Here is a 144,179-nt window from a genome sequence, read left to right as displayed (position 1 = left end):
ACATAATTTGCATTGTGAGCACACACATTCACATTAAGGGAACAAATATCTCCCGTGGTGTTGCAGTCTGACTAAAAGTAGGGCAGTGAACACACCACAGGCTGAAAACAGTAGAGAAAGAGCCAGTAAGAAAGAGAGGAAGAAACAACGAGTCAGAGAGAGAGAGAGAGAGAGAGAGAGAGAGAGAGAGAGAGCAGCAGCATGATGTTAGCACTCATCTCTTATAGTTCTGACGTTTGATAACGGTTCAGATGTGGGTCATTTTGACGCCAACTGCTGATAATGTTCACTGACAGAAAACCATTTGTATTCGTATCAAGTCTAACACAGCTACGCAGGCTATTAAACGTCTGTATTTACCAGTGGTTTTTATACAATTTAGCCCCAGGATAACAGAAGACAACATGAAAAAGTAAATGCTTTGAGATTGTTGCTGTAATTAAATGGTGTATGTATAGCGTAATTCATTTGCATGATTTCTTCTTCTGATTCCTATATTTGATGTCAGCATTACAATAGTTCCCTGTTTTGTCTCTGTCACTGGCAGGAAATGAGCACGTCATAAGCTTAATTCAGCCACAGTCGGCGAAGGAGCCGTTGCCATGGCAACATCTTTTTTTCTACAACCTTGTCACTAGGAACAAGGGAAAGAGAAAGTGGAATTAAAGCCTGTGGCAAAGGCAAAAAGAAGAATTTTGGTTATATGAAGGGTAAAAAAAAGCATCTTCCCATACAGTTGACTGATTTGTGCATTTTGTCTGGTAAGTAAGCTCACAGGTAACTCTCTGGGATTGTCTCTGCCAGCGACACACTTGGCTCTATTAATTAAGATACCCATCACAGACAGAGTTCAGACTGCAGTAGTCCATCAAAGTGTCAGACAGGCCTTAAAAGAATAATAGGTGTGTCTGGCTCCAACCTCTCTTAACAGGAGAGCATTGTTTTTCTTGCGTAGAATGACTGGAAATCTATTTAAATACAAAACAGGTTGACAATGTGAAGCATTTTAACACAATTCATGCTAATAATAAATAAATCCCAGTTGGACCTTTTTTTAAACATTTCATCCCCAATTAAAGAACACCAGGCTTTAAATATGTGCTCACTTTAAATGCAGCTAATGCAGATGTTTTAACCATGAAAGATGCTCCTAAAGCAGCTGCCAAGTGCTGCTACTGTAGCTAAGTGATGTGGGCTAAGTAGACACTGGCCTTAATAGTGATTGTCAGTTCTAAATGGATGCAATCCATGTGGCATTCAGCTCAAGTGTTAACTGCAAAAATATCACCATCTTATATCAAGTCTGTGTGAGTCATATCATGATTTCCTGCAGCTGAAACAGTAACATCATGAGAATATGATGATTTAGAAATATTTCCTCTCAAAATAAGCTCATTCTGTGCTCCCATAATCTCTTTGCACTGGCAGACAGAGATAACTGTAGGACAGCAGGGTGTAAATAAAATGGAAAATAACAGCTCTCACCACAACACCTGTGGAGAGTGAGGGTATAAGGAGAAACATCAGCAAACTGTAAATCAAAGCGCACATTTATCTCTAATTGTTTCACCAAAGCTTCTCGCTGTAGTGCCACACTGTTTGTTCCGATGAGAACGTGCTTGCTTCTAGAGCTAGAATCATAACCCAGAAACCTGGTTTCTGCAGCCAATTGAACATTGCCTACCAAGTTCTGTTTTAGACATAAATGAATCATCATAAATCACAGACATTTGGACTTGGCTCAGAGTTGCTCTTCAGCCTGCAGACGCTTGTGTGACTCATAAATGGACGAGAGTCATGACCTTGACAAGCTTCCCCTAGATCTCCAAGCCTCGGTGCACACTACATAACAACACTGTCAAATATCAGAGAGAAAGAGAGACATGTACCGTAGCTGTTAGGAGATAGGGATGCTAAGATTTGTCTTGGAAAAAGGACAAACAATGTACAATATTGAGTGTGCAGGACATCAACTGATTGCATCACAGCAACAAACAGGAAGCCCTTTTGATGTGTTGATCTGATGCTCATAACAATACAATATAACCCGCAGAAAGAAATAGGATGGGAGATGACATCTACATACAAACCCTGTCAAAAACAGACCAACATTGATTCCAAAGAGCTCAAAACGACTCACCAGTCCTGCACAGCGCCGAAGGACTCCTCATTGGTGATGTCGTACATTAGGATGAAGCCCATGGCCCCGCGGTAGTAGGCAGTGGTGATGGTCCTGTAGCGCTCCTGGCCTGCTGTGTCCTACACACAGACAACTTGATTTAGCCCTGCTGTTAGCCAGCTGACTGTTATTTATACTGTCAGGCTCAGCAACATTGACATGACCCTGCACAGTACATACTGTATATGCAAGTCCATAACTGTAAATGAGAAGCCACGTACATTATTAATCTGCAGCTATTTATACATGCTAATAGATTCTTCGGTTAAAATCTGAGCACAATTCAGGATCTACATTTTTACATCTACATTTACATATGGCTATGTTGGTTGTGTTTGTGATGTGGAAATAATCATTATTCTCACAGCCTCACTGGCTTTGCATTGATAAGATGCCAAAAACAGCAATTCAGTTTCGGCTGATGTGATTGATTCTCTCCTCTCCTCGATAAAATAATCGCTCAGCTGTGTTAAACACTCTGGAGTGCAGTATTGAGAGCTCAGCTCATGGCATGCATTTCTTAGAAAAAGGGCTAGAAATAGAGATAAAATGATTTCATTGGGAAACTGCTTGCTGTTCATGATAAGGCTGAAAAATTGCTCAAAGGCAAAGCAAGCGGGTGATTACACAGAATTCGAGGAGTATTGTACACAGATTACCCTGCAAACAAGCGCCAACTGCAGCCTTTGCTATGGAATGTCAATAAAAATGCTAATGGTTCCTGATGCAGACAGATGAAGCTCTTCTGTAGAGAGTGTGTCCATGAGGAGGGCAGAGAAAAGTGTGCTCAGGAATATTTTTGTTTGTTCAAAGATGTGTATACTTGTTATTTTATGATACGTTATATAATAATAAATCCCAATGATGTCCCTGCTGTTTATACTGTGTGTTTATTGCGCTGTTGTTCCACCCACAATACATGTTTTTGCAGGCTTCTGTGAATCATGATGGAGCACTTTTGGCTGCTCCACTTAGCTCGTGTTAAACAGAAGCTGGACAGGCAGCACTGGATTGAATTTGCCACTGTGGTTTTGCTTTCTGTCAGTCTGCACATAGCTGCAACAGTGTGCCTGTTATAGCCCGAGGACAGCTCTGACCTTCACTTCATAGAGACAGAGCTCGCAGCCTGCTGAGCTTCCACACACACCACAGCTAAGATCTTTTGTCGGTTTACAATAACACCAAAAATGCATATGAATGTGTGCATTTAAACAGCTAGTGTGTGTTGTATGAAAAGCAGCGTTTGTGGAGTGACATTCTCAACAGCAGAAAAGAACAAAGAATATGTTTCAACGATTTCTTTTTACTGTTACTGTGCATGCACCAAGTCATGATACAGTATGTACAAGTCCTCCTGTTTTAACCTCAGTCTTTTCTCTTGTCTGAATTCTGAGGCTCAGACATTTCAGTAGCCCAATGATTCTTGTTCAAGTACTTGACAATGACCTTTGCATTTCCAGGTTATTTCAGTGAGCTTGTTTTCGGTTAAAAAGATAGAGCAGGACAGGAAAAAAAAATGCTGAGTGCCGTAAATTGGAGCTCCGTAAAAAGCTTCGCTTTTGGTCTGCAGCTCACCAAAAATCAATCCAAAGAGCTGACTGCTTCAAGTAGAGAGGTAGTGAGCAGAGCCTGAACTCTTCTTCATTCAGTAAAGTGAGTTCCACTTTTTCACAAGGTTCATCTTGGCAACTCTCGGAGATGTGCTTCATTCACTTCAAGCCTAATACGACAACAGGGAAAACTTGGTGATGAATTTTGACGCTTTTATCTCTTAGCAGATCAGTGGTGCGACTACCACAATGAAATAAGCCAATAGCCTTCACCTAAAAGGACCACTTACTGTACGTCTCAGCTCTCTTTGAGCCCAATTAAAAAAGACATCCCAATCAACTGAATGCAAGGGCAATCCTTTTTCTCTCTGAATATGCTTGTCTTTGCTAATGATGAAAACACATTATCTAGATTAGCCACTGTCCAAATCTAGTTTTCATATCCTGCTAGAGGGCTTCTTCTTTGTCTCTTTATGTGGCTAGCAAATGACAAATTTATGGGGGGTGAGTAATTGCTGTAAAACATATCTGGTATGACAAGAGAGAGCAAAAACTCTGAAGGAAAGTTGCTATTTGGTGAAGCACACAAAAGAAAAATAGAAAAAAAAGAAGTAGAGAGAAAGAACTTTTACATATCTATCCATCACTATCTTAGAGGTATGACAAGACAATCTGCTTTAACAGCTCAGATGAACTCCTAATTAAACAGCCTCAGACACTCTTCAGTTTCCCACACATTCTGAGGAAAGTGTTGCTTCTGTGTTCTTCTCCGCTGTGTGCCAAACTAACACTTACTAGTCTCCTGTCAGTAATGTTGAGACTTCCATCTGTGTCCATACTTGAATGGAGTGTGGAGTGTTAAACAAATAAAACACAATACAGCAAGCTTTCTTCAATTAAAGCTTCAGGATGTGCCATATGCTCAAATTTAAATACTATATTATAAAATGCCTGAGTTAGGACAGTGAAAACATAACTTTATAAGTGAAATGGTATTTTTGTGTTTTAAATTGATCTTTTAAAAGATTGCTCGCGATGACATCAGTTCTTTATGATTTTTTATCTATCTAAACCTACAAAGCTGAATAGTGAAAGAAATAGGATCAGCTTCAAACATACAATCTATTCTTTGACTAAAGTATAAATAACATAATGAAAACAACAAAGGATCAAAAGGGAAATGTGTCCAAGCATACCAACTTGGTAGGATCATGCTTTCTTGGTATTACCAAGCAAGCATATGTCCTAAGAGACCTGCCCTGACTTAAATATAATTAATACATAGCTAATCCCGTGTGTAGAGGACTTTTTTTGTATGGCCAAGCATACAGCTATCAAGCCACAACCTATCACAGTCCTTGAAACATATCGATCTACAGAGAAAGATATGGGCAGGGGTCAGAAGAAAGTGGTCTCTGTGTATAGATGGACAGCCTTTTACAGACAGGAGTCACTCTGCAGGAACACAAAGACGGAGAGAAACAAGGGGGGCAGGGCATCTCTGAAGAGCCCCTACCCCCTTAGAGCTTTGGTAGCCCTCCAGGAGACCTTGAAGGACAACAGAAAACAGATTTCTTCCATACATTAACTATGTTTCAACATGAATATGCTCTCAATATAACTGTATGAAATGGACATGGTTGGCATGGCAGAAGAAACTTTGATATGAAAGGAAAGCCACAGTTACAGCTTGTTGTACATTGCGGCTTTGTAGTCTAGAAATGTGTTTTCTTCCTACTATAAATTACAAATTACAATCATTACAGCATATGCAAATTCTATATAGAGTTTGGCTTCTAAATTAATGGGGAAAAAGCAGGTCCTTCAAGAGCAACAGCAAATACGTAAGTAATCGTCTTGTGTTGTGTCAGCCAAGAAGTACAGGATAAGCAGAAATAACATTTTTGATAGCTATATTCCATTTGTTTCATCTGGTTTGGTCAGGAATCCAACATTTTGTGGCTCCCTTCTAAATGTTTAATGCTTGGATGTTAATATTTCATACCCAGATCTGCAGTTTGATCCTCTTGTCATTCTTGTACACAGTCTTTACTTTGAAGTCTATGCCCACTGTGCTGACGAAGGCCGAAGTGAAGGCGTCGTCGGCGTAACGGAACAGGAAAGACGTTTTGCCCACGCTGCTGTTGCCGATGATTAGTAGTTTGAACATGTAGTCAAAGTTTTGGTCTCCTCCCTCTCCCTTCCCTTTTACATCCTGAGTGGCAGCCATCTGCAAAACAAAAAGAGAGACGCTGAAAAGAATGCATTAAGAGCTTCACCTTGAGTTACTATGAAGCTTATCCAAGCTGGGACACACAGAAGATTTGACCCATCTTATAAAAAACTGATTATTTGTTTTTCAGTTGACTCTCAATGTTGTATGCAGAGTCCAGTACAAGCTTGCTGTACAGGCCACAGATCAGAGGTGACATAAGGCTGTGTCAGGCAAAACCAGCATGACTAACGCAGCAAGCTGTTGTATTGATGAGTATTAGATAACCAGGATTTTAAAAAGCTGACTTTGTCTTCTCTTAAGCCAAAATGATTACTTTAATGAAACTAAAGGATAATTATAATTGATGTCAATACTGTAATTACCTAAAGAGATAATCAATACAATTCAGATACACTGCTTTTTATTTAGCCTACTTGGCAAAAATACACCCATATTGTATTTGAATAAAACATGTCAAACTACAATTTAACATCCCAGTTAAATTGTTAACAGTTCCGAGTGTGATGTTTTGATTTTATATTTAAAAAGCTTTCCTACTAGAAATACGATCAAATGTCACCAGCATTAGATCTTCTTCCATATTAAAACTGCCATAGCCTACTGTTGTACAATAGAAATCTATCTTTTAACTTAAAAACGCATCTACACAGAGCATTTACATGCAAGCTGTCAGCAGGCAACGACCTAGGAGGACAAGCTGCTACGAGCAAGATGTCAAGAGCACAGTCATTTTTGCTCCAAGGTGAATGTTTTGACAAAGCTGCGATTATATGTCAAACATGGGCAGCCGAGCTCTCCTTGTAGCCTACCCAGTTATAAAAGATGCCGGACCTCGATCCTGCACATCCTGCACGGGGTTTCTGTTCGCTTCCGTGTATGAATAAAAAAAAAAAAACCTCCGAGGCAGTATTTGGAAGGACATCGCTTTCAAAATATCTGTGTAATGCTGGGATTTACACACACCAAGATAAAACCAACGATCTGATATGAAATTACACGATGTAGTTGAGCATGGAGCTGCATGCCAGCTAATGCTAGACGAGCAATTCTGGGCAGGAGGTCATTTTATGTATTAATGAAATTCTTCCACATAACTGTTAATAAATTAAACTAACAAAACGCGTTGAGGACATTGTGTGAACAAACCTGTTTTGAAGACCTTGGCTCTATCTGTATCTGCCCCTGTATTGCAGAATACGGTTTTTGTATTTGTGTCTAATGCAGGCGTAGATTTTCTTCCCCTCTCTGTGTCTCTCTTTCTGTTTCGAGCGCCGACCAATTTCAGCACCTGGGAGCTGTCCCCTCCTCCGCTTCGCATTTGGCACGCGCCCCTGAGCTGACGAGGCTGGCTCGCGTGAGACGAGCACGAGCAAAGGGAAAGTGCGTGTCATGCGTGTCTCTGGCGTCACCGAAAGGGTCAAGAAGATGGGGGTTGTAGTTTTTGCACGGTATCGGCGCAGAAGCGGAGGATGGCATCAAAAGTCGAGATTCGACTACATTACTCAGCATGCAGCGCTCCACAGCTGTCAGCAGCTGTGTGGAAGCAGAGGAAAACGCGTTGTAGTTCGTTCTTTAATAGGCATCAGACATCGCCTACAGACGCTCCCCATCGTCCAAGAGAAAGACTGCACTTACACAGGAAACCTTTGTTCAGCCTCACTGCTCAGTAGGCTACACACATAGGCTATATATGTGCCGGTTTCAGCGTTGGATGATCTCTCCCTCTTCCTCTCTCTTCATAATGAGCTTAATTAGCTTAATAATAAAAATCAATCATGCATCTTACCTTCCCATACAAGTCCATTTTTGTCTGTTTTAAAATAAGCTCCCAGCTGGACAGTAGCCTATATGTTTTTCTTTCTATTTTTCAGGAAGCAAATATAATGGGCTCTCCTTTTGCGTCACTCGCGGTCTGTCTTGCTGCCGTCCCCCCGCCCATGCAGCCAGCTCCGCTTCAGAGAACAAGCGGCTGAGCAAATAAGAGAGGTCTGAGTGGTGATGAATATTGTTATTGTGGGCCTTTTCAATGGGAGCAAGTGCAGGATGAGGCCGCGGCGGAAGTGAAAGAAAATGGGCATCTTTGCAATTTTAATCACATCGGCCCTCGTTTAGACTTATATTAGTGTACCTGCATAATTAATTTGAGAGATGTAAATGTGAAACTGTACCATTGTCATAACGAGGTGAGGACCAATTGGCTCATACCAGCAATTATTCTCTTGTATTCTTACCGGTGTTAACTAGGCTATCTTATGTTACTCATCTCACACCGGGATGTTAGTAGGATTAGACCACCGTGCGCAAAGAAGCACCAGACAGACACAATTGTTAACAGACATTACATAAGCGTGGACTACTCGAATACAAATTCTGGCTCTAGCTGGCATGAGCCTTGTTTCGGCCAGTTAGCATACATTTGATAGGACGAGTATGAAGTTATAGGGCGGGATGTGGTGCTGACTCTCCTTTGACTGGAGGATCTGTGTGAGCAGGCTGCTGAGTGCGCAGCAGAGGGGCGGGTCAGGTAAACTGCACAAACATATTTGTTTTCACAGATTGTGTGTTAGAACTATACAGTCTATGTTAAGAAGTTATGAAATGTACCAAATCTGTTCGCTACATGTGTGTATCATGCTCGTAAGTAGGTCAATTAGTCATTCGTTCGTTTACTTTTGATTATTTTGCACCGTTGTTGTCCAAAATCAGAAATCCTAAAAAATGTGTTTGCGTGTTTGAAAGTTTAAAAGCAGTTTAAATGTATAGTGGTGTTGACATAACATTTAATGAACGGACCTGTTGTTTCAGACATGTTTCAAACCATGACCTTAGCTTGGTAAACAACTTTTCTAGAAGGTTTCTATATAAGAAAGGCCTCCATGGCACCACCTGCTGTTGGACAATTGCCCTGGTGATATTTTTGTCGAATGGAGACCGTTTGGTTATTTTTATCCTGAAAAACTTTACACAATTTTAAGGTCAAAGCTTTGCAAAAATTGTTAAATGAAATTCAAGAGTTTGAAATATCCTGATGACAAATGTTTTACATAATTGTAAATGACAAATGTCTAAATGTATACTCCAATAATAAAATTTTCATAAAAGCATAGACATTAGGAAAGATATTCTTTAAACCTAGATGGTGACTGGTTTCTTTACGTAAGTGTCTGACCAAAAACATTACAGAACATTTTAGAGGTTAACCGATAAATTGGTTTCAGCCAGTATCGGTTCCTGTGTATATTGTAACGGCCGACAGGATGCCATTGTGTTGACTGTTCTGCACGGCAGTGCAAAGCATCATGGGACTAGGTTATTAGTGTTGTTTAAGTGTTTAGTTTAAGTGGCAAAATTATGTTCTATTAGTGTTTTTGTTATGCATTTACGTTACCTAGGTTTTAGTCCTGATAATGTGCTCATGTTTATTCAGGGGAAACTGCTGGCATGAGTGGAACAAAGCTACTGCAAGTCCGAGCTGGGAACCAGGAGCTGTCACACAAGTTCTGGCTAGCCTACATCCAGGACCCATGCATTATTGGGCTGGACTTGTTGGCCAGCTGGGGTGCCTGTGTCAATGTTGCAAGGGCTGTCATTACTCTTGGCACAGAGACCATTGCACTTCGGTGCGGTCGGGGGTAGAAGAGGCCCAGAGCCCAACGGGCCGATCATCCGGCAGCCGCTGTCAAATGGGCACCAAGCCTCTGTGTGCCATCGCCCACCATCAACACGGCCACCACCAGCACGCCAACTACCAGCACGACCACTACCAGCGTGCCTATTATCAGCACTCCCACCATCAGCGGCCCTGCCCAGCCACAGCTTGCTCCTGTCCCAACCAAAGAGCCGGTCGTCCCTGACTGAGTTGGCGGAGGCCATGCACGACCTGTGGCAACGCAGCAGCGACGGTCTCGACCCGCTGCAGCGCCTGCAGTTGAAACACCTCCTTGATGACTATATGGATATCTTTGCTGCCAGGGATGAAGACTGCAGGCAGACAGGGCTGGTCCAGCATGCTATTGAGACCTGTGATGCCCAGCGGCTGGCCCTCACTACGCGTCAGGTGGCAGAGGATAAAATCCGGGAGATGGTTGCCGCTGGGATAATTGAGCCCTCCAACAGTCCATGGGCAGCGCCAGTTGTCCTAGTGAGGAAGAAGAACGGAAGTTGGCGGTTCTGTATGGACTACCAACGCCTTAATAGCGTCACCAAGAAGGACTCTTACCCACTTCTTCGCATCGATGATGCTCTGGACTACATCGCAGGGTCCAGCTGGTTCAGCTCCCTCGACCTGCGCAGTGGCTACTGGCAGGTAGAACTGGCCCCAGAAGCAAGACCAAAGACTGCCTTCACCATTGGGCAGGGACTGTGGCAGTTCTGCGTCATGCCGTTTGGGCTCTGCAATGCCCCGGCTACATTTGAACGACTGATGGAGAGGGTGCTGGCAAACGTGCCCCGGAGTCGTTGTGTTGTGTAGCTCGATGATCTGCTGGTGCACGCCAACAATTTCGACAAAGCACTGTCCAACCTGCATGAGGTCTTTACTGCTATCCGTCAGGCCGGGCTGCGGCTAAACTCTACAAAGTGTTGCCTGCTGACAAGGGAGACAAAGTTTCTGGGTCATGTGATCAACGCTTCTGGTGTAGCCACTGACCCGGAAAAGGTGGCTGCCGTCCAGGATTGGCCAAACCCTGCCAATGCCAGCGAACTAAAGAGCTTCCTGGGTCTGGAATCATACTACCACCGTTTTGTCCGAGACTTTGCCACCATTGCCAGCCCACTCAACCGCCTGACTGACCTGGGCCGCCCGTTCATCTGGGATGACGCATGTGCTACAGCCTTCACTCGACTCAGGGCGTCCCTCACCGAAACCCCCATCCTGGCCTACCCCAATGCCCAGCAACCCTTCATTGTGGACACCGATGCCAGCAATGTGGGGATTGGTGCTGTTCTCTCCCAACAGCCAGGAGATGGGGAGCGGGTTGTGGCCTACTACAGCTGCGCCCTGAGTAGGGCAGAGAGGAACTATTGCGTCACACGACGTGAGCTGCTGGCTGTGGTCCAGGCAGTACGGCACTTTCGGCCGTATTTGCATGGCAGCCACTTCGTCATTCGCACTGATCATGCTTCTCTTACCTGGCTCCTGAACTTTAAGCATCCCGAGGTCCAGGTGGCCCGCTGGCTGGAGGCCTTGCAGGAGTACGACTTTGACATCCAGCACCGGGCGGGGTGACAACATGGCAACACCGACGCGCTCTCCCGACGTCCCTGTGTGGCAGTGGAGTGTCGCTACTGCCTGCGGCAAGAGGCACAGGACCAAACAGTGCCAACAGTGGCAACTGCCAAGGCTGCCAGTGATGAGGAGGGATGGCTCCCACTGACGACACAACAGCTGAAACGGCAGCAGGAGGCGGACAGGACATTGGTACTGGTGGGGGGTTGGCTGGAGACAGGACGTCAACCCAAATGGTCAGAGTTGTTGGCGCTGGGGCCTGAGATAAAGGCCTACCACTCCCAGTGGGGCAACTTCGAACTCCATGATGGGCTGATGTACCGGAGGTGGCAGGCTCCCGGATGGGGAAATGACATCCTGCAGCTACTGGTGCCCCGTGAACTTCGTCCCCAAGTCCTTTAGGTTGTCCACGGCGCGGCGGGGGTGGGGCACTACGGAAATGCCAAGACGCTCCTTGGTGTTCGGGGCCCCTCCTGAGCTTGAGATTGCTGGAGGGAAGGAAATGGACTACTACCATAGGCTGAAAGAACGCCTACAGGTGGTACACTACTACAGCCGCCAGGCCCAAGCCGACTCAGGGGTGCGGCAGAAAAGGGCCTATGACACACGTTGTCTGGGAAAAGTCTTCAAGCCAAGGGACAAGGTATGGGTGTATTGCCCTGTCCGTAAGAAGGGGGTTTCTCCTAAGCTTTGCAGTCACTGGCAGGGGCCCGGCGAGATTGTGAGTCAGCTGTCAGAGGTGGTGTACCGGTTGCGCATGCCTTGCCAGGGACGAATGGTGGTGCTAGACCAAGACAGACTCGCACCATACCGTCCTCTTGCTCCATCTGTGGACAGTGGGTTTGAGGATGGCAGCACTACACACCTCAACCTGGGTGGGACCCCCCCCGAGTTGTGTGTCCCCCCCCCAGTCGGTCCCCTGTGAGTCCTGGGAGACCTACTCGTCAGCGACGGCGTCCTGGACATTTGAGGGACTATGTTTTGGGTGATGGGGTCGCCGAGGACGACTGACCCCTCAGATGGGGGCTATGTAACGGCCGACAGGATGCCATTGTATTGACTGTTCTGCACGGCAGTGCAAAGCATCATGGGACTAGGTTATTAGTGTTGTTTAAGTGTTTAGTTTAAGTGGGTAAATGATGTTCTGTTAGTGTTTTTGTTATGCATTTACGTTACCTAGGTTTTAGTCCTGATAATGTGCTCATGTTTATTTACATTACCTTTGTTACATTTGTTACCATGACTGAAACACTGGGTTAGTTTAATGACCTCTATGTATTGCGTAGCGGTTGAATAATCTTCCACAGTTCTATATCTCTGGCTCTTCAACTTCTTCCACGTAGCTCGCTACAATATGTTGGCCAATAAGTAGCTACAGTAGAGAAATACAGTACCAAAGGTTTGAGGTAGCCTATATATTACATGTGTGCACTGGAGAGCTCTGACAAGTTTGTTTGCACTGTAAAATGTCTTGCCTGATAATCATAAGCCCATTTCACACATGCACTGCAACCCTGAACTAATGTCCCAATCAGTTGGTCCAGACATTAAACCGATTTTGTACAAAGTACAATATACATAGTCTGACTTCCATGTGAGAGCACGTAATTGTCCGGCGAATTCACCGTGAGTGAGTGGGCATGTTGATAATGTTTCTATTATGTAGCTGGTGCGAAACCGGAAGGAAACAAACATCCAAGAAGAAGACGGCAATAAAAATGTCTCACTGAGGAGATGACAAGATTTGGGAACTTCTGCTGAAATCCTCAGACGAATACAAGGATCTGTAAGAGATTTGTTTTGGACCAAATAAAGAACGTGACCGCGATGTAATCCGTGTCATGTACTGCCTCCAGTACGCTCTACCCAGGCGCCACCCCTCGCTAAAACCAACAAGTATTTCCAGACGGTGAGAAAGCGTCTGACACGGACAATCTCCTGTGCTACATGTGTGAAAGGGCAGCTACTTATTCCCACTGATGTATTATAAGCTTATCCCTAACCAATCACTTACTAGTGAGTGTATATTTTCTGCAATGTACAGTATATGGGTGTTTATTGGTCTTGTTGATGAATTCAGGTACAAATCTTGACATTTTAGTGCAAAGCTATTGCAATTTAATTTCGCTATTGGCTGATCTACAGTTAGGAGACATATATGGCGCTAGCTTTCGTCACCAAACAACCAATGTGCTATATTGCCTAAAGATCATTTAGCTTATTTTATTTATTTATCTAATTCTATTATTGCGTCTCAAGTTGCTAATCAGACCTGGTGCACAGAAGAGGAAGTCTCGGCCCGGATATCACCAGCTGCACCGGAAATCCCTAAATATCGGCCATTGCACCCAGAGGCTAAATCGTCATCAGACCGATAGTTGATGGGTTCTGAGATTGCCATTATACTGTCGCATTTTTCATGAATATTGGTAGCCTGCTAACTAGTCCCTATTCTGAATCCAACTTACTAAGCTCTAATTAGTCAAATGTTTCCCCTAAGTGAGAGAAGGAGCCACCAATGACAACAACACAATTATCACAAAAATAAAACAAATACAAATGATCCCTATCAAAAATGTTTATGTTATGCATTTCTGGTGATCTATATTGTTATCTGATTTTTTTAAATGATCAAATATTAGCCTTGACCTTAATAATCCATTATAGGTGAGGCTAGAGTATATTATATAGTTATTCAGAGATATTTCCTTACAGGAAGCCATTTATTATTAGTCTTAGCCCTCATTTTATTTCTTTTTCTAACGATTTTGGTGACAGTTTGAAATGGAGGACTCTATTGAGGTGATTCTGCAAGAATGTGACAGGGTCCGTCCTACCAACAGACCCCATCCTGTCCTGTCGGCCTGCTTAGGTGCTCTGCGTGTGGAACCTGTTTACAGATAGATAGATAGATAGATAGATAGATAGATAGATAGATAGATAGATAGATAGATAGATTTTATTGATCCCAAAAAAAGGGAAATTCCAGTGTTGCAGCAGCAAAATATCAGACACACAGCACACATACAGAATATACATGAAATAATAATAGGATAGAATATAAAAACAAATAATTAAAAATATATATTAAATATATGTTGGGAATACAAATGTACAACTGTTTAACTAGTATTGATAAAGCTGTAGATAAACCTATTGTGCAAGGTGCACTTAGTGCAGTTGTGAGTCTTATCTAACACTCAGTGATGAAGTGTTAAAAAGTTTAATTGCCTGTGGTAGGAATGATTTCTTGTAGTGACATCGAAGCTGTTGGAGCCTCTTAGAGAAGGTGCTCCTCTGTTGGACCAGTGTGGGGTGGAGAGGGTGGTCAGGGTTATCCATGATAGATAACAGTTTGTTCAGTGACCTCTTCTCCACCACAGCTTCAAAAGTGTCCTGTTTGCAGCCAATAACGAGCCAGCCTTCCTGATCAGTTTGTTCAGTCTGTTTGTGTCGCTGGCTCCGATGCTGCTGCCCCAGCAGATGGCGAAGGAGAACAGAGCGCTGGCCACAACAGACTGATAGAACATCTCCAACATTCTGCTGCACACATTGAAGGATCTCAGCTTCCTCAGGAAATAGAGTCTGCTCATCCCCTTCTTGTAAACAGCAGTGCTGTTGATTTTCCAATTCAGCCTGTTGTCGATGTTGACACCCAGGTATCTGTACTCCTCAACCACGTCCACATCTCCTCCCAGGATGCAAAGGGACTGCAGAGCCGTTCCCTTCCTCCTGAAGTCAATCACTATCTCTCTGGTCTTATCCACGACGTTCAGCAGCAGGTGATTCGTACCAGACCACTCAACAAAGTGTTCCACCAGCGCTCTGTACTCTTCCTCCTGTCCATCCCTTATACACCTAACAACTGCAGAGTCATCAGAGAACTTCTGTAGGTGACATGACTCTGAGTTGTACTGGAAGTCTGTGGTGTATAAGGTGAACAGAAAAAGAGACAGTACAGTCCCCTGTGGGGCCCCCGTACAACTCACCACCACACCAGACAGAACACGGTCCAGACGGACAAACTGTGGTCTGTCTGTCAGGTAGTCAGTGATCCAGGAGACTGTGGACGCACTGACACCCATCATCTGCAGCTTCTCCCCTAGTAGCAGTGGCGAGCAATGAGCTCGCTGCAGAAGACAGATGACAGCGTTGTCCACTCCCAGACAAGGCTGGTAGGCAAACTGTAGAGGGTCCAGAGAAGATCTCACTTGTGGCCTCAGGTAGGCCAAGACCAGCCTCTCCAGCACCTTCATCACATGGGATGCATTTAAGGTGCTTCAGAGTTCCCTTTTCTGTTATTTTCTGCCTGCTTTCCACCCTTTCAAATATCATATGCTGCATGTTTGTTTGAAAACCAAGATGGAACAACTTGCACAGTAATGATAAATTGCATATTTTGAATTGCATATTTTGAAGCATAATGCTCCGTGCTAGCAAGAAGAAAATGATAAGCCTAAAACTGTTGTTAGGTTTTTTGGAGAACTGCACCATCTTCTAGAGTACGTCAGTCTGAAGTGCATTTTTTTTTATTGTTGTAACATAATGGATCGTGCACTATTTTTATACTTTTGTTCAGTGTCTGTACAAGATGAACAGGAAGCAGCAGGAGCAGATCAGAAGTTAAGTAGTGCTTAAGATTGTTGTTGTTGCATTGATAATTTGAATTTGCTCATAGAAAGAAGCAAAAAATAAAATAAGATTTTTTGCGCTTATGATTAATATATCTCTGACCTGTGTTTTTTGGAATAATGACATGATGTTTTGTTTATCTTGCCAGCTACATCTCACATAAAACATTTTATGTAAAAAGAAAAGTGGAATTTTACATGATCGCAGATTAAACCCAGTTCATCACAGCTAGACAAGAGATAACCCTGCAGAATCTGTCACTCAGACAGATATTGTAAAACAGTTCCACTGACAGTGAGTGGGAGATCAGATTCAAGGTTATAGTCCTAGCACTCAAAATACATGACTGCTGTGAGCAGAAGTAAATGTTACATGAAGCATATGCAGAGATGTTTTCACATGAAAAAGAAGAAATTAATGTTGCTGTAGTGTCACGATTATTATACTTATATTTCAAAAACTTTCAATTTTGTTTGTAATTCTCCCTTTCAGTAGAACTTGATAAAGACTTATCTGCGATAGGGGGACTCTGAAAGACAGCTTGTATTGACTTACTACTAACTACTACTTATGTACTGTGTTCCATGTCCCTTATTTGCCCTCCAGTAAAGATCAGACACTGAACATTATGCGGTTGCTTGAGGGATGAACAGGTCGCTTAGCAGATCTGGGATCAGGAGATGGAAAACTGGATAGTGAGCTGCAATTGTTTCAGAAAAAAATACATTCATGTATGGCCAAAAACTAGAGTGAAAATCTAGTTTTTCATGATTTCCTGGTGTTTAAATCTGAGTGTTTTTTATACATGTGTGTTCATGTGTATTTTACAGATTTCAGATTTGATTTGATTTGATTTCTCCTCTTTCTGCTGGTTTCCAGCGCACAGGGTTGGAAATTAACCCAATTTTAGTGTCCTATGCCAGGAGCAGGACCCGCTGGACAGTAGTGCCATCTAGCCAGGCCACCTTTGTTAAAAAAAGACTTCTCGAAGGTAAAACCTTTACAAAAAATATTGCTTTTCTCAAGCCTGATCAAAGTTTGTATATGACCCTATTTGTGACTTCTGTGACAGCTTTCCTTGCTCCAGGAGTGGTGAGTTTTCCTCCTATGAAGAATTATTTCTTTCCTTCCCTGAACATCTTCTCATGCTGTATGAGTCATATAGCATTACATAGCATTTGATTGCTAAGTGACTGATGTAACCTTTTCTGATTGGTTTACAGATGGAGGTCCTGGGTGAAAAGCTGTTGAAAGTGCTTCCTGAGGATGCGTGTGTCATCACTAGTTGTTTTCCTTTCCCCAACTGGCCACAACAAGCATCTGTCGGTTCCGGTCTTGACTAAACGTTTGCTTATGACTTTAGCAATGTGCGCTCACGCCTGAGAAAAGTACCAGAAACAGTACTAAATCACAGTCTCTCTGGGTTATTTTGTTGTTGGCATTGTCATTCTCAACATCATGAACCCCTCCAGACACATTTCTGTTTTCTTTATAATATATTTAAAGGAAAACCAGACAAAGAAAACACATTTGTAGCAGGTAATCATAAACACTTTGGGGAAATACATTGAGAATATCTGTCACTTATGAGCACTGACCAGGAGTGATCATTTTGAAAGATGTATTTGAACATTGCAAGGATGAGATGATTTTGACATCATTTATCCCCTGCAGTATTTGTTCAAATTTTGCACAGCAACAACCGACTGAGCATTTGTTGACAATCTTGTTATAAATACCATCGTGCACCACCAATATCTAGAATATGGCTGTAGATCTTATTCTAGAGCGCTTTAACTATAAATAATTTGACTTCCACATGAACACTAATAAACCTCCTTAATAGCATGTTGCATGAGGGGTTGTAAGGTCAACGTTTTTGTTATTTTGTCAATTTGCTTTTGTTGGGTTGTAGTTAGACTCGTGTTTATTCAAGAAATGAATGGCCATTTTGAGATTCAGTCAGTGTGTCTCCAAGGGGGTAAGCTTCCCTTCAGGACGCGAACCCCGATGGCGCCATTTTATGCTACGAAGCGATCACGTCTTGTTAGCATTACACTGACAGCCATTTTTTTTTTACGTCACTTGACTGCGAATAACTTTACATCTGAAGCGTTTAAAGACTCTATTTGTCCATTGTTTATTTCTAAAGAAACACGACAATGTATAAAAGGCTCCATTACCTTGTACCTCACGTTATAGCTCCGTAGCAGACGTTTTTGTAAAAATAAGCTAACGATTGTGTCATAACCAAGTGACTTACTGTCACACAGTAGAGGAATTACCGTATAGTACAGGAGAAGCTCGCAGGCAGTTTTGACTTAAATTAGCTGTTTAGGTTTAATTACTAATGTTAACTAGCATTTTAGTTAGCAATAATTAGCCTGTGCTTATGTTATCTCCTTACATATACCTACACTCTCCGTCTCTGTAAGATTGGGAATGATTGAGATTTCTCTTGTCACAGCTACCAGAAGACTTACAACTTTCAGACATGTTGCTCACGTCACATTTACGTTGTCTCTGTCAGTTGGAGGCTGCGCAGTAAAGCAAGAAATCACCGGAAAAGTGCTTCTAATAGCCTTCACTGGTCTCCGTCCAGAGCAACGGGGTCTGTTGGTCCATTATATACTGTCTATGTGTGTCTCCCAGACAGCCACTGAGCATTAGAGGCACAAAGACGTTTTTATGTTGTGAATGGTTTAGAATAATTATCTGTGTCACCTGACCCTTGTGGGTTATATGTGATACGTACTGGGTAGCCAAATAGACACATTAGTCTGAGAACCATGGCTATATGTGAAACACGTTTGTCTGTTTGTTTGTTTGTTTGTTTGTTTGTTTGTTAGCAGTACGATATTTCAATCAAATTTGCTGGAAAGTAAGGCCATTTGCCAATTCATTTTTATGAAAATTGTATTGGCAGGGAGATACAATTTCTATGGTTTTGATTTTATTTGGATTCAGATACACATGCACACAAAACATTTGGTTTTGTTAAGATAACACATTTGAGAAATTGTACAGCCTTGGTTGAGGAATCTACTCTCTAGCATATTACGGAAACTAGCCCCTGCAGTAACATTGTCATTTGTCTAATTGTTCACACAGTAGGTCATTAAAACATTCCTGCATCTGCAAGCTAAAACACAAATCTTTCATTGTACTGCTACATCTACAATGTTTCCACTCAAACTACTGCTCACACGGGCGCCCAGATAGCTCAGTTGGTAGAGCAGGCGCCCATGTATAGAGGAATGCGGGTTCGACTCTGACCTGTGGCCCTTTGCTGCATGTCATCCCCCCCTCTGTCTCCCCGTTTCACGTCTTCAGCTGTCCTGTCGATTAAAGGCCTAAAATATAATCTTAAAAAAAAAAGAAAACTACTGCTCACACTCCACACAGTCTCACATGTCCATGCACAGTTGTAATACAGTATTAGTCTTAGGCTTAGTCTACAATCTCCACCTGAGGGTGCTAGTGCTCCAAACTGAGTTTGGTGCAAAAACACAGGATGAGCTGAGCAGATGAGTAGAATACAGAACATGTTTATCCTCTGCATACTGAATATTTTATCGACCAAATGCATCCAACTTCCAACGCCTTGAATTCTAGTTTGGACCAAAATGTAAAATATCTTTTTCACCACCAATTCCATAGACAAAGTACAGTAGGTAAACTGCAGATGATATGTCTGTCTGTATTATTGTTGTGAATGGCGGCAAGTGATGCAAATAATTATATAAACCCTTAGAAATTATTAAATAACAGAATCCACAGGCTGTTTTATCCCCTTTGATTTCATGGACGTACCATCATTAACACCAATGTAATGTACGTGCAAGGTAATTGACATTTGGAAGACCTCATGCTGTCATTTCACACCGTGACGTCAGAGAGAGGGCGGCAGGCAGGGAGGTGGGGTGGGTGCCAGAGCATAAAAACTCAGGGACAAGCTTTCCAGGCTGCATTCTGAGTGTGAGACAACTAACCAGCGCTAATGGAAATACAGAGAAATATCGGGCCCCAACAGACAAACAGCAGCAGCATGTGTGAATCGACGCAGAGGTCGAGCGAACCTCGTCGAAAACGAATGGATGAGCGCAGTGCGCCCTCAGAGATGGCCAGGATAATCACTGACCCTGCCACTGGGAAGTGCTACTGCCGTGGAAAAGTTTTGGGAAAGGTAGCTCAAGCATAGAGACTGTAGTCGACTTTTTGGATTTACCACGTAACCTGAAGACGTAGCATGTTAACAGTGTGTGTTCTTCTTTCCAGGGAGGGTTTGCTAAATGCTACGAGATGACCGACCTCTCCACCAGCAAAGTTTACGCAGCCAAAATCATCCCGCATGCGCGCGTCTCCAAACCTCACCAACGAGAGAAGGTAAGCGCGCGGCTCCGGCGCCTGTGCGCTCTGGTGTGGCTAGACAGCAGATATCACAAAATTGCCAGTTACTATTGTGAACATTTTGTCTCTTCCCCCTGCTAGATTGACAGAGAAATTGAGCTGCACCGAGCACTGCACCACAAACACATTGTGCATTTTTATCATCATTTCGAGGACAAGGAGAACATCTACATCCTGTTGGAATACTGCAGTAGAAAAGTAAGTGCTACTTGTCACATACTAAGGTCTCCTTGTACCTTGTTCTTGCCACTGCTGTGTTATAAATTTGGATAACACCTGCATTGCACCTAAAGTCAATGAGGCAGCACTCATATGCCCCCACTATAAAAGACCTCTAATGACATAATTCATTAATTTATAATTGTATGGTACAGGAAATCTGCATACCTCCCTACAGTTTTATGAGATTAAAGAAAATATGGTTCTTCAATACAATATTTTCTATAGAGTGATTACAAGAAACAGCTCTATAATAATTCTCTTCTTTATGTTTTGTCTTTTTGCAGTCATTAGCCCACATTCTGAAGGCACGCAAAATTTTGACTGAGCCAGAGGTGCGTTATTATCTAAGACAGATTGTATCTGGACTGAAGTACCTGCATGAACAAGAGATTCTTCACAGAGACCTGAAACTTGGTAAGGAATCTTCATGCAGCAGTGACCCACTACAGTGCTGAGACACATTATTAACAATTGTAAAGATGCATTCTGTACAGTGAGGATATTTTTTTTCTCATACGAACCCACTTCTTCCTCTCTCTGTTATCATTTCATTAGAGGATCCATGCAGTATTTAGCCTTTGATCCTGGTTTAAATATCAAGTGCTCATCATTTAATTCTCTTTCTTCCCAAAAGGTAACTTCTTTGTGAGTGAGTCGATGGAGCTGAAGGTCGGGGACTTTGGTCTGGCTGCCAAGTTGGAGCCTGCAGGAAACAGGAGGAAGACGATCTGTGGAACTCCCAACTACCTGTCCCCTGAGGTGCTCAACAAGCAGGGCCACGGCTGTGAATCAGACGTCTGGGCCCTAGGCTGTGTAATGTGAGTAGGCAAACTGTAATTCAAAATTAGATACTTAAAAGGTTTAGTAACGATATAAACCAATATTGAATAACAGATAATCAGCTTGAAAAGACACATTGGCATCATATTTCATGGACTTGTGCATTTCTGTTTTGCCTACAATCAGTCACTGCAATATATTTTTTAGTGATGGGAATCACCTCACTTTTGCGTTTCATCCCGCTCCAGGTACACCATGCTGTTGGGCAGGCCCCCATTTGAAACCACCAACCTGAAGGAGACATACAGATGTATTAGAGAGGCGCGTTATTCCCTGCCCTCCTCCCTGTCGCCACAGGCTAAGCAGCTAATCACCAGTTTGCTAGCCAAGATCCCAGAGGACAGACCTAACCTGGACCACATTCTGAGGCATGATTTCTTCACACAGGTTAGACCCTATTTTCTCCTCCCTGTCTGTCTGTTCTGCTCACCGTCTGTCTCACTAAATGTCATTCTTTAGGAGTATAACCGTGAGCCCTTTCGCACCAGCCGCACACTGACCCACTTTCCTTCTCCATAGGGCTTCAGTCCAGAGCGTCTGTCAGCTAACTGTTGCCATTCAGCACCAGATTTCCACGTCTCTAGTCCAGCCAAGAGCTTTTTCAAGAAAGCTGCTGCTGCGCTCTTTGGTGGGAAGAGAGACAAGGTCAAATACTACGAGACTTTGAGTGAGTATTACATCAACCACTGAGCACTTATGTACCACTTTAAATGCCACTCGTCACACCAGTCAGTTATCTTTCACTTTGTACAATTGTGGTTGCTACAAGAAACACTGTTAAATCTAGTTTATCAGACGATTGGAAGCACAAGTCACATTTTATCCCATACTGCTTTGATGTCAGTGTATGTAGCTGCTTGTTTAAAGGTCATGCTCTGACATGTGTGCTTTTATTGCCTTTGGTAGATAAGTTAACTAAAGAAGAAGAGGAGATCTACAAACTGCAGCATGACCTGGAGAGAACTGTCATCAGCCACCAACAGAGCAAAAAGATTTCTGAGGTAAGAGATCATTCATTCAACACAAAACAGATATTTACTTCACTTACTTAGAGTGTAGGCAATGCCACAGGCACATTATTCATGCAGCCATTAAATAAACAGATAAGTTTGAGATATCATGTTGAGGAGAATCCAATGTGTCATGCTGATGCTGTACTAACATTTCATATCTACCAATTTCAGAGCAAAGCACTTATAAAAGCACTTATTTTTAACCTTTAAGCCAACCACTTAGAATCTGTGGGTGACTGCTTAGTCATAGTAGGAAGAGATTATCCAAACTTGCAGATTCTAAACCCTGTCGTCACTTATTCTCACCTTCAGAATGGAAGTCTACTTCCGCCATCTGCTGAGAGCCCTGTTGGCCCTGCAACGGAGAGTCAGTCCCCGACAACGCGAGATACCATCCGTCTGATTGTCAGGGGGAGTCTGGGGAGCTGCAGCAGCAGCAGTGAATGTGAGTTTACCAGCCTCGTTTCACACACAGAGCCCAGTGATCACAGACAGAAATTGATGTTATATAATACCCTATTCTGATGTGTAAACTGTAAGTTACACACAATAAATTTGATTAAGTGCATCAATGATGGAGAGATTTGATGCAACAGCTAGAGTGCAAAGTGATTTCTTGTACTCTACTGACATAACAACAAGCTAAATGACCCCATGATGTTGTTCCTAAAGGCCTGGAAGACAGCACGACGGGGAGTGTGGCTGAGACTGTTGCAAGCGTGTTGAGGGGATGTCTGGAGAACATGCCTAAAGGTGAGTTGACTTGTTGAAATGAGAGACTTGTACATGTAGTTGTTGATCAGATGATTACACATGGAACGGTTTTGTGATACAACTAAAGCTCATTATCTGTATTTGACCTTGAAATGTCTAAACAGAGAGACATATTGATCAAAGGACTCAGAATGTACATTTACATTCATGTTCCATGTTTTAGTATTCAAAGATACCCTCCCTGATTTTAGCACAAATTTCCTCCCAGCTCATTCTTTTTCGTGTTGCAAACAGTGAACCTTATTTGCTTTTAACAAAGTCAAGGATTGTTCATGGTTTCACAGTCAAGTTGTTTGCTTCTTTAAATCGTCCTTGTAATTGTATTCTAATCCTCCTCCTCTGTGTTCTCACCCTGCAGCCGACGACATTCCTCAGGGCTCAAACAGCTGCAGTCTTCAATGGGTGACTAAATGGGTGGACTACTCCAACAAGTACGGCTTTGGCTACCAGTTGTCTGATCACACCGTGGGAGTTCTCTTCAACAATGGCACTCACATGAGCCTCCTGCCAGACCGAAAGTATGCACTAGTCTATGCTTTCACAACACTCCACCTTCAGTTTGACAGTTATTAATCACTACATATAATTGAGATGGCTTGTGTAAACATGCAAGAGTACATTACTTTGAAGAACCTGTTAGTGGTTTGACATAAGTACCAAATTAAAGGGATGGCTTGACTTGTTAGGTTTCAGCAGTCATATAAATTTACATGCTCCATCTCAACTAAAATATCATAGCTAATGTTCTCACTGACACCTAGACTGTGTTCAAGCAAGATAACAACTGATTTTGAATGTCAAGGAAATCCATTAATGTTTGGACCATTTATGTAGTGTTTATCTGAATGGTTGTGTAACTCTGTGTTTATCTCCTCTCCATCTCTTCAGGAATATCCATTACTATGCAGAGTTGGGCCAGCGCTCTGTCTTCCCCACTTGCGAGGTTCCTGAACACTTTGTGAGCCAGGTGACTGTCCTCAAGTACTTTTCCCACTACATGGAGGAGAACCTGATGGATGTAAGTAAATCTCTCTATCTCTCCCCCCTCCCCGATGTAACCTGTATCTCTCTTGCTATAATGTGTCTTTTGTCCATCCCCTGAAGCATTAGAAACTGTATCTTTCATGTTGCTGCCTGTCTAATCCGGCTGTGTTACTTTTTTGCTTTCTCAGGGCGGGGACCTGGGTAGTATGACAGATGCACACATGCCCAGACTCTACCTGCTGCAGTGGCTCAAATCCGACCGCGCCCTCATGATGCTCTTTAACGACGGCACTTTCCAGGTAAAAACGCACTATCACAGGAAACGCAGCCATTGCTTGGGCATGCTCAGAGGAGCACATTTTTAATTGGAATGCATAACATAGATTAACAGAGGAATGTTAAGCCACAAATGAAATAAGATTTTCCCAAAATTGATAGAGAATATTGATAGAGAAAAACAAATAAATAAACTTGCTTTTTTTATCTTTGAAGATCAACTTTTATCACGACCACACCAAGATCATCCTGTGTTGCCAGAGGGATGAGTACATGCTGACTTACATCAATGAGGACCGTGTCTCCAAAACCTTCAAACTCAGCTCCCTGTTGACGTCTGGATGTCCCACTGACCTGCGTGAACGCATGGTGTACTCCCTCAACATGCTTCTGCAGCGATGCAGCTAATCCAATAATGTGTTTTGGATGGCGTTACACAGCCAGATATACACATTGTGCTGCTGCAGTGCTGCAGTGGAACCAGGATTCGAAAGGAATCTGTGTGATAAGGACAAGTTTGAGGATGGATCTGTGAAAAGTTAATGAACATTCCTTCACTGTTGCACCTTCATGACTCAGCAGAGGTGCAGGTGAAAAAAATACACGGACAGACTCTGTGGATGGGGGGGAATGAAATGTAGCACAATGATAGTTACAATGGTAAAGGGCTGATTTGTATGTTGATTGTTGGAGGAAAGGAAAGACTGAGCATGTTGGAATGAGTATGTTGGTACAAATGTGAACCTCAGATGTTTTGGGGGGGGTGAAAGAGGGATGTTTGGGAGGTAAAGACATACGCTGGGCTGGCACCAGCTTAAATGTGTATAGTGTAGTTGATGCTGTTTTATAGAATCCAAACACTGATGCTCTGAATGTAACCAGAGCTAGACTGTGGAAAATTGTAAATGATGTACAGTGTTTGTCACAGCCAACTTAGCAGTGGAGACAAATGATTTGGATGCTACAAAGTTTGTGTGTGTGTGTGTGTGTGTGTGTGTGTGTGTGTGTGTGAGTGTGAGTGGGAGGGGTGTAACATCACACTCCCTTCTAAAACTGTGATTTGTTCTCTTTGATGACGGATGGACTCAGCACATTGAGCTGAAACCAGAGGGGTGATGTGAGGCGGAAGAGTGAGGGGGAGAGAATTGCATTAAAAAAACAGTACCAGAGATTCTTAAAGGATCCCTTAAGCGCCATTATCACCATGGTAGAAAATGTTCTGAATAACTTATTGTGTAAAAAATAATGGCAATATTTATTTATTTAATAATAAAAAGCATTTTCTAAAACAAAAAAAATCTACTTCTGAGTACTTGTCCTTCTCATTGAGTGTTTGTACCCATTTTTATTTTTGAAAACACAACTTTGTTTCCGTCTGCTTTATTGTTTATTGCTATTACATTTTCCAAGTCTGCATTCAAAATAGATGCTGGTATTGTGATTTTTTTTGAATGCATTTAAACAAACCTGAAAATGAACGGTGTCCTTATTTCATGTGTAAGAAGCAGTTCCTAAGTTTATGTACTGTACAGTGTGGTAATAATTGGATTAAATTACACTCCTCTGTGCACTGGTCAAAGCAAGTATTTTATCCTAAACTTCAACAGGAAATGGGCACCCACAAAAAGAAATGGATACATAATGAAGGGCAGGTTTACAGTGTCAGTGAAGTTGTTTATTCTCTGGCTCAAGGCCATGTCTTTGCTGAGTTTTATTCCGCAGTGATAAATCGAGGATGGCAAAGATGAATTGACTGTGCAGTGCGGGGGACCTTGTCTCACAAACGGGCGCACGTTACTTTGCATACAAACAACACTGATCAACAGGCCAGCTGGGTGGGTCAGAAAAGGAAAGATCGCCAAATAATGACATGGCTAGAAGGAGAGACTAATAAAATGACAGACTCTGCTGTACTATGTCAGCGATTGCATCAGAGCATTTGAGGCTACAATCATTCTTAGATATCCTCTCACATTCACTGACTGTAACCATGGAAACAAGCATCCACTGACTAATTTGGTGAGAGTCGGAAATCAATGAAAGCTGCGTAAGACACTGGCACCGCTTGCCCTTGCTGAAAGTCAAGCTCATTTCCTGACATACTTGTGCTTTAATTGTAACTTGTGTTTTTTGTGGCTGATTGGCTCTTCTGCTGCACTTGCTCTGTTCTCCACATGAGTATTCAATCCGGCTGTCTGTTGGACACCTCTTCACCTTCCGAGCTTATGTAATGATGGAAGTTGAACATGGATGTTTGAGTCATCCCTTTGGATGTTCACTCAGAATATCTCTGCTCTTCAGAGTTCAATAATGAATGTCTCATGCATAACCATACCCACACAGACAGAAGCAGAACAGGAAGTAGCCTACAAGTAGAAAGAGCAGGAATTATTTATGACAGCACCTCCAGGTCTGAGTGTGCGTGATTTGACAGTAATGGCCCCTGAAATGGATCAGTCAGACACAAATAGATTTCGTTGTTGATGTGAAGTTTTCTGGCCTTTGACGGCATTTTTATCTCTGGTCCTAATATCTGAAAGGGAGTGCAGCATCTTCATAAGATGGATGCAATGGGATGGACCAAATTAATAACAGACTGCTGCCTCTTTCCATGAAAGTGAGAGGGAGAGTGGCAGTTACTCTGAGTTTATGTGAGGGAAAACATTTCCTAGTCCAATGTAGATTCAGCTCCTATAATAATTATTGTAAGCAAAAATTCAGGTCAAGTCAGGATCTCTTCTGTGACTCAGCAAATGTTAGCTGATCAGCTTTATTGGCTTCAACTTCCTACACGTCTGTGAGCATACCACATAGATAAACTAATTAGAAAACCGTGTGGCATTCAAACAGCGAGAAGCGCAAGTTCACTTGATGTTTTTAGTGTCACTGTCATGTTATAACACTGCTAGTTTTCAGTATCACCCACACAAAGTTGCTGCTCCTCAATAATGTCACGTTGACAGTGGGAAAAGTTTAGTTCATGCTGACATGCTTAGCTATGAAATGAGTCTAAGCTGTAGTGACAAAGGGGATCTTTATACCTCAGCTTCTATCATAAAGTTCTCTGCAGGCAGAGGAGTGAGTCAGTTTGGCATTAAAAATGATAGTAGGCACATTCTGCCAGAAAAAAAACATGCTTTTATATGTGCAAACACTGGGATGCACTTGGGGGATTAAAAGGCCTTTGCATATCAAATGTCAGCACTCCTCCTCCTACTATATGGAAAAAAACAGATGTACTGCAGAGGGAGCTGGGATGACTGTAGCTATGCCCATTCTCTGCTGTAGCCTACAGTATTGACTAGAGAGATGAGCAATGCACAGCAGTCAAATGTACAAAGTTGCCAGTGCAAACTTAGTCAAATACTTTAGTCTTACCAAGAAAAAGTGTCCAGAATGTGTTCAAGCATGTAACAATGTGTGTTTGCTTCTCAACATATTTGGTTTCCTTCCACATGTTCAAATATGTACAGTATAATGTTGGGAATGAGTCATCATGTATGATGCAGTGGCCACAGTACATGCTCAGTACAGCAGTACTGTACTGGTTGAAAATAAAAACTTTTTGGATTGTTTTTTTTCATTTATGGATCAACGTGTTTGGACAAAAGAAAAGGAGGAATTAATACAACGAGGCCCCGTCAAGGTGGGGCAAGGTGGCGAGTGGGGGTGTGGCCTTGACCAACTGCCATGATGTCTCTCTCTCATGGGTGGGCTAAATTCTCTGAGTGGGCAAAGCAGAGAAAGGGGAGGTAACCTTGCTCCTTATGACCTCATAAGGAGAAGATTCCAGATCGGCCCATCTGAGCTTTCATTTTCTCAAAGGCAGAGCAGGATACCCAGGGCTCGGTTTACACCTCTCGCCATTTCTAGCCACTGGGGGACCTTAGGCAGGCTGGGGGAATGCATATTAATGTTAAAAAAACTCATAAAGTGAAATTTTAACATTTGTTAATGACTCCTTGTATTTTCTTTTTGTCCGTTTAGGATATTTGCTTGTAGCATAGAGCCACACTGTAGTTCAGACAGGCATGTTTCATATAACATCCATTACATCTACTGTGAGCTTAGGGTCTGTGTCTAGCTTGCTCAGATTCATTTAGGAGCCTCACATGAGCCAAACTGAAATATGTATTATTGTTGCAATAACTGGTTAAAACCTAAACACGAGGATCCTGATTGAAATACCCAAATGCAATCGATATACAACATCTGCACAAAGCTCCAAGCATCACTTAAATCTTTGGCCTTTTGTGAAATGCATGTAATGGAGGTTTTCTTTAATCAGACCTTGATCACACGTGTCAGACTAACTCAGCTGCAGTGACCTGAGATGTACCGTTGTACACAGTCTTTGTCACATTGCTGCAGGATTCTTGCAAAAGCTGTCATGTGCAGTGGATGAGCATCACAGGCTGATCGTTATAATTTAGTCCCATACAGTTTCTGTGATAACCACTTTTGCTATGTCTCCTTGTACTGCATCAGCACCCTCCTCGATGATGTCAGTAGATAATGTGACTTCCAGTAAATGGGGTAACGACCTGCTGACTTCTTTAATAAAAACATCACAGGGTTGTGTATGGGCAAACAAAGGGTGAAGATAAGACTGAAGACTAACTCTGCATGAACTGCCACAGCAATGAAAAATTCAACACACTGAGTTTCCCTGAGCCATTACTAATGAGTTGAAAATATAAAATATAATGGCTATGCTATTACTATGGTGTGTATACAGTAGTATCCAGCATTAGGGAGGCTATACATACTATTCCAAATTTAGTGATTGTGTACCACATTTACTGATCTCCCTCAGTTCTTCTATACTCAAGATTAAATCCCTTGCACTATATTGGTAAAGGTCTCTTGGTTAGTCCAGTAGTTAGGCCAGATCTGTCTCTCAGTGATATAATGGTGGCAAATCTAATGCCAAACCTGTCTCTACCCCCAGAATGTTAGCATTTTGGGTTACATTTTGTGTGGGAACCAATGCATCCCATCCTGTCATAATAGCATACAGTAGTAGTTTTACAACTGACCACTGAAATAAAATGGGTGTGGATATGATTATTGTTTAAGCTCTTCTTTGAAATAGCTGCAACAAAGTAGATGAATTGCATACGATCCATACAGGCAAATGAAAGGGTGTGTTGTAGTTTTTTTTCTCAAGTTTCCTTTCTCATACTCAAATTCCTCCTTGCAAAGTTTCAACTTGTCTGAGGGTTAGCTGCTTATAAAGGATGGAGTTCAACATTTCCTTTCACTTCTCGCACAGTGCATTTACATCTCTTTAAATTTTAACGTATTACTTAAACTACATTTATTTTGCACCCCTTACTGAATTTTGTATCTATCTATCTATCTATCTATCTATCTATCTATCTATCTATCTATCTATCTATCTATCTATCTATCTATCTATCTATCTATCTATCGGTCTATGAATCAACTTGATGTACAAAGTTCATGCTTGAGTCATCAGCAGAGAAAAACATGTGGTCCTCCCCCCATCATTCCATTACACCAACTATTATAACCACGTGGTTCAGAGGCTATTTAAGCTGAGCAGTGTTGGTGTCACTGTGGAAAGCAAGGCATTTCACAAAGATCCGTGAAGTGTGGCAAGTGTTTAAATACAGCCCTGCCTTGTGGAGGGAGGGAACTCCAGAGGCTTCAAAGCAGCGTTTCAATCCTGTGACTCACAGTAGAGATAGAAGGACAAAGCAAATCATACACACACACACACACACACACACACACACACACACACACACACACACACACACACACCATCTCCCTTTGGGTTTAGGTGGGGCTGCAATGCTCAACAAGTTCACAGCTGAATGTTTTTGTTCATCTCAATGCGTTGATGCTGGAGCATTACATTCTTTCAAATCTGCTAGACAGAAGTATGTTTTATTGTTACAATAATACAATATCTAAATCATGTATGTTCATATAAATATGCGTCAAAGTCATTAATAGCAGCAATAGCAATAGATGCACATTCTTTGATACAAGGTTATGGCTTGATTCCTTGGTACAGCTTCCACAATGCCATTACTTGCCCTAACACACTTTAGTGCCAATAAAACCGCAAACTACATATTACCAATCCTACTCCAAGCCAGCTGTTACAAGCTGGTCTAGTAAATGCCAAAGGTATCTAAATTGCCGTTCTCCCAGCATGCACAGCAAAGATGCAAGGGTGGACCAATGGACTGTAGTGCCGGATGGAGGAGGATCGGATTCATAAAGTCAGCTGGTGGGAAATTAATCTCCACAGGGTTAACATTTAAACTTTGATGATGCTTCAGAGTGCTGGCATTTCATGACACACTGGACATTTTCAAAGCAGCTAATGTTAAAGAGAGAAAAAGGGACATCACATTGTGATTTTATATTATTTATTTATTTTTTTTAGATTCTTTTTTAATGAAGAGCAATTTATGTTCAACTGAACGTTTTGTGTGGCAGACAAGCACCACAACTGCCTTCTCTGTGTCGTAACAATATAACCATACGAAGGAAACATGAACTACTATTTATTCACATGTTGTTACATGCAGAGTGTCATCTGAATGTTTTCACTGAAAGGAAAATCAGCACCTCTCATTACGCAACTGAAACTGGCTGAATGAAATGTTCTTTCATTGACAGCAGTTTCACTGCAATCATGTCTGTCTGTTCGACATATTGCTGCCTTCTTTATGAGTCTAGGTGCTCTCATTCATAAAAACGTTCTGCCTGCTCCAGAAAAAAAGGTAAAATGCTAGGACAAAGAGGAAACGGGAGAGTGTGTTATGAGGTTAGCGTGGTAGGGCAGTGTTCCGGGGGATTCGTCTGACAGCCCCATCATAGAGCCAATCATTGCATCATCTCTGATAATAGATCCGCAGTCTCCACTTGCTCTGCCATTGAGCTGAGTGGGAGACACACTACTGTTTCCATGACAACTGGTATTCTCATCGTCGCCTGCACGTAAACACCCAGCTGCAATTGATTTGGCCGCTCTCTGTTAGTCATCCTGTATTGCGTGTACACTTCCTTGGTTAAGCTTTGAGATCATATTATTTTATAAAACTGGAGAACAAGTTTTTGCAGGGTACATTTGTACATACAAGAGTGGTTATTTTATTCAGAACAGAAGGGTCTTCCTTCTTACATGCACACCATTTGAATCACTCAACACCATGTTTGCTGGCAGGCCAGAAAACAACATTTTTATTTCTAGACTGATAGTACAGCAGATTAGTAAAAAAATCGTTCACTTTGGTATACAAGCATGAAATTTGGCACAGATACTCTCTAAGGGCCACTATTTTGGAAAAAGGCGTTGGCCACTCAAAAATTCAATATGGCGGCCATTTTTCAAGATGGCCGCCATTGCTATTCAATGCTTATTATATCAATGATTCAAGCAGTGATCCAAGCATAAAATTTGATACAAATACTCTCTAAAGGACATGTTAATGGAAATAGATGCTTGTCCCTCCAAAATTCAAGATGGCCGCCATTTTTAAAGATGGCCACCGTTCCTGTCGAATATTAATTATTTCAATTGTTCATATGGTGATGCAATTATAAAATTAGGCAGAAATACTCTTCAAGGAACACTCTTTTGGAAAAAGGTATGTGCCACTCAAAAATTCAGGATGGCGACCATTTTCAAGATGGCCACCATTTCTGTCAAAAATGTATGAAAGGATTCAAGAGAAATGGCGGCCATCTTGAAAAAAGGTTGCCATCTTGAATTTTTGAGGGACCAGCACCGTTTTCCAAAAAAACATTCTTAAGAGAGTATTTTCACAAAATGTTATGCCTACATCACTGTTTGAACGATTGACATAATGAGCATTTGACAGAAATAGCGGCCATCTTGAAAAAATGGCCACCATGTTGAATTTTTGGGTGGCCAATGCCTTTTTCCCAAAAAGTGACCCTTAGAGAGTATCTGTGCCAAATTTCATGCTTCTATACCAATTTGAACGATTCTCTTGAAATATGCCATTAATCTGCTGTACTATGAGGCATTAGCCCTAATCCATTTGTCTACAGAATAGCTAGTACCATCAGAATTTTTGGGACTTTGTACTGAACATACAGGTTGCTGCACACCTTTGAACGAATTCTAGTTAGTTAGTTCCAGTTAGTTTGGGGTCGCATTTATCACTTTCAGATAAGGCAATTTGCTATTGCTCCTCACTTGCTTTGTCTTTTTGGTTTTGTTTACCAAATTGTATCTGCTGTATGCCTTTCGTTTCATTTTGCACCAGCATTATACTCCCCTTAACTGTTACTCTCCAGATACCCACAGGAAGTGTCCACCCAGATAAAACCTTTGCAAAAACGCTGCTATACAAACATTATTATCACACAAAAAAATGTAAAAGTCAATTTGGGTTATCTGTGGTAAACTGTGACTCTGATAACATCTGTTTAGGGAACCTACAAAAATACAGCTAAATACATGAATAAATGGTGTTTCATTGGTAAATTCAATGAAAACTGCTTGTTTTGATGTGACTTGTAATGTATTTTCTGACTGGGTAATCTAAGCCAATCAGAGATCACTGTTGGGAATTAGGAAAAACAAGGAAGTCTGAGACGATATGTATAGCACGGTAGAGCACAAGAGAGAAATGTGGTGACCATCTCTGCGTCCATCTCTATATCAGAGGGGGCACCGAGACAAGCGTGGAGGAATTGAACACCGACTGCCACTTCTCTGCTGGGCATCCTGCTAGCCAGTGTGCAGGCGTAGGCTGGTGAGCTGGGTGGCCTCCATGCCTGCGCCGGTTTCCAGCGGCATGTCGGTAGCTGTGGGGTCCTTTCGCTGAGACTTGGCTGGATCCTGGAGCAATGCTGCTATTCAACCAAGTGACTCTTTTTCTGTGTACCAATCTGACGGCCACATTCTGCTTTATAATGAATCATGCACAAGTTATAGGAGCTGATGGAATTACATTTCCCTGGAATTGCATCTCGTACGATTTCATGTCACAAATAAAATGTATTGACTGATCGATTGATAATGGGCTGCAGCAGGTGCCATAGCACTAATGAATGATTCAGAATGACTGACGCAGGACTGATGTGCACATGCGTTTATGAATATAAACGTTCAACTAGCCAAATGTGACACAATAACTGTTGACGAACTGTCATGCCATTTACCACCATACCATTCAGCAGGACAATAGCTGTTGTCACTGTTTGTATTCTTTTCAGGATAAGTGAACAGGGACACATCCTACTGGATATCCTCTGTTTGGCCTGGCAGACAAGATGGGAACAATTAGCCAGAAGAGTATAGGGATGGAAGGAGGAGGAGGAGGTGGACTACACACTCTGAGTCTAAAAGATCCCATGTAATAATATATCAGACCCTCAAGGATTTTGTGGGCTTTTTTTTAGATTATTGTGGCCCAAAATGCCTGATTCTGCGGGAGCTTTTTAAAAAAAATTGCGATAAAAGTTGTGATGTCTTTTGTGTTTTTGTTGCAATGAAGTTGCAAGAGACAGTGAAAATTGCAAAAAAAAAATGACAATGTTTTTTTTTTTTTTTTTAAATAAAAAGAAAACTTATTTCAGGGAGAATAAAACTACTCTGGGCTGAGTTTTCCTACTCACCTTACCAAAAAGGCTCAGGATGCTGCAAATGTTGGTATAATATAATTGGTGGATTTAAGACAAAAAAATAATAATATATTGAATTAATCAATATGAACATATCTGACAGCGGCTTGTTGATCTTTACATTGTTAGTTAACTGGCCTGGGACACACATTCATGCGGTTTGATAAAGTAACGTTACTTATTGGAATTTAACTTATCATTGCACTTACAATAACGAGTGTAGTTGTCCTCAATTTAGGTCATCCTGTACGTCTCATATCCGATTTTTCCTGCATCCACTGTGTTTGTGTGTGTGCGCCCGCTGCAGATAGCTGACAGGATTGAAACAGCAGCAGCTTTCAGCAAATTTAGAGTAAACATTTTTTACAGTTTTTGATTGATTCATCAAGTCCGTTTTAACATCCATGTAAGGACTTGCTGTCTGCCTTCAAGATGAGTTTACCTTCCGTGCCGAGGAGCAGGTATCATGTCCTGCGTCGAGGCTCTGCTGAGTTCACCTGTGTGACTACCCAGTCTAAGTGCAGCAACACAGACAAACCGCTTACTCACCCTCACTTCAGAGTGATGTGATGACTGTCGGTAATTGTAAGTTTTGTCTGTGTCAAATAAAAGCCCATCTGCAGACCCATATTGAGGCTTGACTAACACCTTGTGTAGCTGAAATGCCACATGCATTGACAATGATTTGCACAAACAGGTTCACTGCAGCACAGCGAGTCAGTGGATTTAAACATCAGACTTGTCAGTGTTGAGTCCAGGTTCAAAGACATGCAGCTCATGTGAACAACGATTTTAAACTCTAGATGTGAGTGTTAATGTCCTGCAATGGTCTGCTGACCTCTCTTAAGGACAATTAGTTATCTATAAGAAGTTGTGAAAAGTAACAAAGTACATTTACTCAAGTGCTGTGATGATAAAAGTTTTACAGTACTTGTACTTTACTTAAATATTTCAATTTCTTGAAATATTTATTCTTCTTAATACTTAAGTATATTTTACTGATAATCTGTCTGTACTTGTACTTGTTTACTAAACTTAAAATTGAATTGAACTGCAGTAAAACTGTTAACTGTAAAGGGTTACATTTAGTGTGTTATTTTTACTTTTCACCTAAATAACAGATCAGAATACGTCATCCACCACTAAGTATATAGATATAATAACTACTGTGAATCCACACAGGAATGACTGTGCTGAGATAGGGGGATTTCTGGAGAACTGGGTGTGTTGAGAGATAGTTTCGGAGGGATAACTCACCTCTCTGTCATCTTTCACTATACACACATGCTGTGTTGGACCCTCTATGCCCCTGAATAGGAATAAACAACTGTACAAAACGACTGTAGAAAATAGAATGGATTTATGTTGGTTATCAGCCTGTGAATTTTGTTGGATGTGGTCTAAAGCACTTTGCATGAACAATCCTAGCTCTCTTTGTTATCGATAATTGGATAAGAGTGGTAGGAAACATTTTAGTTGACTACCCTTCAAATACCCACAAATACCTTCTGCATAAATCATGTCCACAAGCACGCCTTAAGTCCAGACAAGCCTCTGAGTCCAACCCTTAAACCTCCCATATCAAGAATGAGGAAGATACTTTATGTAGTTGGGCAATCTCTGTGCCTTGCAATGTTTTTATCTGGAATCTCTAAACATAATGTTTTTCATTGCTCCTTGTTTCCTAATGTGAGGATCCATTGTCCAAAATCACAGGAAGATAATGATACCATGTGGAGATGCATGCGTGTCTGAAGTTATGAGGTAGGCATCAGCTATCTTCCTTGAGACATGGGGTGTTAGATATCTATCAGCCTAATGCATTCATTTCAACATCCAGAGATCTCCAATGGGAATACACACAGTGAGAGAAAGAAATGCACACATAAACACACACACACACACACACACACACACGTCAAGGCCTATAGTATTTTTGGCATCCAGGAGGAGCTAGGAAAAGCACCATAATAATTGTAATTTATTTTAGTCGCTGTCATTGAAATTCAAGAAAAATACCAAGAATAAAGGGGTAATTCAAGTAGCGGATTCTCAGTGATGTTTTCTGTGAGGAGGGTAACTTTAGTAAGTAAGCTAACGTTACCCCGTGTCTGTAGTTGGATGCTACCAGCCCGTAAGTTAGATGTGGGGGGCATTGGTGGAGACAGAAACAAATACTGTGGAATCGACGATCCTGCATTTGAATCCGAAAACGAAAGCTGATGTTTAATTTGCATCATTGTAGTAATTTTCCTACAGATGTGAGTATTTCGCAGAATGATAAAAAAAAAAAAAAAAAAAAAAAATAGAATTTCAGCACAAGGAAGGGGTTGAGTTTAGAGTAGTCTTGCTTTGCCAGACGATCCACACGCTGAAGAGCAGAGGGGGGTCTGGCTACTCCACATAGCATTCTGGGATGGGAGAAAAACATGCTCTGGTTTAATGGCATTTCTTTAAACCAATCACAATCGTCAGATTGGACAGATAGTCTAGCTGTCTCAATTTACATGCAGAGATCTGAGGAGCAGTTAACCTTAGTCCTCATAAATCCACTGGAGTTTAAAATTCCAACACAAAGAAAGCGGAAGGAAATAGACATACGTGCATCCAGCAGTATTTCCTGCGGCACTGGAGCAAACGCAGAACTGGAACGTCAAGGATATAGACTAAGTTCAGAGTAGTGTTTTGTTCGATGTAAGCAGCAAAAGAAAAGTTTGACTGATTGGTGGAGGAGGGGGGTAAATGCAACTGGGTAGGGCACTGGAATGACGATGAGGTGATGCAGGAGCCTCACAGCAGGACCTGTGGTTTCAGTTTATTAGCAATCAACTGTCAGAGCCAATTAGGGCAATGCATGTGAATATAGTGGTGTGTATGTGTGCATACATGTGTGTCACTCTGTTCATGATTATGTTTCTCTAAGGACAGAAGAAAGATAACGTAAAGCTCTTGCCAGAATAGCCAGTATTTAGTTAATGAAATGATTTCATGTAGTACAAAATTTATGAGAAAAAGTAGTCATAGTTTTGTGATTCCTTATATACACTGTAGTTGCCCTCACAAATGGCAGATTGAAATGTCCAGTGCTGCTACGTAAATACAACCAAATGGCACGAGAGCCATTTGCCTGCCAAATTTCCGCTGTAGTGGGACACTGTAGTGGGACTACTGTGAATATTAACTGAGGTTGTTAAGAAGGTTCCTTTTGTTTCCTGGAATATACTACAGAGACAGAAGTTCACTAAAAGTGCAACTCTGATTAGCTTTTGCAAGGCTCTAAAAGACACCAGCAGAAATGACAGCTCATTATTCGGCTGTGGGACCAATATTAAACTCTTCTTCACTGCAATGGCTTTTTCTCATGTTTATGCTGAATCATTTTGGCTGTGCAGGAATTGGATGAGAGCTGACTAGACGGCTAACTGATAAGCACATTTTCTGTATCACTATCCCAAGCATGAGTACATAATACCACTTAACATTAGGGCAACAGTAATTGCTTTATTGTGGTTGCTTTACAAATAAATAATGAACAAAAAAAACATATGGGTGATTGAAGTGAAGCATCTCTTTGGCACTATCCAAGCCAAAACATATTAATTGGTGACTTACAAAGGCCACCCATGAGATGTTATAGTCATGCCCTCCAGTGCTCTTAGGTGTCTGACACGTGCAAACATGCCTGATATTTGCTTATTGTCTTCTGCTGTGAATGGTCAAATAAGAGCTGTCAAACTGTAATTCCAGCCAACATCAGGATAGAAATAAAAGTAAAGTATTACCAAGATGTTTTCCAACAATAGACATCATGACTATGATGACTCTGCTGCAAGATACCCACATAGTGCTCTTCAGAAAATAGGGAAGGGATCCTCCCTGATTTTTCTAATCTTTAATGCATTGATTTAACATGTATTAACCATAAGAAAGTTTTAATTGAAATTTCCTTTACAATGTATGAATAATGTAAAGTGATCCCCTCTCACTCTATTTACACTAATATCTGTAAATGTAGATTGTTGATGGTACATAAAAGGGTCTGCACCTGCAGATCAGGCGATCACACCTTTCCTTCCAGCAGGAAAGAGTTGGCTGTCTAAGCACAAGGCTTCCTGCATCCTAAATGTACCCAATAGTGGTTTTCCTGCCAGACTGTTTCCTGAGTTAATGAGCTACTCTTACAATGGAAATGTGCAGCTGCTGGGACTTTGCTTTGTCTGTTACATTCAGCAAAACAGGTTTTTTTAATTTCACCTTCCTTTAATAAATTAACATTGACTTTATTTCATCTTTTCAATGAGCTGCACTTGTTTAAAATCAGTCCTGGTTAACAACCTGCTCACTCGCCCTTGCTCTCTATCTCTCCGTCACACACAGTGTTTACCCTTCGAACAGTGGGTGGAGCGGATTTAGCTACGCTTCCTGCACAACAGGAAGCAGGAGAGCAGTGCAAGAGAGACGGGAAGGGCTCTGAAGAGTTGATAGATGAGCTTGTTTTACCCCATTGTCTCTGCTTTCCTCGACAGGTGCACTTGAGCCTTTTTGCAGGATAACAAAAATGGTGCAGTGACTTTTCTGTTTGTTTTCAGAAAAGTGTAGTAGAGTTTTGTGGGTTGAACTGTACAGGAAAATACTGCAGCTATGTACATACAATCGTTTATCTGAATGTTTCTCTGCAACAAAATTGCAATGTTCCCATTAAATATGAAGGGAGGCAGTGGTGAAGGAACATGACACAGTACTAAAAGAAGTTACTGCTACTTTACTATTTTATACTTTTAAAAATTTGGAAGCAATCCTCCATTACTAACTACTGCATATGCTCAACCCCTACCATACCTTACCAGTAAGGTAAATCCTGCTAGTTTAAACTTTGATTACTTTGATCCCAGTAAAATTCTGTATCCTTCACATGCAAAACACTGAATGAATGTCTAGCAATGTTTACTTGAAAGAAAATGTGATTAGAGCCAGTTCTTTTCACAGCTGAAAGCAAACCTCACAGGTGCAAATCAAACAGTTCATTCTCAGAAACACTTTATAGGCCTTCCACATGCGGCTGCATGTTATCATACAAGAAAGTATCATGGAATCTCAGTACTGAAATACCTGTTGTATTTATTGTTTCTTTGTGTGAGGAATAATGTGTGCAGATTATTCAGAAATATTATATTACTGTTAATTATAAATTGACTGCAGTAAAATATCTATATGCACCATTACCAGTGTAGTAAGTATGTAAGTAAGAATGTAATATTGACTGAGACAAATGGTAATCAAGTTTTAAAATTAATGTTATGGCATTAAAATCAGATCATCAACCTAGGTTGTTTAAGTTGTTTGCTTTAATTAACGAGGTGTCTTACTCTAAGTTCTGCTCCAACACATTGAAGCTATGTGGTTGTTTGTGATATCATACATGTGTAAAGCTCAGTGTTTGTGTTGGCTCAGTTGGCTGCTCTGCTTGGACTTGATTTTGAACTTCAGCTACAGTAAATGCCTGGGCATGTCTGACATGCATGCAAGATTAAAGGCAAGAATAAATTCCTAAACTGTTGGTCAGGAAGCTCATACATTTTGCAAATTGCCCTGCTCTGCTTTTTACTGTCAGAGTGCAGGTTCAATATAAAATCTCATAAACACATGCACATAAATGCAATGCATTGTCAAACTGCAATTATTTCCAAATTTAGAAAACAATTACTTAAAAAAAAAACCTTTATATCTCTTTAATCAGACAACAGATTTTGAGACATAGCTTCAGATTTTGTATAAAAGTATAAAGAGAAGAGAACACACATCCACACACATTTCAACATTTCATTGTGTTTTCTGTAGCATCATTATTGCTCTGAACGCCTTTAACGTGTTCGTACCAGTCATCAGTTGCTTAATGGCATACCAACAATACCAAGGCTGACTCACTTGTTTATAGCAGGCAGAAAAATGATAACTAAGTTTGGCACCAACCTTAACTTGAAGTATGTTTAATGTTATGCTTTTAAAAAAAAACTATTTAAAAAAAGCAATAGGAAAATCAAACACTCCAACAACCTACAGTGCAGTACATTCTGCATTTTGTTTACTAATGACAAGTATTGCCCACAATCCCAGGCTTCATAAAGAGCAACATTTGGGTGTCTGATTTGTCCAAAAACTGCACTCTCACCGGACCACAGCTGGAAATTACTTTGTCATGGTCGCTCAGTTCATAGGAAGTTGGGTTGAGAACTAGAGGATTGCTGGTTCAAGTCCCTCTACGGACCAAAGTACGGAGTGTGGATCTCCTGCAGACCACTTGAACTCAATGACAAATGCTCAATGCTGAAAATGAACATTTCTGGGTAGCTAAGCAATACAATTTACCTGGTTAATTGTACTGATACTGATTAGCAGAGAGCAACAAAGAATAAATAAAATAAAAAATATGAAATAGGTAAAAAAAACTATAGTCTAAGATATTTGAGATCATGTTGCGTATTTCAGACAACCCTGAGTTGTTTTGCTGGAGGCTTCTTCACTGGCACCCCCACTGTGCTGACATACTGGCTCTGTTCAAATGAATGAGAGGACTATGTTTTTTCATGCAAGGGAGGCTTTTGGGGTGTGGCTACTTGCTGACTTGTTAATCGTGATAGAGGCAATTTTGGTGTTTGGGTGTTGTGTTTTCATCTTAAACTTTGACCCTATCACTGTGTGTTTTCACTTCATCAAAGTTAATTGGAACATTTTGGTAGCCTTAAAATGTCTTGTTCAGCGTTCTTTAGCACGTTGCCAACCAAGCTAGCTAGCGTTAGTGTTAGCTGGTAACTTAAAGGAAAGTCTGCTGATTTTCTGTACTGCCCTACATGCAGATGAATGGCGGCATTACTCTGAGGTAAGCGTTCACCTGCTGGTAAAACTGCCAGTTGACTCACAAAATCGGCAACATTCCCTATTTAGCTTTTAGGACACTGGCTCCGCCCTCTCGTCCAAACATTGTCACATCCAGTTTCAAAAAAACTAAATGGCAACAGCCAGATTGCCAAACTCGAAGCTTCGATATGGTCACAAACCAATAGGTGATGTAACTGATGCTAGGGCCATTATTTTTACAGTCTATGCCATAGACTCTATGGTTTGACTGCACACTCGGCATCCTGTAGTATCAAATCACACTTGTTGTTACTTCCAGTAAACACGAGTGTTGCCCAAATCAACCAGAACTGAAATCTTAGGATTAAAACTTTAATGCATTTCAAGAGACTATAATGTTCCAAAGTTAAAATGACTGAGCAGCAGGCAACTTGCAAGTTACGCATGAGGACTGTACTGAAAGTGATACGTAGCTGAGATCACACAGTTTGTGTGCTTACATCTCTGAAATCTGCAAAATCAAGCCCTGGGCTGTGAACTGGTGCCTCATAGGACAACAGGGACAGAGAACAGATTTGTGTGTGTGTGTGTGTGTGTGTGTGTGTGTGTGTGTGTGAGGGTCAGATACTGCTTTCATTTCTCAGAGCTGCCCCTGTTTGACGCCAGGCTCCTGCAGCAGCACTGAAATTATCACGTTTCCCAAGCAGGAGCTAAAGCATCCTGCTTTGCTTGAGTTGGCATTGATGTGATAATTAGCATCTTCTGCTCTACTGAACATTTGAATTGTCTTTTTGCAAATGCAATCTGGTTTACTAAGATACAGCAGTAAAAAAAAACATGTTAGAGTGCAGCCCAATGCTCCAAAAAGTAGTGCTTAAAGTATATGTGGATTTCACATGAAATTCACAGTGAAATTGTAAGTACTTGCATGACACAAATTCATTTATTTTTGGTAAATAAAGCTGTTGTGATTCCAAGGTGATTGTCAAGATGATGTGTCGTGCTGTGTTTTTCCTTGTTTTTTTGCTTTGTCATGATGTGCAGTGTCGTGCTGTTGAACCCTGTGTTGTGTGTTGTGCTGTGTCATGATGTCTTGGGTCCATGTTGTCCTGTAGGGCTTATCAAGGCACACTCAGACAGGCTGCATTACAGCTCTAATGAAATCTGTCAGCGCCGACTGCACTCAGGGGCAGCTCGCGGTGAGCAGCACTACTTACCACCACACAAGAGAGGTAGAGGGAGAGAGATAGTGGGGTGGGGGGCCCATGAGATATAGAGATAGGTAGAGATTTAGTAGAGTTTATGTGTGAGGTTGTCTGCGTATGTGTGTCTGTTTGAGTAATTACATACTGATGAATAAAGTGCTCTGCCGTGCTGGGGTGCCTTACTCCAGTGGTTCAAACTAGAGGAGCAGACAGCCACAGCTTCCCTGCTTAGACCGACTGGGACTGAACAGAATACTAATGTGCACAGGAGGCAGAAGGAGAGATAGAATGGACAGGATGATGAGGGGAGTAGAAGGGAGAAACAGGAAGCTAGTGTGAGAGGAAAAACACAGGGAGAGGCATTAGAGACTGGGTGCAAAAATAAATCCCTAAAAGCTGAAAAGACTACGAAGGATTGAAGAAAGCAAATGGTGAACAAAAGGGAAGGGTCATGGAGGTGCATGAGTTATAAAAATACCAAACATGAGTGAGTACAGGGATTATCGGCGCATAAAGTGTCATATGACAGCATTTACTGTAGTTCAGGTCATGTAACAATTAGAATTTGTGAGTAAGGAACTACATTAAACAGAACCGGATATGTATACATTATAAAGAGTGAGAGTTCATGGGATTTTTATGGCTTCCTGTGAAGTAGGCCTGGGCATCGTTACATCGTTAACCCAGTACCAAGTAGTATGGAAACTTCTCCAGTCAAACGATACCTTCATTTGATCCTTTTTGTACAGATCTAAAAAAACACTATTTGTATATTTTTCCTTACAGCCTATCACCACAAGCGTTCTTCAATTTAATGTGACATGTGATTGGCCCACTATCGCAGCAACTACAACCCATACAGTCTGTGGTGTGGTGAAGTCGAGCGAGATGTACTTGACAGAGTTGGCAGTTCAGCGTGCCGAGATGCTTCCATTCACATGATGGGTATCAAATTACTGTAAGTAGAAAATAAGTATCAAATAAAGTACTCTATTTGTATCATAATCACTTTAAGGATACTGGTATTGGTACTGGTATCCCATTTTTTTTAAAAGATACCCAGTTGTGAAGCCAACGTGGGTTGACACAGTTTCTGTTTTTGTTTTGATTTAGATTCTTTATTCGGTTTGTACCTGCAAGGAAATAATTACACCCAGGATACTTTAAAATGATTGCAAATGCCATTTTAAACATTTAGTTATATGTTATAAGAACAAATTTAAGTATTTAAATGCTTTCTCTATAAAAAAGCTGCCATTGCAAAGGACATTATGTTAGGATTTGTAGAATATCTGCGTATGAATCATTAAAATAGCTCAAATATTACGAAAACATGTGACAATGAAAGATAGTCTGAGAACAGAAGGGGAGAAAAAGTAGCCTGGAGTAATGCGCTGAATACAAATCCTGATAACATCTCACTTTCCACTGTGCTTCTGCTCCATGTATCACCTCTCTACGGACAACCACTGAAAGCAATTCAAGTTAACAATTCAATAACAAAACAAAGTGATGGATTGTGCAAGTCATATCCAATTGGGTAAGTAGCAAGGATGGTTGCATAGTCAAGGAGAGAAAATTACATCATGCTTACTGCTTAGCCTGCCATTCATTTTCAGGATGTCACTTACGTAATAATGATCACTGCAGTGTGAAGTTGTTGAGCTGCATTTCCCGAATACCAAAGCAGGTACTTTCTATTGTTCATGGATTCCAAACATTACCAGCATTCTCATGCAGGGAGTTTACATGGTGTGACATTTTCATGTCAGGGATGAGTATTTTACTTTAGTAGTGGTTCATTCTCCGACTGACCTGACATTTTATATTCTATTACCAAATGCAGCCCTTCATTTTTCATTAAAATGTCTGTGATTGTATTTGTACTGATGTATACACCTTTCGTCCCTGCTTCTGGCCTTTGTCTGAGTTGTATAGCAACTCCTGTGATGATCAGTGCAAGTTACATTGTCGTGGCACACATTATGCAACACCAAGGGAAAAATTCCTCTTGATCTGTTCGTTGAAAGTCAAATTCATATCAACCACTGAACCCCTTAAACTACACAGGTTTCACCTTTAGTTATTCATCATAATTGGAGGCCGGCATCCCCTGTGGTACCTCTGTTCTCTTTTATGTGATAAAAGATTTAATTTTTTTTAATTGTGATAAAAGTACCATATGAGATTATAACTTAATCAAAATGATTTAGTGTGGAGAAAATGTTCATCAGATGCTTCTTGTGTATGTCTGCTCAAACACAGCTAAAACAAATCCACAAGGTAGGCTAAAAGGCTTGGCCGCATTACGAGACAATGGCTCCCTGAAAGCCATTTTACAGTAGCTGCAGCCAAGCTGGCTACTGTCGTGACGTCAAAATGATGTAGATCTTGCCGGCACGACCAGATTTATGGCGCACGAGCAAAGGTTGCGCACCACTCTTTTTTTTTCAGCGGTGCGCAACAAAGCGGAAACAGGAAGCACGAACGAACTCCTGGGCAACCGGATGCCAGGACTCTCAGAGTGACTGCAAGTCTCTTTTGTAAACTTACTGGGTAAAGATGAGTTCGAAGCATTGACGTCAATGCTGCTGCCAGTTCTGCCGTTGTTTACCTTTTTCTTCTTCTTCTGGTCTGTAGAAATAGCAAAGTCGGTAGCCTTTCCTCATTAGCGCCACCTCTGTTCAGGAGAAGACTGCAACTAGTGCCAGCGCGGGTATAAATAGTCACGTCGATTTCATGATGTCACATATGCGCGCGCCAGCTGGGCTGCGGTTACTGTAAAACACGCTTGACCAAGGCACATACAGCACCCCCAGAGCTATTCTGCTGTCAAATATATTTAAATGACTTTACTCATTTTATATTACTGTAGCCCAACTGTGATCAGTGCAGCTGTATTTTGTAGGGGAAAATAAACACAAATGTGATAAAATTATTATATCAGACTGTATCAGCAAACACTCAATATCTAAGGATCCAAAGCAAAACATAAATATGAAGTGTAAATAACAGTCACTTTAGACAGAGGCTCTGGCTTTGTACACTAGAAAACACCAGTGAAATACAAGATTAGAATGTGTTCCTTTATAGGGTTGATTATTTAATGGACATTGAAATCAATCAGAAAGGAAAGATAAATCTATGAGAACTCAGAGGGCAACATTACCGAGAAATCCTCCCTCACTTGTCACAGCTGCCAAATCCACAGCATTATTAGACTCCCTGAGAGACTGATAAGTAAACCTTTATCAAACAGTTACCATGCCAAACTCCACCAGTGTAAGTCACAACACAGTACGCTTGCTTTAGATTATCATACCTCCGGTTCCTGTCGCTGTGTCCACGCACACAGATGATGTATCAAGGAGCCGTTTATTCTTAAGGTCACAGCCTCCACTGTTTACATGAGTCGCTGCTTGTGCTGGCACTGCAGCATTTCAACACTCAAAAAAATGAAATAAAATAAAGCTTGACACAAATGATAACAATAATGCTGTGGAAATGTAATATGATAAAGACAGCTAACGACGTACTATGCAGATGAAGAAGATTATGAAGACTATGCTGTGATGAAGATAATAATAGTGTAACTAGGTTATGTAATTTGAATAAAAATGTTGGGAATAATAACGATATCAAAAATGTCAAGAATGATGACATAATACTATGTACAATGATGATAATATCATTAAAACAAAATTGCAAAAAAGGTTATAGTGTGGATAAAGACAGCCAATGACAGACTCAGACTATGCTGAGATGACTGATGTTTATGAAGATATAATTAGTTGATGTAGTTTAATGATGATATAAAAATTATGTAAAGAATGATAAAAGTAATAATGCCAACGGTAATGACAAATAATAATGAATATAAAGATAATTATAATGATGGTGATCAGGGAGAATTTGTTGTTGGAATTTCTTATTGTAATTTTTTCTTTCCATTGTGGAAGCTGCTTGATGCCAAACAGGGGTTGTTTATTTGTTCATAAATTAAAAAAATATACTATCAAGGGTAATGCATTTGTGTCTTATTACTGGATGTGAAACAGTAATATCCTGCTATTCATGCTGCACAGAAAGTGGACCTTTTCACTTGTTTGTGCAAAGCCTCTATTAATGCTGGGGGACGTAAAGTTCAGACTTGCAGTTACTGTCTGTTGCACTGTAGCCTTGGTCCCTACAGCCACACAGACACTTTGTCAAGAGTTATCATATTCAACCACCAAGCAACACTAGCCACTCTTGCCCCATGTGGGCGGTGAAAAATGAAACACATGAAAAATGTGTGATCGCGTCATTAAATGTACAGATCACAGAAATGCAACAATGACAAGTAGCAATAATTTAACACTTTCTGAAGCATTGGTCATAGTTAGCGCTTTAAGTTATTACATTTGACTGCCAAATGTTTTTAGCAGACTTGAGTACTTTTTCTCTCCTTTACTGAATACACAGAAACACACAGTAGCCAATTGCTTCCACCTCTCTGCCCTTACTGACTGCTCTTTCCTCTCATCCAGATGGAGTAGCATGTAATTACAAACAGTTAAGCTGCCCAGAATCCTCTCTGACTCTTCAGAGAGCTAGAAAAGATTGTGCTGCTCTTTCCAATCTACAGTCTGTCTATGCAAAAAGTCACTACTCTGTATTTTGTCTTCTCTCTCTCCTCCCTCTTTGCTTTTTTGTCTGTCTTCTACAGTGCACTGCCTAGATAGTAACAACATATATAGACTGAGACCTTGCACCTTTTTTGTAGGTAGAATCAAATATATATATAATATAATAATAATAATATAATATAATATATATATATATATATATATATATATTGAATATATATATTCAATATATACATATTCAATACATCCAGCATCTTACAACTGCCAAATAGTTATTGTTTAAGACAGCCTACAACATGTGGTTGACCGTCAGTGGTGTTTAACTGAACCAGGGGCTTTCTGGTGTGGTGAACTTTCCTCCACTAACCACAGAGTTCAGGACAACAAGCCCCTGTGTGTGTTGTCTAGCCAGCTGCACTCTACGTTTTAATGAGGACACGTGTATCTCGGTAAACAGAGGTGGGAGCCAGATGATGGGTTGACGAGGGTCTAGTGTGTGGGTAAACACGATAGGGAGCAGGTCTGGATAATGCTGGCTACATTAGGCATAGGAAACAAATATTTACAAACCCAAGCTCAGTCAAATTCTTACAATAGCATGGTAAAATTACACTGCTTTATTCAATCCATAGTAGGAATATGTAGCAAAAATTGTTAAGCACTGTGTTTCTCCTATGAGCCATTATGCCAGCAGAAGTTCAGACGCTGATATGCTGCAATCAGTGAGTTGGATTTGGCATGCAAAAGATTTCTTTTTAGCAATTATTTTAAGAAACCTGTATGTAAGAATATCCTGATACATCAACGTTTATGTATCTCTTTTCCATGCCTAAAAAACCCCATTGCATATAGATGTTGGAGTGCAGCAACACATCCTCATGCAACTGTTCCTATTGTACTTTACGAAAAGTTATTCACATGTTTTTGTGTGTTATCTTACGAATGTTCAGCAATACAAATGATCAGTGCTCCTGTGCAAGCTCCTGTAGTGCAGAACCTGTTTAGGAAACAAAACTACTTGGTTAGGTTAAGGAAAACATTCTGGTTAGGGTTAAAATAAGTATGTTTATTACAAAATGTATGTGTTCCATAACAAAGGTAAGTTAACCATCTATCCAGCCCGACCTCCTCCCTACATGGACTTTGTTGCTCTTTATACTCTGTCACCTCACTACATCCTAAAAGGCAGCCCTGCATGTCCTGGCTCACAACTACGTGGGTTATACCCAAATTATAATCCATTACTTTTCCTAGGTTCAAGTACGAACAGTGAATGAAAACATTGCAGCAGTGTTTTTTTTATAATTTAATTTTGCATGCTGTGAACAAAATGAAATCCATCTGTGGTGACAAAAAAACCTAGGGGTTAATAACACGTGTGTACCGAGTCGACCGTTCTCTGGGAAATGTTTTCATTCTAATTGAATGTGTCTCTAGCTTGAAACAAGATCAGCAAACTTAGCTTATTATTAATTATTATTATTTTTATTATTATTATTATTAAATAGCTTATAAAGCTAGTCGTCAGGGCAGAGGGTAAAGTAAAAAGAAATCACTATTTCTATACCACTAACTTACTAAGGCTCAAAATAGCGCCACACTTCAACGGTAGCGTAATAAAGGTCCGTTCAAGTAAACCAAAGCATTGAGAACTTTGTATAGACAGTTTATTTAAAAGATTGATTATAACAGTAGCGTTCACGTATACAAGCAGGCACCATCTTGGGAAAACAGTCATGACCAGTCGAACGACAAACGCCGTGCAACCAGTAACCAGTAACATAGCTCAAACATGTCATGTAGAAATAGTGATTTCTTTTTACTTTACCATCTGCCCCGACGACTAGCTTTATAAGCTAATCAGTGGTTTGTGCTGTCTTGTTTCAAGCTAGAGACACATTCAATTAACATGAAAACATTTCCCAGAGAACGGTCGACTCTGTAATCTTGTGTTATTAACCCCTAGGTTTATTTTGCACTGGAATTGTCCTTTAAGGCATTTTTTTGTCACCACAGATGGATTTCATTTTGTTCACAGCATGCAAAATTAAATTAAAAAAAAAACACTGCTGGGGAAATGAGAACGGCTGTTCTCCTTTCTCATCTTTAACCAGTTACAGCCCATGACTAAACATAATAGACTGTAGAGAATAGAACAATAACTGGTTGTGATAAAGTGAAAATACCCACATGGTGGAAGCCAAGAACATTGCATCCCCCCCTCCCTTCTCTCTCTCTCTCTCTCTCTCTCTCTCTCTCTCTCTCTCTCTCTCTCTCTCTCTCTCTCTCTCTCTACCATAGTTGCCACTGATGACTCAGAGCACACCGGAAGCTCAGCTGGATACTGAGGGATAAGACCAAGAACAATGACTTTTAATAAGCTTTATTTAGGCACTTCACAGGCATGTATTGTTGACAATGTCAGTGAAAGGATCTCAAAGAAATATCTGAGAATATGTAGATTGTTGGATCAGTATTATTGCACACAGGCTAAGTACGCAAATTCATTATGATAAAACATAATTTATAAAATACACAGAAATTGCGCATATATATATATATAGAGAGAGAGAGAGAGAGAGAGAGAGAGAGAGAGAGAGAGAAAGAGAGAGAGGCAGATGCACACCATAATCATTGATACTGTCTGACATTTCATACAATAGAATGTACCCATGATGCCTAACAGGCTAAGAGTCTGCAGCCGTGCTAGCGTCTTGGTGAGGCTATTCATACACAGTGGTGCGTTGCTAACTTGTTAGCATGCTCCTACTGTAAAGACAACACTAACTTATTTAACTAACTTAACACAAAGTACAGCACAGGCTGATGGGAAAGACATTAGTTTTGCAGGTATATGGTAAAAAAGTATTCAACAATTAAAAAAATTCCCCTGATGATGGTGCTATATAGAAAGTTAAGGGATCACAAATGTTTTTATCATGTATCCTGAGGGAACATGAATGTATGTACCAAATTTCATGACCATCCTTTCAATAGTTGTTGAGACGTTTAACTTATTGCCACAATTATTAACCTCATGGTGGCGCTACAGGAAAAGTCAGAGATTGGCAAAGTCAGATTCGTCCTCTGGGGACCATAAATGTTTGTACAAAATTTCATGGTAATTCATCCAAAAGTTAAAATGACCTTTTCCCATCCAACATGTGCTCTTTGAAGTTCATGATTTCTGATGTCATGACAGTTTCAACTGATGGTTCTGCTTAAACACAGGCTGCCATACTATCCTACAGGTACCACAGGGACTTTCCCAAGGGAGTGATAGTGTTTATTCCTTTCACTGTTTGTTTCACATTATTGTTTTGCTCCTCCAGCTGCACACAGTCAGTGGGAACCAAGGCCTCCCCTTCCTTTCCTCCCTTTCCTCCATTTCCTCTTTTTACCAGCCTCAACCCCCTTCCTCTGTGTTCAAAACATCCCTTGAAGAAAGGCAATTTCTGCCTCTTAGAATAACCTCATCCATTGTATTCCGGGCTTAATGCTGCAACACCGTTTAACATTAAAACACTGGAAGACGTTAGACTGTATCTTGTAAACAGCCAGAAAGAAAACCTGCAGTCCGTTGACAGAAAACTGCACTGAATCACAGTATACTCTCAACCTATGCATTATTACCACTTGCTCTGGACACTACTGTATGTTGAGCCAAACTGTGCTTGAATACATTGACAATACAACAAATTATCCAGAGGCTGGAGCCATATTGTTTTAAAGGCTGTAGATCAACATCTGGATTAGTTGTGTGCAGTTGGAAAAAAACAATTTCCAAACAATAAGTCCATTCAACAAATCCTCATCATGTTTTGTTTTAGGACTTTTTAAATCTGTACCACCTAGTGTTGGTCATCTTACTTTGAAAAAGTAATTAGTTACAGTTACAAATTACTTCTCCCAAAAAGTAATTGAGTTAGTAATTCAGTTACCACATTGTAAAAGTAATTAGTTACTCAGCAAAGTAACTGTGACACTATTTTTTATGTTCTATAACGCTATTACGTTCTATAACATCTTTAACGTCAAAGATGTTTATATTAACTGATTGAAGAATAAAAACACTATATACAGTATCACCTGTTGCTGAAAAATCGAGCATTGTTTGTTTTAACAGAGTGGCTCTGTCTCCTTCGCTGGAGCTCACGCTAGCTGCATTTGGGCTCGGGGTTGTGTTAGCAGCAGCAACAAGTGTTGTGATAGAATGTGTTGATTTGAGGTGCTTCATAAGATTTGAGTTGCTTGAGGTAGACGTGGATAAAGTCTTTTTTCCTGGGCATAGCGTGCATGTTACATTCTTGCCTTTAATTTCAATGAGCAAGAAGTAGTGCCGGTACCTCCAGTTCGAGAACGCTACCTTTGAATTTCCCTGGCTCGTCGCCATTGTCGCTGTCTTGTGTTTAGTGGTAGCAAAAAATTTCTAATAAGGGAAGAAGTTTCACTCTCTCGTTACTCCTGGTTTCTGAACTGGTTGCAGTTACACCAGAGTTCCATATAGGGGGCGCTCACAGGCCAGTGCAGAATGAATGGGACTCTATGAGCTATACCCCTCAAAATCCACTTTTCTTAGGATATAATTTTTTGTCTAGTAATTTGAATGTTGCATTCGAAAGGGGAGACTAAGAAAATACACACTGCTGGGTGTTATCCATCCATCCATCTTCGTCCGCTTATCCGGGGTCGGGTCGCGGGGGAGCAGCTGCAGCAGGGGACCAGCTCCAGCAGGGGACCAGCTCCAGCAGGGGACCCCAAACTTCCCTTTCCCGAGCCACATTAACCAGCTCCGACTGGGGGATCCCGATGCGTTCCCAGGCCAGGTTGGAGATATAATCCCTCCACCTAGTCCTGGGTCTTCCCCGAGGCCTCCTCCCAGCTGGACGTGCCTGGAACACGCCCAGGGGGGCAACACCTCAACAGGCTCCTTTCGACGCAAAGGAGCAGCGGCTCTACTCCGAGCTCCTCACGGATGACTGAGCTTCTCACCCTATCTCTAAGGGAGACGCCAGCCACTCTCCTGAGGAAACCCATTTTGGCCGCTTGTACCCTGGATCTCGTTCTTTTGGTCATGACCCAGCCTTCATGCCCATAGGTGAGGGTAGGAACGAAAACTGCCCTGTAGATCGAGAGCTTTGCCTTCTGGCTCAGCTCTCTTTTCGTCACAATGGTGCTGGGTGTTAGATTCTTTTAAAGTGGCTTTTTTGTTCTAAAATGCCTGTTAAAATGTCGATGACGTCATACACATATACGGCCAGAGATAGTGCTTTACGGCAAGCTCTGAGTCGCTTCCTTTGTTCTCTCGAGGCATCGACAGCATAGCTAACACGTAAGGCTCTCCCTGTCAATACACGTGCTAGAAAGAGGTTTGCTAATGTTTTAAAGACCACGCTGAAACATTCACTCTGACATTCTGGTTCTGCTTCGGATGCCGTCAAGCTGGATCTCCGATCGTAATCAGTCCTTCACTGACCAATCAGCATTCATTAGCAGAATGCTAGCGTGTTATGGGCAACAACGACTCAACCTGTAAAAAATCGAAAGGACATAAGTACTCGTTCATTCAACTTTAGACCTATAATCCATGTTGAACTTGCAAAAACTACAATCAAATCTGAGATTGTTCAACGACAATCAGGCGAAAGAGACAAATTTAGCCATCTAGCTCCATAGAGTCCCATTCATTTTGGACAGGACCGCGATCACCCCCAGTGGAACTCTGGTGGAACTGCAACCAAATTCGGTACACTGGGGCTGAATAGGGAGTGGAACGGCTTTCCGTAGACCGGCTTTGGTGGTAGTCAGAGCATGCTGTGAGACAACGTGAGCAGGGCATCCGCCCACCCAGCCAATTACCCCCCCACCCCCACTCTCTCCAGGCAGCTGATGTGTAGCCAAAGACTGACACCTCGCTCTTCATTCAACCAAATTGTAGTAACGCGCCACTTTACATTCTCAGTCGATAATGGCGTTGCAACGATGGGAAAATATGTGCATTTACTTGTGCTGGTGTTTCCTGCTATATGTTCCCATTGAATAATCTAGTCGCACACTCTCTCTCCCACTCATATCCTTTGCCGTCACATTTGGCTAAAGATGGTAATGACAAGACAGGGTTTTACAAATTCTGGCTTGTTACAGAGACACACACAGACAGGTGTGTGAACTAATACGCATTCACACATATGGTGGTTGTGGATGCCAAGGCACATTCACGGAGACATTCCTACACAAATGTGAAAAATCAGCATTTGCCTGGCTCCAAAATGGAATGGTGTTTAATTTGGTCATGTAGCTATTGGAAATTTGGGTGTGCATTGGGTTTCTCTGCAGAAAGCAGCATATGCTTGACGACTTCAGACAAGTGTTTTTCTTTCACTAAAATTCTAATGCCATTTCACTTTTGGACAAAACTCCCTGCATCATTTTTTTTAATGATTCTGTACTGACAATGGGTTACAGCCTTCAGTTGATTTACAGTAATTAGGAAGCAAGTCCAGTGCTGCTTGAAATGAGCAACCCCAGCTTTGACCACACCGTTTCCAATCCTGATTTTCTACTGCAAAAGTGACTCTTCCCTTTCAAGAGGAAGTTCCCTGGCTCTCACCTATGTGGGTAAGACTTCCTCTGGACCTGTTGAGGGGGAGGCTTCACCACCCTGTGCGTTCATGGAATCCCAAGGATGAGTCACTGAGCTTGCTTGCTCTTGAGCAAGTTATCCTCTCCTCTCCCTGCCTGAGCAAAGCAACATTTCACACTCCTCCTCTTCTTCCTCCATAGTCAGAGAGCCGTCGTTTTTTTCTAAGTGAGTCACAAACGGATCCACAGATATAGATGTCCTGTGTGGGTGGATGGTGCCCCGCGTGCTCAACTGCCGTTATTGCAACTACAAAGCTCATCCAGCCTCCTTTAAAGAAAATGAAAAAAGACAACTCCCCCACATTGTTCTCATCCTAACTGAAACATGTGTAATATGAATTGTCTGCAATATGAACTTTTGATATTCTCCATGAGTGCCTTGTCCGTCAATAAACAAGGTATTGTTTTACAGGTGGAATCACCACACACCAATGCACAGATGCAATCTCTTTAACAACATGTCCTAGTCCCTGGACTATTACAGCTTAGAGATACAGCGTAGAATTCAGGCTGTTGCATAAATTTTGTTTACAAGAGAATTTGATATAGCTGTAGGGCTGTGCAATTAATTGAATTTCGATTTCAATTTCGATTTTGGCTCCCAACGATCATCAAAATAGTATAATCGAGAAAAAACGATTATTTTGCCATGTTCTGTTTTGCAAGAACACTTATTTTGTCTTGTGTTCTGAATAACACGCGCATGCGCACATCCGCCCCTCCCGAAGCCATAAACTCTCTCAGCCTATACAGTCAGGGAGGCAAGTTGTGTGCATATCCTCCGCTGGAATATAAAAACTCTGCGCGAATAAAGATGGCAGAAGGAGAGCAGCCACAGCAGTGTTTTGGTGAGCAAAAAAGGCAAAACCAACTCTGTTGTCTGGGAGCAGCTAACGGTAGCTAACCCTGCGGTCCCTCTGCCACTGCCTCCCCGCTGTAGTAAACTTTGTATTCTCCCGACACGCTGTATTCACCTACTGTTTAAAACTTGTTCCAGATTAGTGGCGGTGCATATAGGCATACTGCTCAAAAACATGAAAAAACATAGTAACGTTCCCTCAGCATTTAGTTTTGTTGTTAAACTGTATGTAAAATGAGCAAGGACGTTAAATCACCTGTTTCACGTAACGTTACTCTAAGGTAGCCTACACCCTATGTGCTGGATTTTTTCCTTAGTAAATAAGCCCACTGGGGGCGACATTATTTTTGGCACAATGTTTAGTAATGACAGTAGGCTAGTAGTGGTCATAGTAAGTGAAAATGTGATGTTAGATGCACATCGTGTTATGTATCTGGAATTGTTCATTAGCTGTGTAAATTATGAGCTAAACCGACTCACAAAACAGAATTTATTCTGATCCAAAGACCTTTCTGTGAGATACGATTATACCCTGGACACTATCCATTATATCCAAAGGTTAATGAGTAATCGTGTTAAATAATCGTGATTTCAATATTGACCAAAATAATCGTGATTATTATTTTTTCCATAATCGACTAGCCCTAATAGCTGGTAACAATATTGAGAGGACACTTTGTCTCAGAGGTAATTGGCTTTTCATAATTCTGAGGTTCCTTCACTCTTTCCACAGTCCCTTGCACACACAATACATACACAGTATCCATGCGCACAAAAAATTTGTAGGTGCACACCCATAATGTAGGCCTACATATATTCCCCTTTGTACTCCACACTGAGATGTGATTAGGACTTAATGTACGAAACAGGGCATAAATACTGCACACCCAATCTTCACAGTTGAACTTGACTGGTCGACGAGTTTAAAGTGAGGAAAGGGTGGAACCACTAGAGTGGAGGAGGTGTGATGACATCCTTCCTTAAAGGAAGCATATGGATGGTTGGAGAGAGGAAACCAGCTCCTCCAGAGGGTAAAGCAAAGGATATGGAAAGGAAGTCTAATTAATGACAGGAATGTAAGAGATTTATTTACATTCTTTGGGTTCATGAGTATCATTAAGACACTATATTTCTGTGTCTATTTTGGAAGGTGTATTTGAGGAATAATAAATACCTCGAGGCAAGTTTTCTCTCACATACGAAACAGAAAAGTGAAGTGCACTTTAGGAGTCATTTGATAAAATGAGTCACTGGTATTGCTCATCATCTAATTCTTCCAATGAGGGTTGTATAAATTGGAAAATGTACTACACCATTATGTTCTTGGTTTAGAGCGTTGTTTTGTTGCAGCTTAAATGTCTAATCTGAGCAAAAAGGGCTTCCAGTCGTGATAGTTTATGTTTTATAAGGGTGATTGCATTTTGTCAGATATTGGAAAAAGTGGGCAGAAGGCAACAGGAAATAAGTGATCGTTGTAATTGGTGATCAATCACACAAACCGATATTCAGTTTAGTGTTCTACATATAGGGCCCTATCTTGCACCCGGCGCAGCGCGAAGCCCGACGCAAGTGTCTTTGTTAGTTTAAGACCGACTCAGTTGTCAATTTCCAATCCAGCTCCCACGTCGTTTAAATAGCAAATGCACCTACGCCCATGTTTGCGCCCATGGACATGTTGGTCTTGAGGCAGCGGGAAGTGATCGTGCCATTGACCAACAAAAACCTGGTCTAACGTCAATAACGCAGCGTTTCAATGTTATTTTAACAGCAAATTAGTAAAATGCGCCCAGGCTCGTGCACAGCGCGTGCACACTATACTTCTTACACACACACAGGGAAGCGCAGCAGCACACAAACATGCAAAAGATTACAAATAAAAATATGACGGTGCAAATCCACCATCATAATAGCAATGCGCCAAGGTACAAACGCGCCTGGCTTTTAAAGGGAACGGGAGATGACACTCTGATTGGTTTATTGCATGTTATGCCCAAAATACACCTATAAATTAAGAAAATTAAGACACTAAGTACAACCCTTTTGAACCATGCGCCTGGCGCACGGACCCTTTTTTCCGCCGTAAAACTAGCAAAAGTGGATTTGGACATGCACGCCCTAAGCACACCTGCGCCATGCGCTTCACGCCGTGCGCTTATATTGTTAGGGGCCGTTTTACGTCAAAATGACGTAGATCTCGCTGGTGTGCCAGGATTTTGAGTGCACCACCAGAGGGCGTGCACCACTCTATTATTTTCAGCGGCGTGTGACAAAGCGGAAACAAGAAGCATGAACAAGCTTGAGGGTAGCCAGATGCCAGGACTCTCAGAGTGACTGCAAGTCTCTCTTGTAAACTTACTGGGTTAAGATGAGTTCTTTTATGGTGAATGAAAGGCTTGATCCGACCAAGTAGGTCATCAAATCAAATCAAAGCATTGACGTCAATGCTGCTGCCAGTTCTGCCGTTGTTTACCTTTTTTGTTCTTCATCTAGTCCGTAGAAAGAGCAAAGTCTTTAGTGCCACCTCTAGTCAGGAGAAGACTACAACTAGTGTCGCGACCACCACGCGCGAGTATAAACAGTAACGGCGCTCCCATGACATCACACTGGCGCTCGACAGGTCGTAAAATAGGGCCCATAGTCACATTGTGAAAGTTCTTTAAATATGCATCACCCAATTGCCAACATTGAAAAATGTCCTTTTCTTAGTCCATGAGTAATCAAACAAGATATTCAAAACAGAATAATGGCAGTGCTAATTAAAATCATAACTCCTACTGAAATTTCCAAAGGGAGTATTACAATTATGTTAAAAAATCGAATGTAAAATATCTCATGCTTCTCCTCGCATTTGAGTGTGTTCCCTCCAAATCTTTCAGTTCCCTCCCACACTTCAAATCAGATGCAGTCTACATTGCCCACAGACCATGAGAGGGTGTATGTTCAACCTGATGGACTGGCAAGATGTCTACTGTCCAGGGTACTTTCCTGTCTCCCACCAAATGTATTGAGGGATAATCCCCAGTCGCTTACAACCTTGGGAAAAGTGGGCCAAGTGAGGACCAATTAAAGTGCTATTATCGATACATCATTCAATCATGGAAATTAGTTCCACTAGGCTCTGGCAAACTGTGAGCATTTCCAACTAATTTGTTGCTGGAGTGCTTGTTAAATGTTGTTAAATGATAATATGCAGCAGATTTGCAAGTGGGTGGTATATCAGTCTGCTTTCAGTCTGTTTACAGTAAGTGTCCGGAAACCTTTTTAATCCCAGCTGTTCTGGCACTGGCTGATAAGATTGTGATAAGTACATTGTGATAAGAACATTCATCGTTATCAATAAAGTACTGTACATGATGCGTGTATGCTGTCTGTCTTTGCAACCACCTGCGAGTGCTTGCAGACTCTGCATGGTTATTAAATTGACTTCCAATCTGTTAAAACGTGCAGTGGTTATCAGGATCACTGCACAGAAACAATAACGGCGCAGATAAAATGTCTCACTAATTGTATAATCTAGACTGTGATGTAATTGTTGATGCCCAAATAATATCAACATCTATTCGTTAGAACTTTTTCAACATGCAGCCATGAGGGCATCAGTCCCTCAGTAAGAATGGGGTCATTAGGTGTTTTCCCACGGTTGTATAATTGACTTCATATGAGGATCTGTCCGCCATGCTGTGGACAAGGATCACAGGTTCACTTACATTCCCACAAGGTGAGCATGGGAACAAAGACAAGGCTGCCAGCGTGAAAAACAAAGAATAGTAGAGGGAGCCTCAAAAGCACACAACCTATAGAATCCTATAAACCCTGAAAAGATTTTAATCTAATTACTCAGTACAAGAATGTGTTTTATGGTACGCTTATTCTATTATATTATCGCAATTATTTCTTGTGTTTGAGCCTGTACAAAATTACCTGTATGTTGCAATATCCTTGAATACTTTTGCAGATGTCTTGGAAAGGAAAGCAGACGTGCTTTCGGCTTCATCCCATCATCCCTGGGGGTCATCTTCACATCAGACAGGAGCATCCTGAACTCTGCGAGGGGAAGCATGAAGGAAGAGGATGTGTGTATACTCTGTGTGTGTGTGTGTGTGTGTGTGTGTGTGTGTGTGTGTGTGTGTGTGTGTGTGTGCTTGTGCTTGTGCTTGTGCTTGAAAAAGCTCTTTAGTTCACATTTCTGGGAACAGCTGCAGGCAGGACTTCCTGTTCTGCACAGGAAACAAAATGGCGGAGTATGGGAGGCCTGGAACAATGCTGTGAAAGTCAGCCACCACCCAGGTTAGAGAGCAGAGGTGAGCAACGCACGTCCCATTACACCCCATTCTGCATGAACCACGTGTTGGAACACCTTCCCTCCTATGGCCTTTGTGTAGAATTCAAAGCTATTTTTTCCATGGCAGGTATACTTGAATATAAAACAGATCATGTTTGAACATGAGCTAAAACACAACAGTTCACAACAGTTTCTAGACGTTACGTTGTCAAATGTTGATAAAACATCATGGAAAACAATGAAAACATCAAATATATGTTTACTACATGTGTAAAAAGGTAATTGATGTGTGGTTATTTAGATTCTTATCTGCCATTGCTAATGCAAATGATGCTCTTCCTGAGGTACAATGAATACAAAATAATTAAGGGGGCTTTGCCTCACCTGCCTCATTTAGTTCGGTTGAATTGTTAAGTTTCCCCCTTGGTGCGGTTTGTTGGACAGGTGTGAATGCAGGACCTAACAAGAGTACCGAGAGCTCCTTGAAGAGGTGCTCTCTGTACGCTTTCAATAGAACTCTGGAGTGATTCATTCATGGTGAGAACGTGATCCGACCTCGAACCGCCCCACCTATGTGTACTCCGCAAGTCTGAGCTAAATAGCTCCTGTAGTCAGGTGTGCTTTGCAATTTGCGATGTGGCAGAGCAGCAAACTGTCAGCCAAACATAGCCCCGCCCACAACATTTGAGGTCGGGAAGTTAGGTCTGGACTCGATCCGTTGTGGAGCAACTATGCTCGAACCAGAGCTCTTTGGACCAATCCAATTGTCAGGGCGGGCTTTATACGATGATGGACAGATGATCAACAGTAACGTAATCAACCACGTCACCAAAGAGCGCTTAGGTTGAATTTGTTGTCTGTTATAGAAGGTATCGACAGCGCATTAATTTTACAAGAGGAACAGAGAACCGCGATCACATATGTATTAGGCCTGCGTGATAAATCGTTATAAAATCGCGATCTCAATTCACCCCTGTTCGTGATTACATTTTTAAATGACTTAGATTTTTTTTTTTCTCCTTCAATTCATTTAATGAAAGCATTTGACATTGACATTTACATGTTTTAATTATGTAAAGGCATGTTCAAGTAGTTCAGATAGAGCCTGTATCAGGGCCAGGGCTGGACTGGGACAAAAAATTGGCCCTGGCATTTTTGGCCCAGGCGGCCCACACCCACCGTGATTGGTCAGACACATTCCCTGCAGGCAGTCCTCTTAAAATATGCGTGCATTCTATTATATGAGTTGCCTAGTGTTCAGCATTCATGTGATCGTTTTGGATCCTTTAAGAGGGGTCTCAAGACTTATCTGTTGATCTTACACTTAAATAATTCATTCATGGTATTTTTATTATTTTTTATTATTGATATTTGATATTGTATTGCCATTATTGTTATTGTTACTATTTTGCTTAATACTGGCTTAGCAAGTTTAAAAACTGTTTACTGTTAATTTGAGCTATTGTAAGATTCATATTTTGTCGCTTTGGACACAAGTGTCTGCTAAATACTATAACCATAACCATAACCCTTCCCAAAAGCTACAATAAAGCTGAGAGTAGTATGTGCCCTGGAAAAGAGCACCAATACAACAGAAGCTAATTAAGCCATTCAAGGAACACTGATGCTTGTATCAACACTGATTTTATAGATCACACACACTTTTCAGCTACCCAACAGGCTAACCACTAGCATTTTCAATGTAAGCTTAAGCAGTTAGGTTACCTGACAACCACTAACTTTAATGTTACAGCCAAACTGCTTTTTATCGTTATGACGTGACACACACACACACACACACACACACACAGCCTCCCTCCCTTCCTGAGAGTCCCTGTTAATTTGCCTACTCCTTACCACATCGTCACCTACTCTCTCTTCCATCTTTTCCTCACTCGCTCCCATGACCCTGTCATGGTCACTCTCCTCCTCTGCTTCTTCCCTGTCATGATGCTGCTTCTCTGTATAACCAGCCACCTCTCCTCCTTGGCTTCAAGTAATGCTGATGTTGAAGCAGCTACTACAGCCCCAAACGTCAGAAGTGTTGGCACATTTTGAGGAATCCGCCTGTAGATTCTTATTCTTTTTGTCCTGTAATTTCTTTGCACCTCCCTTGCACTTTGGTGGTTGTTTGTTTATTTTCACGTGAATGCTAAAAACCAGCATAACTATTACAGCTCGTGTCTCAGGGCCATAGTGGGATTCGTAAATTTGTGTCCCGGAGGAAGCAAAATTACGAATCCCACTATGGCCACGCCAAGAATCACCCTACAAAGCAGCTCAATTGGTTGGGGTCAGGCATTTGACCTTGAGTGGTTAAGGTTAGGGTTAGGGGATTGGTCAGGGGATAGGACCTGTACATGTAAGCATGGACGCCTGGCCAATAGTAGTGTGTGAATGCTATTGAAGGACAGGTCTTGGCGTGGCCATAGTGGGAAAGAAAATATCGCAGTGTGGAAAGGGGTTCCTGGATTTGATTGGGTCAGGCCAGTTCCAATAAAGAAAATTAACCAATGGGCTGTGAGTCCTTTTTGGGCCGGCCCGGCCCAAAAAAAAAGGCCTATTTATATCGGCTATTCAGCCCAAAAGTGCGTCGGCCCACCGGGAAAATGCCCGGTATGCCAGATGGCCAGTCCAGGCCTGATCAGGGCCATATTATTTTCTTTATTCATTGAACCCTGTTTACAGGCTTGCGGTGATGCACTGTAGGTGCCAAAAAAATCTGTTTGGTACTCCCAATTTGTTTTGTGTTTGTGTTTCATATTTTTCCCCGAATCGTGCAGGCCTAGTATGAATACACATTGCCACACCTGTCCGCACGACACGGAAACTGCTGCCTTGACTTGCAGCTTCTGTGACGTCTGTCTCTGTTGCTGTGATTGGTTGTAAGTCTATCCAATTGAGTGCAGAGGCATTTTCTTTCCTGGTTCGTTTGAAACACGCACCATAATCACAGCCCAATGGAGCAGTATCAGACTCATATTCTGACTAATATGACAATGTCAGGCTAGCAAACTGTAGCAGCTTGCAATGTTTCTCTCACAGAAATAGACTGCGGTCAAGCTCGCTTTCACTTGCATTTTCGTGGTCAAACCAGCTGCTGCTAAAGTTGGAGATGACGCCAGAAGAGCAAAGCAAAGTCTCGGAGAGCATAGCAGACGTAGTAACTTCGCTCGCAAAACGATGTTTGAAAAATTATTTAAATTAAATAAGCTGGTTTGACCATGGAGATGCAAAAAATGTGAACTAGTCCAGAACACAGGACCTTCATCCTGTTTTTACTTTTTTGCTCCCACCCCAGACACATCTGACAAATAAGCGGAGCGAGCGTTCTTGCATGGTTCATAGTGATGTATTTTGGTTTGCTTGGATTTTTCTCTATGTGGAAGAAATCGAAGGGGAAAATGCTCCAAGTTTACAAACTCATCAACTGATTCAGACCAGAGCAAACAGACTATATGTGTGAAAACACCCTTAGTATGGTCCACTGTCTAAAGCACATTGTCCACGATTTCATGATTACATTAAAGATAAACAATGATTAAAAAATGATTAAAAAAAAACAAAAACAAATTACAGCCAACAAAATAATGAAGCAAACAGAAAACTATCACATTTGCTGACCATTTCCTCTCACAGACACTTTTGTCACAGAGAATTCAGGCTCTCTGCCAAAAAGACTTTTGTCATGAGCATTCTCACGTTTCAAAACTGATCAGAATAGCAACGAGGATGGAAGTTTACAGTTACGTCTTTGTTTTCCGGTCACAGGCACTATATTTAGCCTCTAAGAGATATAATAATCTGCTTTGTGCCTGTTTTGTATCCTTTGTAGATAAGGAACTGCCTTTCCTATCTGCCACTTTTCTGTGGCTGGAGCCTTGTTCTCAAATAATTGACATTGATAGTAGCTGGAAAAGAGTTAAAGCATTTGGGTGCTTCATTTTTAACATAATTATACCTCTTTATTTCCAGTGGCGCATTAGAGGTGGAGTAGAGGAGGAGATGGAGGCAGTGTGGAATTTTAGACAATGGAAATATTTAGGCCAAGTTACTGCAGAGCTTAAAACTGAGCTATTACGTAATCTAACCCTAAATGCTACTCCGCCACAGATTTCCGTTCACTTTTTTTCCATTTCCAATCTAACCACCTACGGTCTCCCGATAGTGCCCTCGAAAATAGAGGTGTGATAAAGCCAGGATTAGAAAACTCAGGGTGATGTCACACATTTTAAACATTGTGTCTGACTTCAAAAACTTAATTCTTGATAGATATCAATGATTTGCCTCTTTTGAAAATATAATTTTAATGCTGGATATGTTTTCCAATAGACTTCTTGATATTATCCTAAAAAAAAAACTTGCCATCTTTCTAAACGGTTGCAATCAGAGACAAGATAAAACATGGGTAAATATTGGAGATGCATTTAAAAAATGGAGACAGCTTAGAGTCTAAAAGGACACCAAGTTGACTAATTTCCTCCTAATCAGGGAGGTGTTAAACTTCATTCCTTTTATCACGGCTAACGTAGGGAGATCGATTTTTTTTTATTCATTTCAACATTCAGTACTCAAGTTAGTTACTCGCAAAAAAAACACAGCCGGTGAAGTGATCCTGAATGGTGCTAAAGCCGCCATGCTAATACACGCTAACTGCTAACGAAGGATCCATGACATATGCCAGAAACAGCAAGTTTGACTTCCTCATAATGTAAACATACAATTTAACTTAACCCCATAGCCTGAATTTTTGGATTGGGACATAGTGTTCTCCACAGGTCGTTTTGCAATGTATGTAAAGTTATGTTATGTTATTGTGGTTACGTAACCATTGCCAGCTTCAAGGTTATGATATGTTAGACAGTAAGATGAGTCCCACTTTCTTACAAACTGGCATGCAACCATAATGTATAATGTACTGACTGTACAGTGTATAGACAAGCTGCATAACAGGTCTGGAAGTAGTAGGACCGACAATCTCCCCCCTGCCGAAATTGTTCCCCCGCTTCTGTTCAGCAGGCGTAGGCGACAGAGAGTGACTGTGCCCTTGGTACAGACGACCGTGGGGTCGCAGTCTTTTTAGCAGCTGTTGCAGTGACGTTAAGCTGAGAAAGGGTGGCTGTCAGTTACTGTTTGCTGTTTTTAGCGGTCGTTGTTACGGTTAGTCAATAAAAGATCACTGTCAGCCAGCTCCAAGAGAGCATGGGCTTTTATAAGTGTCAACATAGCAGCATCTAGCAACTCTGCTGCGCTGTGGAGTAATGTCTGGAAATGCGAGACTAGCATCGAGCTAGCATTGACATTGTGTGACTTTGGGTTTAGCGTTCTCAACCTTGCAACTCCCTTGAACTTTGACGCTGGGGAGGAGGGGCCAGGGGAGATGACTATTTTCAGTATTTTGAATTTGGACTACAGTAGCCTAACCATTTCAAACACTAGCTGTCAGTATTACATATTGGACTTAGTGCCCTTTATATAGAGAGTGTGGCCAATTAGGGAATCAAATGTTCTGAGCTATCCCTTTATGCGATTGGTTCCGAGGTGGTCACGTGTTTCATGGACTCCATGTTGGATACCAACATTCATCTGATTCCCATGGACACAGTGCAGGGAATAGTGGAAAAATGACATAAATCACAGAAAAAAGGCCCAACTGTTTCGCGTTTGGCTGCAATGAAAGACAGGGAAGCGGCAAAGGAATTCACAAGTCCCCCCGTGAACCAAACAGCCGAAAAGTATGGGAGCTGTTCATTATTGTGTGAGGTAAATGTCAATTTCTCTCTTTGATATATCAACTTACATAGGACAAATATAGTAATACCATTGTTAATGTGTACCGTGCTGTCAAAAAAGTTCTAACACTGCTTAAGAAATGAATAAAGTTTGAAGTTAGCCATGCCTTATGCTAGCGTTGTAGTTAGCCTGTAAGTATGCTAGCGGACATTAGAAAGGTGAACACTTCTCAGAGACTTATTAGGCGACTGGTCACTCACTAGAATGGGAATTTTTAGGCCCATTTACGATATAGAAGGTAAATATACACTGAAATATTTCTGGGCCTTTTATATATTGACAAACGTTGATAATAACATGTATATGCCCGTGAAAATAAGCGATTTATTTCAAGATAGCATATTCGCCCCATAGCGTTACACTGTAGAGTCATCTGACGTTGGTCTCCAATATGGCGCCCATGATTTGAGTTGGCCACACTTTCTATATAAAGGGCACTCTTGGACCTTTAAAACACAAGCTGCTTTAAAAGGTGATGGGAAGCAGATAATATAATAAACTGATAACTGTTCTCTGCAGAATCGTCTGTGAGTGAAACAGCAAAGAAGACTGCTGCACTGCCTTGGCTGAGAAGCCTCTGGGATAACATTTTTCAGGTGAGGAAAAAGTTAGATATTTCTTCTCCTTATCGCACTTCACAGATGGCTTTTATTTCTAGACACACCTGTGGATACATCTGAGCTTTCTCTTTATATGGCCTGCTATTTAGCTCCCAAAAAAAGATAAGGATGAGAGGTAGCCTCCTCAGTATAGATAAGTGTGATTTAATGTAATGGAATGTGTCACTGTGAAGATATAGGAATATTTATTTTTGGTTCCTTTCAAGTCAAATTTGCAAATTTTTTCAAATTAATCAAGCAACAACATTCATATCACTTTAACTGCCAGCAATATAAGATATTATTAGTTTCTGAGAACTATAATGACAATCTTCTAAGTTTATGTAAAGGTCTTCTAACAGCTTGGCTTTCATGCTTTAATCATAACTTAAATTACAAAGAGAGCCAGATGGCCAGACATCAAAAGTTACTGTCAGCCAGAGCTCATTATTAGGTCCTCATGTTCTCTTCTTGTGATCAACTTACATAACCACCCTAAATTAGTTTCATGGTGTTTTAAACCAGAATTATAGGACATCAGAGTAATTTGATCTCATTATCTAATTTCTCAGCGTAGGCAAGTTTATTTATATAACACATTTTAGCAACAAGGCAATTCAAAGTGCTTTGTGTAAAACATTAAATAATAATTTAAAGATAATAGAAAATAAAAACAAGCTAAAATAGAATAAGGTAAGGTTTAACACTGCTTCTAGACTCTGGGGACAGAAAGCAGAGCTGTCCCAGGCGACCTGAGAGGTCTGGATGGTTCATAATGTATCAGAAGATCAGGGATGTATTTTTGCCCCAAACCATTCAATGCTTTGGAACAGTAGTATTTTGAAATCAGTTCTTATCAGACAGGTAGCCAGTGTAAAGACCTCAACTAGAGTCAAGGCATTCACTTTCTTGGTCTTATTAGGGAGGACTCGAGCAGCAGCGATCTGAATCAGCTGCAGCTGTCTAATTAGCATGCACATGGCTTACAGTGCAAAACTAAGATTTTCATATCAGGCACAGTTATGGCACTAAGTTTATCTCGGTCATGAACTTTGATTGCTGTAATACATTTATTTATCTGACCTCCTATTTTCATTTTTGTGGTCTATGCTGCTGATGAGCATCGTGAGAGAAAGTACAGCATGTCCCAAACAGAAATTAGGATAAGAGTTTGTACACTGTGCATAAACACACATTGATTAGAACAGCAAATTAATGAAAAACATTTAATGGGCCAATAGGCCTATTTGTGTTTGCTAAAGCAGCACATATGCCTACAGCAAACTTTTCTGTCCGAATAAAAAAAAAACTATGTTTGAATGCGGGTACGAATATATTCTGGGGAAGCGATGAAAGAACAAGAGGTCAAAGGCTTGAGGGCCTGCACACCTTGTTTCCGTTGTCTGCCTCATGACAGCCAAATAACACATTGTGTCATGCAGACGCACATTCTGTGTGCACATTTCCAACAGTGTTTTTTTTGACCACAACCTCTCTTTCTCTGAAGGGAAACGTCAGGCAGTACAGGTGCATCCCACAATCCTACATTTCATGAATAAAAACATGATATGGCTTAAGGAATTAAACATGTCAGCAACACGTCAGTACAAATTGTGCTGCTTCCAAGGATAATAACTTATATATAATGAAGATTTGCTTACTATAAATGAACAGTGTTTCATTACCAGTCCTTCCAGGAAAAAAAAAAAACTTGCAAAAATTGCGGGGACTTGCAAAAATTGCGGGGACTTGCAAAAACTGCGGTTTGATGACAAAGAGAAAAAACAGTGATCTCCCCTAAGTATATTAGAAGCACTTTTCCGGTGAGCAATGAGCGTTACTGCGCAGCCTCCAACTGAGCTCGAAGACGTAGATGTGATGTGAGCAACGTGTCTGAAACTTGTAAGTCTTCTGGTAGCTGTGCCAAGAGAAATCTCAATTATTCCCAATCTTGCAGAGACAGAGAGCGTAGGTATATGTAAGGAGATAACATGGGTACAGGATAATTATTGCTAACTAAAATGCTAGTTAACATTAGTAATTAAAATTAAACAGCGAATGTAAGTCGAAACTGCCTGCGAGCTTCTCCTGTACTATACGGTAATTCCTCTACTATGTGACACAATCATTAGCCTATTTTTATAAAAACGTCTGCTACGGAGCCATAACATAAGGTACAAGGTAATGGAGCCTTTTATACATTGTTGTTTCTTTAGAAATAAACAATGGGCAAATAGACACTTCAGATGTAAAGTTATTTGCTGTCAAAGTGACATCAAAATGAATGGCAGTCAGTGGAATGCTAACGGGAGGTGATCGTTTTGTAGCATCAAAATGGCGCCACAGGAGGTTCGAGTTCTGAAGCGAAGCTTACCCCCTTGGAAGTAAATGCAACATTTTTCAACTTTCTGCTAAGATATATCTGACTTTTTTGCAACAAAAATGCGGGGATTATGCAAGCTTCGCATATTTTGCGCGGAAATTGGCAATTTATGCGGCGAAGGTGTGGCGTATTTGAAAAAATGCGGCCCCCGCATAAATATGTAGACTTTGCCTGATTATGAATTGAATTATGCGATCGCATAATCACGTTTTTCTGGAGGGACTGCATTACTGAATCTGCATTGAATATTTTTTTAGCCAGCTGACAAGCTGTAAACACAACAACATATTATCACCTTGTAGAATTTTTCAAACGGTTGCTTGTTTACACACCCAGCAGATACAGAGCAACATTAGCATTCATTTGGAATCATGTTTGTGTACAAATGTAAGTCCAACATTCACTCGTTTTGCTCTTCACCATCTCCTGGGGGAAACATCTGGCTCTTTAGCTTCCTAAATGCTTCGCTGCAGCTAGTCACTAACTTTGTCTATCTGCTGTTTGGTGCTGAGCATGTAGTGTACAGTGAAATTATCCAAGCTTTTTTAGCTGAAAACATATAACACATAAACAAACCTCATTAGAATGGAGACTGAACCAAAACAGGAAAGTTGCAAACCGAAAAAACTAAACAAAACAAAAATTAGCTGAAAGATGTTAAAAAATCTCTGCAGAGCTGAAGGGAACTGCAGAATCAGAATCAGAAAGGGCTTTATTGCCAAGTACGTTTTTTACACATACAAGGAATTTGCCTTGGTGTTGTTGGTGCATGTCACATTCTCTAGATGTAAGAAGGATAAGAAGAATATAAACAATATAACTATAAATATATACACACAGTATGTATTAATAAAGATAAAAACTAAAATGTAAAATAAAATAAATAAAAAGGAACGGTACAGCAGAGTAGAAACAGTGGCATGAGGAGCCAGAGGTGGAGTGTGGGGAGAGTCAGGGTGGGTTCCGTGCCTTGTTAATAAGGCTAGTGTTGGAGGGGAAAAAACTGTCCTTGTGACGTGAGGTTTTGGTCCTGATGGACCTCAGCCTCCTGCCAGAGGGGAGTAACTCAAAGAGTTTGTGTCCGGGGTGGGAGGGTCAGCCACAATCTTTCCAGCACGCTTCAGTCCTGGTGGCGTAAAGGTCCTGGAGCGGCGGCAGATTGCAGCCAATCGCCTTCTCTGCAGACCGAATGACACGCTGCAGTGTGCCCTCGTCCTTGGCAGTAGCAGCAGTGTACCAGATGGTGATGGAGGATGTGAGGATGGACTCAATGATGGCTGTGTAGAAGTGCACCATCATCGTCTTTGGCAGGTTGAATTTCTTCAGTTGCCACAGGAAGTACATCCTCTGTTGTGCTTTGTTGATGAGGGAGCTGATGGTCAGCACAGACTTGGTACTAGGTGATTATTCTCAGTGATTGTATCACTACAAGCAACCCATTTCACACTACATAGTAATTTTCTGACTTTTTCTTTTTGAGTTTGGTGTTAGTGCTCTTCATCGCTTCATCTTCATCTCTTCATCATTAAGATGATGTTGATTGACTTGGAAGGAGCCACATCTGGCTGTAGATGTTTTGTTGAGGATTGTGGTTGACTTTGAAGGACTTGCATCCGTGTTAATAATTAAGGGTTAGGGTTAGGGGGTTAATAAAATAAAATAAATAATAATAAATAATAGTTAATTCAAATAATTTCACTTGTCAAGTCAATGTCTTTAAACAAAAGTGATTGTCTAATTTTTTATTTGGCCTTCCTACTATATTAACTCATTAAAAACACTGTCTTTCATCATTTTTAGAGCCAATGTGTAGGAGGCTAAGAGTGACAGCACTCCTTTGTAATTTGGCAACTGTAAGAATGTCTCTGTAAGAATGGGAGTTGGATGTGTGACATCCAAATTCATATACTCAAAAAAAGTGAGAATTTCCCAAGTTCTCAGCCTCTACATCTTCTGTTCTCTTCTCTTCACAAACTGTTCCTGTGGTAGGATCTTAGGTTACCATGGAGACAGAATCACCCACATGCCTCGTCACGAGGAGCCTCTCTATCCATGACAACACAGCTGTTTCCTCTATCCTTCACATTTGGTAAGTCGCTCATCTCTTTGTATATTCTGCACAATATTTGAATCAGAGAAGCTTTAGAGCAGAACATCCTGCCTTAACTTCTGAAGACCTTTACCATTGTTCCCGTGTTAAGTGGTTCTGACAATTGCCACCGGTCTCAAGTAATGTTTGAGCGATGCAACTACATGCTGACAGGCTTCTGCTGGTAGCCTCTCATGTGGTTGAGCTTTGGGAGAGCCATATTGCTGCTTTTTTTAAATCATTTTTAGAGGTTAAATATGTTTTTAAATCTATATAGTACAAAGTTAGTTTGTGGGGGACAAATTAATGTGAATTAAATGTTTTTGCATTTGAATTGAGAAATTGAGAAACACCTTTTTAGCATTTACTCTGCATCATCTTCACAAATATGGGCATTTCCACAGCTGATATTTAAAACAAGTCATTCAAAGAGGTAATCTTGTAAAATATGGAAACACACAGCATGACGCAAGTGACGGATATACACAAACACCTACACAAGTAGTGCGTCTGACTACAGAAAGAGGAAATTGCAGTGCCCACTCACTGTTACTCCGCCTTAAAGTGGACTCTCGCTGCTTAGTTTTCCAAGCATTTAGCAAAATGAACAGAACACAGGCTTAACTGACAAGTTTGTACTACAGGATTTATGCAACATTTTCGACCTCTTACACTGGCTGTGTAGGATGGGTTAAAAACACAAGCATTTTGTGTTTTGCTATCAAATAAATACATATACTATCTATCTATCTATCTGTCTGTCCGTCTGTCTGGTTGTCTGGTTTTCTGTCTGGTTGTCTGTGAGCTCAGTGTGGGGCCGGGGAGAGAAGGAGCACTGCTAATACTCAGAGTCTTGGTTATTGCATGCCCTCGAACTCACCAACCCCAACTTTACCTGACGAGACATGGCAGGTTCACTACAGTCCGGAGAAGTTCGTGTACCAGCTCATAATGGCTGCATTACATAAAGTAATGGTGATGGGTGCTTTATGGGATGATTTAATAAATAAACTATCAGTCATGCTACAGTCTGTGTTAGTGTACTTAACGTTTAATGAAATGTCCCTATTTTTACAATACTTCTGTGGTTGATTGAGTTAATAATGCAAATGATAACTTTCTGAACTCTTAAGGTTCCATCCATCCATCTTCTTCATCCGCTTATCCGGGGTCGGGTCGCGGGGGCAGCAGCTCCAGCAGGGGACCCCAAACTTCCCTTTCCTGAGCCACATTAACCAGTTCCGACTGGGGTACCCCGAGGCGTTCCCAGGCCAAGTTGGAGATATAATCCCTCCACCTAGTCCTGGGTCTTCCCTGGGCCTCCTCCCAGCTGGACATGCCTAGAACCCCTCCATAGGGAGGCAACCAGGGGGCATCCTTACCAGATGCCCAAACCACCTCAACTGGCTCCTTTCGACGCAAAGGAGCAGCGGCTCTACTCCGAGCTCCTCACAGATGACTGAGCTTCTCACCCTATCTCTAAGGGAGACGCCAGCCACCCTCCTGAGGAAACCCATTTTGGCCGCTTGTACTCTTAAGGTTGTTATTGTATATTCAGTCCTGACTTACGGTGCATTTTTAGGTTATGTACCATCCATGCCTTAGTTCTATAATGGAGGCTACTGTACAATGGCGTTTTTGCAACTGAGAAATTGTTATCTAATTATAATGAGATTACTTTGGGAGGTAGTTTTTATAACTTTGGGGGGTATGCTAAAGGAGTGTGCAAGTCCCCCTAAACCCCATTGGTACCCATGGCTGGCAAATTACAAAAGGAGTAGTCCTTCATTTTCAAAATCAGTTTAAAAATCAACTATGGACTGTGGGAGAATTCATAATACTCTTCTTCTGTTCTGTGGCTTCTGTGTTTTCAAACTTCAGACTATGCACTGAAACACACCTTGTGGGGACAGATTACAGTAAATTCCCTTAAACAATTACTCACAGATGTTCATGCAGTAAAAAAGAACAGCATCAGGGTCCACTTTAAATAATGGTTTAGGTGTTTAAAAATGGCTAGGCAGACATAATATTAGCAGACTGACCAGGGATACACAGGGAATGGACACTTTGGACCATGCAAGGACTTTAACGGTTTCACTCTTATTTTTGAAAAACCAACATTTCTGCAGTTGCATTATTTGATCACACACATTTAAAAAAATGAGCTATATTGAGCAAAATTGTAGCATCTCTGACACTCACCTGTAGAGATGGACTGTTAAGAGTACTTCAAAATCTATTTTCATCTACATAGAATCCTCTTCATGGAGTATTACCTGTTGCAGCTGTTACAGTAATAGCTAACCTTTGGACTCACCTCCATGTATGTACTTACTGTTACTAATGTGTGCTTACAGTGATGCATACAGTCAAATGGTGACAGGTTATTGTTGTGAGATGAAGCAAAATGGTAAGTGAAACAGCACATTTTAAAGAGCTTTTGAAGGCTGGAAGAGCTGTGGCAGTTAGGCTGGCGAACATTATTCTGTAATAAACATCTTCAAAGCTTGGAAAGACTAGTACATGTTGTTGTATTACAGCAGCACTGACCTCTGGGCTTCACAGTCAATACAAATACTTTTTGTAACTGCAACACACTTGTAGATCTTATGTATAATGCAGAATTATCATGGTTTTAAATGACACTGCATAAATGAATCAATATGTGCAATACAGTACATTTGCTTAAGGATTACAGTATCAAAAATATTATATAACACACCATAATTCATGTTTCTCTACTATCTACATGTTAATGTCTGAGTTGCGTGTGAGGACTTTAAACTTGCCATTAATGACCTTCTTTTCTGTCTTTTTGGACTGTTTGACTGTAATTTACTCTTTGTTGGTGGAACTTGCATGTATGTGATTTACAGTAATGCTTTATTGCAAAATCCCCACCCTTCATTTGACCTTATAAACAATAGAAATGTATAGATGCATTGCAATAGCTTTTGATCAATTACTGAAATTCCCATTTACCATAGCAGCTCATTTTGCTCATCAAAAATATAAATTCTAAAACTGGATTTATTTCTTACAGAAAAGTATTGTTAATGAAGATGATTTTACTCTACAGCTGCCATTTGTTTACTTGCATCTCTAGCTGTTACGTCATAATATAACACTTTTCTAGGATTTTGTGGAAATTGTATAATCCTACAGAAAGTGCCACAGATTGTTTATATTACTCATCAATTATCTAAACTATAAACTGGCTAAGTCCTTCAGAAAGGTTTGTTGACACTGCAGGACATGCTCCGCAGCTGCTGACTGTTTAGTGATCCACATGTGGGGATAAATACTGTAATTGTAAACACACACAAATCTACGTCACTACACGTGTTGGAGTTTCACATGATTCACCCAAGAATATCAACACAATAGGCAGTCAGTGTTCATACAGTCATTGTTGGAGCTTGACTGAGGGTGGTGTTTGGAGCACAGAGTAAATGGAAAATGCTAAAGCTGAGTCATGAAGAACCCACAGCTGTCACACATTGCCACCTGGTGGCTTGTATACTTTATAAAGGAACTGTCTCAAATTGTCTATGCAAATTACGCAGTGAATTATTTCACAATGCAGACTCCATAATGACAATGTATGCAATAAGAATATGAAAATATGATGCATGTGGCTTACCATGCTTTATTTACTGTAATTTCTAAACAGCATGATCATTTAAAATAAATTAAATTTGAGGTTTAGTTTAAATTACAATTACAACATAGTTGTGTATGTCTGCATCAGCCAATTATATTGGAATAGCTTTAAATTACCGTAGTTTGCTGTTTTTTTCTGAGATGCGTCACAAGTTTTTTTTCCAATCGTTTTCATTATATACATTTTTATTTGGAATAAAGAAATAATTTGATTGTTATTATACACCTGTTATTTATGCTTTTATAATGTAAAATGTCCAGCTTGAAGTGTTATCCGATGCATTATATACGGTAAGTGGATTTGATCTCTTTTCCATCCAGTCTTCTTCTGCACAAAAGCAGTAAATACCCCATATACAGAAAAGGGTTTTTTAACAAGGGCATTTCCACCTGCTTATATGAGATGAGATGCAGGGTTAAATAATGCTTTATTCATATTCTGACACTATTCATAATAAATATCAACAATATACTGTATCAAAAGACTCACACAGGACTTGCATTTCACTTGCAATATCAACCAGTGACGTATCATACAAATTAGACTCAATAAATATGCAGCTGATGTGTCCATTTGATCTGAATTATAATTTATAATTATGAGGAAGTTATTAGTATTACAAAGGGTTTGCTGTCTGTCAGTCCCTCTAATAGCACATCACCTGAGTGGGCAGTTGCTGGACAATCACAAAACCAGTGTACTGTAGGTGTGGGCCGCAGTGTTAATCAGCCACATCCGTTTTACACTGTAACAATGGATTCTGACCCTTTGTCACCCACCTCTTCATAATCTACGTCAGAGGATAAATTGTTGACCTGACAGTTTCACTCATTAGGCAAGGGCCCACGTCTTCCTGACTACATTGTTCTGCAAAAGTAGGCTTCAAATGGGATTTCAAATGACTGAGGTAATCATAAATCAGCAGCAGAGAAAACAAGGATGAGAGATGGATAGTGATGGCCGCTCTTATTTAACACTACTTGTACAATCAAATAGGGTCACCTGTGCACAGGGAAACACAAAAAGGGTACTACCACCTATCTAGAAGAAGAAGAAGAAGAACCAATACCTGTGTTGGGGCTGCCATTCAATAAGGGGTGTCAAACCTTTTTGAGTTCACAGCCCATTTGATCTCAAGTGGGCCAGACCAGTAAAACCATTGCATAAATAACAACACCTTCAAATGTGTCCCTTTCTTTTTGTGTAAAAAGGTAAATATTCCCAATTAATGAACAATGTATTTACAAAACAGATGAACAGCCTGATATATCTTGAGTAAAATAAGTGCAATTTCATATAGGTCTGTTTTCAACTGTATTCTGGTCATGATGGAAAAGGAAATGCGTCTAATAGTAGCGCCAGAATTATATTAAAGATGCTGTGGACACACCAAGCACAGTGGCTTCCCATTTACCTCTGTGAAGAAATAAGAACTGGTCGATATTTCTAGGAAAACCCAACACTCAGACAACCAGACAGACAAAGATATTTTCCAACAGCGGCTCCTGCATGAACAGTAGCCTAGGCTTGACAGTGTCTAGCCTGTACGTAAGCATGTGGGATATATAATAGCATATCCAGCACAGGGCCTGCTACTCTTATTACAACAGCATGAGCCCCAGTGGACAAATAGGAATATAAAGATTTTGAATGAATAACTTCTCTGCAAATTTCACACTTTGAAAGTCATCCAGTGGGCCGTATTGGACCCTTTGGCGGAAAGGTTCTGGCCCTAGGGCCGTATGGTTGACACCCCTGATCTATACAGTACGTGCATGCATGAAATGTGGTTTAACTTGATCTTGTTCAACTTAGGGTCCTCATTATGGTCCAACTTAGCTCAGGTAAGAAGTTAACAGATGTGGCCTATGGAAGGATGTGCCTCTGAACTGTCCGACTCATTTGTTTGCAGAGTCCTCCAAACAAAGCCCACACTACCCTTCCTACGCCTTACGGGGGATTTTGTTTTTCAAACAAAGAAGTGTTTACTTGCTGCGACAAGTTTAGAAAAAATATGATCCCAATGACAAATTAAATGGGACCAATATGTAAACAACAATAGCCGGTTGCTATAGTTTAACTGAAGAGCTTGCCACCCACCACTTGCAACCAATGAGTCAGCATGGCTGATAGTTACAGTATATATTCTGTCAAATCAACTTTACAGCATAATGATTTGTTTATGCAAAAGCAGCCCATAGAGTTGATTAGTGCCACTTGCAATGTTTCTGCATGTGTATGTTACACCATTGGTGTGGTTGTCTTTGGATGTGAATTTACAGTATATGAGTTTGAGGTTTTTAGTCAAACAAAAGTAACTTAAATCGACATTACAGCTTACCAAATGTGTCGTCCAATATTGCTGGCAGCCCTCACAAAACACAATCAAGCCGTCAGACCATCTCCTTCCTCTGTAAATATTGCAAGATCCGATATATGACACATCATCATTCCTCTTCTAGCTACAGGTCTCACCTTATTTTTGGCATGTCAGCTGAATGACCACAACTAGACAAACAGAAAATGTAGCTGCATAGCCTATATACTGCCTTTTTGAAAAGACAAACCAGAAGGACGCTCCCTACACAAAAAAGCCTTCACCTGCCTGTCACACTTAAATCTTTATTGACATAAGCTCAAGTTCAAAACAAATGTATTCAGTTGACAGCAAAAACACATGACTAAGTATCTGTTGCTGCCGGAAGGATGCCCACCTCCCTTCCTGGATCAGGATGAGACAGGAAGCAGTTTATCGCCAGCGCCCTGTGCATAAACATCTGCAGATTCCCTGACAGCAGCAGCTGGTGCAGGACTCATCTTGAACTAGTAGCAACCTTTAACTTCTGCTGTGTACAATATAACACTGTGTAACTATTTAAAGACCCTAATGTACACAACTAAACAACAATTGGGTAAAACTGTTTATAGCTGATGTAGAGTGAAATCTACCTTTACCCGTGCCTGATTAAAGAGTCACCCTGTTTTTACATGTTACTATATGATCAAATATGACGAGGTTTCACCATCATCCAAACCAGGAAGGGAGGGAGAAGGAAGGAAATATGGAGTGAATCTCAGTGGTGTTTAGAGTAGTCATACTTTTACAGTAAAGGGTACTCTTGCCCTCTGCTGGCCTGTAAAATCACTACATTTAAAATGTATTTCTGAAAAAGATGGCTGTACATAATTGTTTTAATTTAGTTAGTTCAAATCATTATTTGAGAGTTCAGATATTTTTACATGAAGATTTATGAGTAGTCCTACATAATGGATGGATGTAAAACTGCTGATACAACTATAGGCTATGAGAAGAAATTGTCCACAGTGTTCAAACAAGAGTTTCAATTTGTTAAAGATCTTAAAGATTTTGTTTTTATAAACACCAATTAGGCTAGGTGATTTGTAGTTGTTGGTAGCTTTAACAGTCTATGATTAGCAGCTATAGCCTATGTAAAAAATACAGAAAATGATCCTATGGAATGATCTAACCGAAAATCTCACTATTTCCAGGCAATGTGACTTAAATTAAAAGCTCTTACAGCCAGGGTCTGAAAATGTTAACAGTGATTAAAATCGAGCTTTTTAAATGCCATAGCTGCGGTAAACAGGCGAACAGGAAATCAGCTGGGATGTTCACAGAACATTCTAAGAATGTTCTAGTGAAATGTCATTGTGTGTAGTATTAACAACCTCAACGCCATGCTATTAATTCATTTTGGAAATGGCTATTTTATTTTTAAATTTGTGTTTCTTATATTTTCATACAGTAGGCTATCGTTGATAAACTATTACCGTTAGTCTGATCAGAGGTTGGCATTTTTCAGTGGTTGATATGAACAGCGTCACGACTACAATGGTCACCTGGATTTCTGATTGGCTCAGAGCGCTGATCCGGGTACTGCGCAAGAACGAGCCCATTAGCTAAAGGTACCAATATGGCGGAGGTAAGAGGGAAAACAGGGGAGAAGCAATCGATCTTAAATCGATATTTTTAAATGTTGTGTGCTATATTTTTCATTTCTATGTTATCGATTGAAGAAACAATAGCTTTTGCCTTCTGTATAGCGTGTTTCGTGTCACAATTGTCATTTTTATTTCTCTAAAATATGCTTGAATGTCTGGACTGATCCTTCACTACAAGGCCGCTGCGCCTCGCTCAGCTGCTTTGGTGTAGCGGCTGTGTAAATTGATACGTAAATTTTACGTTAGCTTGCTGGTTAAAGGAAATAACTGATTATATCGTGTTTGTTATGAATGGAAATTAATTTTTTCTGTTTGGGCTAAATTAGCGGCACCTGTATTGTAAAGATCATCCAACTCTATCGATTGCAATACCGAGCAAACCAAATTACTGTTTACATTTGTCGATGCATAACGTTAACGTTAACGGTAAGCTTTGGGGTTAGCTTGCTGGATAGCTAACTGTTACAGGAGCCGACACTGCGTAAACTGAACTGTCCCCCCTCAATATATTTCTCTATTTTTTACTTCGACTGTCTCTTACGAAATAAATCATTTTAATTCCAAGGTATAAAGATACATTTTGCATTTATGCTCTGGTTTTATTCTTTTGCAGGCTTCCCTAGGGAGTTCAAGTCCAGGTAAGAAAACCGTCGCTATGAATTGAGTTTGATTAAATGTATCTATGTTTTAATGACACAATTTTGCACAACATAAATGTTTTATCAGAGAAAATGACTTTGAAATTGACAATGTAATGCTTTGCTTATTGCATTGTAGTAACTAGCTATATGTGAATGTATGTAGTATATGTGAATCTTTAAAGTGTGCATCTTAAATTTTTAGTGTAAAAAAAGACCTTGTCTCTCTCACTCAGTTGGCTCTTTATCGTCGGAGGACCATGACTTTGACCCAACAGCAGAAATGTTAGTCCATGAGTATGATGACGAAAGGACTCTAGAGGAGGAAGAATCTCTGGATGGAGGAAGGAATTTCAGCTCAGAAATTGCAGATCTTGAAAAGGTAAACAAAAGAATGCACAAAATGCAGGATCTATCTATGTAAAGTGCCAGTTTAAAGGTTATTATGTATTGTTAAAAGCCTGAGTGTATGTCTTCTTAATGCAGTAGGGCTGCAAATATTGAGGGGTAGGGGTGCACGATGTGGGGGGAGGAGGGAGACTGTCATTACAATATATTGCGACATGTATTGCAATAAAAAAAAAAGAAATCTACAGGTACATTTACCCTCACCTTTCCAGGAGCATGCTCCCCAGAAGAAAATTTTGTAGCCGACATCTGGTATACTTTAAGAGCAAAGTTTGTGCTCTTGTTAACAATTTTGTGCTCTTCTAAACAATTTAATATTTAATCTATGTTTTACTCAAGTGAAAGGTGTATATAGCTGTTTAAATTTTATTTATCACTCAATTACTTTTTTGTTTTTTGATTCTAGCTGTTGTAACAAGCGAATTTCCCCTTATTTTGCCTCTCCTCTTGTTTTTCTACCAGGAAGGGAACATGCCGTTAGAGGAGCTTTTGGCCATCTATCGCTATGAGGCCTCAGCAGGGTCTAGTATAGACAGCTCCTCTGGAGACCTGACTGATGAGCTGCCTGACATGACTCTGGACAAGGTAAATAAATGCTGTAATGTAGTGAATAAATATATTTGGGGAAAAATGCTTAGAAGTAAATGTATTCATCTTCAATATGTAATTCAGATATTCTGTTGATCACCCTTGGTCTGTCCCAGTATACAATGGACATAATTATTTCTTTCCAGGAGGAAATAGCTAAAGATCTGCTGTCTGGGGACTATGAGGAGGAGACCCAGTCCTCAGCTGATGATCTGACCCCTTCAGTTACCTCCCATGAGGCTACCGATTTCTTCCCAAGAACACTTCGATGTAAGTACTTTTTGTCTGTAGCTTTGTAAAATTTAAGCTTGCAATAATTCAAAAAGAAGCTATCAAATTGAAAAAGAAATGGAAGTGTCAGTTCTCACTCACAAAGGGTACAGTGCATCTTCTTACAGTTGAGCACAGAGTACTACACTAGGTTAAATGTGCAACTGATTATTCTCATGATTCATTAAGTTGTCAATTGTTTTTGGATTAATAATTTAGTTTATAAAATGTCAAATTGTAAAAAAAATAAAAAATGGTCGTTTTTTTTTTAATTGTTTTGTCCAACAAATGGATATTTAATTAACAATAATATGATATAATGTCTCATTCTCTGTGAATGGTAACATTTTGGAATTTTTGCTTGATAAAAGACTCATACGATCAATCAATTAAAAAAACCTACTTGATTAATGGAGTATTCGTTTCAGCACTATGACATATTTTGTCAATGAACATTATGACCACGTCATAAACCAGCTGTGTGTGCATACTTTGAGCTTTTCAGGAGATTTAGGTGAAGTTATGTAGTAAGTATGTTGGAAAAAATTCAACCAAATATGGATGCTGATTTAGAGTTTTTCTGACCAATAGCTGACCCTTGTTAAACGATCAGTAACCGTAACCAACAAGCAGGCAACTGAGTCCCAGTTCACCGTTCTGGGAGACTTGCACATGCTTTCCACATTCTGTGTCCAAAGACAGCTGCAGACTTATACCGATCATGCAGCCACAATCTTGCGTGCATGCATTGTTGTGGACACATGCTGCCACTTTCCCAGTACCGTTTGCATGTCCATGCGATCAGTACAAGTATGCAGCTGTGTAGTTAGGAAATAAATTGTATAGCCTATTCAACTTTTACCATGCAACAAACGTGTTTTAATTACTAAAATATGTTTTTTAATAATATTGTTAGCTACTCAAAGTTTTAATCGGTTAAAAGTTTTATTGTTGGTTAAATGGTTAATTATTAACATGCCTAGAACCAGAATTTACACCAGGTTTGGTAGGTAAAGCATCAGGCATTAGCACACGGGGTGCAATTTGAAATTGGTGCATGTCAAAGTATTTATGTGTTGTTTATTATTTTATCAGCTAATGCTGTCTCTGATGGTGATAAAGAGTCAGAGTGTGATGAAGATGGCCCAAGCCCAGAGGACTCAAGAAAGGTAAATGTCACATTTTGGAATACATAAAGTGTACTTTGTTTTAAGTTGAATCAACACTGGTTTGCTAAACATGCTCTGTATTCTTTTTATTTATTTTTTTATTTTTATCACAGGAAATAATGGTGGGAACACACTACCAAGCAGAGGTCCCTTCTGGCCTCTGTCACTACAAAGATGGAGAGAAAGGTGACTGCTGTTTTTTTTAATTTCAGCATGTGTGCATGACTTTTTTTTTCTTTTCTTTTTTTTATGTGATTGCTTAATATGATTCTGTCCATAAAATAATAATACACAAGGTGACTAATCTTACTGTGATGTACTTTGTTATGCAGTTTATGAGGATGAAGATGAGTTATTATGGAGCCCAGGTATATTGCCAGAAAACAAGGTTAGGACATTCCTGTCAGACGTTTTGTCACGGACCTCAGCTGAAAAGACAGGATGTGACAAACCATGGATGCATGTTCGAGACAACGAGCAGGTCAGTGATGTCTTTATTTATCAATCTTTTCATGTTGTAACACCGTGATGAGCATTGTATTGGCCATATATGTGAACTTATGCAGTGTATATAATTTTTTTCTTGACTCTTACCATACACTATAGCAATCATGCTTTGAATTCTTCAGATTATTTGTTTCAAAAGTAAATTCCAGTCATATGGCCAATATTCCAGTCTTGACCGCTCCACTCTTTCCACATAGGCTTTGCATGAGCTTGTCAAGTGCAACTACAACACCCGCGAAGCACTAGAGAGACACTGCAGCCGTTTAAAGTCCTCAAAAGGTAAGCACAGGAAACGTTTCCTACTGTATGCATGAAGCAAATGTCATTGCAAGGTTTCCGTGGCATCTTAAAGTCTTATATTTCAAAATGTTAGGCCTTTAAAAAGTCTTAAATTCACTGAAGTATTGTGTACGGGTATTCATTTTCCTACGTCCATGCAACACTACCTCTAAGTATTGTAGTTCTTTCGCTAGTCCACATATCATTTTGCTGTATTAGGACTACAAATTATACCAACATGCAACTTATATTGCAGCCAATCAACTTTCGTGTTATTGGCGCAAATCTTTTTTGGATTGTATGTTATGGAGAAGTGCAAGTTTAGCAAATTTAGGGCTTGGTTGGTGTTGTAATAAAGGTCTTAAATTTAATTCATAATGGTCTTAAAAAGTCTTACATTTGACTTGGTGAAACATGGTGCGGAAACTCTGCATTGGTACATTAATAGCAATTAATACATTGTGAGCTCCCAGCATTGTCACAAAGAATTCTTAAATGTTGCTGATGAGCAACTTTGCAGTCAAATTACTCATTCTGTCAAACTTAACTTTTAGGTTTCGGATATATATCTTCTAAATATCTTTGAATATTTGTCGCCGATTTACCGATCAACCGTGTTACCTCGAAATTGAGTTTAATCAACACATCACTTACAGTCTACGGAAATATAAAAATTATAGGTTTCACAAAAGTATTTTGTTATTACGGAATTGTTGTATGTCTTTGTATAACACAATGTACAGGGGATTGTATTTTTCTGGTCACTTGACCTTAGTTTTCTAGCCTTTGCATCTAAGGCCAGTTACACACTAGATGCGTCACGCGAGCGTGTCAGCTGCGTAGCGTGTCCGTTTATATGCTGTCATTTTATGATTGACATTCAAACATGGCGAGGATTTTTATATATAACTTCATAATTTATATCCAGTTGTTGTCTTCAACATAATTTATTTAAAGTGCACACTTTACAAGTCAGTTAAAAAATTTCTGTTAATCTTTGTATTAATCAATTCGGTAGTGATGTAAGATTCAATCCTGTGTTTACTCTTTCATTTACATATGGATAGCATGATTGTGCGCCAAAAATGTATTAACACTAATTATGTCTTATTTAATATCTCCAGATCAATACAGTACAGGGACTCACTTTTTTTTTCCGGAAGCAGATTAATGCGCTGTTTCTATGATGTCCTCCCAAGCAATTGTAGGCCGTCCAGAAGCTTTTTAAACCATCATGGAATTACAGTGTCTTTGTTAAATAATTATGAATCCAAAATCAAGTCACGTAATCTCCAATATCTTTGCGCCTGGGCCTTTCTAAAGAGGGCTTCAGTGCAATCGTAGCGCTTACAAAAGCTTAGTAATCTGGCCTGCAACTTCAGTGACTTTTCTGAGACTTTGCACAATAATTCCAAAATGATAAATCCATGACTCATCTTAGTCATCTTGTCGTGTGAAGGGCGCTCTTTTACGGTTAGCCACTGCCATCTTGGCTTCTGACGTCCGACTGCTGGCTGTGTCGACCAATCACATGATGTCATGTCAGGAAACTGGTAGCTTGCTCAGCCAATAAATAACCCCAATAGTGCGTTCCATTTGTACTCTGAACCCAGATTTTCCATGGTCATAGTTCGGAGCTCTGACCACCCCTCAGTACCCCCCTCAGATTGATTTAGCCTCCTGATGTCTAATAGCAGACAGGAAATGCAATGGAGAACGCTTTGGATAAAAGCGTATTAACATTTGTGGGAAGAAAATCTAAATAGTTTTGTATTTGTGTTAGTCACTGTTTATTTATGTTTCCCCTGATTGCGAAGAATTTTCAAAAGCCAAACGTATTTGTTTATTATTGTTCTCTGTGTTATTTCAGTACATTTCTGTGAGATTAAATTTCCGTTTAGTTTTTTCTTTTGTATATTATATATAATTTATACATTCATGTGACATCCATCCACCATACATATCCTGGAAAAAAATGATGTCCATAACTTGACGTAACCTGTGCATAACAAGGTTGAGGTTATACAAGCAATATTATATTATTGCAAAATTATTATTATTAGACCCCAGAGCGTTAACATATATCTGGTTTCATTTCAGAAAAATCACCTCCGTGGTCGGAAGAGGAATGCAAGAACTTTGAGCATGCACTACAGATGTATGACAAGAATTTTCACCTCATACAGAAACATAAAGTGAGTCTTATTTCATGATCTTACGAGATTCCCCTTTTCAGACGAAGGTTCACATATAAAGCTGTGAAAGTTTCTCATCCCTTTTTAATGTTTTTCCCCACTCAGGTCACAACACGAACAGTAGCTGAATGTGTGGCGTTTTACTACATGTGGAAAAAGTCGGAGCGCTTTGACTTCTTTGTGCAGCAGAATCGGTTTGGGAAGAAAAAGTATAGCTGCTATCCCGGTGTAACGTAAGTGGCAGAAGAAGAATCCGTTAATCTGCTGTATTCTCTTTGTGGTTTTGCTTATGTGTAAATACGATAAGAATGACAAAAGGTGTACTGTACTTAATTTGAACGAAACTTACAATTAAACATGATTCTTTGTATCCAGTGACCTGATGGACCGGCTGGTGGATGAAGCGGAGGGCCTGGCAGTGGATAGTTCCTCCTCGGTGTGTTCAGGAGCAGGTGGAGGAGGACGGCTGGAGGCCACCACCGACCAACAGCTCAGCCTGCTGAACTCCATCACTGCCAGCGATCTCACAGGTCAGTAATGGAACTTAGTTCTGCATACTACACTGACATTTTCTGTAACTTACTATAAAGATTTTTTTGTAATGGCATACTATACTATGACTTTTTAATGGCATTTGTTACGGCATATGACATTTTTATTGCGTACTATAAAGTTGTTCCGATACCAGTATCTGAAATTTCTCCAATGCTGCCTTGGTTTTAGCGAGTACGTGAGTTTATGCATCGATCCGATATTGCGCAATTTATCAACTCTAAAATAGTTTTACTCAAATAAAACCCAAGTGTGTCCATCTGCGGCCTGCAAGATCCTTCAAGTTAGGACCCCTTCAGTCTTGAAGTTACGCCCCTTTCAAGCTGTGATTACTTGCCTCGACGCATCCCTGTGATTGGATGCGGATGCAAAACTGGGAGGAGTTCTCCCTGTGCCCCCCTCCCTCTGGTCACAGAGACCCAGGCACGCCGGTGTGTTGGAGTTCTGCGCACAGACTTAGACTTGAACCAGTCTTGCTGACCAGAAATCAATTCTTCTTTGACGCTCCAAAACTATAGCCTACACATCAAGTTGCACTCTCCTGCCACTAGCAACTACTGTTTTGAGAGCAGTGAAGAATCATTTATTTCCATTTTGCTCTGCTAGCGCAGAGCGTAACGTTCGGGTATAATGCCAATGATTTCCCAGTTTGATACAGATTCAATATTAATTAGGTTAGGGGAATTTCAGTTACAATACCAATTTTGCTTGGATATAAAAAGTTTCTCTCTTTTTATTAATCAATATCCGATCACTCAAACAAAGATCGATTTTAATTGGAGAATCGATTATTTTAACAAATATTTTATTAACAATTTTGACATTTTGCTCTGGAAAGTCCCACCAGTGTTGCTAATTTCCGTTGGTGTTTCACTACTGTTTTATACTGTTACTGTACTATTTAATATTTTGAATGCCTTTTTATTTTACTAAATTTTGGCTGCACGCTAACAGTCTTTTTTAAAATAATTATTTATTCCTAGATTTATGTATTTTTGTTTTTCAGTTATGACAAACTAGATGATAAAAAGTTATATGGCATCATTCTCTGTATGTATTTGTTCATGTTTTGCAATGGGTTTACCTGAGCCAGGCCATACATCAATGATAGCAATCATATCACATACATGCAGGGTTAGTAGTATACAGATGTTAAAAATTATATATATTTACACATTATATATTTTCTTTTATGTTTTACGCACTGGTATACAATCGGTACTCTGTATCGGCCGATATGCAAGTTCAGGTATCGGAATCGATATCAGGAAGGAAAGAAATGGAACATCTTTTCATACAGACATTTTTGTCATTTTTATGGCTGTATATAACTATAAAATTACTTATTAATTATTTTATAACAATTTTATGGACTGCTAAACTAAAACTAATGACCTACTGTATTGTACTATGACATTTTTATGGCATACTATACTGTGACTTTTTTGACATTTTTATGACACACTATGATATGGCATACTATATGATGCTTTTTTTTTTTTTTTTTTTTTTATGGCATGCTATACCATGAGGACCAATTTAGGGATTAGCATGATTGAGGGCTGCACAGGAAAAGTGCACACATAACACAAAATAGCCTTTCCATCTCTCTTACAAATGAAAAAATAGTGCTTCAATAGTTCTTTTATCTTACTTAGTAATGTCTGTCTGAACCCTGCTCAATGTTAATTGAGTGTCCTGTCTCCTTGCAGCTTTGAGTAACACTGTAGCCACAGTGTGCAACCCTGCGGAGGTTGGTTGCATGGACTCCTACAGCTTTGCCCCACTGGAAAGTCTCCATCGTGGGTCTCTGAACCACGACGAATCCCTCGGGTTCCCTTCTAATGGCGCAGACACCGACTGCCTCAACATGCTCGACGCCGGCTTCTACCACTCTGATCTGGGCCAGCTAGGAGGAGTGTGTGTCAACAAGGACTGCGAGCGGCCCTCCAAGAGACTCAAGATGGCTCTGCCTGACTCCTTTATCAATGACGTGTCTGTGGGTAACCTTGGAATGGACTTTGAAGCACGACGGACAACAACGCACCACCACCGAATCACCGGCGCAAAAATGGCAGTGTCTGTCACAGACTTTGGGAGTTTGGCTGGCAGCGGCGAGCCAAACGGTTTCCTGGGAGCACATGCACGGCACCACACACAGCACACTGCGGCACTTCAGTCAGAGTGATCTGCCTCGTCTTCATCCTTTTGTTCCCATTCCCTTTTGAAACACCTTATCCCACTTGTGCATAAGACTGACCTCACTGGAGAATCCAATTTGTGTGTGTGTGTGTGTGTGTGTGTGTGTGTGTGTGTGTGTGTGTGTGTGTGTGTGTGTGTGTGTGTGTGTGTGTGTGTGTGTGTGTGTGTGTGTGTGTGTGTGTGTGTGTGTGTGTGTATATGTATATATATATATATATATATATATATATATATATATATATATATATATATATATATATATATATATATATTTTTATTATATTATACATTTTTTGTGTAATATGACATCAGTGATGTCTATCATATAGAACTAAAATCTTGATTTCTCAAGAGTTTATATAGCCATTTATTTTATTCTCGTTTTGCGGTGTAACATCCGTGTACAGTGGGGCCCAGTGGCTGCAGTAGGAGAGTTGTGTATCTTCCTCCCTCGTATCCTCACACAACATCTTCAGAGCTACAGTATGTTTTCCTGCCATTCTTTTCAGCTGCCAAAATTGACTCAGTTTTCTGCCTCTAGTGTCAGTATTTAGTTGCTTGTCTTTGTTGTTTGAAGTGGTACTTTTTTCTTTTTAATTAGTGTTTGGTTTACAGGTACTTTTTAGTAACCAGGCTGGTGCAAATGGTTTTATTTGTCCCCAAATAAACCTGGCTAGATATTGTATGAAGAGCAACACTAGCATGGAGATTAGCTTGGAGAACAGGAAGTGTGCTGGCTTCAGTGGCTAAGGCCTTCCAGTTTGATTTTCTTTTCTTTTCTTTCCTGTTGAAGCTTGTCTGCAGTTGGTCTGCTTGCTTATTTCTAAACTGTTCAGAGTGGCCATGTTGGAACATGTGAATGTTTGACTATTTTTCATCCCATCAAAATATATCCCATCATAATGGGAGTCGCCCTGTTTTACAGTTGGGATATCAAGTTATCTTTTGAAATCCTGCTTCTTTCTTGGAGGGTATCAGTCAGACAAGTAAACCATAACAACAATATTGCAATGCAAAGATATTGGTTAGGTTAATAATCATTTAAACATGGACCTCATCAGGCACCTTAAAGTGTGTATTTATTACATATTCTTTTACCTTTTTGAGCTTTTGTTTAATCCTTTCACTGATGCTATACTTAGGAGAGTTTAGTTGTATGTGCCCTTCAGAAAAATAAAGTTAGATTATGCTCCTAAATCAAGTAATGCAATTTTCAGACCACTTAGCCAGCTTGGGTAAACCTGCTAGCAGTATTATCTCTTTATTTAAAGCCACTCAGATTTTGTATTTAACCTCTGCCTAACCTGTACAGACTAGAGAATGCCTTGTCTAATCTAGTCGACAGTTTTTTGAGTCTAGTAGCAGAAATGGAGCAGTTTTCTCTTGACTGAAGTCCATAATTGTGAATTGTAAAATGTTAAGCGGGTCATTGTCAGTTGATTGGATGCAGTAGTGTTTACTTAATTTATCTATGCATTGTGCTTATGAATAATTAGTTTGTTTCAGGGGTACATCATGTTTGTCATGTCCATAGATCCAGTAATTTACCAATGTGTGTACAGACAGGATTCATGCTTCTAAACCATTATTAAGTTTGATCAAGTAATTCATTTTCCAAGGCCAGCATCAGAGAAGATATTCACTTCTGCGTTTCATGTAAATAATTAGCAAATAGCCTTTAAAAAGTCTATAACTGACCTCTTACACTTGTTGATACAAAGGTTTTAATTTGATTCCTTGTCAAAAGGCAATAATTTGTAGATATGTACAGATATTTTGGGTTTTACATTTTACCATTTGACTTGGTGTTTAAATTTTGTTTGTCTTTTTGGAAAGTCATGATCCCCAGAACACAGCTAAAACCACGCATGCCAGCTGTGTCTGTTTCTCAAGTGTACCACTGAAAACGGCTTTACCTGAAGACGTATTGATATTACTCAATGTTGCAATTTTGCCTTCAAAACTTGCAGCCATGTGTAAAAGACGCTCATCTTTCTTTCATTATTATTTTTTTTTAATTACATGTCGTCGTCTATATTTGTCTTGATGGTAAAGGGATGGCTGCTGCTCTAAGTATGTGGAGAGCTAGTTTCTCTTTTAATGCAATGTGCATAATGCAGTAGGTCCTCCAAGCTCTTCTAGCTTTAGCAGTGCAGTGGTATTTATTTCACCTGTGGTTTGTACAAAGACTCAGAAAAACTGTCAGAATGTAAAGGCCATTAAGTAGTAGAAGTAGGTTTTTCACCACCCTGTGAACTCTCGAAAATGTGATATTTTATTGATATCTCTGGTATGAGACTTGTGTGTGCAAGAAAGCACTAAACAAATTTATTTTATATTTTGTATTGTGTTTTGAAGTTTAAAAAGGAAAAATTATAGCAGTTGTGTTTTTGAAAAAGAAAACTCGAGTCCTTTGAAGAAAACAAACACCTTTGTGAATAAAAACCTACAAAACTTAAAAATGTATATCCAGAAATATAGACAATCAAAAACTTCACTATGAGAAATGTTCAAGAAGCTATCTTTATTGTTTATAAGAATTGTACATAAACATTAAGTTGTTTTTTTCTTTTCTTTTGTTAAACATTATTTTGTATTTTCTGTTGTACTTTAATACCTTGTGTACAGATCCAGAAATAAAGCTCTGGAAAAGGTTCAGAGATGATTGCATATTCTTCATCATTACACAAAAGATTTGACTAGATTTACTCTAAACTAAATTGGATTAAAATGTTAGTCTTTATGTTGAGGAATTACATGAAGGCAGATATCTCTTTATATATCTTAACTTGAACTCCGTTCTCAAGTCTAATGTTGCTAACTGGACCGGATGGACTGCAAACAAAGTCTTGCCACAGTTATCCGCTTGCTACACCAGAACCCCCGAAATATTAGCTGTTGACCCCAGAGTCATCAGACAGATAGCCGGTGGGTTTTGAGATTAAGGGACTAAGTACTAATTCCTTAATCTCATTTGGAGAATTATTAATTAATGCATTGTGGTATAAAAATTAAAAGACTGTCCATCCTTACTTCACTTGTCATTTAGCTTGAAAGTTCATTCTTGACTTTGAAAACAGCAGTTGAAACAAATTATCTAAGCTCAAGGTCCACTAATGTGATTGTTCTGGTGTTTTCAAGCACAATACACAGTCTTTATCTGCAGTAGGAGTTTGCTCAGTTCTCATGGTTTGTAGATGTTCTAATTTTCCAATTGTCTGAGCAACCCTTGAGCTTGACCGTTACATCTGCTGATGAAAGCTGTGTGATATGGTTGGAAGCTTGAGCTGAGATTGTTTTGTCAATTGCCGTTTCCAAGATCAACAGTGACCTGCCAAGCTCAATGTTAAAGCCAACATGGACAAGAAGTCATTAAAGTGCTCGGAATCACCAACATTTGAACGTCTACAGTCTCACAACAAAAAGAGCCAACTTTATATGCTAATGAAGACAATTGAAAGTTTAAGCTATGAGTGAGTTGACCTTGAGCTGAGATTGTCAATATGTAATGAGGCAATATAAAAACTACATTAGTAGTTCATTATCTTGGTCTTCTGAGAGGAATGGGCAGAGTAAGAAAGTCCTCAGCCAAAGTTACTTCTACACCACTGTCCTGTAGAGCATCATCTGCCTGTCTCTTGAGCTCTGAGACATCATCCTCTTCTCCTTCCTTCTGCAGGGAGCAGGGTTTGTACCTCTGGCTGAAGTGGTACAGCACTAGCCTCTGCGCACAACAAGCCTGAGCCACCGCTGCCGCCATCTTAGGTGTGCTGTGTCCGTGGTCCACTGCTTTCTCTCTGTGCTCATCCCCAAGGGTGGCCTCATGAACCAGAACGTCCGCTCCATTGCACAACCTCAGTGGTCCTTCCCCAAGAACTGAGCTGCAGTCTCCTAAGATGCAGACTTTCCTCCCAGGAATGGCTTCTTTCAAGATTTTTTCTGACATTTTTCTTACATGCTATACTATGGCTTTTTTATGACATTTATGACATAGTATACTATGACTTTTTATGACATACTATACTATGACTTGTTTTATGAAATATTATACTATGACTTTTTTATGACATTATATGACGAACTATACTATGAGATTTTGACTTTTTTCTTGGCATAATATACTATGGCCCTGGTTTCAGGCCTGGGGGAAACAAAATGAGATCATTCACAATAATACACCAGTTCCATTTAGAAGACACTTTCTTTTTAGAAATAGCTTATTGTACCAAAAGAGTGTCATTGTATTAGGTGGCCTCTGTGTAAATCGGACTTAATTTGGGTATGTTAAAAAATGTCAAAACAATTTTCAAAAACTAGTATGTCATAAAAGCTATTCATAAAAAAGGCATAGTATCAGTCTTGTATAAAGTAATTTATATTAAATTAAGTAAAAGTACAAGTATCTTACCAGAAAATGACTTTGGTAAAAGTTAAAGTCACCTTTTAGAATGTTACTTGAGTAAAAGTCTTAAAGTATATTGATATTTAGTGTACTTAAGTATCAAAAGTATTTTTTAAATATTAAAAATATTTAATTATTAATAGTAAAAGTAAAAACAAAATTTGCAACATAAACTTTATTGTAGCTTCCTTTTAGTAAAGCATAATATTCAGGGTTTCCACACCTTAAACATCAAATTCAAAGGATTTTTCCAGGCGCAATTCCCTCAAGTTAAAGGACCAAACACTGCATATTTTGAGAGAGCTGACATTAACAAAGAAAAACAGAAGCAGAATTACATTTTTTCGTGACGAAGAATCTTTCACTCCAAACGTACAAACACTTATCTTGCAAAAATGGCCACTGGTGTGTCACGTTATCTTCATCACTACTCCGTTCACCACTGTCATTGGGGTGGTCATCATCTTTTACTAGCAGCAGAGGCTGCAGCCGGTGCTTCCATGACGCTATAAGGTATTATGCTTCTTCCTCTTTTTCTTTAGTTTTGGCAATCTAGGTTCAATAATTCCCAAACCTGCTTTTTTATTTGATTTGGTTTTGTAGTAACGAGTAACGGAGATGCTTAGGGGAAATGTAGTGGAGTAAAAGTAAAAGTAATCAGAAATAAAAATAACGAAGTAAAGTACTGATACGTAAAAATTCTACTTAAGTACAGTAAAGAGGTATTTGTACTTTGTTACATTACAATACTGCGTAGTTTAGTATGCCAAGAAAAAAGTATAAAAAAATTCATAGTATAGTATGTCATAAAAATGTCAGAAAGTCATAGTATAGAATAAATAATAGAATGTATAATAATAAGTAATTTATGTCATAAAAAGTCATAAAAGTCGGAATAGTACTCCATAAAAATGTCATAAAAAAAGTATTTAAAAAGCCATAGTATAATACGCCATAAAGTCATAGTATAGTACGCTGTAAAATGTCATAAAAAGTCATAGTATAGTATGTCAAAACAATGGCATACAAAATTCATAGTATATAGTAGGTCATAAAATGTCTAAAATGTCGTAGTATACTATGTCATAAAAATGTAAAAAAGTCAGTGTTGTATAGTATGTCATAAAAAGTCATAAAAGGTTATTAAAAAAATTCATAGTATAGTATGTCAGAAAAATGTCAGAAAGTCATAGTATAGAATAAGTCATAGAATGTATAATAATAAGTCATTTATGTCATAAAAGTCGGAATAGTACACCATAAAAATGTCATAAAAGTCATAGTATAGTATGTCAGAAAAAGTCATAGTATAGTATGTCATAAAAATATAAAAAGTCATAGTATAGTATATCATAAAAAGTCATAGTTTAGTATGTAAAAAAATGTCATAGTATAATACGTAATAAAGTCAAAAATTCATAGGATAGTACGTCATAAAAATGTCATAGTATATCATAAAAAAGTCATAGTATAGTATGTCATACATATGTCATAAAAAGTCATAGTATAGTATGTCATAAAAAGTCATTGTATAGTATGTCATAAAAAAAGTTATTTAAAAAGTCATAGTATAGTATGTCATAACAAAGTCTTAGTATAGCATGTCATAAAAAAGTCAGTACGTCAAAAAAAGAGTCATAAAGTCATAGTATAGTATGTCATAAAAAATTATAGTATAGTATGTCATAAAAAGTCATAAAAAGTCATTGTATAGTATGTCATAAAAAAGTCATAAAAAGTTATTAAAAAAGTCATAGTATAGTTAGTATGTCATAACAAAGTCTTAGTATAGCATGTCATAAAAAAGTCAGTACGTCAAAAAAAAGAGTCATAAAAAGTCATGGTATAGCATGTCATATAAATGTCATAAAAAGTCATAGTATAGTATGTCATAAAAAAGTCATAGTATAATACGTAATAAAGTCAAAAATTCATAGGATAGTACATCATAAAAATGTCATAGTATATCATAAAAAAGTCATAGTATAGTATGTCATACATATGTCATAAAAAGTCATAGTATAGTATGTCATTAAAAGTCATTGTATAGTATGTCATAAAAAAGTTATTTAAAAAGTCATAGTATAGTATGTCATAACAAAGTCTTATTATAGCATGTCATAAAAAAGTCAGTACGTCAAAAAAAGAGTCATAAAGTCATAGTATAGTATGTCATAAAAAATTATAGTATAGTATGTCATAAAAAGTCATAGTATGTCATAAAATGTCATAAAAAGTCATTGTATAGTATGTCATAAAAAAAGTCATAAAAAGTTATTAAAAAAGTCATAGTATAGTTAGTATGTCATAACAAAGTCTTAGTATAGCATGTCATAAAAAAAGTCAGTAAGTCAAAAAAAGAGTCATAAAAAGTCATGGTATAGCATGTCATAAAAATGACATAAAAAAGTCATAGTATAGTAGGTTATAAAAATGTCTTCTATACCACTGTCCTGTAGAGCATCATCTGCCTGTCTCTTGAGCTCTGAGACATCATCCTCTTCTCCTTCCTTCTGCAGGGAGCAGGGTTTGTACCTCTAGCTGAAGCCTCTGCGCACAACAAGCCTGAGTCAGATGGGAGTCAGGCGGGAGTCATAAACAAATTTATCTTATATTTTTTTATTGTGTTTCGAAGTTTAAAAAGGAAAAATTATAGCAGTCGTGTTTTTGAAAAAGAAAACTTGAGTCCTTTAAAAAAAATAAAAACACTTTTGTGAATTAAAACCTGCAAAACTGAAGAATGTATATCCAGAAATAGAGACAATCAAACATTTCACTATGAAAAACGTTCAAGAAGCTATCTTTATTGTTTATAAGAATTGTACATAAACATTGATTTTTTTCTTTTTTCTTTTGTTAAACATGAACAACAAGCATAACACATGAGATTGTCAATATGTAATGAGGCAATATAAAAACTACATTAGTAGTTCATTATCTTGGTCTTCTGAGAGGAATGGGTAGAGTAAGAAAGTCCTCAGCCAAAGTTACTTCTACACCACTGTCCTGTAGAGCATCATCTGCCTGTCTCTTGAGCTCTGAGACATCATCCTCTTCTCCTTCCTTCTGCAGGGAGCAGGGTTTGTACCTCTGGCTGAAGTGGTACAGCACTAGCCTCTGCGCACAACAAGCCCGAGCCACCGCTGCCGCCATCTTAGGTGTGCTGTGTCCGTGGTCCACTGCTTTCTCTCTGTGCTCATCCCCAAGGGTGGCCTCATGAACCAGAACGTCCGCTCCATTGCACAACCTCAGTGGTCCTTCCCCAAGAACTGAGCTGCAGTCTCCTAAGATGCAGACTTTCCTCCCAGGAATGGCTTCTTCTAGCACCTCACCAGGCAAAACAACACGCCCGCTCTCCAGAGTTACAGGCTCGCCAGCTTTCAGCCGCCCATAAAGTGGACCTGGTTTCAGGCCTGGGGGAAACAAAATGAGACCATTCACAATAATACACCAGTTCCATTTAGAAGACACTTTCTTTTTAGAAATAGCTTATTGTACCACAGGAGTGTCATAGTATTAGGTGACCTGTGTAAATCAAACTTAATTTGGGTAAAAGTCATAGTATAGTACATCATGAAAAAGTCATAGTATAGTATGTCATGAAAAGTAGGTCATAGCCTAGTAGTCATAGTATAGTACGTCATAAAATGTTCAAAATGTTGTAGTATACTATGTCACAATTTATTTTTAAAAAGTCAGTGTTGTAGGACATGAAAATGTCATAAAAAGTCATAGTAAAGTAAAATAACTCATAGTATAGTATGTCATAAAAAGTCATAGTATGGTATGTCATAAATTTCATAAAAAGTCATAGTATGGTATGTCACAAAAAGTCATAGTATAAACTGTCATAAAAAAGTCCTAGTATACACCGTCATAAAATGTCATACATTTTAATTAAAAGTTACTTAAAAAATGTATAGTATAAATAACTTTTTTATTTTAAAAGTCAGTGTTGTATTACATGAAAATGTCATAAAATGTCATGTTAAAGTATGTCATGAAAAATTATAAAAAGTCATAGTATAGTATGTCATAAAAATGCCATAACAAGTCATAGTATAGTAGGTTACAAATGTGTAAAATGTAAAAAAATAATAAAATAAAATAAATTAATTAAAAGTCAGTGTTGTATGACATGAACATGTCATAAAAAGTCATGGTAAAGTATGTCATAAAAATTTCACAAAAAGGTATTTAAAAAATGCATAGATAGTATGTCATAAAAGTCATAGTATAGTACGCCATAAAATGTCATAATAAAGCCATAGTATAGTATGTCATAAAAATGTCAAAAGTCATAGTATATTATGTCACAAAAAAGTCTCAGTATAGTATGTCATAAAAAGTCATAGTATAGTATGTCATAAAAATGTCATAAAAAGTCATAGTATATTATGTCAAAAAAGTCATAGTATACTATGTCATAGACAGTATTGTGCAAAAGTCTTAGGTAGGTGTGGAAAAAATGCTGTAAACTAAGAATGCTTTCAAAAATATAAATAATGATTGTTTATTTTTATTAATTTACAAAATGCAAAGTGAGCGACCAAAAAAAACATCTAAACCACATCAATATTTGGCATTACTACCCTTTGCCTTCAAAACAGCATCAATTCTTATAGGTACACTTGCAAAAAGTGAGGGAACGTTGAGGATCGTAGACACATTGGTCGGCAAAGGAAAACTTAGTGCAGCAGATGAAAAACACATCAAGCTTATTTCCCTTCGAAATCGGAAGATGTCCAGAAGTGCCATCAGCTCAGAACTGGCAGAAACCAGTGGGACCCAGGTACACCCATCTACTGTCGGGAGAAGTCTGGCCAGAAGTGGTCTTCGTGGAAGAGTTGCAGCCAAAAAGCCATACCTCCGACATTGAAACAAGGCCAAGAAACTCAACTATGCACGAAAACATAAGAACCGGGGTGCAGAAAAATGGCAGCAGGTGCTCTGGACTGATGAGTCAAAATTTGAAATATTTGGCAGGCTGTTTGCCAAAGGGCTGTAGAGCTGTACAATAAGGAGTCTCTGCAGGCAACAGTGAAGCATGTTGGAGGTTCCTTGCAAGTTTGGGGGCTGCATTTCTGCAAATGGAGTTGGAGATTTGGTTAGGATTAATGGTGTCCTCAATGCTGAGAAATACAGGCAGATACTTATCCATCACGCAATACCATCAGGGAGGCGTATGATTAGCCCCAAATTTATTCTGCAGCAGGACAACGACCCCAAACATACAGCCAAGGTCATTAAGAACTATCTTCAGCGTAAAGAAGAACAAGAAGTCCTGGAAGTGATGGCATGGCCCCCGCAGAGCCCTGATCTCAGCATCATCCAGTCTGTCTGGGATAACATGAAGAGACAGAAGGATTTGAGGAAACCTACACCCATAGAAGATCTGTGGTTAGTTCTCCAAGATGTTTGGAATAACCTACCAGCCGAGTTTCTTCAAAAAACTTTGTGCAAGTGTACCTAGAAGAATTGATGCTGTCATGAGGGTCACACCAAATTTTGATTTGATTTAGATTTCTCTTCTGTTCATTCACTGCATTGATGAAAATGAAATATTAACACTTCCATTTTTGAAAGCATTCTTAGTTTACAGCATTTTTTTTTCATACCTGCCTAAAACTTTTGCACATTACTGTAAATGTCATAAAAAGTCATAGTATAGTATGTAATAAAATGTCATAAAGTCATAGTATAGAACGTCATAAAAAAAGTCATAGTGTAGTATGTCATAAAATGTCTTAATGTCTAAAATGTCAAAGTCTACTATGTCATAAAAAATGTAAAAAAAAAAGTCAGGGTAATATGACATGAACATGTCATAGTCCTTAAAAAAGTCAGTATATTGTGTCATAAAAAAAGTCATAGTATAGTATGTCATAAAAATTCATAGTATAGTCTGGCTATGGGAGTCTGCTCTGTATTTTCTACTGCACAAGAGGCGTGATCAACGGACATAGTTTAAATGACTCTGTACGCAATTGGATAGTCCTTCAACCAATCAGACCAACGATCCAGGTGACGTAGCAGCGACAGCGGCATCAACGGGTTGCTGCGCTTCGGTGGCCGGCTTGCTGAATGTAAAAAAAAGCTGCTTGGTCGCTTCTCTATCAGCAATAAACCCGCCAATAGCGCGCCAGGTGGATAAGCCAGTTTGTGATTGGTTCCCGCAAATTTTTAACGGAAGCAAGAGAGATAAACATACAGGTTTCCAGCCTGAACTGCAGGGCGAAATCAAATAAAAGTCATAGTATAGTAAGTCATAAAAATGTCATAAAGTCATAGTACATTTCATAAAAAAGTCATAGTATAGTATGTCATAAAATGTTATAAAAAGTCATAGTATAGTACGCCATAAAAATGTTATAAAAAGTCATAGTATAGTACGTCATAAAAATGTTATAAAAAGTCATAGTATATCATGTCATAAAAAGTCTTAGTATAGTATGTCATAAAAAAGTCATAGAATAGTACGTCATAAAAAAGTAATAAAAAGTCATAGTATATCATGTCATAAAAAGTCTTAGTATATTATGTTATAAAAATGTCATAAAACGTCATAGTATAGTACGTTATAAAAAGTCTTAGTATAGTATGTCATAAAAAAGTCATAGAATAGTACGTCATAAAAAAGTAATAAAAAGTCATAGTATATCATGTCATAAAAAGTCTTAGTATAGTATGTCATAAAAAAGTCATAGAATAGTACGTCATAAAAAAGTAATAAAAAGTCATAGTATATTATGTTATAAAAATGTCATAAAAAGTCATAGTATAGTACAGGGGTCGGCAACCTTTTTGATATGAAGTGCCCTTTTCAAAATTTCTTGTTTATTAGTGTGCCATGTTAATTTTTTTTATGACATCACATCAAAATGTAATATCCAGGGAATCTGTAATAATCAGGACCTTGTAATTATTATTATTGTATATTATTATTATGGAAACATGGTTTTAGTATGCAGTCCTGATTGGTGGAAAATGGGCTGACAAAAATATCACTGTAAAAGAGCCTGAAGCGAAAAGTTGTGGAAAAGCCCAGCTTTAATGACGAATGGACTGATAAGCAGGTCCTGTATGCCTCATTTTCAATGAAATGATGCTGTGGCAAAATAATAATAACACAACCAGCATCATTATCAAGAATGAAGAACAGGAACATAACGATTGTGTCATTCACGTGCATATTAAGTAGCCACATGTATTTGTTTTGGTCTAATAATGCATCCATATTTACCGCTCCAGGAGAGGATGGTTTCTTCAGACAGCTTAAGTTTATAAGAATTTGTCCAAATTTCAAGATTCCCTGCAAACTAAGAAAAATAGACTACAAACCGACAGCTTTTCTTTTAGCTTGTTTTGTAAAAATTAGCTATTTGCAGAGTGGACAAGAGTAGACTGAGCAGACAGAGCAAATTGAAATATTGCTTTCTACATGTTGATGCCGGTCTACACAGGTGAGTGAACTGATGAGTATTGACTTTTAACTCACGAAGGTTTAATTGTAGCCTCCTTACAGTAACGAGACTAGCGTTAGTTCATCTGCCCCAGCGGCCGTTGGTAATCCTCTTTGTATTGTTCCCAGTCAGAGATATAAGTCAATCAAACTACCGTAAATAACAGGTCGCGCACAGGCGCCGATTTATGTTTTCCTCCGTGGGTGCTCACACACGCACACAGTTTAAAAAAAAAAAGGAGTCAACATTGTTTGCATTTCAGAACCTTAGGAAATGGACAGCGGCCGACACGAACACACAAGCCGTAAAGTAAGCTAGATTTCAACTCAGGACAGCGCCACTTCTCACAGATAGGATTGGAGATGAGAAGTTTAATCAGCTTCGTGGGAAATTATAAATCAATGCCACCGACATGACCAATCACACTATGACAGACGCTCCACTTAGCACCACCTGCAATGTTTACTATTAAATTAATATAAAAATGAACTGGCAGTCTGGCACATGTGGGTGCTCAGTATTTTTCGTGGGTGCTCAAACTCCGGAGCACCCACAGTATCGGCACCTATGACGTCGGCAACTGTGAACGTTGTAATTTGGCATGCGGATGAGAGAGTGCTTCAGCATTTCAACCATGATTTCAACACATCAATAACTCTCTTGCACACATATTACCAGCGTGCCATTGGTTAAGGTCCCGCGTGCCCATGGTGGCACGCGTGCCTAAGGTTGCCAACCCCTGGTATAGTACGTTATAAAAAGTCATAGTATAGTATGTCAAAAAAATGTCATAGTATAGTATAACCCTTTTCAGATATATGTGATGAATTAGTAGTATGGACCACAGCCCTGCGTAGCAGTCATGCGTAATGACATCTGTTCTGCTGCTGTTGAAGGACCTCAATGATGTGACACAGTCGGTGAAATTGCACTTCTTCTTTTCTGTTCTTCTCAGTGACAGGTCTAATGAGTGGTGGAGCGGGCACAACTAACGATACAAACTGTATCACATTTTGTCACTGGATCATATTACACGGGAGTTAGTGAAAACAATATCATGTAGTCGTGTAGTTATACATTTTGATATTCAATTTGAGTCGTTGAGTAGATTTATACTTTTCTGTCATTTTTCTGTTCAAGCATATACAAAAGAAACCTACCTAGTTCCTTAAGGATTTCAGTCTTCAGTCTTCCGGCTCGATCATGCTCCTGAATGCAAAAACCAAAGGAGGGGACGCGGTGAAACAACCTAAAGGCCTTGACCACAAACTTCTTGTCTTCAAAGAGGAGGTAACAGTCACTGGAGACATCCAGGGAGATTGTCCTGCCCTGCTGCTCCTGTGGGTGCAGAGGACCGCACTCCACTGTCATCTGAAGAGACGCAACACAAAACATAAATATTACATGCTCCTGTGTGAGTGAGGAAATATTGTCAAATAAGTTTAAAAAAATGAATGGAAGTAAAGTTTAAAAATTAGGCTAAATTTCTTAGTTGACATTTGGACACAGAACGGTAACACTTTACTTGAAGGTATCTACATAGGAGTGTCATGACACTGTCATGACACATGAACCCTAACCCTAACTCTAGCCCTAACCCTAACCCTAACTTGTCATGAAGAAAAAACAGATGACACTTACTGACAGAAGCGTTATGTCATAAACATTTATGACTTGTTTATAATGTTTGACACGTTCATGACAGTGTCATGTCACTCTTATGTAGATACCTTCAAGTAAAGTGTAACCCACAGAAGTTTTAAATTACACATATTAACATTGCAAAAGGGATGCAGATAAAGTGAAAGACACGCATTGACCTCACAGAAAGGAAAGTCTTATAGTATTATGCATGGGGACAAATTACATATGGATTTTGTTAAATGTCATGAATGCAAAAATATGCTAAGGTACGATAGCTAGAAGGCTATTTCATGCTTTGGTAGTTCAGGGTGGAGTTGGGTTAAAAAAGAATCCACACCAGTTTGTCCGACCGGGCCAGATGTTTATGGCTTGACCAAAACTATTAAAAAAAAAGGAAATTTATTCATAAATTATTATTATATAAAGACTGGCCTTTTTTTTATATCAGCAAAAAAAATTAAATGGAATCCAGAGAGTAATATTTGCATGATATATTAATGTATTGGTTGAGCCCTATAAAGAGCACTAAGGCGTGATTTATTACCAAGCAGGGATAACATCAAAAACAGTCACATACCTCCAGACTGAGTTGTCCCTCTTCTGGACTCTGGTCAGTTGTGGGCTCCAGCTCATGTACTAGAGTAACATACATAATATAGATGAGAGCAGAGCACATTAGAATTAAGTACAATGAAACAACAAAGATACTAATTAATAAAGTCAAATGGTAAATTAATTTGCTGTGTAAAATACAGCAAATAAAGAAGGCTGAAAAAGTGTTTTAGTTTTTACTTTAGTGTAAAGGTTACATGTTCTATGAATGGGTGTTCAAGATATATATTAAGCCAATTTTTTTTCTTGGTATGGGTAGCAGTCCATTGTGTACTACACACACTCAACCTGCAGAGGATGTTTGCACTGCTGCTCAAAATGTCTTGGTAAACCTTTCATATTCTGTATTCTAAACATGTTTGATACCTAAAGTCAATTGTCTTTGTTTCTAAAAAGTTTATAGTTGGATGAACTCATTTTTACATAAAAGTGACTGAATTGAATCGCTAGTATGCAGAGTTATAAAAAATCTCTATCTGAATAAACTGTAATATCTTCTCTTGAAGGTGGCAGTCAGACTCACAAATGCAAAGAAAGTGCAATTTCCTGTCTGAATGTGCAACCCATAGTTTACATTGGCTGTTTCTGCTAAAACGAATGGATCGCCAGTGTTTTCAAGACTGCAGTAGTGTGAACACATTAGAGCTCAGTTGTACATTTTGGACCTGCCTGCATAAGGGAAGAGCAGCTGTGATCCTGTGAGGCCAAGAGTCACTCTTAAAAAGTGCCGAAGGCCCCGGGGCCCGTAGATGTCCACACAGTTCATGTTCTGCTGCTCGGGGTTGGTGTTGAGGCTCACAGTGCAAAGGAGACCAGGCAGACCAAACAGGTGATCTCCATGCAAGTGGGAGATGAAAACCTTGGTTATTCGACCTGGGTAGAAAATACGACATATTAAGGTGGTATAATGACAATTTGGAGAGTTTGTCTCAAGTAAATTAGATTATAGACTGTTTATTATTGAGATGAATCAACTAATTTTGAGGTGGTCAGGAGGGAGTCAAGCGGGAGTCAAGCGGGAGTTAAAAGTATATTACATAATTTAGTAAAATCTCTGGATACACAATAAATTGGGTAAAATGAGTATGTCATAAAATGTCTTAATGTCTAAAATGTTGAAGTATACTATGTCATAAAAAATTTTAAGAAAAAAGTCAGTATTTTATGACATGAAAAGTCATAGTAAAGTATGTCATAAAAATTTCATAAATAGTTATTAAAAAAGTAATAGTACAGTATGTCATAAAAATAGTATAGTGTGTAAAAACGTTATAGCATAGTATGCCATATAAATGTCATAAAAAAATCATAGTATAGTATGTCAATAAAATGTCATAAAAGTCATAGTATAGTATGTCATAAAGTCATACTACATTATTTCATAAAAAGTCATAGTATAAAATGCTATAGAAATGTCATAAAAAGTTATAGTATAATATTTCATAAAATTGTCATAAAAAGTCATAGTATAGCATTTCATAAAAATGTCATAAAAAAGTAATTAAACTAACTTCACCCCGGAACCAAACCAAAAAACGTCCAGGTCTATTCACAGCAAAGGCAATTTAATTTGTGAGTGTTAAGAGTGAAAATGAAAGTACTCAAATGACTATAGTTTTTGACAGACTTTTTAATAACTTAAATATTAAACTTGGAAATTAATAATTAACGTTACAGAGAACCTCATATTAGTTCATTGATGATAGGATGGAGAGTTGGAGGGCGGGCGGTGGGTACATAAATAGCAGTTTAGTCAGGCTGTTTTTAAGACCTTTAAAAACTTTGTTTTAGTTTCCCAGGACGAGGAGCTGCAGTGACTCACCGGCTCTGAGTTGGCTCTTCATCAGTTGGGTCTGTGTTCCCTCCCCGCAGTCAAACAGCCAGCATTCCCCCTGTGTCCGCAGCACCAGAGCCGAGGCACCGCGCTGAGGAGACGGGTAGGCCGAGCCGGTCCCCAGGAATGTCATATCCATGCTCATTCTCCTAAAGTTACAAGGCAACGGGTGGAAACTGTCTACAACTAGCTAGAGATGAAGAGGCATGCTAGCCCATGGATGTATTAAGAGAACGGGCCATTGGAACCAGATTGGAACGGGCTAGGCTAGGCTAGCTCCATTGACTGGCTAGCTCACATAGACAGTATGCTAGCTCACTGTAAACAGTCACACGGTGATGACGTAACACTCGCGATTGTGCGACGTTCAGATCAAGTCGGATTTACTGTACAATAATAATATAACTATTAGCACATTTGAATGTAATAATACACCTTTGAGTTAGGCCTACATAAAAATGATCATGACCTGCTGAATGTCTGCTCAAAATGTTCAATAAAGAAACTTTTTTTTAAAGAAAAAAAAAGTATTGTGTATAATACAGTATATTAGTTTGTTTCATTTGAAAGTTTAGAGCTTACTGAAACGCACATCTCAGTTGCATCAAACGTTTAAAAACTTTTTTGAAACTCATCTGCTTGTCTTGACATCTCCCGCTTTATTGCAGTGACATTTCTCATGGGTTCAAAGCAATTAATTGGTCTTAACATAAATACCATACATACAGACTATAACTGGATTGAAACAAATAAAACATCAGCGAAAACAAAACTAATTTGAATGAATAAAGTTGGTCAGTCACAGAAAACATTTGCAAATTAAAAATCAGCAGCCAAAGGAGCCAGTATAAAAACTGATTTTATTCTGCACTTTTAACAGCAGAACAGAAAAAGGCAATATTAATATTTAACAAAAATAAACTTCAGAAACACAGACTTGAAGGCACACTTCAATGAAATATGGAGTTACCTTATGGAGTCGACAAGAATCACATGAGCAAAACACATTCTTACGGAACACAGTAAAAACTCATAATGGACGATTACGGTCAGTAATAACAATTGGATAGACACATGAGCCAACACTTACTGAGGTTAAACTGTTTCTCAATAGTTTCTTTTAAATACAACTATAGTAAAATGTTTGAGTACAAAACGTTGCCTGTATAATGTGTTCACAACCTGAAGCTGCACAGTCTATCAAAGGAAAAGCTGCTCACTGAATACTACACAATTACATAATTTTTAACGAAACAGCTTTTTTTTATTCAGTGCTGTGAGCAATATACGAATACATATACAAAATACATATGAATGAAATAGACTAAAATGAACCAGTTACATTAAAACCAGACTTAAACACATTTTAGCTGTTAGGGTGTGTGTATGTTTGTGTCCACTGTATATTGACCATATACAGTTTCTCAATTCTCACATTTTACATTAAACATAATTTTTGTTCTTTGGCTTAATCACTACGATAGACTGCATTGGTCTGTCGGAGCACAGAGCAAAATATAAAGATCTTATAAACAACCTTGGAAGGTTTACTGTCAGTACTATGTCTCACTGAGAGGATTACATTTATTTGAAATTGTATTTTATATCATTTTAACTAAATTATTTAAATTTTTAAATAAATTGATTGATTGAGATACTGTAAGCGCAGTATATCACACTGTAGATGGCATAGACACATAGATGTGAAATATTAGGAAAATAGAACTGGAATATAGTTGATGCTTAGCTTACTTTGAGAAATGCATGTTTTGATCTTGAGAAGGTTGTGCGTCTCTAACTCTCTAACTGTGACTATTAAAATGTATAGCTGTTAGGAGATCACTGTGATCCCAAAATGCTCTAGCATTGCTCGGTTTCTTCATAACAAATATATATTGTCAGTAGCAATGATTATCTTGTAGGCAGCATTACGCCTTAACAGTGCCAGGATTGTTTTGGGACATTAACATGAATGAGCAGAAACCTTTTTTATTCCCCAGAATATAGTGAAACTACTGTATTAAAAAGGTCAAGATTTCAATTTCAAGATGGCGGGCAGCTGGCTGTTTGGGTCACTTTCTTACTATGCCAATAATACAATTTTTGAATCGCTCATGCATCAAACACCACATATGTGGAACTTAAACTTCTAGAGAACTTGAGGTCTGCTCCTTGTTTGATTAAATTAACACTTGGGACTTTTCTGTTTGCCACTGCGTTTATGAAATTACATGTAGTACTATTTATTCATATCTTGCACTAGACTGTAATCTCTCTTATTCTATTTTAGCTTATTTTTATCTGCTATTTAATTTTACTTATTTATTTACTTATTTATGACTCAGACTACAGCACTTTGGATTGCCTCATTGAAAGGTGCTATACACATACACTAGCCTAAGATAGTTTTTATTTCTCTTTCTTGTCTGAGCTAATAGGACTGTTAGTGTTATCAGTTATTAGTAATGCTCAAGGTAGACCACAACAGTAAAGCCTAGTATTTGTTGAATATGTTCCAAGGAATGAAACCCGCAGACCAATCTGAAAAACACCAGTGGATGTACTTAACACAACTTTATAAACACTTTCAGTAGACAGTCTCGGTTTCTACACAAGTGTATGTATAGTACACAAAATATAATTAAAATAGAAAAAAAAAATGTTTATCCAACAATTTGATACTGCATATTGTTTCCTTAAATATTTAGGGTATAGCTTGTATTCAATTTGTCACAATTCAGCAATAGGGTTCATTTTTAGGGATGTTCTTTTTCTTACCACAATTTATTAAAGGAGTGTTCATGACAGGTTGTCTGAGGAATATACAGCATGTGGGCAAAACATCTAAATACAAACGCAGAAATTAAAACAAAATAAATTCGGAGAAATAAATACAATGTGACAAAAGCATTCAAACAAATGAAATGCTTGAGTGGATGTCCCCCCCCGAGCGTTTTTAGATATAATTTTTTATTAAATTTCCCTTCATAAGATCTCATCATCATTTTCAAGGTCTTTCTTTAGTTGTTCATGTTAATAACCGGGCATTTAGTTCGGCAATCTCTAGGTAGCTACATATAGTCAAAGTAGTAGTAAGTGCTAGCTAAGCTCTGCATCAGGAGTGTATAAAACAACTGTTTTGCATCAAATTAGGATCATCAATACATAAAATATGGAGTGAGTAACTTTTAAAATTGGTTAAAAAGACAATAGTATTCTATATTATGTATGTGTATGGCATTTGATTAGCATGGCACCCACTTATTTCCAGGTCATTTCTGACTAAAAAGAAAGATAGTGGATGATAACACAAAAACAAAACAAATCATGGAGTCATTTCTACTTGTAAAAACCCAGCTTAACCTTAAGCAGAGGCACAGTGTAGAGTGTTTGGTTTATTACTATTCAGCGCAATCTAATTAGCGTTCAAATTGTTGGGTGAAAGTTTGATGTTTTAGGACATAACAATCACAATTTATTGTGGTAATTTACGCATTGTTATGTCTGTTATTTTCTTTTCAAAACAGGATAAACAAATTAAAATGTATCTCAAAGTTTCAACAATGAAACCAGATTTCCACACTGCCTTTTCCCACCACCAGGTGGCACTCCAGGTACTGTGCAGGTTTACATGTGATGCAGAGGTGATAAAGAACTGGGATATGAAGTATAAAATAGCCATTTCCATTCAAATATCCTCTTTCAAATGCCATTTTCCACTCTACCTTTTCACAGATCTAATAAAGCTGGTTTAATGCAAATGCAGTACCAGGGTAGCAGTAATGGACTTCTACTGCCTTTTTTCATGAGCACATGTTTGCACTAAGAAATTATGATAATCTCAAAAGCTCTGCGATTAAGAATTGAGCGGAAAACAAAGGGCAGAGTGGGGGTCTGGTGTACTTTTAGTTAGTCTTGGGGCTGAAGCTGACAGCTGGCCAGTCATAGGTGTCTGGCAAGAAGGAGTCGTATTGGGTGTCCCACATAGTAGCCCGTACAAAACTATCCTTGTCCACAGGCTCGGGGTAGTGAAACGCCATGCCGTTAGAATAGACAAACTCCACCACCTATAGCAGAAAAAAAAGAAGGTTTAGCATTGACTAATACTGAGAGGTAAACACAAATAAAACACACAGATGCAAGTACTTTGCAGACAAATGGAAGATAAACTGACCAAACGTTAGTACAACCAAAGAGCTAACTAGCTTAAGGTTACAGCTTACTATGTTTGTCAGGCTGTGGTGGAACTGGGTCATGGTCATGGATTATGAAAATCAGATGATGATGATAGAGGAGGTTAAAGTTAGGCAGGACCAGGTAAGGTTTGGACTCACATTCACATGTTTATCAATATCAGAAATATTCAGCCAAGGTTGGGGCCTTTGGTATTGTCATTAAGAGAAATTGTCATTTTCAGGAGACTTGCCTTGACAGCCATCCGGACAGAGACCTCTCTGATGTTGGAGAGAGGAGGATAGAGTCTGCCTTCTTCGAGCTCTTTATCTGTAAGCTGCTCTGCAAGGGTCTGGAAAGGAGTATACAAACACTTTTAAGCTAAAGATGAAATTCTGGGGTCGAAAAAAAAAAAAAAAAGACATAAAAACTACTACTATTATTTGCTCCTTATACAGTTTGCCATCACACAAGTGTCAAGTAATAAATATAATATGTGCTTTTGAATAAGACAAAATAAGAATAACAAGATATAAGAAAAATAAGAAGCGTTAGATCAAGTGACAGAAATGACCAAACAACCACTACTCATATGTATATTACATACATGCAAATAACAGTGTCTTCTTCATGCAACATATTTCAATATTGAACAAGGAATGCTGGCAAGATATCATCTTGGGAAGACAGATAGAAAAAGTGCGAAGCAGGATCAGCCTTTTATAACCTATGTATCTGTTAGCTGTTAGTCTAGAGCGTATGCATACATGACAGAGTCAGCAAAGAAGTGCAGGATGGATTCGAGAAAAGGTAAAGATGAAAATCAGCAAGTTTAAAGAAGAGACTGAGAAATACTTAGTAATGACTTCAGACCTTAGCAGCCTCTAAGAATACGGTGTCACTGATATGTCTCACTCCACTCAGGATCACAGCCAAGGCCACACCTGAAATGCACATACAGTATGTTTTAAAACACACTGACTTCACTTTTTGCATTTTGTGTATTGTCAATAAGTCTCCCCATAGTGCAGACATTGTGCAAAGGCTAAGCTTTGGTTTCTTCTTGACCCTGTAAGTTATTATATAGTCATAGTTATATAGTTATATAGTCATCTTGTATGTCGAGGGAATCTGTACATAATCCATACTCTCTCATTAATATAAATTATGAATTTTCTATTCTATCTATTTTCTTTCACCTGGAAAGATGTAGGCGTTGTTTCCTTGTCCAGGAGTGATGACGCGGCCATCACTCAGAGTCACTGGACCGAATGGACTGCCACTGGCAAAAAGACATCTACCCTGTGGAACAAAGAAACAAAAAAGTAAAAGGGTGATGATAGGGGAAAAAGAAAGGATAATAACAAGGAGAGCGATTTGGCAGCATAGGAACTCTAAATTGCATTTCAGAGTTAGTAAAAAAGAAGCAAAGGACAAGGAAAGAAGAAAGAACTGTGTACATCAGTGAGTGTGTAGGCGTCCTCTGCTGTGCACTCTGCTTTATTGGTTGGGTTGCTGAGGGCAAAGATGATTGGTCGTTCGTTCAGGGTTCCCATGGCCTTGATGACATCATGGGTGAACAGACGTCCAGCTCCTGACACACCTGGAAGAAGAAAAGAGAAACTTAGATTTAATGATTGAATGAATAATAAATAGCCTAAATATAAAATATAGTTATTCAATTGGGATCGAATCTCCTGCTTGGATAAAATGAAACATATCATAACATATCATAAGAGCATTATGAATTAATTTGTTAATTTTAACGACTAAAACTTAAAAATGCATATTCCAAACTGTACTGCGAGGCTTCACAGTTACAAGAAATTTCAGTACAGAAAATAAGTTGTTCCTTACCAATGATAGCTGTGGGTCTGATGGTGTTGACAGCATCTAGGAAGCTCTGTACAGTACCTGGACTGTCATGGACAAATGCCTCTTGGTTAGAGTCGGTTTCCTGAGGTCTTCCCTGGTGGCAACAAAAACATCAATACAGAAGAAAACCTCTGTTCACCAATTATACAGTGAGCCAGGCAGTAAGCCACACAGGCATATGACATACAGTATGTTCTGGTTGTTGAGGTCTTTGTCAAACAGACTAACCTTTACTAGTAAGCCATGTTTATCGTACATCCAGATCTTATTTCTGGCCTCAGCTTGGGTCATCCCCTTCTCCATCATGGCCATGACAATCAGATTGGCAATACCAAGGGCAGCCTAAGGAGGAAATAATTGCACAAAGTTACATTTTCAAAGTACTTAGACAGTGTATCCTTAATACAACTTTAAACCTTATTTTCTAATAAGACAATGCCTACGATGCCTAAGAAAATCCACCTTTTCCCAAGAAAGGTTTTGGTCATTGTTGAGCACTGTTTCAATTATTTTAAGTTCTTGAAATGTTGGACTATCATGTCTTTGGTATTACCAGATGTGGTAAGTAGGGGCAGGGTGTGATTTGCAGGGGGGAGGGATGTGTGGGATTTCCCCCTTTCTGGTCTACATATCCCTGCCTATGCTGAATTAGGTTTATCCCCGTTGGGGACAAAATGTATCCCCACACCCTTAAAGTGATGAATTCTACTTCACCAATAGACCATATGTTATATACCTAAAATAGACGTAATTTCAACTTTCAAGTTAAGCGCTGTAACGTGAACAGATGCGATAGAAGGATAAAATCCAAGCGGAAGTTGGTAGTTGAGTTTAGCCGCCAATAAGTGACTGTGAGCCGGGTACAGGCACCGCCAGATGACGGTCCTTTCAGGGGCCACGGAAGTTGAATTTTGCCGAGAAAAGGTGAGCGTCATGTGGCGGCGACGGAAGTTAAGTTTAGGCACCCAGACGTATAGTTAGGTTTAGGAAAAAGATTGTGGTTAAAACACTACCGAGGAACGAACAAGCGTTTCCTGGATGAAAGTATTTTGTCTTCGCCGCAAAGTGAACTCCACTCCCCGGCTTGAAAGCGTTGTGTTTTACGTTGACACATTCTATTTCATTTTGAGATTATTTTCAAATGGATAGTGAAGTTCATAAATAAGCGCTTTGGCATGCCTGGCCGAGTGGCTCTATCCATGGTATTGGAAGGGGGGTTATTTCTTGCATGTTTTGCTTTGTTGTGCATGATCAAAAAACATCCAAATTATTTTGATATATGGAAACATTGGAGAGAGAAAAAAAAAAATAACCTAACCGAAAAGAACTTAATTTGATTAATGGATAAATATTATTTTACCTCTCCAGCTCCCAGAAAAAGCACCCGATGTTCAGTGATGGGTTTGCCAATGGCTCTCTGGGCTGCTAACAGACCAGCAAGGGCTACAGATGCAGTGCCTGGAAACATGCAGAAGAGCCCAACAGTAAACAACAACATCTCTGCCTTAAAGAGAACAGATCAATTACCATTTGTTTAAATGTAGGAGGGTTCAATTAGTGATGTTTTTCAAGTTATGTTGTGCTTGTTGTTCAGCCTTTTGGATTTGATGAAATGAAAAGAAACCAACTGTTGGCTTTAAGGTAGAAAATAAAGACTAATAATTTGCAGTGATGGGCTGAAACAAGCAATGGTTCTTTAACACCAACGGAACTGTACTAAATTCAGTTGTTGCTTTTCATTGAATGGGTAAACTTTATGGCACTATGACAACAAGTACAAATCCCAAGTGTTGTGTGAAGGGTTATTTGTGAACCTTGGATATCATCGTTGAAGGTGCAGTACTTCTCCCTGTACTTTCTAAGGAAGCGGAAGGCATTGTGGTTCCCAAAGTCCTCAAATTGGATCAGTGTGTCCTGCCCGTATTTGTCCACCACAGCTTCCATGAACTCATCAATCAGATCATCGTAGGCTTGAGACTGATCTCGCTCCTGGTACAGCCCCATGTACAGCGGATCCCTGAGGAGAGTCTGATTGGCAAGGGCAAACACATGAAGGATGATGAGGTGTACACATACATGCATACAGTATAGAGAAATATACACACAACTTTCTTACCTCATTGTTTGTGCCAACATCTATCACCACAGGCAGACAACTTTCAGGTCTAATGCCGGCACATGCAGTGTACAGGCAAAGTTTTCCGACAGGGATGCCCATTCCATAAACACCCAGATCCCCTAATCCTAAAATACGTTCTCCATCAGTTACTACTACTGCCTACAGAGGAGGGGGAAAATAAGTACATTAGTCAGCAAAACTGCAGATTAACATTTTACAAGCAAAATACAAGCAAGGTAAAAAAAACGTTCCCTAAATTTTACTGTGATAATTATAACTCTGATTTCCATCTATTCATAGTGACGATCTCCATATGAGTTTCTTTTGTTTTCTTTTTTTCTTCACTATTTCTATTTATTTCTGTCTGTGGGTTTAAGAGCGATGAACCTCCCTAGGAGTCTCTTTTACACTGTAATATAGATATTAGCTTAAGTGGTGTACTGTGAGGGGATATTCAGGTACTCACTGCAACATCAGTCTCTGGCCAGTTGTCCAGGATGGAACGGATGTGTCCTTTGTCCAGAATGGAGATGAACAAACCTCTTGTGAGAGAAACATGATGATGAGTTGACTACTTTAACCATCACTGTACGATTCAATTTACTACAAAACAGTGAGACAAAGGATATCTCCAGTACAATAACATCTTTTACATTATTTTAGTCAAGGTGTTGACACAAATTTAACACCCGTTCACCTTTTTAAGAATATCAACAGCTCCAGTAAAAGCCTATATTAGGATGGATTTTGTGCACATCAGGCCTAAAGCAGTGTAGACTATAGGCTTTAAGTTCAATTTTCTTCTACTCAGTCTTAATTCCTGAGAGTGCAACAATGTGTGTTGAGGACCACAATGGAAATAAGTCTTGGACTTTATTGTGTTTTTATCTTCAATTGTATTTGATGTCCTTTTATCATATGTAAGGCACTCTCTTACAATTAAATAAATCAAATTAAACCAAACAGGCACAGTATGTCTGTAAACAAAGTAAAACCTACATTAAAGGCTCAGTCAGCCAGCTTTACTGCATGCTTACTTGGGTCTTCTAAAGATGTGTCCATATTGTGTGCAGGCCAATCCTACAGTGGGAGTGTAGACAATTGGCATCAATTCCTCTATGTCTTCCATCAACACCCTATAGAAAAGCTTCTCATTCCTTTCCTGGATACCCATCAAGTAGATGTACCTGTATGGAAAAGGAAGAAAAATGAGGAAAGAGAGAGGAAAAGTTAAACCATATAGAGGGGAATATTTCAGATAAACATATGATTACTAACGAATGCCTCAAAGCATACTGTGTGCGTACTTTCCAGGTGCTTTAAGCAAAATGTGTCCTTACTTCTGTAGGGGATCAGTCATCTTCTTTAGATTATTCTGAAAGCGCATGGCCTGAATGTCCTGAGTCTCCACTTTGGGAGGCAACAGACCATGTATTCCTAAAATCTGTCGCTCCGGTAGAGAGAAGGCCATGCCCTGGGGAAAAACAAAGAAAGAGAGAGGAGTGAGGTGGGAGACTAAGAGAATGTAGGTATCCAACTTATGTCAACTACTCATTTAGTTAGAGAACAACTTTAATACTTAAGAGTTCAACAGGTTTTAAAACATGAAAATATTTACGTTTTAAAATAGTGTACTGTGGTTGTGCAAATATGTAAAGTATGTCATGTTTTCACACTAACATTTTCAACTCTGAACTTCTGAACTCTTCTCGCAAAGAGACAAGTGTACTTTTCTAGTATTTCTAATTAAGACTTCTGTTAAGTCCACATATATAATTCAATTCAACTTTATTTCAGACACATGGGTCCATATCAGTACAAAAACATGCAAAACAACAACACGGACAAGACAAAAAGATTGAATTTCATCAGATCTAAGTGATTAAAACACATTTGTTCAAATGTGTACCTTGTGTCACTCTGTGTGGGGTCAGCCAAAGCCACAATAATAAATATTTTTGAACAAATATTTTTGTTAAGCGACTCATAAATAATATAATAAACAATAATAAAATGTCTCAAAACAGCATGAAAGGTGGGAACATTGATAGTCACAAACATATGACTAGCACTAGTCCACTGGCCACTCACCAGACTTTTGAGACTGGGCTAACCTATTGACTCTTAAAAGGAAAAGGCAAGACAAAAAGACAGCTGAGTGAAAGGGGCAGACCAGCTGAAAGGAAGGAAAAGAGGTAAGAGAGGGAGTAGCCTCAAATAAGCCAATAAGGAGGCGTAGCGGCAAAAACACCCCCTGTATAAAAAAAGAGGATGGGGAGGAGGGACACAACGTGTCTTCGTGATCCTGCAGTTTATGTTGGTTTACCAACCCATCTCTGAATATGGGCTTAACACATGGAAGCCATAATGTCTGGGGCTGGGGAAGGGGTTAAATATTCTGAGAGTGATGAATGCTGGGGGCTCCCCTAGCAAAATCCTGAGTCATGCTGATGGAGCATTTCACTTCACACAGCTCTGGGACTCCTTCCTGTTAACATAATGCAACATGCTGCAAACCTCTCATATCTAGCTTTAGTTTTTCTCCTTTTACCTGGAACTGAATGTTTAAACGTCTCTTTGTTTGTTCAAATTGCTTTTAAGCATTTATTTTGTTTATTTTGCGAGGGCTCAAAAATATATGTATCTCTATAGCCTATAATTTTTCGGTTGAAGTGAACTGAAACAAATTGTATTGTATAACAATCACAATCTTGCTGACAGTGTAATGTAATAAACAATGCATTTCTACAACACTAAGACCTTTACTGTTCAGTAATAACCCTCATCATACACACACACACACACACACACACACACACACTCACTACAATGTGCAGTGGGCTACATGATCCCTGAGAATGTGAACAGAAATTGAATCCACTATTTCTCTCACACTCTCACACACACACACACACACACACACACACACACACACACACACACACACACACACACACACACACACACACACACACACACACACACACACACACACACACACACACACAAACTAAGGAAATAGTCTGAACACCACTGAATAAAGTTCCCTACCTCTTCCTCAAAACCACTCAGAGATGATTTATCAGACTTTAGGAACCCCACCAAGTCATCTGCATACTTGAAAAGTGTGGAGACTGAAGCTCGACACTCGTTCGAATACAGCGTGTCAATATTGGAGACAAAACACAGCCCTGTGGGGCCCCCGTATTTATAGATTTAGGGAAGGAAACAGCTGTGTTAAATCTAACCTGCTGGATTCGCTTCAAAAGAAAATCATTAATCCACAAAATAAGCCTATAATTAACCCCAAACTCCATCAGCTTGCCCACCAGCAGATGGCTGTGCTCAATAGTGTTAGAAGTACTGATAAAATCAACAAATACAATCTTCACCAAGCTGTTGGGTTGTTCAAGATGTTCATATAAACTGTTGGTCATTGTCAGCAATGCATCCTCAACCCCCTGCTATGGCTGTAAGGGTGTCACAATTTCGAATTTAATTTGAAATCGACCGAAATTAAGTCACAATCTCGAACTTCAAAAATAAAAAATGGAAATGTTGATGCTGCCACGCCCCCTTGTCACATCCGGTCGGCTTGTCAAGCGAAAAAAAAAAAACTCCTCTAACTTAGCTAGAGTCAGTCAAAAGATAGCATGGCAACTGCAACTGCAGGAGACACATCGACAGAACTTGAACCCCATCCTCTTTCAGTGAACTCGCCAATGTGGAAGTATTTTGGATTTGCAGCAGTGACAGCACCGTTTGGCTTAGTTATCAATGTCGTTAGCATTGTGGCTAACACTTTTGTTACTTTATTTTTTGACAAATTGTTTTGGCTCTTCTTTCTAACATGATGTCATTGTGCTAACCGAGCACCGTTAGCCTTTACAGCAGAGCCACTTCAATAAACTTGTTAGATAATGTTTCATTACAGAGTTCTCTGTTGATTTGTGTTGCTGTGTGCTCGTGGTGGGAAATTAATGTAAACAGAGAGCGGCGTGTCGGAAATGCAACGTGCTGTGACGTAGGTCCCCTTCAAGGCCAGGCTTAGCGCCCTTTATATAGAGAGTGTGGCCAACTAGGGAATCGAATGTTCTGAGCTATCGCGTTATGCGATTGGTTCCGAGGTGGTCACATGTTTCGTGGGCTCCATGTTTGATACCAACATTCATCTGATTCCCATTGACATAGTGCAGGGAATAGTGGAAAAATGTAATAAATTATTAAAAAAATGACCTAAATCACTGAAAAATGCCCAACTGTTGCGCGTTTGGCTGCAATGAAAGACAGGGAAGCGTCCCCCTGTGAACCAAAAAGGTGAAAAGTATGGGAGCTGTTCATTATTGTGTGAGGTAAATGTCAATTTCTCTCTTCGATATATCAACTTACATAGGACAAATGTAGTAATACCATCATTAATGTGTACCATGCTGTCAAAAAAGTTCTAACACTGCTTTAGAAATGAATAAAGTTTGAAGTTAGCCATGCCTTATGCTAGCGTTAGCGTTAGCTTGTGATCTTGCTATAGTCATATGGCTTTTGGTCTCGACCGAGTCCAGGTGTCTTTATTATGTTCATAATAATATTGGAGGGAAAGTGAAACACAGCTTGGATGGGGATGTTGTTCGGCTTTTCACAAGTTTAGACAGCTAGCTAACGCTACGCCGATGTTTGCTAACGTTAGTGCAACAGCGTTAGCCTAGCCTGCTAGGTAAATATTACGACTGCCTTCGGAGTTTCCTATATCTGCGTCCACATTGTCAACATAAGACCTGTGGCGTTAGTGCTCCTTTTGTACCATAATTTATTGAATGAAATATTGAGCTTCGCTCCTCTGAGATGGGTGGGTTTGTGTTACGTTACACACAAAGCTAGCTATAGTTAGCCTGTATGCTAGCGGACATTACAATGACACCCCTATCTGGCTGGTACACAAACGGATAAGAATCCAAGAATGGTGAGACTTGAGTGGGGAGTTGTTTTAACACTATCTTCTCAAAGCACTTCATATGTACTGAGGTTAGGCCAACAGGTCACAGGTCATTCATCTCTTTAGGCCTATTGTTTTTGGGCACAGGTACAATTAGAGACCGCTTCCACAGGTCAGGGACTGCCCCTGTTTCCAGTGAGCGTTGAAACAGCCTTTGGAAAGGAAATACTAGTGAATCAACACATGACCACAAGACCTAACAGCTAATGCCATCTGGACCCTGAGATTTGTGTAGGTTGGAATGTTTATATTTAGCACAACATGTGTAGTAAAGGCTACATTTAGCATAGCCTGCACAGAGTGAGACCCTGTCACTTCAAGCAGTTACAGTCTCATGTTTCAAATGTCATTTGTAGCTTTCAGAAGCTGGAAAAAGAAGACAAGAAACCCCTGCCAGCCAAACAATTTACAGCATGAATGTCAAATGCAAGACACCAAACAATGTGGTATATATATTTGTATTGGGTAGTAAATATACATTACAGAGCAACTTACAGCAGCTGAAAAGTTGTTTAAAAGTTACAAGCCTTTGCAGTGCAGAAAAAAAAACTGGCCAAAGTGAGATGGTTTTGGCCCCGATTTAACATGTCTGACCACACCTAGCATCACTCTTGGGTGTGGATTACAGTGCAACGGCTTTTTATTAAGAGTGATGCTGGGTGTGGTCAGGTGTGTGCTTTTCATCTGAGATTTTGGAAGCAATTTAGCACTTTACTAGAAGTCTAGAAAGCAAAGGGTTCAGAAAAATATCATGTTAGGTTAAATATCAATAATGATGTCCTTAGTTAGGAAACTATTTAGAAATTGGAACATTTGATTTCAGTTTTATTCACTTATATTTGTTGTCCTGGTTCCAGTATTTAAAAAATTCAAAAACAAGTACAGCGGCTTTGGATTGATAAAAATGACATGATAAATTTTTTTAGCTTCCTAAATGCCTGAGAACCATCCCCTTAAGGTCTCAATTTAAAGCAAGTGTTAGAAGCTAGGACAAGTCAATTAGCAGAGGAAAATTAAAAGCAACCACCAGACAAGTGCTGGAAAAAGTTTTTCTAGTTTTTCAGCAAAAGCAATCAGTTACTTTGTATTTCGTGGTTGTTACATATTCTACTTCTTGGAGAAACATCACGCTTTGAAGATCATTTGAGTATCAGAGGATTGAAAGACTGAAAAAAAAAGACTTGGATAAGGGACCTTAAAATTAAAGGAAGAGATATAAGAAAAACTAACCATTGTTAACAAAAGGAGAAGGTTTTCTTAAGTAGAAACAAATATACACACACATACATACATACATACATACATATATTTACACAGTGCCTTGCGAAAGTATTCGGCCCCCTTGAACTTTTCGACCTTTTGCCACATTTCAGGCTTTAAATATAAAAATATAAAACTGTAATTTTTTGTGAAGAATCAACAACAAATGGGACACAATCATGAAGTGGAACGAAATTTATTGGATATTTGAAACCTTTTTAACAAATAAAAAACTGAAAAATTGGGCGTGCAAAATTATTCAGCCCCTTTACTTTCAGTGCAGCAAACTCTCTCCAGAAGTTCAGTGAGGATCTCTGAATGATCCAATGTTGACCTAAATGACTAATGATGATAAATAGAATCCACCGCTGTGTAATTAAGTCTCCGTATAAATGCACCTGCTCTGTGATAGTCTCAGAGGTCCGTTTAAAGCGCAGAGAGCATCATGAAGAACAAGGAACACACCAGGCAGGTCTGAGATACTGTTGTGGAGAAGTTTAAAGCCGGATTTGGATAAAAAAAGATTTCCCTAGCTTTAAACATCCCAAGGAGCACTGTGCAAGCGATAATATTGAAATGGAAGGAGTATCAGACCACTGCAAATCTACGAAGACCCAGCCGTCCCTCTAAACTTTCAGCTCATACAAGGAGAAGACTGATCAGAGATGCAGCCAAGGTGGGAGACTCTGTCCATAGGACAACAATCAGTCATATACTGCACAAATCTGGCCTTTATGGAAGAATGGCAAGAAGAAAGCCATTTCTTAAAGATATCCATAAAAAGTGTTGTTTAAAGTTTGCTACAAGCCACCTGGGAGACACACCAAACATGTGGAAGAAGGTGCTCTGGTCAGATGAAACCAAAATCGAACTTTTTGGCAACAATGCAAAACGTTATGTTTGGCGTAAAAGCAACACACCATCCCCACTGTCAAACATGGTGGTGGCAGCATCATGGTTTGGGCCTGCTTTTCTTCAGCAGAGACAGGGAAGATGGTTTAAATTGATGGGAAGATGGATGGAGCAAAATACAGGACCATTCTGGAAGAAAACCTGATGGAGTCTGCAAAAGACCTGAGACTGGGACGGAGATTTGTCTTCCAACAAGACAATGATCCAAAACATAAAGCAAAATCTACAATGGAGTGGTTCACAAATAAACATATCCAGGTGTTAGAATGGCCAAGTCAAAGTCCAGACCTGAATCCAATCGAGAATCTGTGGAAAGAACTGAAAACTGATGTTCACAAACACTCTCCATCCAACCTCACTGAGCTCGACCTGTTTTGAAAGGAGGAATGGGCAAAAATTTCAGTGTCTCGATGTGCAAAACTGATAGAGACATACCCCAAACGACTTACAGCTGTAATCGCAGCAAAAGGTGGCGCTACAAAGTATTAACTTAAGGGGGCTGAATAATTTTGCACGCCCAATTTTTCAGTTTTTTATTTGTTAAAAAGGTTTGAAATATCCAATAAATTTCGTTCCACTTCATGATTGTGTCCCACTTGTTGATTCTTCACAAAAAAGTACAGTTTTATATCTTTGTTTGAAGCCTGAAATGTGGCAAAAGGTCAAAGTTCAAGGGGGCCGAATACTTTCGCAAGGCACTGTATGTATGTATGTACAGACCCTTTCCAAAAAATTAGAATATCATGGAAAAGTTTATTTATTTCCATAATTCCATTCAAAACGTTAAACTTCCATAGATTATAGATTCAGGGCCCACAACTTAAACGATTTCAAGTATTTAGTTGTTTATTTGTACATAATTTGGGCTTCCAGCTCATAAAACCCACGAAAACAGGATTTCAAAAAATTAGAATACTGTGAAGAAATCACCATTTACTTCTCAGTTTTTGCAGAAAAAAAAAAAATTAGGATCACATCAAATCAATCAAAATATGGTACTTTCCAAACGATACGTCAATCTTCAATACTTGGTAGGGAATCCCTTTGCCTTAATCACTGCCTCGATGCGCCGTGGCATTGAGGCAATCAGCCTGTGGCATTGCCTGGGAGTTATGGAAGCCCAGATTTCCTTGATGGTTGCTGTCAGCTCTTCTTTGTTTTTGGGTCTGGTGCCCCTCATTTTCCTCTTGATAATACCCCATAGATTATCAATGGGGTTTAGGTCCGGCGAGTTGGCTGGCCAGTCAAGCACTGTGATAGCATGGGCATCAAACCAGGTTTTGGTGCTTCTGGCAGTATGGGCAGGGGCCAGGTCCTGCTGGAAGATGAAATCTGCATCTCCATACAGATCCTCAGCAGAAGGAATCATGAAGTCCTCTAAAACTTTATGGTAGACTGATGCAGTGACCTTGGATTTAAGAAAGCAGAGTTTACCAACACCTGCACTGGACATTGCACCCCAAATCATGACTGACTGTGGATATTTCACACTGGACCTCAAGCAGCTTGGGTTCTGTTCCTCACCCGTCTTCCTCCAAACCCTTGGACTTTGATTCCCGAATGAAAGGCACACTTTACTTTCATCGGAAAAGAGGACCTTGGACCACTGGCCAACAGTCCAGTCCTTCTTATGGTGATTTTTTCACAGTATTCTAATTTTTTGAAATCCTGTTTTCGTGGGTTTTATGAGCTGGAAGCCCAAATTATGTACAAATAAACAACTAAATACTTGAAATCGTTTAAGTTGTGGGCCCTGAATCTATAATCTATGGAAGTTTAACGTTTTGAATGGAATTATGGAAATAAATAAACTTTCTAATTTTTTGGAAAGGGTCTGTATATATGTATAATATATATAATTTGAGTTTATGCTCCAGTTATGATTTGCAGTACATTTGTGATATTTATTTATCCAACATAAAGAATATTATGAAATTCTGAAATGCATTAAAATTATTTTCCACTCCGACACACAAAAAGTTTTGTCTACTTTACATATTTGGCATGATCTAGCAGAAACGGACTGACATTATGCAAGACATGTTAATAAAGCCATCTGTTTATCCACTATCTCTTTTTCAATTACACACACACACACACACAGATCCACTCACTTTGTTGGTGCGAGGGCTGAGCATGAGGGGCTTGCCCTTCTCTTTGGTGTGTGCCCATCTGCAAACAGAGACACAGGGCCTCAGGGACCAGGTTGTCCTCAAACTGGACAACATGGTAGGCAACCACTGGTCTGTAAGGTCCACTGGTGGAAAGCTGCTAAGAAAGGAAAGAATAACAAATTGAACAAAATGACATGATCTTTGTCTTCCTGCTTGGTGAAATTACTGTACAATTGATTTGCAAAAGTTGGCTGTAGTAAGAAGCTGTTCTAGGGTGCTGAATATTACTAGAATGTCTTTGTGCAAAAACATTTATATTCAGTAGTTTGTATTACCATAGGACCATTAGCTAATGATTATTTTCATAGTTGATTATTGATTAGTTGTTTGGTCTATGAGATGTCACAAAATACTGAAAGATTTTGATTAGTGTTTCCCAAAACCCAAGGTAACGTGCTCAAATATCTTGTTTTGTCTACAACTCAATATACAGTTTACTGTCAGAGAGACTAGAAAATATTCACATTTAAGAAGCTGGAATCAGATAATTTTTATTTATTTTTTCCACAGAAGATGACTCAAACCGATTAATTGATTATCAAAATAGCTGGTGATTTATTTAATAGTTGACAACTAATCAATTTGATGCTCTATTGGCTTCCCACAACATTAAAAGACTACAGTATAAAAATCCAGTCAATTTGAATGTTTATGGTGAGAATGCATGGCATGATTCTTTGGTGTCAAAGGGTTGTTAAAATGTATTGTTTTAAGGTTAAGCTATTCTTGTTTCTTTCTTACAGTTGAGACCTGAAGTGCACCGCTGCCACAACCTTTGAACATTTGACATCATCAGACCCTTATCGTACCTTAGTACAGTATGACAGTAAGCTGTCAGCAGTGAAGACTGTCGGCTTACTGACACACACACTTAATCACAGAAGTCTACAAATGCACTTGGTGTGCACGGACAGTCTAACACTCGAGGATTACAAATGCTGACAGCAGTGGCTAGTCATTAATCTGGATGTGGACAGAAGAGATTTAGACCATGATCTGAGAAACAAAGCTTTGGAAGATTGTCATAATCCTTTTCACAATGAGCTCCACATAAAGACAGAGAACAAGGAAATCATGGTGACATCGGTCGACAGTTAGGGAAAATACAGGACAGGCAGATTAACATGTATCATAGGTTGGGACACCAACTAACAATCACACAAATTATATGTGTCATCTGCAGGGCATACCTATAGGCTAAATTATTTCTACAATTTTTAGGAGTTAAGATGTTAAAACAAGCTTATAAATAAATACGCAAAACAGTATCTGATGGCAGAATGTCCTAAAATGATGCCACACTGACAACAATTGCTGCATACTCACTTTACTCAAGGGCCCCTGGCTTACTTTTAGCTGCTGTTGCTGGCTGGAATAGTAGTCATTGTAAGAGCTATTATGTCATGCATGTGACCTCTGATTCGCAACTATATTGTGTTGGGCATTTGTTGTGGTGGATGCAGAATGAGGCCAGTTAAAGCTATGCTGATGTACCTTTCTAAATTATAGACAATTAAGCAGCTTCCCCCTCGTGATAATTATTGCAGGAAAAGGTCAGCCCTCGACTATGAACCCAGAAAGTAAATGTTGGCTTCCCACCAAACGTTCAGAGCTAACAGACTGAAAGAACAACCTTAAAGGAACACGCCGACTTATTGTGAATTTAGCTTATTCACCGTAACCCCCAGAGTAAGACAAGTTGATACATACCCTTCTCATCTCCGTGCGTGCTGTAACGCTGCCTGACGGTTGCAGCGTTAGCTTAGCCAAGCACAGATCCTGCAGGTAACTGGTTCCAACTAGCCTACTGCTCCCAATTGTGACAAAAGTGACTAAATAACACCAACATGTTCCTATTTACATGTTGTGATTTGTATAGTCACAGCGTGTACAAAAAACAACGTAACATAAGACACAGCTGTCTTCTGACAGTAAACAAACCGGGAACTATATTCTCAGATAGGCTTGCTGCGAGCATATCACTCCGCCCAAGTACTATATTCTTCCGCCTGAGAATATAGTTCCCGGTTTGTTTACAGTTAGAAGACGACTGTGTCTCATGTTACGTTGTTTTTTGTACACGCTGTGACTCTATAAATCACAACACGTAAATAGGAACATGTTGGCGTTATTTTGTCACTTATTCGGAGCAGTAGGATTGCTGGAACCATTCACCTGCATGTTCTGTGCTGGCCTGATGCAGCTGGAGCCGTCAGACAGCATTACAACACGCACGGAGATGAGAAGGGTATGTATCGACTTGTCTAACTCTGGGGGTTACGGTGAATAAGCTAAATTCCCAACAAGTCGGCGTGTTCCTTTAAATTGCCACACACATATACTATAGATATAATGCTATCTTGTGATATAAATGTGAATGCCAATAAGGGCAGATTGCTCAAACATCCCCATATTACCAAGATAGCAAAGCAGACCACAAAGGAAATGTAGCCAGAATAATTTCTCAATCCAACTGTTATACACTCTTATTTCTGCTCTGGTTGTGGTTTTGCATCATTCTATTATCCAACCTAAATGCCTTTTCGCCTTCCTTAATGTCAAGACCTGACCCAGAGGAAATGCAACTGGACCTGTAAGCAAGTTATGTGGCGAACAGCAACGTGAGCATTATCGCATGGAGTTTCTATTTTAGTTCCGTGTAGTTTAGTGGCCGAGACTAGCAGAATGCTAAAAGAAGTAGCATTTTGCTTTGATTGAAATACAAGATATATGAGAAAATGACATTACTTTAAACCTATAGGCCGATTACACAGGGAAAAAGGCTTGAGAGCCAACTCCTTTGAATGATTTCGTGGCCTGGAACAGCATGCAGCTGAGCTCAGGTGGCAAAAGAACAGACCTAGGGCCAGTTAATTCAACAAACAGCACTGATCTGTGCTGTCAACATTTTTCTGCCCTCCTCCATTTCTTTACTACACTATTCTTGCTACTTTATCAATAACCGCCCTCATTTAAAACTACAATACCATATAAATGGAGATAAGATACACAAATATATTCTAGTATTCAAAAAGTATTCAAACAAGATGCCACTCACATGCTACATCAAATAGTGCTTGCAACAGTTATGTTGTATGCCAATACCAACCAATGAATCACACTATGCTGGTTTACTTTTGATGTGCAACTACAACAGTTTATAAATTACCACTGGCCTTTAATAACTCGTCAACAATGGGTGTGATTGACCATTTGCGTATGTGTTGTTGAAGAACAGATTCAGAGGCACACTGTGGTGTGATCACCTCTCAAAATATCTGATAAAAGAAGTTACAAGCATAGCCAGCTGGCAGAGCCTTGGCTTACAGCTTCATATGCTGGAAACATTGCCTTGAAAAAAGAAGCCTCAAAGCCAGGGTCAAAGTGGCAGACTGTATGCAGCACAAACAATCAAGAGCCATTTTAATGCTCTTGTTTATTTGATAATCAGGAGGGAAAAAGCCTTGATGCAGCCTCTGTGAATTCCAGTGTTGTACACTGTACAAGAATATTTTCTGGTTATTCCCACACCTGATGAGGTCAGTATTTGATACAGTGGAGATACTGAATCCTTTTCCCATTTAATTTCCTTCCAAACTTCATCAGCATGCCCGAGCCAGCTTTGTATCAGTGTTTGAACAACTAGTGTGGATGCACGACTTGGACACTTTCCACAACAAGTTTGTAACTGTAACTGTTTAAGCAAATAGCTCATAAAAGCAGGCATGCAACCCACCTAGAAATGTGCAATTAGATTTCTTCAATGCTAATCAAAATTATAGTGAACTGGATATTCAATGCTTGTGCTGAGATCTCCACACAAATACATCTTGCCAAGTATGGAAATTGACCCATCTAAGTACCAGTCACAAGTACCACATGACCACATACCACACCAACATGACACAATCTATGCACAGAAATAATGCACTTATGATAGTAGTATTTATTTACTGTATTTTAACTTATTAGGTATAGAAGATATTTGAGGAAATGTGTGGTGTTATGTTTGTCTTGAAGCTGCTGTGGCACTGTACTGTCCTGTAAAGAATTAATAAAGTATCTATCTATCTATCTATCTATCCAGACTATTAAGTCTTACATTACTGCGTTTGGAAAGCACTCAATATAGAAATAATTTGTGCAAACAATTGTATTGACTGAAGTAAAGTTAGTCATAATAATAAAAGGTTTCATTCCGGAAATGACTTACAACAGAAAGCCAGTGCTCTCCTATGCACACTATGCAACAAGCAATCAATGACACCTACACACATGCTTTCAAGTGTAAACTTTAACATTTTTTACCAGAATCACAGTACACTGGTATAAAACAAAAGCAATATAAGAGTATTGGTTATATTTATGTTACATATTACCTCAAACTGCAGACAAACAAACATACATTAATTCGTTATTGCACAGCTGGGTGTGGCTTTACTGATATAGTTTTTATTCTCCCTCTCTCTGACACACACATACTTGTCCATTGAATATCAAAGACCATCTAACTGTAGCAGTTAGATATGGAAAAACTGACATCAAATGACATTTCAACTAATTATTTAGTGAAGAAACTGTTTGAGATTGTTATTAATATGCTGTTATGCTGCATACTAACATATGCAGTAAATGTAATAACCACAGTAGGGACAGTAAAACATATGGTCACATCAGTTATGTCTTGGCGTAGCTAGCTAGCTCTCATACTGCATAATGCATAGCTAGCTGATCAAATTAAAGACAACTGTTTATACTTCCATCTTCTGTTTGGCGATGGAAGAGGAGGGCAAAGCAACAACTAGGCCTGCCTTTACATAGAAAAATCCGATGTCAAAATAACAGTAACTTCAACTTGTTGTTAGTGGTAAGCTTGCCTGATTAGTTAGTCAAGAAACCTCCACCACAAACATACATAATAATAATTAAATAATAAATGCAGCTAACAACTGTTACTGCACAAGCTAAGAAGCTAACTGCTAGCTTAGAAATAAACGGACCAGGCAAGCTGTATCGTAATTTGAGCACATTTCAGCGAACGGGTCAACGACAGAAATGCCCACAATCCCAATGTCTGTAAAAGTGAAACAGTAGCTACTACAACCAACGCGAAACAGATAGCCCGATGATTATTTACATGCTGTCATTCATTCTGATCACCCGCTCACTAACGTTAACGTAATTCTTGGCACAAAAACGGGAAGTTCAGACTTCTTTTTTCAGAGAATAAGACTCGGCTTACCTGCTCTTAAATAGTAAAATACTGCGGTCACTTCCGTTGGACAGATTACTACTTTTTATAAAGCATACTTCTCCTGGAGCTCGCTGTATAACTGCTATTATTTGACCGCTTGGTCTGTCCTTCTACTGCAGCCACAGATCCAGCAGAGTGGAGGAAGGATCGATCGCAGCGTAGAAGAACTTGGCCCCTCATCCAATCACATGTTGGGATTTCCTTCTTGGTTACCGTAAAGACGGCAACAAGCGCAATATTTTTAGAGAGCTTTCACTGTCGTAGGAACTGATCACAGGTTCCAGATTTCATTCAAGTGTGTTTTTATGATTTGTTCTTGTTCTTGTTGTTGTCGTAAAAGATCTGCTTAATGTTTTTTTCTGCCTTTTTTTTTATTCTGGTACTGAGAGCAACAGCAATTCACAGTTTCTATGGTTGAAATGACAAATTAACTTTTTTTGGCATCCCATCTGTAAACTATGTTTGCCTGTTTCCCTAACAACCTATATTTAGATGTATTTGTTGTTTTGTTTGTGCAAAATAAGCAAAAGACAAACAGACAAGGCGCCAGAAAACAAACGCAGCAAGATTATAACATTATTTGCTCTGTGCTGTTTAATGTCTTCCTGTTGAGTTGTGTATATTTGTATAAAGGCCAGTCTTAGAAAGGGCATTCTAGCTTTGGCTATATATGCTGTGGTGCATTGGTCCATCAAATGTAGCCTACTTATCCCTGCAAAAATAAATGTTAACCAAATACAAGAGATACCCTTAAAAAATGTATTACAGCAATATGTTTTAGTCTTACTTGGCATTACATCACAACAATAGAAAGCAAGAGGTCAAATAAGTTTAATAATAGTTAATAAGTATTGTTTTATTAATTCTTCAGCAAAAACAGATTCAATACTATCAATCAATATTGAGCATTTAAAAACCTTACAGCTTTTCTCAAATACTAAAGCTGAGGCCTCCATATAGTACAAAAGAAAAAAAAGCACACTGAAATATGCTGTCCAAAAAAGTGACGCATAAGAAAATCAACAACATTTAAGCTATTTGAATAATGTGAAAGCCACGGAGAAGGGAGAGGATATGTTACAGTCAGCAAGCTGGAAGCATCGAGGCACGTTTTCTACATTTTTTTCACACGTTAAATAATTGACTTCAGCTCAGTAACCACATTTGTTACAATATGTTTGTGTTATTTGTCAATGATGTTATTGCTTGCTTAGGATACCTGCAGAGGAAACTATATAATCCTAATGTGTTCATTATACCTGTGTAGGTTAGCTTGATTACAGCACAGCTTCTATTTTCTATAAATAAATAAATGGCTCTGGATCAGAAAATGGACAATTTGCGCCTTTTCTTTACATGAACACTTCTTCAGTTAGTCCAGCAATCCAGCCCGGATATGGTTAATACCTTAGAGGTACATTATTGACAAAAATCAACATTGACAGTGGTGGAGTTTCAGTAGTCGCTGAGTAAAACCTGCATTTCTGAATGTGCTAGTGACTCTAAATGTGCTTCATGTCTATTGTGACTGTAAAACAATATACCTGGCTCATAGGTTGTACTGTTAGCATTTCTCAAGTATGGCTCGTACTATGTTGTGCAAGCGATGATCTGCTCACAACCTGTGTATGTTGAGGTCAACATTTTTAGATCAACTTCACATAAGCATTAACTGTTAACAGCAGAGAAACAGATACAGTGGCTGCATTGTGGGAAGGTGGCTATCAACTCAACTCAACTATCAACGCCACACTATCAAGCCACACTATCACCTTCCTAGTGTTCTGTGTGTGGACATAGGATTAAAATGAATATGTAAGAGGGTATGAAAGACTTGTTGCTAACAGACTGGAAGTTACTTTAGTCGGAATGGGTATCAGATGTTTGACTAAATATCATTGAACAGATACAACATGGCAGTGTGTTTTATGCATATCAGTATTATTCCTTTGGCATTCCCAACAGTCGGACCAGCCCATACACTGTTTACATGTGGTACACCCACCGCAGAGCATTACATGCCAAACAGTGAAACCAGGGATGGTGGAAACGTATTTCTTCTAGGTTAAAGAATAACATGGATTTAGCAGAATAGTTTAAATACCATTTCAATATGTTCACTATGAGCTTTTTAGTTTGACGAGTGAAGTGAATGTCAGATGTGATTGATTGAGAAAGTACGAGGCACAAGCCAACAGCCTTCATCTGTTTAGAACATACATCTGACTGTCTCTTTTACCTGATTTTGTTACCTTGGAGGGGAGACATCAAATGCCAGAATACATTACATTCTGAGGGTCTACTGTCTTCCTTGTTGGATAGAAAAGTATTAATATGGTGACTATTACTATGGTGACTGGGTAGCACTGAGGAGTTTTGAGTACAAAGAATTTCCTATAAAGGTTGTAAAGAATATACATTTTCATTTACATTATAGCTTTCTGTGGCTAACAAGTGAGCAGAATGATAACAGATAGCTGGTTGTCTGGTACATACACAGATATTTCAGTAAGTGTACAGCAGAGGATTACCTTGTTTGGTGCATCAGACAGACATGATTTGAAACTATTTACGATTGAACTAGAGCTTAAATTATTACGATAGAGCATTCCACATACTAAATACAACTCACGTCAAACAAAAAATTGTGCCCTAGCATTCAGCAAAACTACTTTGGACGAAAGAATATTAACGACAGTCTTTAGAAATATATTATAGAACTAAATATGACAACAGTTTTATACAAGTTTACAAGGCATGTAGCAGTGACGTAGCTCATTAAGTCACTGTGAGTGTTAAGATAGCAACAAATAAAATGGTTCACCACGTAGTATAATTTGACTGATTATTTTTCAGTTAATACATTCAGCTTGGAAAAAAGCATTTCCTGTGTGATTATCATTATTCAGTGAATATCACCATTGGAAGACAGATTTTGAAAACATAAACCACTGCCTGACACAGCGAGGGATCTTGTATAGAAACACAAATCTAAAGCAAACTTAAAACAAACCAAGTGATCCCTCTCCAGTGGGTTACTGTTATCCAGTACACAATAGCCTGGGTAACTCTTGTTGGAGTCATCTTTAAGATGACAAATGACAGCAAACCACAAATAACACAATCATTAATTAGCTGATTATTTCTAAATATTCCCAGAACAAACCCTTGATATTTGCAATGCTAAGCTATTCATTTTGAACCCAAATGCTTTTTGACCTCTTATTGCCTGAGAGCACCACTTGACAAAGCAGCAGGATTGCTTGTTTAAGTGAGGTTTTTAGTCACAGCGTGTAGTGTGTCATAGCAATAGTAACAAAAAGACTGCTAACACTAAGGTCTAATGTTTAAGCAGCATATTCAACCATGGACACCCCTCATTCTGTAAAGCACTATGAGAATTTGGAAGTGCTACCCATATGATGCTATACTGTGGTGGACCTGAAGCTGAAATTCAACATCAAGAGTTGGGAGTCTGCGGTGGTGGAGGCCTGTGCTCTGGAAGCCTGGGAACCTTTAGATTAATGTTTGGCTGTTTGCTTTCCTCCCTCCATCCCCCCTCTTTCCCTTTCTTCCCGTCTGCTTTCTCCTTATTCTGCCTGCACAGTTTCAGTGCTCGGGATATGAACACGTCCAGGTCGAACAGCCGGTCTTTCTGCTTGACAGGAAGTGACTCCAAGGAGTCATCATTTACTGGCTGGGAAATGGAGGAAGTAGAGGAAAGGGGTTGAGATTCTGGGGAAGGAAAAAGTGGCGAGGTAGGGGGAGACACTGTTTGAGGTGACTGAGGGGGGAATGCAGATGTGGGAGATGAGGGAAGAAGTGATGGAAGGGAGTTAAAGGAAGACGTGACAGGTTGAAGTGGGCTCAGTCTGTCTTCATCATATTCAGCTGATGTTTGTTGCACAACTTCAGTGTAGTGGAAGACTGGAGCTGGAAGGTCAGTCGGGGAGAGAGGCAGAGGGGGAGAGGAGGTGTAGCAGGAGGGTGAACGTGGCTCCAAAGAAGGACTGGGACTGGGCGAGAGCAGGCGAGACCGGGTACTCTCCACCCAGCGAGAGATCTCCTGGAATAAATCCCCCGTCTCCTCCTCTTCCTCCTCTTTTGCTGCCTCCTCTTTCATCTCTCCAATGTCCTCTACGCTGTCACCAATAGGCTCAGCAGGCACAGCAAAGCTATTAGTGTTACGCTTCCAATGAGAAAGATCCAGGATCAGCTTAGGCTCCGAGTAGTGTTGAGGCTTGCCCTCCCTCCAGGCAATTTTATCCAGGTATGAAGGAGAGCCCACTTTGTAGTCACAGGAGTGGCCACAGTCCAGTTCCCCATACCCCAAACCACAGGCCCGATCCAGAGAGGAGTGAGAGTTTTCCAGGAAGCGTTCAGCTGAGCTGCTGTGGGAATATTTGCGTGGGTCGACCTATATAAGATAAATAGGGAAGAGGGAGAGTTTTAGAGGGAGAGCATTTCATTAGAATAAGATACTGGTTATACTATAAGTACATATCAGTCAGTATGGGTGAAAATGACAAAGCATATCCAACCTGAGCCTCCTCTAACAGTGTGGAACTGGCCCGGGGGTCTCTCTGCACCTCCTCATCCTCTGCAGTGTCTTCCAGGTAGGAGGTGATGTGGCCAGGGGGCATGCAGTGACACCTTGTGTCTGACTGCTGCCAGGACACATCTGTTGATAAACTGTTCTCGTACCTACAGGAGGGCAGAAATTAAGTAGTCATATTAGTCTGTGTAGTATTAGTTGCAGTATATGCAAGTAAATTTACTGTGTGAATTGTTTGTAGTTTCTTGTGTCTCATTATTCTTTGCCAGACTTCTCTGTTCCAAAAAGAAATTGCAGTTTTTCAATATATATAAATACCAGTGTATAAAAACGTAAATGTACAGACCTCTCCCAGTGGATGCTGCAGGCCTGACTGTTGCTGTTGCTGTTGCTGAGGCTCTGCTCCGTGACGAGGCTGTCCTCCAGTTCGTCCTCAATGCGGAAGGGATGTGATGAGGTGGGCTCATCCTCTGGACAGGAGTACTGCTGGAAGAAGGGATGGGACAGCGCTGCTTCAGCTGTCAGCCGATCCATGGGGTTAAAGGTCAAAATACGCTCAAGGAAGTCAACAGCTGAGAGAAGAAGAGGAAGGGATCAGTGAGGGAGGAAGAGGAGGAGAAATGAAATGTAGTGTCCATAAAGTGTATTCTGAAAGTGCTCATATTATGCTTATTTTCAGGTTCATAATTGTATTTAGAGGTTTTATCAGAATATAAGGTTTACATGGTTTAATTTGAAGAAAAAAAAACACCATACATTTGTTGTACTGCACATTGCTGCAGCTCCTCTTTCTACCCTGTGTGTTGAGCTCTTTGTTTTAGCTACAGAGTGAGGCATCACACTTCTATTCCATCTTTGTTGGGAGTCGCACATGCGCAGTAGCTAGGTAAGGACTAGTACCCAGTCAGAAGCAGAGTATGAGGACGTGCCACGCAAGCAGCTAGGTTAGCATTATAACGTGTGTTACAAAGTGACGCATGGTCATCACAGAAGTAAAGGCTGGACTACAATAGAGCTGTTTGGAGCAGTTTGTGATCAGTGTTTTGTGATCAGTGTGGGCTTTTTCACTTTGTAAACCTATAACATGCACAAAAAAGATATATAACACAATAAAAGAAAGGGAAATATGAGCACTTTAATAAAATATATTCTCGTGCAACTCTCTCAGGGCTAAATTACTGTATATGTGTTCCACCTCCAAACCTTTACAGCCTACTCTGTCATCTCTTAAACTCAGAGAATCTGCTGTCTTCTGTATATTTTTTACTCCTTACATCTTCCATTACTCTTATTTGTCCCCTTTATATTTCATACTGCTTCTCCTTCATCTTTTCACCACTACTCTCCTCTCCTACTTCCCTCAACTCACCCTGAGCATCCACTTCAGGCAGCAAGGCAGAAAAGGGTTTCCTGACTCTCCATCCATGACTGACGTATGAAGGCATCACCTGGGAAAAGGATTGGACAGATTTTAATATTTGCATATTGACACAGCATTCAACTAAGTTAACTCTTACTATAAGCATAAAGCATATTGTTGTTGAAAACAACACACATCCAGGGCCCTTGTTGAAAAGAGTTGTATGCACATCTAACCAATCAGTTTGCAGACATATGACTAGCAGCAGCCACTGAGGCGTCACCTGTAGCAGGTCCTGCCTGTCCTCCTCTCTCAGTACCGGCACTGTGTTGAGAATCAGCTGCATCTGCTCCAGCTCATGAGCTCCTGGGGAAAGGGCACCGGCCAATCAGACAGAGAAGAGACAAAGGATCAGTTACATAAGCAGAAAAAAGGTGACTCAAACAGGAATAACTAGGAGGTGTGAGCTGTCGAGTGAAAGAAATAGTAAGGCTGCAGATAAGATAATTCTAAGACCCAAATATTATAAAACCCACTTCAATTTTAGTTACTGAAATCACATTAAATGTTACTCTCTGCATCTTCAATTTTTCCCTCCTTCCTCTGATTATTGATCTGTTTAAGTGGAAATCCATCCTAAATCAAATACTGGTAGAACAGTAAAAGTTGAAAATACAGGCTTGTTGTTTTTTTGGTCACACCCTAACTGCGAGGCCACAGTAGGTACAGCATTTTGTGCACCAGGGAATTTTTGTTTCTGCAGTACAACCTGTTGGGCAGCACTTCTTTGCAGGTTATATTAAAACCCCACATTCTTATAATATTGGCAGACATTTACCCAGAATATGGCCCAATCCTTATGTTAAACCTTTATTACCTAAACGTCTAGCTGAGTAGGTTGGGGGTCGTATAAAACCTGGGAGGAATAAGATGCTGTGAAGCTCAACTCTTAGAAAAGTCCCTGAAGTGCATTTTACAGATGACATGAACAAATATTTTGAAGTCACAGACTGTGGTGTCACCAGACACACAGCATGCTCAAAGTTTTCAGCTCAGAGCAGAGCATTTTTCCCCCCATGTTATATTATGGATTTACGCTTTAAAAGTTTCATCAAGCTAATGGGCACCAGCAGGTGGTGCTATATCACACAACACATCCACCACTAAGAATTAAGCAAGCAGTGACAGTGGCCCTCATTTATCAACCTAACGGAGAAACCAGCGCAGATATGAGCGCAGAAATCATCTTACGACAGGCTTCACGTGGGATTCATGAAAAGTTCGTATCACACCAATCCGAGCGTAAGAATGGTCGTACATTGATAAATGCGGCGGCTGGAAACGATCGTCATTTAAATATCACGCCCCAATATATTCTGGGTTTTGAGGCCGCGCCCCTACAATTTACGACATGGCGAGACGTAATCAGAGGTGGAGATTGAAACCCTGATATCTCTGGTTCATTTGCACTAACGTGTGTACTATTTGGCAGCCTGAAAACTGTTATTAAAGGCTGTAGAAAGAATGCGGGATGAAAAGAGATCACTGATGCGGTCAACAGTGTTGCCGTAGTAAATCGGACTCCAGCTGAAGTTTAGCCTATTTAATTTATACATCCTTGACAGTGACACATTTTCTATAGTCCTAATAGTAATATACAGGCTTCTATTGCAATCTATTAGGCCTACATGTAGGTGTACATATAATTAAATAAACACACGGTAGCGGAGTTTGTGCAGTGTCTTTTATTTTACTCGTGTTCGTCGGAACAAGGCAACAGCTGAGGGAGAGCGCGTGTTTAGACCAGACGTGAGATTTGATCGCAGCCTACGCTCACGTCCAAATTGATAAATGCCGAGCTTTGCGTAGGAGTCGGAGTACGCCCGTCGTACGCCTGTTTTAGGTCGTACGCACGTTTCATAAATGAGGGCCAGTGTGTTTGGATGAGAGTGCATTGCTTCCCCTATGCCTATATTAAATAGTTGTGACATGTTAACTCGGTGGATAAGTGAAATGCAGCTCTAACAGTCCATGTGTGAAATTCTAGCAGAGAGAAACACCAGGGAACAAATGACGATTGAGTTTATGGTACTATCTCTCCCGTGGTGTAGAGGGCTGGTGGAGGTCAAATCAGCCTGTCAGGAGGAACTACATCTGCTTCAGAAAGCAAGAATTTCTCTATCATCATTGTTATTCTGGTCAGGCAAAGAAGTAGCCTGCAGAAAGAGAATAAAGCATCTTTGGCAGAGGACACTCTGGACTGAACATTTTTAGCATATATGCTAGTAAGAACTTTACAGTCAACAAAGGACACACAATATGTGTTTGAATACTACTGTTTTACCTGATTGTACTACTTTATTCACTTAGCTACTAAAATAAGCCTGTTTGTAATGTGCTATCTTATTTAGGCTGGTGTTTATTGTTGCTAAGATGGTAAAGAAAGATCTTGCAGGGCTTTGAGGATGTTTCTGCTGAATACTAAAGATATATTATTATTTCATTGTGCCATCAAATTAAAGATCAGCAAAATCATAGTGTTCCTGTAGGACATCAAGGTCATGAGTGTTTTAGTGGATACTGTCTGAGAAACAGCAGAGGTACCTGCAAACAGCATGCGTCCAGTGAGCATCTCAGCCAGTATGCAGCCAGCGGCCCACATGTCGATGGCCTTGGTATAGTTGTTGGGGGACAGGAGCAGACGTGGGGAACAATACCACTTAGTTACCAGAGCCTTGGACAGATAGCCCTGGAGAAGCATGTGAGGGTGTGATTGAAGGAAAAGTAGAAAGAGAGTTACAGAACAGAGCAACAGAATGATAGACCACAACAGATTGGCTTGTTACCAGTTCTTACCATTTAGAAGTGTACTTGTAAGTCTGCATGCACTCGCATGTGTATGAGGTGTTCAAGTTGCTAATATTAATTATAATATAGCTGGCAGTTTTTTGGATAATTATAATTGATGTCAATACTGTAATTACCTAAAGAGTTCATTAATAAAATTCAGATACACTGCTTTTTATTTAGCCTACTTGGCAAAAATACACCCATATTGTATTTGAACAAAACATGTCAAACTACAATTTAACATCCCAGTTAAAATGTTACTATTAACAGTTAAAAAGCTTTCCTACTAGAAATACGATCAAATGTCACCAGCATTAGATCTTCTTCGATATTAAAACTGCCATAGCCTACTGTTGTACAATAGAAGTTATTTTGTTGGAGTGAAAGCATCGTAAAGTTGGTAATGTATATTTTGATTTAGAACCACAAAGACTTCATCATTTTATGTCAGCTACATGAGGATGGAAACTGGCTTCTGGATACGCTCTGCTGTAGAAAACATTCCCCTGAATGTCTACCAGCAGTTACAGAGTTTCACTGAGCTTTTGATGCTCTGCGGCTTAACAACACACATGCCCTCATTAGAGCTGCTCTGACATGGCTTGCTCCTGCCTTTTACTTTTGTAAATGTGCACCTTGTGTGTAACACTGTGATGATGGCGTGCATGGAGATGAGCCACAGGCAAATGTATTCATTTACAAACCAGATTTATCTAAGGTATAATGAGAAGTTTTTCCCTGTTGCCATCATTAATGCTCTTACTGTACGCCTCTTACTGTATATATCACTCCACCTCTCACTCTCTGTAATGGCTCCACTCTCCGCCATTTCAAAATCTCAAAATCCCTGCACTTACTCCATCATATTTCTTTCAATTTTCTTTTTCTATTCTTTAACTGCTCAAACTAATGATAGTAGAAGACAATAGACTGCACAACAAAATATGCTCAGACTGTGGACATATAAAGTTAACTTTTTTCTTACTGCCATACTATATTTGTTCACTTTTGTCCCAAAAAAAACTGTAACTAATTTTCATGGTTGGAAAAGTGCCCCCACAATTAGGCAGGTATCCTTATCCTATCCCCTCCTTCATCTCTCTACCCCTCCTTCCTCTGTCCTCGCTGCTCTTTTCCCCTTCTGCTCTCCCATCACCCCTCTCAGTCTTCTTTTCCTATTTTTTTGTCTCACCACTCACCAATCTGCCCCTCTATCTGGTATTTCAGCTGAAAGGAAATTATAGTGAATTGTGCCTCATTCAGAAGGTTTAGGACATGACTCAGAGCCTTTAATCATTGTGGACCACCCACGCCGATGTTCCCTCTTATACATCCCATCCAGCAATGTGCCCCTACATGAAGTTCAGCCTGCCAGAAATGTTTGTGTCAAAATGGCTCCATGAGTTTCTTCAGGCCAGCTTTCTAAGGAGTTACATTACTTCTACAATACAAACAAATAAATACATTGTCCAATTAAACAGCACTCTTTAGTAGCTGTGAATGAGAAGCTATGAATTAAACTTCAGTTTTACAGCTCTACTTCAGCTTTGCTGTTTCTTTTCTTTGCTCCTCCAATGCAGCTTTTCCTCTTCTCTCATTCCTCTCATCGAACATCATGTGAAACCCTTATCTACTCCTTTTATGCTCTCTACCCCCTCTTTTTGCCCATGCTGAACCTTACTTACCGCCTCCCCTTCCCCTCCATGCCCTCCTTCATCGCTGCCTGTGTGCCAGCAGATGACAGAGCAGAAACTGATCCTGAGTGCTCAATGATGGTCTGACAAACATGCACTCACCTTGTCTTTTTGCTGATGAGTCTCTACATTTGAGCTCTCCTTTCTGCTTCCTGGTAAGCATTTGACAGACACTGTCTTTTAAGGAGTGGTCATGTTTTGTGTCAAAAGTACAACATTTTCAGGATGTAGTATTTGATGATAATCACAAAACAGCTTTGGAAACTACTTTGAACAGAAAAAGAAACAATATTTAGGTCTCCGTTTCACAAAATGATGCACATATGTGGTCTCATATATCGTTTTGTAACTATATTTACACTGCTTTTAACCACTGTACCACAGCTATTCAGCATTTTAAAATGTTTTTTGCAGTCTTCATTCCTTTCCTTTCCTTTCAACCTTTTCCATGTCGTCACCTCCCACTTTCCTCTCCATCTCCCTTAATCTCAATTTATCTCAGTGTTTCTCTACGTCACCACAGCAGCTATGACTGTCTCCCCTACCTTTCCTCTTTTCTTCACACTTCACCCCATTTCTCTCTTTTCACCACCCTTCCTGCTTCACCTCTTTTCTCACCTGTTTCATCCCTCCTTCTCTTCTTGTCACTTACAGGTCCACTCTGCTCATTTTTACCTGTCTACTCCCACTCCCCTCTTCCTCACTTCCATCTCTTCTTTTCTCTTCCTTTTCAAATACTCTCCTTATTCACCTTTCCTCTCCTTCTTTTCTCCTTCATCCAGGTCATGAATAATTTCTGGGCAGATCCAGTGCTGCCTCAGCAGGTGACATTCACACATACACACTCAAAGTTCCTACTGGTGTTGACAGTAAACAACATAACAAATAATGTTTTCTCGGGCTCTGTTTCTCTTCTATCTCCTCTCAACCTTTCTGTCATCTCTTTTTGCCTGAGTAAATGTTTGTCTGTGTAGTCAGAGGCTCACATCTAGACAGCTTGTCAAACAGCCTCATTTCGATGCACTGCAGAGTCCCAGTGTACTGACAAAACCACTGTGATAACACAGACCATGTAAGCTACAGTAGAAACACTAAGGAAAGGTAGGAGGGATTTCTTTGGAGTGAGTATAGGTCATTGAATGGTGAGAACTAGAAGTCTAAACTAGCCAATCACACTGATAAAGGCTGACTGTGATTCAAGGACCCTATTTGAAATCAATACAAATGAGACATAAAACAGAGCCACCTGTCTTGTTGTATGGCCAAATGTGAAAGTTAATACCATTTGTGAATTTCACATCACAGCTGAAGTCAATACTGCCCGCGTCCTTTACCACAAAAATGTTTGAAAAAGCAGCTCTTTGAATTTGCATTATTAAATAAGAGAGAGAATGCTAGCACTTTCACTACAGGCATCTGCTTTGGTGTCAACACTGCATCACAAACAGCCCAGCATACTCTTACACACACATCGTCATACACACAAGCACACACCCATAACTCTAGTAATACAATCCAAATGCTAATGAAAAATGACTGATGTGCTGCTGGCTAACAGGCACATCAGCTGGGACAGACTCCCAACTATCCAAGAACAATTCAAACCATGTCAGCAGTCAGTTTAAAATTAGATTGTAATGTGCAGCCAGCAGTCTTATTGGTTATTAATGCATCCCCGTTATCAAAGCTTTGAGGCTAACATCTGCAAAGGAAGAGGCTACAACACTACAGTACAGTAACAATACTATCTGTATGAGCTGAGGTACACTACTTATTAAATCTCCAATAAATCAACAATGGCTTTATGTGAATTCTGCATGCATAGGCATATGTATATGAAATATGCACATGACAGACATGTTTAACACTTACTACATTAATAAAGACATCAACCCTTTATATCTATCTATCTATCAATCCAAACACACACACACACACACACACACACACACACACACACACACACACGCACGCAAGCACGAACACACGCACGCACTCGCGCGCACACACACACACACACACACACACAGAGTGAGATAGAAGCAACCCTTGTTTCTGCTGTCCTGCATGACCCAAATCTCTCTCACTTTTTCTTTCTTTCACTTTTTTGCCCCTCCTTTCCTTGTTTCTCCTCTTTGCACTTTTGCTCACCCTTCTTTCTCTGCCTTTGTTCTTTTCATCTCTCCTCCTTTCACCCTTGCTCTTCATCTGTTCTCTGCCTCCCTCCTCCTCCTTCTCCCATCCAAATGCACCCCCTGTGTCTGCACCCAGCTGATCCCCAGTCCCGTGTTCCAAGCTGACAAAGATCGTCTTTCACAAGAGCTCCCTTTTTACATGCACAGACCCAAAAAGCACACAAACATACAAACATGCACACACGCACGCGCACGCACACACACACACACACACACACACACACACACACACACACACACACACACACACACACACACACACACACACACACACACAGCCTGTCCTACTAGTGTTACAATATTACTGTGGGATCTCCATCTCCATAAAGCAGCACAATGGAGAAGTAAAATGTCACATTAATCTCTCAGAAGCCTTTATCTACAATGGACAGGCTAATCACAGGGTTTGATTAGCACGAAACTTGATACCAGGTTTGGAAAGAAGATGTTACAGTAATGGCAGTGTTTGGGCTGGAGAGGAGGCCTATGTGAAAGACGGGTCGGCAACATCAGACATAGGGATATGTAATCGGAGATGCCAGTCGTAGAAAAAGACAACTTGGCTGTACTGCAATCACATCATCAACAATCTTTAGGTGTAACACCACAAACACTTTTCACTTTCAAGTTTGAGATTTTGACTGTATTTGACTGAAATCTGGATCTTTGTCAGAATCAGACTAATGATGCCTAAGATGTCACCTAACACACCACAGTGAGAGGACACCAGACAGACATAAATTATTCTGTGTTTCAATTGCGAGGCAGACATGAGTGCAAACCACTGATTTTCTATAGTAGGATTATTTTGCAACAGCATCCCGTCCTATATTGTATCCACTGCTACACAAGGACAAGGGTTTGTGCACTTCTGTCCAGAGGCGATGCGGCGGGGTGGCTTCTAGGGCTCCATCCCCAAATGTTTTCTCAAAAGCGTTGAATCTTTTAGGCTGACTTTATTGTCTTTCAGAGGCTGTAATGAGTTCTGTGAAACTAGACGACATAAGGAATTCATTGGATTGGTAGCTTGTCTAGAAGGGGGCTAAATAACGTTCCAAACTAAGGCTATGTTTTGGCAAGGGGTCCCCTAACCTCTTACCTCAAGATATCTGAATGAAAATGGATTATATGGGCACCAATGAGTCTCCCCTTTACAGACATGTAACAGTCATGATAATTACATGCAGTTTTGGGGCAAAAACCATGCAGTATAAATGTGTTATTATTGCCTATTCCTATTTTCTAATTCTATTGCAGTTAGAGTAGACCAATTATTATGGGATGGATTCAAATTTAGCAGATTTGTCAGCTAGACATTCATTCTGGGAACTCTACTTTAGCATAGTATAACAAACATAGGTTTCAAGATTAGCAATTTCTGTCCTACTCTTTTTAAGGGACAGGAATGAAAAAATATGTGTTGTGTTCTGGTTTCAGAATGATGAAGACAGTTGGAAAACAATTACTATACATACAAAATAGGATGTAGGCTCTACAGGATGTTTTTTTCCCATGTTTTTCCTAAATGATGCAAGGATTTTCTAGGCATTATATTTCCTGAAATGGCTTGAAAAGTAGTGCATATAGCTGCCGTAAATTGGGAAATAATTCTCCCCGGCGGGAGCATGACAATGTTTAATATTACAATAATATCCCACTTCATCCATCAGCAGCAGACCGGCCCACACTGCATCAGAGCAATGAGGAGAGTGAAAAATCCCTTCTAACATCCTCAACTTTCCTAGCTTGAATATTTATAGTATGATTAATCTTTGTAGAACAAGTATTAAAAAGTACCAAGACAAAATGATGTGGATATTTATGCTGGCTTGTCCTCTAAAGATTATGGATTTATAAAATGAATATAAAACTTGTTTAAAGAGCTTGAGCCTAAAGAGAAAAAAATCCACAGGCATTTACCGGCCTCTGGTCAAAAGAACACTTGGCACATTTGCTACATTTACATGCCCCCAAAAAATCCCTAAGAGTAATTAAGGCTGGAAATGTTTGTATAAGTGTTGCTGATTATTATAAACTTTCAGCTTACATGTCATGTTTGGTCATCAGTCTTTTCGCTCATTCACTTCAAGACATCCAACTACTAGCATATACTACCATCATCATTTCTGTGAGTGTAAACGTCCTTGTAGTAGGCTTATATGTGTTTGTGTGTGGTGGGTTTACTTTCCTGCATTTCTCTCTTACCTTATGAGAATAATGAGGGTCAACTATCCTGGCCAGCCCGAAGTCTCCAATCTTGAGCAGCAGTTGGTCCGTGTTGATGAATATGTTGGCAGGCTTCAGATCTCTGTGCAAGACGTTAGCTGAGTGGATGAACTTCAGTCCCCTCAGGAGCTGGTAGAACAGCAGAGTAGCATGACCTGTTCAAGGGAAAAAGTCAGATATCAGGATCCACCACACCACTTCTATTCTCACTCATGTAATTACTACAATGTTTATTTCTAAACTTAGTTATGTTTAATTGAGTAAAGCTAGTATAGATAGGTTAATCTATATTTGAACCTGTCAAACGTGACATGAATAAAAACACAACATTAATGAATGAAGGAAAGACTCAATGAAGGTACAGATTTGGGGTAAAATTCTGATATTCTAATGTGTTACTTGTGAATATAGGCAAAACAGTTGTGGCACATTATATTAAAACGATGGTTTGCATCACGCCAATATTTAATGAGTATGTTTATGTAGAGGAAACAAACAAACTGAATGAATGATTCAACACATTTTGGTTAAAATTGTAATGTGATTTTCTTTTTTTTCTTTTTTCTTTTGGCAAATACATTCTTACATATCGTCTCACACAGTTACAGCTGTACTACTGATAAAGTCACACAACATATTTTGAGACTTTCCATTCTTCAATTATCCAAATGTTACCCACATTTTATTTTATTTTTATTTTTTTTTAATTTACCAATAGGGCATCGTTAACTATATATAGTCGAACATGGGAAGGTCTTCACTCCATGTTTCACCAGAATTCTATGGTAAGGAATAAAAACAACCCCATACACATGCATACACACATGCATATCTACAACCTACGCACACATATCTACATATATCCACATACATGCATACATAAAACAAGATCAAACAGAAACTTACATACACATTATTTCTTATTGATGTCCATACCTACACTTCCTGTTGTATCTAGTACATAAATCTTCAAATGTGAGTGAGTGTGAATTGTGGATAAAGTAGTGCCTCAGTAAAAGAGTCTTGAAAGGACTGCCACTAAATCCAGTAAATCACAGTGTAAACAAAGCCAGCAGTGCAGCAACAAAACAGTAGTGTTTTTAACAAAAAGCACCATGTCATGAAAAAGGGACTTAAACTGTCCAAATTCAAGTGAAAAATGTACTCATTTCAAGTCTACTGAGTTTTGTGTTTAATTGTGAATTTTTTTATCCCTGATGTGAAATATTTGTATGCTCTGTATACGTGGAAAGCATATGTGTCAGATGGTAAATGCTAATGGGACAATGCTGAATGGAATCAATAAAAAAGTTAATTAAAAAAAAAAGAAAAAGCTGTCCAAATTCAAATAAAATAATATTTAGTTTTTGTTTCTGGCTTGAATGTTATTTCCCTTTTGTCTTTCATACCTGTGGGAAGGGGTCCTTGTTCCAGCAGCCGAGCCAGATCCGTCTCCATGCACTCCTGGACGATGTACAGCGCACTCAGCTGGGTCGGGTCTCTGGGCAGTGGTAGTCCATATGGCGCCAAAACCTCATTAACGCTCACTACATTTTCATGGTGCAGCCGCCGGGTGATTTTGACCTCCCGCAAAGCGTGCTTCACTGTCAAGGCATCACGCATCACCAGCTTTTTGATGGCCACACGCTGTCTACTACGCTCGTCTACAGCTGAGAGGACCAGGCCTGTAACACCTGTGCCGAGAGGTCGAAGGTCAAAAAAGTGACCACCAAGGTCAAAACCATGGAGGAAGGGGGGGGTGTCTTGTCTAGCCATGATGGTGTTAGGGACAGATGATTCCAGGTACCTCAAGCTTAATGGTTCCCCACAATATCTATTAAAGTGCTTTGTTATTGTTTTATGCACATGATGTTACATCTTGCTGGTGAGTCCAGAACCTTAACTAAAGACCTGATCTTTATAGGTAGCTGGAGCATGTAGATGTCTGCTCTCATGTAGACAAGACCCAAATGCAATGCCACAACTAGTCTGGTGAGGTGGAAGTTGTAGGGGCCCACAAAACTTCCAGTAGGATTATTTTATCCAGAATGTTGAGCTGTACTCAGTAGGCTATTACAAAGTTTGAAAAGAAGATATTTCCTTCAGGCCTAAAAAGTGTATTTGTGCATCATCTTCACCCTCTCTTCTGGTCCTGTGTGGGCAGATTCGTATTAAATCACCCTTTTACTGAACCAGCTGATAATCTACTAGGTATCACATTTAAAACAACCTCTGAGGTGTTTGGGACAAGGAGTGTAGAGCATCTACAGTACATCTTTAAAAATAAAAAATAATTTCCTTCAAGATATTCCTCTTTCTCTGCTCCAAAGATGTTATTTGACACTGTAGTCTGCTGCAGGGATGCACTTCCTATCTTTCACCGTATTTTTTCACGCACAGATAGTCAGGATATCAGTGAGTCTTATTAATACTACCAAGGGCAGGGGTATCCATAGAAACAGCCCTCTGTGTGGCTGATCCTGCACTTAGATGTGTAGATGCATCATGGGACAGCAGCAGGCGGATGGTCGGCTCTGCACTCCCCTCCCTCTCTCTCTCTCTCTCTGCTGTGTTTGTTAAAAATCTGTAATCCTCATTGACCAGGCAAAGCCTTCAATAGTGAGACAGGAGAAATGTAGGTGGGGTTATGTGAGTTAAATTCAATGAGACTCTGTCAGCTCCTCCTCTTCTTCCATGATACCGGAGTCAGTCAGTCAGACAAGATCATTCAGTGTGAGATCCACAGTTGGGCAGCGGTCAAAACCCTGAATTGTGGTACTCTCGATGTGTGCATGTGCATAAATATGTTTAATCCCTCAGTGATCTGCTTCCTGTTGCCTTCTCATGAATGTGGGGATTTCAGCATCAGGCCGGGCTCACTGTGGAAGGATACTGCTATTACCTGAGTCGCTCAACACATCTGCTGCTGCTGCTGGTGAGGAAAAGAGGAAATGGGGTGAACAGAAGAGAAGATAAAGATGAAAGTTACACAGCAACAGAGCCAGTGTGTTAACAGGGTCTGTGTTGCAGGAGAGTTACCATTACATAACAGTGAATGGCAGTGTAACCTAATCTACACCAGCAACGTAATGTTCTTAGAGAGGATAATCACGTCAATTTAAAATGATGCTTTAATGTCTGCCATATGATGCTGTTGGCATTTTCGAGCAGAGGGACAATTTGAAAGGATAGAATGTATTATGATGGCAGCATTGTTTTCAACTTTATTTTGTCAGATTAAAAGTGAATCAATCTTCCTGACATTTTAGTTATATTTCCACCTCTTGAAAGGTCATATAGTGGTTAAAAAAACTAAATCATTGACTTTCCGGCACCCCTAGATCCCTGGGCTGTAATTGAAACATTCAATTAATCAATCAATCAATCAATCACTCAATCAATCAATCAAATCTCTTTGCTGTCAAAGACCTAGGGCATGGCTTGAGTATTAGCTCTCTCCCACACTTTCTTTATATAAATGGGGGATGTGCACACAATAACTGCTCTTTAACAGCAAAATCCTTACAAACACACTCAATGTTCATGTTAGCCTCAGTCAGGCTGACTGTCAGAGGCTGAACGAGTGTAAGGGGAGAACAGAGAGACTGAGAGAGGGAGCGTTGACAGTGTTGCTGGGTGGGAGGTGCAGCACTGGGCTAACTTTATATATAATGCATAACCACTGGAGATGGCACGTGGTGTTCTCTCTCTGCGTTTATTCTCCATAATTTCTTCAGGTTATGCAACCAGAATACAGGTTATAAATATGAATAATTTTGGTTGGTTGATGGTTGATGCAGTGCAGTCAAATTTATTAATTTGCAATTATTATATTAATTATGCCTTTAATTCTGATTAAGGCAAAAAAAATGGAAACTATACTCTACACTGAGCCAATATTATGCCCAGGCGATAGTGGATGGGAACAGAGAATGGTACATCCTGTTGTACTCTGACTGTGTTTTATTTCTCTCTTTGACTCTATTTACTTTCCAACAGGCGTTAGGGCAGTTTTAGTTTAGATGGGAAACGCTGCATCCTCTCTGCACACTGGCTTCATGCGGCTGCCTTTGTGTGTCTACATACACTCCAGTAACGCCCCTCTGAGAGAACAAAAACAGTGAGGTTGAAGTGCATATAATAAAACATAAAGCCCCATTTCCGAAAAAAAAAAGAAAAAAAGAAAAAGTATACCAACCAGAAACATGCCCGTGCTTCTTTTCCCTCCTCAACCGACTTTAAGACGTTATCTTACCTATGTCAGTATCTCTTCGGTGTGCAATAACAAGAGGAGGAAGAAAGAAAGATAACAACAGCAACCATCAGTACTCACCGGGGCATTACGCAGCCGCAGCCTGGCGTCCAGAAACAAAGATCCGGGGGAAAGATGTGAGAGATACGGGTCCTTTGGAAGCAAACAAAGTAAAACACGACCGCATCTATCGTGTGTGTGTGATTCAGATGATAGAGGGGGAACAGCCGGTACGGGACGGCACCGGGGGCGATCCGCCGACATGAGATAAGCCAGAGGCTGCTATAGAGCCGGTTATTGTGGGCGACTGTCCGCTTTCTGTCAGAGGACTGATCTGAGAGAGGGAGGATCACCCTGATTCAGATACATCTACCAGACCTGAGTGGCTTCACACACTCTGCACCATAGATGATTAAGTACCACCACCACCACCACCACCACCACCCCTCCCTCTCTCTCTCTCTCTCTCTCTCTCTCTCTCTCTCTCTCTCTCTCTCTCTCTCTCTATATATATATATATATATATATATATATATATATATAGGAATAGCAAATGCTACAATGGCAAATTACCCCAGTG

General features: G+C 39.7%; 6 protein-coding genes and 2 long non-coding RNA genes across 13 annotated transcripts in view; 4 read left to right on the top strand and 4 right to left on the bottom strand.

Annotated features, from left to right (window-relative positions):
* Positions 1-7,769, bottom strand: part of rab3c (RAB3C, member RAS oncogene family) — a 9,097-nt gene extending 1,328 nt beyond the window's left edge. Inside the window, exons 1-3 of the mRNA XM_028577764.1 lie at positions 7,752-7,769; positions 5,735-5,959; positions 2,141-2,259 (exon numbers count right to left, since the gene is read on the bottom strand). Coding sequence (XP_028433565.1) covers positions 2,141-2,259; positions 5,735-5,959; positions 7,752-7,769 — 362 coding nt within the window. The remainder of the gene's footprint in view (positions 1-2,140; positions 2,260-5,734; positions 5,960-7,751) is intronic.
* Positions 7,770-16,409: 8,640 nt separating this feature from the next.
* LOC114555056 (uncharacterized) lies at positions 16,410-17,310 on the top strand. Its single transcript, XR_003692524.1, has 3 exons — positions 16,410-16,555; positions 16,704-16,815; positions 17,048-17,310. It is a non-coding gene; the product is annotated as an uncharacterized LOC114555056 (long non-coding RNA).
* Positions 17,311-19,785: 2,475 nt separating this feature from the next.
* On the top strand, positions 19,786-25,642 carry plk2b (polo-like kinase 2b (Drosophila)). Its single transcript, XM_028577609.1, has 14 exons — positions 19,786-20,010; positions 20,103-20,210; positions 20,316-20,432; positions 20,741-20,870; positions 21,091-21,274; positions 21,485-21,683; positions 21,816-21,963; positions 22,203-22,297; positions 22,622-22,754; positions 22,982-23,062; positions 23,442-23,601; positions 23,972-24,101; positions 24,256-24,366; positions 24,560-25,642. The coding sequence occupies exons 1-14, from the start codon at positions 19,825-19,827 to the stop codon at positions 24,749-24,751; spliced, it is 1,974 nt and encodes a 657-aa protein (XP_028433410.1). The 5' UTR covers positions 19,786-19,824; the 3' UTR covers positions 24,752-25,642.
* A 28,428-nt stretch (positions 25,643-54,070) lies between these two features.
* On the top strand, positions 54,071-70,491 carry LOC114556404 (uncharacterized). Its single transcript, XR_003692660.1, has 5 exons — positions 54,071-54,160; positions 58,127-58,472; positions 64,766-64,842; positions 69,218-69,317; positions 70,451-70,491. It is a non-coding gene; the product is annotated as an uncharacterized LOC114556404 (long non-coding RNA).
* A 6,349-nt stretch (positions 70,492-76,840) lies between these two features.
* On the top strand, positions 76,841-85,854 carry mier3b (mesoderm induction early response 1, family member 3 b). 2 transcript variants are annotated; one of them, XM_028578168.1, is made up of 13 exons: positions 76,841-76,928; positions 77,561-77,585; positions 77,822-77,967; positions 78,456-78,578; positions 78,728-78,851; positions 79,947-80,020; positions 80,134-80,206; positions 80,353-80,501; positions 80,725-80,806; positions 82,907-83,001; positions 83,107-83,234; positions 83,377-83,531; positions 85,266-85,854. In XM_028578168.1, the coding sequence occupies exons 1-13, from the start codon at positions 76,920-76,922 to the stop codon at positions 85,739-85,741; spliced, it is 1,659 nt and encodes a 552-aa protein (XP_028433969.1). In that variant the 5' UTR covers positions 76,841-76,919; the 3' UTR covers positions 85,742-85,854. The 2 variants fall into 2 exon arrangements, with proteins under 2 accessions (XP_028433969.1, XP_028433970.1); XM_028578169.1 differs by lacking the exon at positions 76,841-76,928 and adding an exon at positions 77,166-77,373.
* A 3,401-nt stretch (positions 85,855-89,255) lies between these two features.
* On the bottom strand, positions 89,256-102,089 carry elac1 (elaC ribonuclease Z 1). Of its 3 annotated transcripts, XM_028578171.1 has the most exons (7): positions 101,699-102,089; positions 100,546-100,749; positions 99,842-99,900; positions 98,781-98,991; positions 93,246-93,570; positions 92,604-92,692; positions 89,256-89,361 (listed from the first exon to the last, which is right to left on the bottom strand). In XM_028578171.1, exons 1-7 carry the CDS (start codon positions 101,853-101,855, stop codon positions 89,297-89,299), a joined length of 1,110 nt encoding a protein of 369 aa, XP_028433972.1. In that variant the 5' UTR covers positions 101,856-102,089; the 3' UTR covers positions 89,256-89,296. The 3 variants fall into 3 exon arrangements, with proteins under 3 accessions (XP_028433972.1, XP_028433973.1, XP_028433971.1); XM_028578172.1 differs by lacking the exon at positions 92,604-92,692 and having other exon boundaries at positions 89,256-89,663; positions 93,459-93,570; XM_028578170.1 differs by lacking the exons at positions 89,256-89,361; positions 92,604-92,692 and having other exon boundaries at positions 92,971-93,570; positions 101,699-102,088.
* A 462-nt stretch (positions 102,090-102,551) lies between these two features.
* Positions 102,552-124,635, bottom strand: me2 (malic enzyme 2, NAD(+)-dependent, mitochondrial). 2 transcript variants are annotated; one of them, XM_028578161.1, is made up of 15 exons: positions 124,456-124,635; positions 119,154-119,310; positions 111,218-111,351; positions 110,915-111,064; positions 110,344-110,419; positions 109,875-110,036; positions 109,573-109,786; positions 109,119-109,216; positions 107,987-108,100; positions 107,741-107,852; positions 107,344-107,486; positions 107,083-107,185; positions 106,757-106,827; positions 106,137-106,235; positions 102,552-105,777 (listed from the first exon to the last, which is right to left on the bottom strand). In XM_028578161.1, the coding sequence occupies exons 2-15, from the start codon at positions 119,265-119,267 to the stop codon at positions 105,616-105,618; spliced, it is 1,752 nt and encodes a 583-aa protein (XP_028433962.1). In that variant the 5' UTR covers positions 119,268-119,310; positions 124,456-124,635; the 3' UTR covers positions 102,552-105,615. The 2 variants fall into 2 exon arrangements, with proteins under 2 accessions (XP_028433962.1, XP_028433963.1); XM_028578162.1 differs by having other exon boundaries at positions 119,154-119,307.
* Positions 124,636-126,103: 1,468 nt separating this feature from the next.
* mapk4 (mitogen-activated protein kinase 4) lies at positions 126,104-141,123 on the bottom strand. 2 transcript variants are annotated; one of them, XM_028578440.1, is made up of 9 exons: positions 140,757-141,123; positions 139,327-139,502; positions 132,987-133,131; positions 130,666-130,748; positions 130,392-130,470; positions 129,369-129,594; positions 129,009-129,171; positions 128,609-128,884; positions 126,104-128,563 (listed from the first exon to the last, which is right to left on the bottom strand). In XM_028578440.1, the coding sequence occupies exons 1-9, from the start codon at positions 141,121-141,123 to the stop codon at positions 127,928-127,930; spliced, it is 2,151 nt and encodes a 716-aa protein (XP_028434241.1). In that variant the 3' UTR covers positions 126,104-127,927. The 2 variants fall into 2 exon arrangements, with proteins under 2 accessions (XP_028434241.1, XP_028434240.1); XM_028578439.1 differs by having other exon boundaries at positions 126,104-128,884.
* Positions 141,124-144,179: the final 3,056 nt, after the last annotated feature.

Source organism: Perca flavescens, chromosome 5, assembly GCF_004354835.1.
Source record: "Perca flavescens isolate YP-PL-M2 chromosome 5, PFLA_1.0, whole genome shotgun sequence".
NCBI lineage: Eukaryota > Metazoa > Chordata > Actinopteri > Perciformes > Percidae > Perca > Perca flavescens.
The sequence above is the reverse complement of the archived record's forward strand: the minus strand, read 5'-3'. Positions and strand labels throughout refer to the sequence as shown.

Excerpts from the sequence above, each read along its gene's own strand:
- plk2b (XM_028577609.1), top strand. The coding sequence starts at position 19,825 with ATGGAAATACAGAGAAATATCGGGCCCCAACAGACAAACAGCAGCAGC. Across the intron at positions 20,211-20,315 it reads AACCTCACCAACGAGAGAAG|ATTGACAGAGAAATTGAGCT; the intron begins GTAAGCGCGCGG and ends TCCCCCTGCTAG. Across the intron at positions 23,063-23,441 it reads TCTGGAGAACATGCCTAAAG|CCGACGACATTCCTCAGGGC; the intron begins GTGAGTTGACTT and ends CTCACCCTGCAG.
- mier3b (XM_028578168.1), top strand. Across the intron at positions 77,968-78,455 it reads AAATTGCAGATCTTGAAAAG|GAAGGGAACATGCCGTTAGA; the intron begins GTAAACAAAAGA and ends TTTTTCTACCAG. Across the intron at positions 80,021-80,133 it reads GCCCAGAGGACTCAAGAAAG|GAAATAATGGTGGGAACACA; the intron begins GTAAATGTCACA and ends TTTTTATCACAG.
- elac1 (XM_028578171.1), bottom strand. The coding sequence starts at position 101,855 with ATGAGCATGGATATGACATTCCTGGGGACCGGCTCGGCCTACCCGTCT. Across the intron at positions 100,750-101,698 it reads GAAGAGCCAACTCAGAGCCG|GTCGAATAACCAAGGTTTTC; the intron begins GTGAGTCACTGC and ends TTTTCTACCCAG. Across the intron at positions 99,901-100,545 it reads GCTGCTCTTCCCTTATGCAG|TACATGAGCTGGAGCCCACA; the intron begins GCAGGTCCAAAA and ends ATGTTACTCTAG.
- me2 (XM_028578161.1), bottom strand. The coding sequence starts at position 119,267 with ATGTTGTCCAGTTTGAGGACAACCTGGTCCCTGAGGCCCTGTGTCTCT. Across the intron at positions 108,101-109,118 it reads TTTTTCTGGGAGCTGGAGAG|GCTGCCCTTGGTATTGCCAA; the intron begins GTAAAATAATAT and ends TTTCCTCCTTAG. Across the intron at positions 107,487-107,740 it reads CAGACCCACAGCTATCATTG|GTGTGTCAGGAGCTGGACGT; the intron begins GTAAGGAACAAC and ends TTCTTCTTCCAG.
- mapk4 (XM_028578439.1), bottom strand. The coding sequence starts at position 141,123 with ATGGCTAGACAAGACACCCCCCCCTTCCTCCATGGTTTTGACCTTGGT. Across the intron at positions 139,503-140,756 it reads ACAAGGACCCCTTCCCACAG|GTCATGCTACTCTGCTGTTC; the intron begins GTATGAAAGACA and ends TCCCTTGAACAG. Across the intron at positions 129,172-129,368 it reads TGCAGCATCCACTGGGAGAG|GTACGAGAACAGTTTATCAA; the intron begins GTCTGTACATTT and ends GCCCTCCTGTAG.